This window comes from Poecilia reticulata, chromosome 20 (genome assembly GCF_904066995.2).
Source record: "Poecilia reticulata chromosome 20, P_reticulata-male-v2, whole genome shotgun sequence".
Taxonomy (NCBI): Eukaryota; Metazoa; Chordata; class Actinopteri; order Cyprinodontiformes; family Poeciliidae; genus Poecilia; species Poecilia reticulata.
The window spans coordinates 8967494-9111672 of record NC_088849.1 but is presented as its reverse complement, the minus strand read 5'-3'; the positions used below and the strand labels follow the sequence as shown (position 1 = coordinate 9111672).

The following is a 144179-nucleotide window of genomic DNA, read 5'->3' as shown; positions in this document are numbered from 1 at the left end:
TTTCAGGAAAAGCTTTTCTTCAAATACCTTTTCCGAGGATTTAAGATTCCTTCAAGTGTTCCTGGGAAAAAGAGCACAACACTTCTGGTTTTTAGTCGTAAGATTCCCTGAAGGTCTTTTGAAGTTTGCTTGATCCTGTGAGCAGCTCTCTTTAGACTCCAAATGTACCACCCGCTGCGTGAGAATACTGGCATCTTAGAAGTTGTTCCTGCTTTACAGTCATGACTTTCTTTCTTCGTTTTTTTTTTTTTTTTTTACCGTTTTCAAAACTAAGCTGCTTTTACTGGCCAAAAAAACCCTTCAAAACATTCTAACCCAACAATAAAAGACAGCTTCATATGAAACCACCATAGTTCCTTTACACTTTAGGATTTCGTATTCAGTAATTATTATATTAATTGTAATAATAAGTCAATAAGTGGCGTTCTGGAGAAGTGTAACAACTAAGGATTTTCTTCTGAGGATTCAATTTAAAATGTAGGAGGCAAACACATTCGGCTCCAAGTATGTGGACTTGACAGCACTTTGTAGCTGGTATACATACATATGTCTTCTGATAAGCTGATCCATGAAGACTTGACTGAATGAGGTGCTACTGAGGTAACAGACACAGTATTATAATGCAAAGCTACAAGTCTAAAACTTTGCACAAACATTTGGGCCTGCTGTGAAAAGCGCTGCAGGAAAAAGTTATTTGTTTCAAGTAAATGAAAAGTTCCGATGAATATGTATTACGTTTATAATCTTAGCTGCTTCATATAACGTTTGTTACTGTTCAAGGAGGCAAAACATCAATTAATGAAGCACAACAACTTAAGGCCAAACAATAAAAAAAACTAAATGTGATGCATAGTTTAGCTCCTCAAATAGTCAACTTTATTTGATCAATGTAAAAAAGGTTTTGGCTTACAGGTTTGCTCATATTCAGGAAATACAAATTAAGGATGAAAAGCTGAGGGTGGAAACACTGTTTAAAGCTGCAGTAAGTATTGTAAATTAAAAAAAAACCTTTAAACTGTACTTGTTTAAATTGTCACCATGTTGTGTCAGTACAGTAATGCAAAATTTCTCACACTAAGTGTGAGAATTCATGTTCTCCTGTCTTTCCCATTTCGAAAAACAGGCTACTGTATCGTGTCACGTTTTTGTCACGATACAGTAACCTGAGAGTTGCGAATAATTAAAAGTTCCTTTGAGCAACTTGTAAAAAATAAAAGATGCCAGTAGGTGTGAGGGCTTTGATTGTTATAAACATTTATTTATTCATAATGTGGGATTTTTCCCAACTGTTAATTTTTTTTTTTTTTTGCTGTTGCTATAAAAATAATTAAAATCAAGACCTTTTCACACTGGGGTGTTGACAGCCATGGATGGTCCTGCTTGTGAGGCAAACAAAAAGATAGTGAACTATTCTTCTTATGCAACTAAACTCTCTCTCTGTTAGCAGAAATCCAACATCTCATTTGTTTAGTGTTTAAATAATCTACTGAATTCATTAAAGGAGGATTACCAGCTATCGATGCAGCCGTGATTTAAGCGCTAATAAAATCCTTTCTTGGACCTTGTTAGTACTGAAGGAGAAGGATGGCTCACTTAAACCTGCTAAGAAGTTAAACTTTTCACCTCTTCTCAGAATTTATTTAGGTGCTTTCTGCAACACGGCTCACTCTGTTCTACCTTTATTAAGTCCTTTTGACTCAAAATGACGTTATTGATGTTGTCGATGAGGCAATTACGCGTTACCAAAAAGGTCACGGCAACAGCAGATATGAATCAGGAAAGTCGTACGCAGTGGGAGGTCCGTTCCTCACTTCCTCTGCACAAGTCTCTTGCCAGCAGCTTCTGCATTGCAGCTAACGTCACAGAAGAAAATGGTCACAAATAACTTTGTTCCTTTAATAGATGCCGATGTAATCCAGTGTAGAAAGTGTCTTTCAAATGTGGATGAGCAATCATGAAGAATAAAACTGGTATTGACATCAGTTTGATCAAAAATCTTGTTCTGTTTCTGAACCAGAAGGACGATTAAGACACTAAGAGAATGTTTTCATATATTAATTTAAATGAAGAAGTCCCAGATTGTATTTGTGGGCCTGACAGGCAACTACAGGGCCATGTACCATTATCTAAACTAATTTAGCTTTTTCAAATTTTGTCACATTACAGTCAGAAACCTTTTATGTGCAAAGTAGTGTAAAATGGAGAAGTGGACAAATATGTAGAATCAAAAAATAACTCCATTTCCTCTGCTGGGAAAGTCCAAGGGCTAATTATGCCCGTGATGTCCTGGACAAAAAGGATTTGTCCAGGACATCACGGAAAAATAACAACAAAAAGCATCTACAGCGCTACAGGCCTCATTAGGGACTGTTCATGAAGTAGACTTTTAAAGATGTTTCACATAGGAGAGTTTAAAGATTAAAAATAAACTAAAAGAACATGAAATAACACATTTTCCATTTGCCAAAAACAACTACTTGATCCCTGAGACTTGTGGGAAAATACTTTGTTGACTTACAGGACAAAAGTTGGACTTTTTGGAAGGTGTGTGTGCAATTACACCTGGTGTAAAGCTGACACAGCATTTCAAAAAGAAACCTCATACTGACAGTCCAACTTTGCAGAGTTACTGTGATTACGGTTCTGGTTGGCTGCAATCGATGCAACCATATAGATTATGGAATACTTATAATAATCCTGCAACCCAGAAAAGGAATTAGAGCAAACTTAGAATCCAGAAAAACAACTTTCCACAACAGGAACATTTAGTTTATATGCTTCACTCCAAAGGACCTATTCTTTCAGGAATAAACTTAGAATCCAGAGGAACTCACCTTACTACATTAGATCAGCATCATCAGACCCAGAATCCAGAGAAACCCTCCTACTAGTTTATAAATTACGGACCACTTATTCTTAAACGTGGGGAACTAATATGAAGGGCTTTTTTTTTTTTCTTTTGCTCTTTCCTTTGGTTTGTTATTTTATTTGTATTTCCTTCTAATTTATGTAAAGCACTTTGAATTTCCTTGTTGCTGAAAATGTGCTATATGTATAAAATGACCTTATATTACCTACCCTATTCAGAAAACCCCAAAGGAGATTTTCTGGACTATTCTGACTGAGATGCTGACAAAAGTTGGCAAAAAATGATTCACAGTGATCTCAGGACTCTCTACCAGCTGTCACCCATCAAGGGTGGCTGAACCAGTTATTCAATTGCAGGAGCATTATCTTTTCACATAGATCCATGTTGGGTCTTTTTTTTAAATTTTTGCCTTAATTTAATTTTCTCTTAATGAATTAAATCATTTTGCATTTACTCAGAACGTCCCGTTTTGACTTCGCCTACTTCACCATTTGCAAAGTCCCAATTGACATGGAGCAAAAATAAGACTATAAATTACAAGGCTGTACAAAATCCACAGTAATGTCTTACAACATCAAAGACACATTGAGCATTTCCTAATTCGGTTTGAATAAGTTCACTCTCACACTTTTTGCACTGTAAAGTACTGAAAAAGAAAGTTTGACCCAGACTTGAGTTTTGCAGAAAGTTATTTTTTTTTTCCTCAACAAAAGGAAAGGTCAGTGAAATTCTAAGGTTATTGACTTTTTGCAGAGGGAATCTTGAACAGACCAAGGCCGGAGAGACACACTTAGCAAAGCAAACAAACAAACAAAAAAAAAAAAACCTGACTTAGCTAAGCTCCTAACCATGTGGGCCGGCAGAAAACCGGCTTAGAAAGGGCCCAGAGGACTTGAAGAGAGTGTGTTTTTGGGCAGCTTCAGAGTCAGGATGCGAACAGAATAACAACTCGACACCCACAGCTTGCCAAGAGCGGGACAAACAAAAACCAAACCTGTGAGGTGGACAGAGAAAGAAACGAGAGAGAGAGAGAGAGCTCATCGCAGGCTTGAAACAAACAGAGCAGTCCGGAAAGGACGCTGGGTTAGAAAGCAGAAACGGCATTGATCCAAAAAGGACAGGCAAATCTTTAAAAGTCAAGCTAGGCGCTTGTGATCGGAGACAGACGATCAACAAATCCCAGGAAGTTCATCAGTTTCCTACAGAGCCCAAGGATCAGGGAGATGTGGTTGATGTCAACAATCACTTAGCTGTGAAGGTGGCCTGGGTTGAACTTTATTTTACTGCAATTAGAGTAAAACCGAAAGAAAGGAATGCGAGGTACAGTTTTAGGAACTACTCTGTTTTTTATGGCAATGCAGTAAAAAGTAAATTATCTTGACAAGCATGTCAGTGAGTTGAAAACATTAACAACCTGCTTTGTAAATGTTTTCATACCCCATTGGTCTTTTTTGTGTTCTGTCAAGAAGCAGCCACAAGCTTGGTTGTGACAGATAACAAAAAGTAGTAGAAGTGTGATAAAAACAGAAAGAAAGTCGAATTTATTTGGATAGCACATTTCAGCGGTACGGCAATCCAGTGCATTACATCATAAAAACATTGGTAACACTTTATTTGACCAAAACATCACAGTCATCATTTATGAAACAAGCAATAAACTTTACATTTTGTCAAATGCCATCATCAAAAATAATCAAGCAAATACACATGAAACATGTTGATCAATGTTCCTTTTTCTACCAATCAAAAGCGACTTTTGGTGTATAGAAGCTGAATAACTGAAAAGGAGAGAAAGAAATAAGGAAAGAAAGAAAGCAATGAGGAAGAACACAGCATGCCCTTTACAAAGTATAAAGGCCAGTTGGAAAGTTGCGCAATTGTGTTTCCTGCCTGAGATAAAAGTTCTTTCAGCAAACCCACTACACAGGGATCCTTGGATACCAGCTCTATTTGAAGGACAGAGAACAGCGGTGAGCCAAGGGTAGGAAGCATGTCCCCGTCTCCCACTGCGGTCCAAAACTGTTGCTTGCTTGTTAACTCACTCAGAGTAGTGCCATTTCACAAACACTTTTACACCGCTTTTCAAAATTTTATTCCACATATATCTTCTTCCACCATCGGTGTTGCGATTGCCTTCGCTCTGTACGCTCCGTTTGTTACTGAAGCGTGTGGTAAAGGGAATATGATTAAAAGAGCTTCTCTAAACAAGTTCTTGGCCTCAGAAGTACTCTCTGTGTCCTTGAGATGCATCCCGGAGTTTGACTTAAAGACTTCTTCCCTCTGTTCTCTCATCCCGTCTTTCTCTTTCCAGTCTTCTCTCCTCCTCCCACTGCTTCTAGGTGGCCGGAGGGTGTCTCTCCGTGCTCTGATTGGTTTTACTGGCTGTGGTTCAGATGCGGAGGATGCCGGCGTGGCTCTCAATGTCATGCTCCATAAAGATGGATCAGTGCATAGCATTAGGCAAAACGGTTATCTCTTTTCCATCTAATTTGAAAGGCAGAGTTCGGCTCGAATAAAAGCTCGTACAGAGACGTCTAACTGCGCTTTCAGGAAAATGCAGTGAAGTAACATAAGCCTCAATATGGAGGAATTTACATACTTGCATACTACTGGTAATATAATTTAGTCATAATGCTCTCTGTCCTGAAGCAAAACCATATAAAATTTGGTTGAGAGGTTTTCCTCTGTCTGTCCTTTTACTACTCAAAATGTCTCATCAAAATGTGAGAATTCAGGTGTAAAACATCAGAACTCTGGTCTCTTCAAAGCACACCAACAATGTCCGTCTCTTAAAATTGAATGCTTATGTCAGCAATTTAGTCATGACTGCCTGGCAAAGTGTATTGAAACCAGCCAGTGCTTTTACTGACAGAGAAAGTGCTGCAGTGACTGGGGTTTTATACTGTCGTGGACTTGAACAATGCTGCATCTACTTATTTCTGTGCATGGCCTCTCTTGAGGCTACAAATGGCGTCTGCGCTTTTACTAATTTGAGAGAGAGACTTTTTTTTTAAAGAGATAGAGGCCCAGTTCCAAGGCGTTAAATTATGAAGTGAAATTTCTTTTCACTTATATTTGATGTATATAGCATTTTTATAATGATTGAATGAAACATAGTTACTTGATTTTGCTATAAAATGATTCTATGCAGTGGTAGATACGTAATACTACCTCTTTTAAACAACAGCTGGCAAACTTAATGCAGAAAATGTAGAATTTTCTGTGAATAAAAAAAGAAATGTAAATAGACAGTTTTAACATACAGCATTGAAAAAAGGTAACATTTGCTTTTTACCAAAGCAACATCACTTTTTTGCCAAAAGTAACGTTAGCAAAAAAATAAATGGATGTAAAAAAAAAAATCCCTCTTGGCAAAAAAATGACTTTGGCCATTATTTTAGGAAGGTGACAATATTGAACATTCAAGATGGAAAATGGAACCAATTTTGTCTATAATCACCTTATTCCTGGTGCTGCAGCTGCAAGATTAATTATGTTGCCTACCTTTGCTAAGATAGTGGCAGCTGTATTTAGCTGTATTTGCAAAGAATTGGTTTGTACTGTACTTTATCTAAAGATTAATGCTATGATTAGTGCATTGTTTAAGATTCAAGGCTACAACATGTTGCGAACTTACGTATATTATGAGCAGTCAAGGTTACATCCAAGCCACGGGTTGCACAGTGTAAGAACAAGCAAGCGGTAAATTATTGAACCCTGCGATGTGGGAGTACAGTTTGAGCCTGAATTAAATACAGCTACTGATAATATTAGCGTAGCGTAGGCCCAGCCTTAGTCAGGGAAGTGATCAAAAAGCTAGTAGTTACTCTGGAAAAGGGTTGACGCATAAAGTGACTTGAAAAAAGCCTGTCTTTCATAGAAGGCACATGGCAGTTCACTTTAAATTTTCCTAAACTCTGACCACTAGAAATATATCTGGTCTTTTGAGACAAATCATTAACTTTTAAAATGAATACCAAACACTTGTCTGAAGGAAACCAGAGGCTTCTCTTTCCTGGACCAATACATCCATACTGTGAAGCATGGCGGTGGCAGCATGATGTGGTGACGATGTCTTTTGGCAACAAAAACTTGTAGACTAGTCATGATAGAAGGGAAGATGAATGAAGTAACCTACAGATACATCCTGGATCAAAATCTCGCTCTAGAGAGAGCTTGACCTTAGCCTGGGGAGACGGTTTATCTTTCAGCAAGACAATGACCCCAAGCGTACAATCACAGTACCAAAGGAGTTGCTTCAGGAAATGTCTTGAGTATCTGAGCCATAACCCAGACTTGAAGATTCCCTATCATTGGCCATATAACTTATTGAACCTTAGGTGGTTCTCCCCAAAGGTATGCCAAGCTTGTGGATTGCCAAAGGTGCATAAACAAATCAGTAGGCATGGACTGTAATTACTTAGTTTTCTTAAGTTTTAATGTAATAATAAAAAAAAAGGTCCATAACACTTTCTTAAAGTTAAGGGTTGGAATGAGCAAGTCCCTCCATTATTCAGGGGCTGCTCTGATGCAGATTGTCAATAAAAACAGAGTGAGCCAGTGTAGAGAATAACATTTACCGCCCACTTATGCTCGGAGGGAACACAGTTATTTGAGTGCAACAACTACAGTAAACACCTATTTAAAGACCACAGCCTACAGAATGCCGTCTCATCTACGACAACACTGTGAAGTGGGACTCGTGACCTACACACTAATAATTGTGAACCACACATTTGGATGAAAGTAAAATGCCTTCCATAATAACTGTGAGGAAGATGAATGTCAATAAAAAGTTTTTCCTTTTGCTTCAGGATGTTCCGATGCAACAGAATTAAGTTAGCGTGTTGAGTCACTTCTCCAAATTAGGAAAATTACATTTTCTGTGAGGACGGGAGGGAAAAAAAACAAAAAACAAAATGCATCTGTGACCATAGCAACTTACTTCTAAATGGTGAGCGGCGGCCAGAGCTGCTGTCTTTTCCACTTCTCTGGGAAGTCATTGTGATTTGTGGAGCAATTACCACACAGCTAGAGGAGAAGGAGCACTTCAGCTCGACAAGTTGGTGTCCTATCTCTACGCGCGACATTCTCCTGGTGTGTGAAAGCAAGCAAGCACTCTCACCGTGATGACGAGAAACCTCGGAAAATGCTCCACACATTATGCTACAGTCAGAGCTACAATGGCATTAAAAGAACTCATGCATGTCATCGTTAGCAATGTTACGAAATGATTCTTCAATTTGAGCGAGAGTGCTCTTGAATACACTATAGATTTACTTCCTTGCATCATCAGTTGGTTATGAGTGTTAAATTATTTCACACAGGTTAGCTATGTGGCTAGTGAGGTATAGCTTTTTTTAAAAAAAACAAAGGAAATGTACATTTGGAGCTTTAGCTGAAAAGAAAGCATTTAAACACAGATTGTAATGTGACAAAACACAAAAAGAGTAAATGCTAATATTAATTGTCAATTAGAAAACTGTGATTAATCACTGGGTTTAACTTTCTAAGCTAGAAATGTAAATATGCACAGGAAAGGTTTTATCGTCTCAAACTAAACATCTCAGTTTTCCATGTTTTCATATTCAGGAAGGTTTAAAAGAAGACATTTTGTTTCAAAAGTACATTTCAAAATGTTAACTATGAACTGGTTACGCTTCGTTGGAAAAACAACTCATCTTTTCAGTGTGTACATAATATGTTGGTTTTATCCAAACTTCCACCAGGTGTTTCTTAAAGCGAAATTTGACTGCTGAGCTCACCAGTTTGATTCTCTTCGCTCATCTTTTTACCTGCGTTTGCGACTCTTTGTTGATCGCAGCACCACTCCGTGTAACACTCTGCTTTAAACTGGGTAAACCTCCATAGGAGAGAGGCTTTTCTGTCTAAATAGGTGACGCTATTATTCTGCATTACGTAATATTACCACGTTAAGCTTTTTAGATTAATCGCATAAATTAACGTGACAGCAGCGTAGGTTGTTGACATCAAGCCCCATAGAAGCGTGAGGTTTGATCGACTCAAGCCGGTCGGACCACACTGCATTTCTGTCAGATCTTCCCACAGCCATAAATATTTAATGCAGAAACATATGGCTGTCATCAGAGGAGGTCAGCGCTAGAGGCAAAGCTGTGGCTGCATCCTGTTGGCTATGCATCTGCCCTTCCGTCATCAGGGAGGCGGGAAAAAAAAGAATGGAGCAAAACAGGAAAAGAGGCTCGTATACAACCGATTGCCGAGTGAAATGTCAGGCTCCTATTCCAGTGGTTAACAGGGCAATACACCTATTTTAGACAGAAAGGTCAGTCAAGTCATTGTTCTGTCCTTTACCATCCATTTTCTTAGGCTCAGCAAAAGAATTTATAGATTTGCTTTTTCAGTTTCACTGCAAAAACACAAAATCTTACCAAGTATTTTAGTCCAATTTCTAATGCAACTTGAAGTAAAACAAGTTTCTTTTCAGCCACACATAAGAGCCTGTTTTAAGTAAGTAATTCCTTAATATTGATGAAAAAGTATTTCCATTGGCAGATAAATTTAGTTACTACAAGACAATTTCTCCATGTTAAAAGTGAAATAATCTGCCAGTAGAACTAGTACTTTTTCATTAATATCAAGCAATTATTTACTTAAAACAAGCTTCTGTATCTGGTTTTTAAGTTATTTTAATGCTAATTTTGTCATAATTCCAGTGTACTAGGACAGTGTTTTTCAACCTTTTTTGAGCCAAGGTACATTGTTTTAATTGAAAAAATCACAAGGCACACCACCAACCAAAAATGTAAACAAAGATACTCTGTAGCCGCCTATATTACATATATAGTCATTCTTATCAAAGTGTCTTGAATAGGAATCAAATAAACACAAATTTATTTTTATCATATTTTACATTTATTTCAAATTGCACTTAACATGTCCACTTCAAAAATACACCTGAACAGTGCCACAACATTGTCGTGTGTGATGCATGAAAGTAGTAACATTCATGCATCACTAATTCTCTTGTTTTAATGTAAAATGCTCTGTACCTACTGCCATCTAGTGGTAAGAAAATTACATGATTACGTCACTAGTCACTACTACAGCAAAGACACTCAAAGATGGCATTATTTGCAGATAATTAATTCGTTTTCAAAAAATTTTTTAAGACCAATTACCGTATTTTCCAGACTATGAGCGCACCATACAATAAACTGTACCTTCACATTTTTTGAATCACCACCCCACCTGGAAACTTACATATATCAGCCGCACCGGGCTACAGGCCGCTGGTATCTCTGCTGCTCTCGGTTTCCCATAAGGACCCAGCAGAGGGCAGCAGAGGGTTGTGCCCTAATAACTGCTGGATATATTAAGGACGCAGTTCTTCGTCTCCAAATCCGGTTTTGTTCACACCGAGTTTACGTCCAGCAGCTCTATTTCTCTCCTGTACTGCCGATTGATACCCCTCAACTTAGAGGCTGCATCATATGAGTTTGAAAACATTTCTCCGTCGTGTTTGCTGCTAGCATGTGGTTGTTCTAAATGAAAATTAGCGCGTTCTTCTTTGATTTACAATTTTGACTTCCAACTATTTACTTCCTGCTAAAGAGCCCCCTGGTGGTTGGAGAAAAATCCACAGAAAAGCCGCACCGGGCATGGTTCAAAGTGTAGGAAAAAAAGTAGCGGCTTATAGTCCAGAAAATACGGTAGGTGAAATTGGATAATTTCCATGGCACACCTGACGATCACTCACGGCACACTAGTGTGCCGCGGCACAGTGGTTGAAAAACACTGTACTAGGATATTTACACTAGAAACTAGACAAAAAAGTACTTGGTAAGGTTGTATGTTTGCACTGCTTTTACTTGTTAGATGGACTTTAGAACCAATTAACTGCATTAACAAAAATCAGTAGAAACGTAATGGCTAAACCTTTGAAGAGTAACCAAAAGGTCTTCAGGTTTGATTAATTTCGGTTTCCACTGAATGCACAGGCACTCATATTTGCTTCCACGTGTCCTGTACCATTGTCGGGCCTCCTCGAGGCCAGTTGTTGCCGCATGGCAACCGTTGACGTGGCTTATCTTCCTAATGCACCCTGCTCTGCAGAGGCCATAAATTAGTCTGAAATATGGAGCAGGCTGCCACTGCCAACCTCATCTGCAAAGTGAGTGAAGTGAAGCAGAACGAGGCAGCCCGAGATGCAGCGTCAGGCCGTTCACCATAAAGAAAGTCTGGAGCGCCGGCTGCAGCCGGCTCCACTTTTTCCTTACTCAGAAATGAGATATTACGCTCTGTCATCTCGGAGTCCTCGCTATTTTTCCTCCGCGGCTTCAAATGCGTCGAACTCCAGCTGGAGATAAAACCCGAGTGATTGTCCTCTTTTTTTTTTTTTCTTCTTTTTTTTAGAAAGCAGACATTAATTACAATTCCTGTAAGTAATAAAATATATTGGGTTTTCATTGTTGCGGAACTGGAAAGATAAGGAGCTGTCATTTGAATTTTCTTGTCTTTGTGTTGCTGAAAGCATGACCAGCTTCTTACAAGTGGAGGCTGAATGGGAAATATGACTTAAAGCAGATTTGCCTTTTCTAATTCCGATTGTATTTTCATTTCTCTAACCTCCTGTGTCGTCGCAGAAATGGGAAGAAAAAAGTGATATCACAGGAAAAATTATTTTAGCTTCAACCAAAATATCACCTTTTATCTGCCTTCCTATTATATTTCCAAATTGGTTCTTTGTTTGCTTTGATTGGAAAGGAAATTGTATGGTGATTGATTCAAACTCAACAATGGTGGCGCTTACTGCTTTTGGGATCCAACATGTCTGCTCAAATGACTTGTTTGGCACCAGTGATAATTAATGTTCAAGAAAAGTAAATTAATTCTATGACCACCCACAGCCGGCAAGCTGGATATTTTAAAACCAATTAAACAAGATGCCTGAGGCCACGCTCTTATAGAAACGGTGGATGTTAGTAGAATGCTAAAAAAAAAAATTAATAAAGTCAGTGTTTCATAAAGGAGAAGAAGAAGAACATAATTTGTTGACTCATATCACATCTCCAATCACATTATTGTGCCAATAAAATAGATGAATGCTTGAAAATGTTGAACGTCTAGCCAAGGTAATCTCTCTACAGAATAAATTGGCTTTCATGTTTACAGTTGTGGTCAGTAAATTAAAGTATTTGTTCCAGTGAGGCTCGTTTGCCAGCTTAAAAATACGTCTTGAACAACAACCTTTAAATATATATTAAACATGCTGTTTATTAAGCCAACAGTTCTTTATTCTGGAAGTCAAATTTTGATCTTAAGTGTCACCTTTTCATTAGCTGGAAGTGAAAAATCATCACGCTTAATAAAAATAAAAGCTTGAAAGCATCAGCTTAATCTGCTTCACTTGAATTGAGTTATCGAAATAAAGGAAATGTTCAGTTACCTAATTCATTTGATATGACTGTATTTGCTTCAACAAAGAAAAAACAAGTAAATCAAAACTAGTTTAACGAAGGTGAAAAGCTGGTGCTAGTATTTTATATTGGCACGAGTAATTAGTATTTTTCTCGTTTCACTTTTTTAAAAAACCTTTTTCCACAAGCGCAAATTTTCCTTTTTCTGCCTGCAACTCAATACAATATTAACAAAAGGAAAGAAAAGAAAAAGAACGCCATTGTTTCAATTTAGAGTTTTTATCCAGTATGTCGTAACATTAGCATTTGAAAGTAGCGAAATCTTGGATGATCGTACAGGAAAAGGTTTATGAAACTGCGCAGGTTCATTCTTTACAAGAACCGACTCAAAGCTCAAAAGACAGATTGAAACAGTTAAATAACAATAATTTTTAAAAATGCATTAATTTTCAGTATTTCTTGAGCCTGTGTCTAGATTTCATACAGTCAGATGATGCTGTGAGATAAATAGTGTAACTTTAGTTGCATTTGGCTACTTGTCGCATTACCACATTTTGTTTGCTTCTCTTGTGTTCATATATTTCTTTTATGAGCACTGGTGTGGTCACATCTTGTTTACACTGATAGTCTTTTGACGTTTCTTCTAATACCACAAAGGTTTCTTCTTCCATTTTCCACTCAATTCCCTCTTTCCTAAATCACCCCACTTTTGACATTTATTAAAATGATGAAAACAAGTCATTTAATTAGAGATAGAGATTAGAGATATTGGTCCCTGGAATGTTTTGTGGAAGTACCTCACCGAGTGACATTCATGCCGTTTCAACATTTTGAGATTTGATTTCAGTTCTCCTAAAAGGAGATGAATGAGGAAGAAAACACTCAAATTAGGAAAAATTATCTTTCAGAATGAATAAACAATGAGGCTGTTTTTATATCTGATAATCTGATTTTCTTGGTTCCACTGGGGACCAAAATTGCAACATTTGTTTCATTTTCAGGTGTTGCAGTTTGCTTTCATGCTAAACTGTGTCAAGTGATCCAAACCATTTGAAAACCCCGTTCACCTCCTCGCCTGTGGTGGCGCTGCACCAAGACCTCCTGAAGGAAATGACACAAAAAATAAAGAAAACTAAAAAAGACATGACTGCAACGCCCTTCTTTGCAAAATGCTAGCAAAAGTGGAGTAGCGTCAGATTTGAGCTATTGTAGGATTTCTCCTCTGTCTTTGGTTTAAGACCACGACCCATTTCTCTTGCTAGTGAGAGCATTCCAGCATTCCCTACGCTATAGTTTGCTTCCTGCTTTTGGTGCGGTCTCTGGTCAGCTTGCATCCACACGTGCGTTCGTGTCGCACAGGCGGTCACTTAAACAGAACCAACACCTAGGTCTTTGGGTGGACCAGACTTCTCTTTTTTTCGGTTCGTTCAATTGCGCATTCACTCCTTCCCAAACAAACGGGACTTTCTAGGAAAACAAATCGAAGTTTGATTAAAAGCGGAATAAACGGGGCTGGTGTGAATTCACCTATTTCTGCATTTTAGATGTTCAAAAGTGCACAATTATTGTTGGCTTGGTAACTTGGCTCACTCTTGTACATTGAGTCTCACTTTACGCAGCAATATAGCCGTTTTACGTCTGCAAGTTTCAATCAATGGATAATGAAGAAAGGTATTTTGTCTCAGAATAGTTTAAGAAACCCTTTTTTATAATACGCTACGACTAAGTGTTGGTTAAATATGGTTGAATATTAAAGCCTAATGCACCAGCTGATCACCATCAGTGAAAATATTAATTCATTCCAGCCACAAGTTCAGGACGCTGACTTTTATTCAATGTATCCTGTAAAATCTTTTGTTTTAATTTCTTGTCTAATAATCCTTGCATTGTTGCACAACTTATGAGTGCTACTTTTTCAAACTGCACAGACATTTTCAGTAGACCATAACAGGAAGGCTGCAGGCTTTTTTTTTTTTTTTTTTAAAGAAAAGTAATGCATTACCCTTTTAGAGCGGCGAGTCAAACATTGTTGAACAACAAGCTGACAGGACGAACATGTCAGCCTTCTCAGTCAGAGCCATCACATCCTCTGCTTAATTAACAGCGTCCGCCGAGATTTTCTCTTTTCAAAAGCTTGTTTCAGCAGTCCTTTCCCTTGTGCATCTGAATGCTCCCTGCTCACAGTCTGCTGCAGACACACTTAAGATAATGAATAGCTGGAGGAGGCCAGCATTCTTTATTGCAGCGCTGTAAAAGGCCACTCTGTCTGGATCCTTCAGGCAGAATAAGAAAAATCTTCCCGGCACCATCTGGCTGGCTTGTACGAGTCTGTAGATTTCATTGAATTCACTCTAAATATGTGCTCATCCCGTCGTTTCATGTGGCTGTGAAAGACATGTCAAAGGCTACTTCTGCACAGACAGAATGTCTCCGTGCACACTTTTTTTTCTCTCCTTTTTAAATCTTTTCCTTGCTTCTCATTCCCGCAACTCAATTGTGAAGCAGCACAGCCTTAGAATACGAAATAGAAACTTTGACCCGTGGAGTCCAAAAAAAGCTAGAATAGATAAAGGTCAGCCTGAGGCACGTTGGGGGGCTCAGAGGGGTCTCTCTTTTTTCACTGATGAAATTTTGTTGGAAACAACTTTCAGTTTTTTTTTTTTTTGTTTTGTTTTTTTTCGTTTACACAAAACTGAATACTGGGAGTGAAAAAAAAAGTTTGTTTGGAGTCCCTAAGCTTTATTACTGTAGGTTAAAAAGATCTGATGTTACATCGTGAATTATAAACATTTTAAAACATAGGCTGAAATGACGTTTGGATAAATTATTTCTCCCACTTCAACCTTTTCACATTTTGTCACAATACAACCAGAAAGTTGTATTGTGACAACTTTCTGGTTGTCACAATACAACCAGAAATTACATGACACACCTAATATCATCCTTGTGTCCATACACAAGAGTGATGGACAGCTCTAAGACCCTCCTCCTGCTTCCTGATTGGTTGCTTCTGACCGAGCAATGTATTTCTAGACTCTGTTAATCAATAAAGTGACTACTAAGAACAGATAGTTCCACTAGATTTCATTTAGGAATATACGGATTTTTATTGTGATTCTTTTACAAATATATCTCTTTAGAATGTTCCTTCTGCTTTACAGTTTTGCCATACTCTGTTACGTCAAGCAACACAATAATTTAACACTGACTCCACAATTACTGTACAATAAATCTCTGACAAATGCAAACTAATGCCGTTTAAATGAATGCGCCTCCAAACTCCCTCTCATTTCCTTATTTAACCCGCATAATCTGCCCGTAAAATAAAGCAACATTTTTCTAACAGTGCCAAACTTATTCCCCCCCACCCAACCCATTTTGTCAGTGGATCAGGCACTGTTCCAGCAACTCCAGACAACAATTTATGCAAGACTATCTAAACTGGGCCTCAACAAAAGCCTGAAGTGGGTCAGGGGATATTTAGGGATAAAAGCGCCCGGGGAGTGAAGGAGGGAAGAATCACAGGGATTTATGGAGCTGTTTGTTTCATCACCATTTGTTAGCGAGGCGGGTAGGATTATACTGCTGGGGTTGCATTTTTTATCGCTCTTTTTTAGCACTATATGGAGTTTGCGTTTGCAGTCCAGGCCAAAAGGGCAATGATTCGTAAAATATAAAAAGATACTTTTGAGGTCACCAACTTACCGTAAGCTATTTACATAATAGGCTCCCTGGGTATTTATTTAGCGATTGTTTATGCTTTCTGGACCTTCACCACATTGATTATAAATTCCTTATTACCAGAGGTCTCTTAAAGAACCAAGATATTCTGACTTATTCCACCAACACTTACTGAAGAAACAGAGAGAATATACCGTCTACACAATAAGCTGACTCTTGCGTTTAGCAGAAGCTCTGTTGAGCTAACATGAGCGCAGATGATACACAAAAGTACCGCAAAACAATCGCTTGATGTTTTGTTGTCAGATCCTGGAGAGTACTCCAGGCGTGCCCGTTGCTCCCATCTAAGCGAGGTTCACAAAACGCCAGATTTGGATTCTGAAATGCTTTATAACATGCTCAGATGTTTGATTGATACACACAGGAAAGTATCCACAGCTGCATATGCACTCACTGACAACAACTTGGGAAAAAGAAAAGATGTGATTTGAATGTAATTTGGTACACATGCAGACAAGAGATTGGTGTGTAATTGGTTTAATGTGCAGGGAGCTGCCTTGTATTGTGTGTGTGTGTGTGTGTGTATGCTGTACATATGGGCTGTGCAAATGTCACAGGAAACCGGGACTGTTCAGGGAGCTATAAAGGGGGAAGCGGTCAAAGTTTGAAAAGCAGATCTGCAAAAGAACGTTTCCAAAACCAGTGTAAGTTACACAACAACCGGCGGAATTAAAAGAGCTGAAGCACAATGGATGTAATTATGGGGCAAACTACCTTCTGCTTTGCTGCTGTCACTCATTGAAAAAGAAGATCAATATGTTCTTTCATGTGCTCTGTGCATTATTCTTACCAGGAAGAGGTCTTAACTGTTATCTTTCTTCTTTCACAACGTCTTCTGTGTGTTTCCTTTGCACACTTTCTCTCTTGTCTTGTTTGACTCCATGTTCTTATCTGACCACTCTCCCTACGAAGAAGCCACATTCTCCTATTGCAATGAATCCAAGTCAAAAATTTCATCAGCAATATCACATCAAGAAGTCAACATACAGACTCTGATCATAAAACATGGTTTTCAAATGATGATTTCAAGATGAAAAGCTATCCATAGGAACTTGGCCTTACGTGGTAAAGTAATTGACTTTCAAATCATTGTTCCAACTGTTTTATGCAAAGTTCTTTTGATTTACTGACTTAAGAGGATTTTGAAACACAATTGTATTGCTTCAGGTCAGGCTGCAGTACATTTGGATTATTCCACTCCAGAACTCTATTCTATTGTTTTGAGCTATTCAAAAGTGGACTTGCAGGTTTGCTTTAAGTCACTGCAGAGACAAATTGGCGGCCCGACATTCTCCTTTAAGATGTTTGCGTAGCGAATTGATTCATGGTTGTGTCAGCCAATGTAGCAAAGCAGCCCCACATCATCACACTACCACCACCATGCCTGACAGTCAGTTTAGCAGTTTAGAAAAAAACCACAGCAGTTTTTTTTTCTCAACTGCTGTGGTTGTTTCACACCGGATTCAGAGGGATACATATATTCCCTAAAGTCTTGGATCATTAAGATGATTTTAGGCAAAAGTGAGACAAACTGAGCGAGTCCTACAGTAATTTTGATACGCCAGCTGCAGCTGAGAAAGTTCAACACAGTTTCTGTCTGTGGTTGATGTGATTCAACCTCATTTTATAACATCAGATTTATATATTTTAGTTTCAATTTTAAATTACCTTTTCTATTTACCATAGTTTTCTTCATTCATGTGCCTTTATCCCTGGCATAAAGCACATTTTCGCTACCCACTGGCTACAACGGATGCTCCGACACATTAATGTTTCTCCCGAGGCAAACCTGCAGGGATTTTGCTGATGGCTTCTTTATATTTAATCTAATAGGTGCCGCAAAGAGCTTCTAAGAACCGGTCATGAACAGAATCGCCTTACACTGACTGAGCTAATTTCAAATATGTGTTGTGTATGTTGCATTTATTTTAAAAGAAATGTACAATTTTAACAACTACCAATATTATTTACCTGTTTGTTTAGTTTTTAATATAAATTTTTTTCGTTAAAAAGAAAGCTAAATATTTGATCTCTGTTGTTGCATCTCATCTGCGTTTAATAAACATAGCAAAGTTAGAGAAAGAAACAAATTCTCATATTATGATCTTGAGAAAAAAATACCAAAAAAATAAACAAAAAGTTTTGAAAATGATATAACTGCCTTTCTAAAACAGAACAACAAAAATGGTGCGCTCTGTTGCTACAATACTTCACCAACAAAGTTATAATGTATGAGGCTATACATTTGTTTCAATGTTAATACAGTCAAAATCTACAAAAAACACCTTCTGTATGTCATGTTTTGTATGGTTGGAGCTAGACGAAAATGCAAGAAGGAGTGAAGAACAATGGAAGTCCAGAAGCTTAAACATGGAGGCAGCGGCGGGAAATGACAGTGGAGCCAGACAAACTACTCAGAGGAAAATAGGAAACAGCTGAGGGAGAGCGCTGGCAGAGGAAAATCAGGAGACGCAAAACAGCTGTGGGAGGGAGCAAACGTTCAAGCCGAGGGAAGAGATGGGACTCAAGGAAACTGCAAAACAAGGGCAAGAGAAAAAAAACACTAAGCAAAATGAGAAAAAAAATCCAAAGCACAAAGAGCAGAACACCAGGACAAAATAAATACAAATGAATCACCAAAGCAATAAGTAATGGAACTAAACATGGCAAGAACCTGTTGAGCAACAACAAGGAACGCAGACATAATCATCCATTTTACTCAAAGTAACTTACAGAACCACATTTCTCAGCTTTCATTGAGCTGGAGACGTCACCGACAAGAAACTGACCACCACTATAAAACCCAAAGTTGGACTGAGGAGTCGTCTTATGAGACCTGGCATCTTACGGAGGCACACAGTCGTGATCTGCTCCCTTTGCATTCGGTTGCATCGAGAAACGGCTTGAAACCCTTTGCAGTGTAACCTGGAGAACTTTTGAACTGAACTTGCATCTGGCTCTCTAATACCATCCCTACCGTGTCCAGCACACTGCAGAAGCCCGCTTCCTCTTCCTCTCCATCTTTTTCTTATTCGTTCATTGAATTCACTTTAAATATGTGCTCATCCCATCGTTTCATGTGGCTCTATTGTTGTGCCGAGCCCAAAGACATAATTCTTTGTCTGACTTGAGGTTAACCCTTAGCACATGGTTGAGTTTTATGACTCTTTGCTCCAAAGTGGCAGGAGGGTCTGAATCTGGACAGTGTCACAATTTTTCAGGTATCCACTTTGTTGTGCCGCAGCGAAGCCTAATTTGGTTAGTAATAATTTGAAGTAATTGCTTAGGGTAATGATAAATAAAACTGGTCACTTAAATTAAAATGACCAAGTCAGGGCACCACTTGGTAATTGAGAAAATGGTAGCAAAGTAGTTAAGTAAATAATATGGTACACGTGTGCATGGAGTAAACACAACTTCCCTCCAATGTACAAGAGTAAATTAACAAATGATTCACCTTACAATTCAATCAACAAACTCACTAAACTACTGAGAAGAAGAATGACGAAACTGATAAACTATAAAAGGTAGGAAAAATATTAAAATAGAACCAATAAAATTACTTAATGATCTCACAGCGCAGTATGAACTTTAAATGTTAAGAAACCAGATTTATTTCAGAGGAATTTGGAAATAAGGGTAAATTAGTTTTCACCAAATCAGATAAGTTTGTACCAAAATATACCAACCATTTGTGTCATAGACTGAGCTGGAGATGATTTCCTTTCGTCCCTTTTAGACGATTGTAATGTTATTTTTTTAATGCTTGAATAAATCTTCTCTTGCTCGCCTTCAGTCTGTACAGAATGCTGCAGAAAGGCTGATGACTAGAACTAACAGAATATCACACATAACTTCTATTCCTGCACTGACGTCCTGTGCACTTGAGGATTAATTTTACAATTTTGGATTTTAGCCTTCCAGGCAATCCACAGCCAATCTCCTAAGTACATTCTGGACCTTTTGGATCCTCCAGCTTCATCTAGGACTCCGAGGTCCTTGAGTCAAATGTTGTTGGCCGAATATCTGACCATTTTTAAAACCCTTTTCAAGTGGTGGCTCCGAGGCTTTGGTAAACCCTCCCACTGTCACTACGCTGCAAAGACTCTTTTAAGAAACAACTAAAGACATTTTATTCAGACAGGCTTTTTTTAACGCTTTTTTGTTGTTTGTTTTAATAGTTTTGCCTTTGTGAAGCACTTTATGGTGAATATGTCTGAAAGGTGAAACTGAATTTAATCATATACTTGCTCATATACTTAAAGACCAAGAATTGTATTGAAGAGTTTTGTTGGTGTGATAAATTAGCTCTAAATGAATTAAGATCAGTTTAAGCTAATTGACCAACTTGACACATATTCCAAATGACCCTTTCACTATGCAAAAACTAAAACATTATTTTTGTGGAAGCAATGTTTGATTAGTTTCGACTGAAGTAGAACTCGATAACCTTTTTGGAGAATTGGTTCTTCATCTTTTTACCAATTACCACAGTAATGGATTAGTTGGAACACCAAGAAGGCGGTTTAAATAATCACAAAGAATCGCTAATGTTTTGCTGTTTTAAACAATCTCTTGAGTCCAAATAACATTATTGTTTATCGATGTCAGCGGCTCGCTACAGCTGACAGCACGAGCAGAAAAAGCTGTATTTGGAATGCTGCAGGCCTTAGCCAACTGTAGCTTAGTTACTTGTTAGCTTTTTGACACTGAAAGTAGTGCATTATGGGAATTATAGTCCTTACACTACCCTCACGCCTGAAAGTCCATCACAATGAATGTCTTTAAGCCACAGGAATAGTGTAAAAAAGACTTTGAACAGTTTGAATTCAAATCAGTTTCTCTAAATAACACCAGTTGACAACACATCATTTCATGGCGCTTTACAAAAAAAAATGAAGAAATGTTTCAAAATTATGACTTTTCAAAACATTGACATTGATGTAGAAAAAGGTCTATGCTTAGTGAGTGTATCCATTTGTTACTGGCCTGAAAACAAAATGGTTAAAATAGGTCAAAATTAGTGTGTGAGGCACATATTAGTAGGAAATAAAGAAAAGTCAGTCACAAACAGTATTCTCTGTGTTTTATATAACTGCTGCATGTTAATAACCAAAATGAGTGTGACTCAAGACAACTCTGAGTAACAAGTGGCGCTCATTTGAGTCTTAAGCTGATTTTTCTTCCAACCATTTGAGCTTCAGCTAATACCAGCATCACCCACCGAACTGGTTTCTCACTCACTATTTAGTTCACTCAAATGGCTCCCAGGCAAAAGAAGCTTGATGTTTAGCAAGATCCACTTAATACTCATCTAACCACATGGTTGTTTGCTGGGAATTCAAATGGGTGATTTCCGTAATTGCCTCCAGTCGTCCCGGTAACGGCATGTCCTGTTTGTGTCACAGATGCCTCCCTGTTGGCTTAGTTAAGTTTCTGTAAGCAGGTCAGGTAATGACACACACTGCAACGGCAAGAAGAGGCGGAGCGCACTGACACACACGCTCGCGCACGCACACACGCACGCACGCACACACACACAAAATAAAAACACTTGCATGCTTAGATCCACAAGAATGTCATCACACAAAAACACACAAATGCAGCCCTGGTGCATACATTTACAAACGCACAGGGTCATTTCTCGCTCTGGCGCTCCTCCACTCGCCCAAACACACGCACACATGCTGAGATGGAGGCCAGATGGAATCACAGTGTGGGACGTTGGCCTTTCACACTCTGGAGACTTCATTTCTCTGTGTTTCTTGTCCTTCACCAACCATTTTTGTCTTTTTTGCCATCCAACTTACTCACTTTATTCTTTATAAATAAATTCCCTGCTCTGTTTCGCCTTTTTTTAATATATATTTTAATATCGTATCTGGTTTATTGTCACTTGCTTAAATATCAGTGGTGTTAGGTGAGGTTAATTCTGAATTAAACCGTTTTTCCCCTAAGAGCCATATTTACTCCAAAGGTACAGTGAAAGGTCAAGGGTGACGCCTTTTACCAGGAGAGAATAACCCCTGGTTTCCTTCAGCTTTTAATCAGCATTCATGCTTCAGCTCTGCCTGCAGTCTTCCTTAATCAAATGAAAGACCGGAAAAAAAGAAGAAATGCTTAGTCCTTCGGCTCTTTGGGGTCCATGTGCCGTAAATATTGATCTCAACTTGAATGCAATTACAATGATGGAGGAAAAAAAAAAACTTTTAGCCTCTGCCAAGGCGTTTTTGGCTTTAGTGTGCAGTGTATAGAATAAAGATGGCAGTGAAAGCTTGCAAGCAGTCGACTTCTGAGTTAAAGGGGTTGAGTATATTACTGATAGAAGCCCTGAAATGAGAAAAAAAAGCATCATAGCACAGTGATTATTATACTATAGTATGGATGTTACATTTTTAAGTGCAGAAGATTTTAATTTAACAGCAAAAGTCAAAATTTGTGGAAAAAAAAGAAGGTACAATTGAATAACTGAGCAAACAAAATAAATCAGCTGGCAAAGCCACCAAAAGTGTTCAGTATTTTTTTCATTATTTTTTTTATCTTTGTTTAGCTACTGTATTTTTAAGCTACATTCATTCACTTTAGGAAGAAAGTTAATTAACACACACTTATTACTTCAGCTTACTTTTTCATTAAGATTTCCCATTATCTTTCAGAGAAATCAGAAACAACATGGTTTTATTACGTCCTGACAAATTAACACGACGGAGGCTGAGGTAGACATACATAATAAACCAAGGGGAGAAGGCAAACACTAATTTAAGGAAACTAAATTGAAATGTACAAAGAAAGACTAGGAAACAAAAACACTGACAAATATGGTGAGACCTTCTATGCATAAGTGACCATATAGGAATGAAGAATACGGCAAACCTAAATGGCAATAATATAATGAACCTAGAAAACAATCAGAAAAGAAACACAAAAATTGATTATTTACTTTACTTAAAAGTGCACATTAGGAAGGATATTTTCAACTGTGGTATTAAAAAACATAGCTCTTGCTTTTATCTTCATAGATGAGGTTTGAAAAGGATCTTGGATGCTGCATCTTGGATCGTCACCACGTGATCATATGCAGTCATTCTAAATTATAATAGAGAACATTTTTCTCATTTCCTCCTTGACACATGGCAAACCTCAAGATTGCAAAATTGCACATTCCGTCTTTAATTTGATAACGTATGGAAAATTCCAGTTCATGTATGAGAAAGTAATGTGGGAGGTCACTTCTGCACCATGTGTTACAAATCAAAATACATTTTCACCAATTTTCTCTGAAGAGGTTAATAACTTCTGTTTATTCTGTTAAATTTAGCACATATTTTCTCTACTGTGCCATCTCACAAGACAGGCAGTACAATAAATGTCTTGATAGGATTTGCTGCCAAAACACATTAGGCTTCAGTAAACAAATCTCAAGGGGTAGAGTGACCACATCCCTGAAGACGTATCATGACACAATCTCTGCTGTGGACATCTTAACTGCAAGCTGCAGATGGTGCGCCCCCTAGAGGCTCAATTTATGACAATCGCAAAGAGCAGTCCGGCTACATTGTACAGCAGACAGACTTCGGGCAGAATCTCCAGCCCCCTCTTTACCACCAGACACTCACACAAAGCAAACATTGTCTTGACACCATGTCAGAGTGGTTTGTTACCACTTAGGGGACAGTCACACATTCAGACAGCAGGGTTCCTAGACAGTCGTGTTTCTAAACCTCAACGCAAACCAATCACAGCTTGGACTTTCCCACCCATTCCCACAGATTACAGCATGTGAGCAACTAAACATCACTCTGACAAATTGACTTCTGCCGGTCTGAGAGCTTAATTCCTTGTGTGATTTTCTTAAAGATTTCTTTTTCTTGTCATGTTTGTCCACTCGGCCCCACGAGAATGCGACAGCATGTGAGAAAGTTTTCCATTTTAAATTGGGACCAGTGAGACGCTTTTTGTTCTTGTTCAGTGCATGTCAAACTCAGTTAAAAGTTAAAAGTTTTGATTAAAATTAAAAATGCATAAATCAATTCTTGTGACCCTTGGAGATTTGTGGCAAAAATGGTCAAGATCAGAAGTACCTTGTGGAGATATCCTAGATGTCTCGTCAAAAATAATAACCTTCATGTTGATGATTTCACGGTTAAGTGAACCTCAGGAAAACTATTCAAAGCACTAATATTTCGATGTGGTATTACCCAACCTTAAAAACAAAAATGAAATCCATACACACGGGAGACAACTTTCATCGAAAGCATTATCTTATCGTGAAACTATTTTCAAAACCATTTTTTGTCCTCCATCTTTCTTCTGAGTATCAAAGGGCCCAGATGGGTCTATAAAACAGAATCCCATCAATCAAAAACGACTTCTATACAGAGACCACGAAGAAGGAGAGAGCAGGTACGGTGTGTGTGTACGCTGCCATATAACACAAGCCAGTGAGTGGTGAAAAGAGGGAGTTGGCAAACCCAGTTGGCTAAAATTGTTTCCAGATTTGAAAGGGGAAAAAAAAGGAAATACCATTCTAGCAGAGGGATCCTCTGCGTGTTTGTTCAACATTATTGCCATTGTTAATGTCTGCTGACTTTAAGCTGAAACACCTGCTCAGAGAGACCCTGCTGAGCCTAAAACTTGGTCCTACTGGCTGAGTATTGAGGTCTTTCCTTTACCAGCTCAGCAGTCAACTGGAGACAGTTGTCATCTAATGGCCTTGGCTAATTTACTGGGACCATTAGTGCATATTTTAGGTCAGGAAGGCCAAAGTGATCAATGCAATAGAGAAAATAACAGGATTTGGTTAAGGTCATGTTTTAGTCTTAAAACATCAGTTGTTTAAACAAATGTTCTTTTTCTTACTGAAAATACAAGTTGGAATACAAAGATTTTAGACCTTTTTAGACTGCATGATATACTCTATACCCATCAGTGCATCAACAAGTTTTATCATTCATAAGAATTAGAATTTCCGTCTTTTGGCATCAGCAGCAAGAGATGGCTATGACAAGGAATTCATAGAATTACAACACACACAAATTTGGATAGATTCTTAGATAATTTCCATACAACTATTTAAATCTTCAAGAAAAAAAACATATTTTGAATCTTCAAGAAAAAAATATATTTCGAATTTTCCTACAAAATCTTGTAGTTTTGATTAAAATATCACTGATTTTAAACTACTTTTAAAGCTAACACTGGTAATCTTCACCGGCTGTTACCTTTGATTGTCAATAGTAGTTCTCTCTAAACACTGCTTTTTAGTGCTATGTTAGAAACAAACAAACAAACAAAAAAAAAAATCTCTTACCGAAGTTGGAAACCTGCGTAGAGATCGGAGCATAATGATACTGTGTTCTTGAGCTAACGGGGAAATAAAAAAACCCATTAAAAATGGAAACTGGACGTTCCCTACTGACATGAAAATCAAAAAACTTTGAACATATTGTGTTGATTTATTCAGGTAAGCACAGACTGATTAAAAGACCCCATGCACGCTCGCTGTGGTCAGAACGTCTAGGCTGGCTTTGAGGCGAAGCAAGAGAGAACAGCTCAGAAGGCACACGGTGTAAAATATCTCCATGTTTGCCATGAAGAAAAATCCTGGAACATTCCTTGCAAAGAACAACGATGCTGATCAAACATGTGCGCCGTTTGTCCAAATCCAAAGAGTACAGATACAGATCTAAATCAATCCAGGCTGAAAGGTTTTGAAACACTGCAAGAGGCACTAGTGTTTAGGGTGGTCAGCAAAATTGCAGATTGCAGGAACTCCAAGGGTTCTGCACATATAGGTTTAAAGCTAAGGAAATAAGCTTTTTTTTAGCATTGCCAACACCAAATAGCTTATCTTGCTGAAAACGGCTAAAATGGAAATGGTGTCATTCCCAGATCCATGTTCTGACTTAAAAGACCCGCTTTTTTTTAGCTCTTTAAAGCGCTTCATTTTATTGTCTTGTATTTAGCTTTTTGTTTACACTGTAAAATTGTTGATTGCCACCAAATCTTTTCTGAGAACCGTAAAATGTTAGCAGAGTACCACAAGTGGCACAGTTTCAGAACCATGAATATCCGCGACTTCTCTTTCGAGTGCCTCCCCTGCCTGATGGAAACACAATCAGGACACCTTGAATTAAGCGGCTAACATACTGTTTTGTCATGTGCCAAGGTTGCCTCTGGAAACGGATAATGAACTGACGCCACATGTACCTCTCTTCAATGTACCTGTCCTTTTGTTCACCCCAATGTGCCTCTGAGTAGAGAGCTAGCTCTCCTCGCATCACTGAGGCAGTTGTATATAAGAAGAGTTTTGTAAGCTGTGTTATCCCTCATTGGCGCAATTAACTCAGCTGTTGTAAATGAATACATGAACAAAAACACCTAAGCAATGCCTAATGAGACTGGTGCTCCATGACCAGAGATTATCTTCAGGATGAGCCGTTGAGTATGATTTATCAAAGCTTCGGGTAAGATGTGACGTTGTGACTGAATGTTTGGCTTTTTTTTCCCCTTGGTTTGGCTGTTATGAACAAAGGTAAGCAGAGGAAAAGAGGGGGAGAAGAAGATTAAACAGAGAGGACAGGTCATATCCTCTCATCAGAATTATGTTGGATATAAGTCAAAGGCAGGGCACAGCTGTTGGCAGGACTAAGTGGCAGGCTCTGCGATCCAACTCTCCCAATTAGATTTACAGCTAGCTTGTCCTTGACAAACCAGCCTTGAGACACACAGAAAATTGCTACAAGTGCAGTCTTAATGTGCTGCAGCGACACTGAATGGCATGTTGCACTGAAAGAAATTTCCAGTGACACCGTTGACGCTGTCTCGGCCGACCTCCTGGCATTTCCTGGACAGAAACCGCCATGCTGGTTGGATCAACATTTATCCGTTGCTTCTTCTTGCCGATGCGCCGTGACCTGTGTGAAAACATACAGTACGACAAGGCTTGAAACAGAGGGAGGGCGATGAAACCTTGACAAGCTCCTGTGCAGTGTCTGGAGTAGATAACACCCATCACCATCCAACGTGTCCAATTTTTCAAAGTTTCATACAGTTTGGACATAAAAGCCCCTCTCAAGGCAATCTTACCAGCTTGAATTTTATGCCCCAGTCATCTCTAACTCCATAAAATCTTCATGTCCTCCCATAACTGGCATTGCTAGACAAGCATTAGGTTTTTATGGACGCTGATGATTAGGTGATTTTCCTGTCTTCTAGCCACTTTCATAGCACCTGCCTGCAGCACAGACAATAACGGGATAATGTCTTCATGAAATTTCTCTGCGCATTAAGATCAGGTTTATTGTTATGGCTCTTGTAGGTGCACTGTCATCGTCAAAGTTTGTCCAATAACGACAGACAAGCAGGAAGGATATTTGCAAGATGGTGCTGCTGAAAAAAAAAAGGATTTCAGACAGTTTGCCTGAGGGGGGTTATGAAAAATAGATAACTGCCACCTGTTGCGTTATTATCCTTCCAATACTTTCTGAAACGAAAGGGTCTGTCAAGACAAACTAATGAAATAGGATCCTGTGAATAATAACCACAAACATTGGTATTGGCAAGCACTTTGGACATTTTAATCATTTTACCTGAGACTTTGTAGGAAATGTATACAAGTTACCTAGCAACTGTTCACTAAACTCTCACAGAAGAAAAGGAAAAAGTCATAGAAACATAGAAAGAGGAGTTCTTCTTTTGGAGAATCTGACGGCATTCTTCAATGTCAAGAGTTTATCGTCTCAGAGTGGAAATTGTAGACTTTGGGTGGACTTTGACAAAAGCTGGCCGATTACTCTGACCCAAAAAGTAGCAGGAAATTGCAAGCCATTCTTAGTTTAATTATCTAAATTTAATCTGGTATGTATTAAATTGGACAAAAATGGAAGAAGTACAACTGAAACAAATACTAAGGTTTTGTGAGGGGAATGGATCTACACAGATCATTAAAGAAAAGCCAATAAGAAGTAAAATATCCGTCTTTGTGGCATGCTTAAGGTCATCAAGGGATTTTTCCAATTTAATCGCAAGTATCACCTACTGGTCCCAATGAAGGCATCTTTAGTAATATTCGCTGTCAGGATCGCTGACTTAACTCCGCTCAAGCGTGTTGTCGAGTGAAAAAATAAGTCTGTACAACACTAGTCTTCCAGGAGAAGGTTGAGTGTGCAGCTGATGTCTCTACAGACCTCGAGGGAGGATATATTTTCAGGATAACCTGTAATCCAAGCCGAGCCCCCCGCTTCCTGGCTGATGGAAGTCTTGTGCCAGACCTCTGGTGTTTTTCATTTTTTGACAACGCTGAAGTGCATTTCATCTCTTCAGAGACTCACCTCCCCGCCAGTATCAAGTAGCACGCGTGGCATCAGGGCTGATAGCGTCCTCGTTCAAAGGGAAACGTGCATCCTCTGTGTGGTAGCCAACTGCAGAGAGGAGACCGCAGATTTCCCAACAACAGGACTGACTGTAGGCCGGACTCTGCAGAGTCAAGGTGTTCGCTGTCTGATTTCCAAAAATGGGAATAAATCAAAATACAAAAACGGGGCACTACTAAATGTGTATTTTTTGAGGTCATGAAAGCACGGGTGATAAGATGTCTAATGATATAAAGACATTAAATTCCTTTGAAAGAAAAGTTCACATATGAATTGTTGATCTTTTTTAAAAATCTGAACTTGATTTAATTACAAGTAAACAACAAAAATGTGCTTAGTTTTAATCACTAAACAAAAAATAAAAGTAGGACATGCCAACATGTTAGTCATCCATTTTTTTTTACTGTGAGCCTCTGATATGATCCACCTATAGATAACTAATGCAATTTTAAGTGGGAACAAATATGAGGGTCTTAGTTTATTACCCAGCAGAACTTGTTTCTAAAATGTTTTACAAAACTGCATTTTATTTGAATTACTCCATATTATGGAATAATTATGGAATTACGGCATAATTCCATAATATGGAAAACTTGCAAAGCCCATGGTTCAGGGCACTAGGGCAATTATCAAGGCGGCAGCCATGTTTTTGAGTTAAAATGTTTAACGTTGACAGGAAATTTGAAAATATCACTTGATAGTTGTGCATTATTGTAAGAGTGGGAGATTAATACATAAACACCAATTATAAAGTCTTAAAAAAGCCAATAATGTAAAAAAACAAAAGCCTGGTGGCCCGCCAGGCTTATACTGTGGAAAACACTGTGAAACCCTGCATATTAAAGCTAATATGTAACTTTAATATGTATAAGGTCATATATTAGCTCTATACATATTATCAAGTTCATATGTACAACTTTATTGTACATATCAATGTGTCTAAATACGGTAAACAAGAAAAAGGCCACAGACTGACTTAGGTATTATTTGAATTATTAATATAAGTGCCCTTTACTAACTCCGTACAATTTTACCCAAAGGTTTGGCTCAAACATTAAACAGAAAGCATTGCGATACAAATCTTGCACTCCCCTGGGATCACCGTGTAACTGTTTGCATGCAGTTCAAAAACGGCTCTGAAATATTTCATGCTAATCCAGAGTCAGAGTCCAGGTCAGTTCTAATGCACAGCAGTGGCCTTCTCTGCAGTCAGCGGTGAAATGGGCTTTGAGCTCTGTGTTTAATGTGTTTGAGCTTTCGTGGAAACTGCATTCAGTGCACAACAGTGTGCTTCAGATTAATCACTGTCACTTATATAACCCTCTTATCCAACTTAAAAGAAATACAAGTCACGGCATTATATCTACTAAGCGTACTGGGTCGTCCAGACAGAGGTTTATGTTCTCCTCTTGCTGCACAGCTCTTCTGAATATTGTCATATCTTCTGATTACCTCGGGCATATTGATCCATTGATGCACTTTTTAAAGGGGCAGCACAGTAAAATAACTGTTGTTACCTCAGTTTAAAAGAAATTTGACTTTGCAATTTAGCGTCTTGAAATTGGACGTCTGTTTCTAAAAATCTCCTGTGCTGTCTTGTGTTGGCTGATTGCTGCTGGCTTGTCTGAAGGAGCTGAGAAGGGAGTCAATAGGTGTTTAGCACAACTTAAACGTTGCTATAGAAGATAGAAGGATTTCTCAATCATGCATGAAAGAATCAAAGCAACACTCCAGATGTGTTTTTTTGATGAGGGAATAACATTATAACATGCTATAAACCTCAAAAAGGTCAGTTTTAGCTGTATTTTTTATATTAAGTCATGAACGGCATAGAATGTTCTTTGGCTAAATCATGTCAAAACTGAAACTTCGATTATTGAAACAGACATTCAGAGAGAGAGAAACATGCAACCCAACTTGGAACACTGGAAATGAACCATTCAGATTATGCAACTTTAATTTCACACAGAACATGAAAAATGTCACAAAAAGCGTTCCATCTAGTGAAAAACGTTGCCAGAGTGTAGCTATTTCTCTCCACATCCAACTCAGAGATGGTAATGCTTTTGAAAAATTTGTAGAATAGATAATTGTAAAGCCTCGCTTTCTGATCTTCCTACCACATCTACAGCTCCTGAATTCATCTGCAAGAATACTAACGAGGCCCAGAAAGAGAGCTCACCTCACATCAATATTAAAGTCCCAACACTGGCTACCTGTCCATTTAAGAATTGATTTTAGGTGCTTATACTGTATTCAAAGCTTTTAGTAGTTTTAGCGCATCTTATTTATCAGACCGTCGAGTTTTAAAAAGGACCTCCTGGAGGGAGAACTAACAACATACAGCAAAGAAACTTTGGGCACACTTGGTGACCTACGCGAAGTCACGTGATACTAATGCAAGCATGTCATTATTGTACCTGCTTGTTTGTCCCCTACTAAATTAGTTTCTAACAATATATCACATCGTTTTTAAATTACAAAAACTTTTAACATAGTGTGTTTAAACGTTTGAGAGCAACTTTATCCACTTTATGATTAAACTTCTACAGGTATTTCTAATACATTCCTGAATATTTTAATGCAAACATCATTATTTTGTGGTCTTGCTACTTTTCAAGGAAACTCTAGTTTCACCACTTTGCTGCTGCTTACTCTACTGCATACAGAATAACACAGTTACTCATTGATGTTTTTCTTTTACCATCCATGCCCGGAGGCAGATCCTTCTGTAAAAACTAGGGTGCACAGCTAGCTTGCTTTGCCTGCCTGGGCTCCATCTGGGCACCAAATGACAAGTGGGTGTGTAAGGATAAGAGAGTGTGTGTGTGAGTGCGCGGGCGAAGTGACCGGAGTCCCTCCCCAATGTCGGCTATGTAACAGAGACAGATTGCAGTGGGTGGGACATGTCCCAATTCTGAGGGTGAGTAACGCAGAAAGCAGATGACAGCATAATTTTAATCAAAGAGACTGCCAGTTGTGGAGAAACGGACAGAAGGAAAAGACAGAGTCAAAAATCCCAAAGTAAGACGCTAAACACGCCAGCGCAAAAATAAATAAATAAATTAAAAAAACCAGCTTGTTGGCATGGGATCCAATTGGACACCTGTTTTGCAAACATTCAATCCATTAAGCAGATTCTGCAGCTGTTGTGAGCAAATTTTCATTTAGCAACAAAGAGAACGACCGTCTTAGGAATTTTTATTTTTTAATAAAAACTGTCTGAACTTTGATCCAGTTGGGTTTCACTCAGCAGCTGTTGACTGACAGCTGTCGGTGGTTTTTGTGCCGCCGTTCGGCCTCTTTCTTGCTCAACGCCGTTTTCATAATCCCTCTGCCGGCTGATTTCTGAGCGTCGCCTCTCGCTCCACACAGCGTGCGCTTGTCCCGCTCCCACTCCAGTTTCAGAACACAGCTAACCTCTCCCTCACATGTGGAAATATTCTCACTTGATTTCGAATTGCCCTGCTCCGATTTACAACCTGAAACAAAAACTAAAAAGTGGGACAAATTACTTTCTACTTCAAGCTTCTCTTTGGCCAGCAGAATACCCTGAAATATGCTGTAATACATCATCATATATAATCGGGTCTCTGGCCAGGGTCAGGAATTTATTTTTTTTAATTTTTTTTGTGAAGATTCAGGATACATATCTAACATTGTTGAAAAGCATCTTTCTGGGCCTGCATGAAGCTGAGAATGGAGGTTTTTGATGTGGCTAACATGGCTAACGCCCGAGAAAGGAATTCAATATGTGCATCTGTCAACTTTTCCATTCCTTTATCTGTCTAGCGAGTGGAGGAACTGTGTTGTCTGGTGTCACTACTGTAAGGAAATGTGGTTGAGTATTATGGATGGCTAATATGGCTAAAATATAAATCCAGTTCTCAGCTTCTGACAGCGAAGGTTATTTTTCTGTTGTAGAAGGAGGCTAACCTGCAGCGGATCATTTCTTGGTCAAAACAGAATGCACCTAAACTTGTTAAACCTGAACTGGATTATTTAAAGGGGCGGTACCATTTGTTTCCCAGGCACATAATTGTATTTTATAGCACTATCACGTAACGTTATTTTCAGTTGTAACGAAAATCCTTTTTATAGAGTATAAAACAATGATTCTACTTCTAAAAACACAAAAATAAAAATATATGTGTATTTTTTCTTTGATATTGGGGCCACCATAGTTAGAGAAAAGCATAAAAACAACAATATGGTGAACAGATTAAATGACAGACAATTTCAGATTTTTGAGCAACTCAAAGTGAAGAATTTCATCCAATAAAAAAAGATGCATAATTTTCATTTCAGACACAATGTTGGGTCCATGTGTAGCACTTAATCGTGTAAAGTTTATGTTTGTACCAAGAAAAGTCACAAGAAATTACAATTGCAATGCCCAACTCTTGCACAGGGCTAACACTCAAACGCCACATACAATACATATGTACGTCCGGTACCACTGAGCTGTTCCTGGACCAGTTTTTTTTTTCCAGTTGGGTGAAATACATTCTTTTTTTTCTTAACAGGCTATTTAGGGATGTGAAACTGGCCCACTAGAGCAAATTGTGTTACTGCAGCAGCTCGGTGTGTCAAATGGAGCCAAACGGACCTGATCACCTCTGATCAAGGGAAAGCACATGTTCTGATTGCAAAGTACTTATAGGTCAGCATCGACACGCACCGGCAACAAGCGGGCATTGGAGCCCTGCAGCATGCAGATTGTTTGGCTCGTCAACTTTGGATTGCTATTGCAAATTTACTTCTAGTACTTATAGTTTGGTCAGTTGTGTCTACTTTGAGCTACTTTCCAAATTAACTGCTTTGGGACCTCTTGACGCTTTGAGTCGAAATAATCTGCTGCTGGCCACACCCCCTAACTCAACATTCACACTTGAAAATGGCTGCAAACGAATCTGCAGTTATACAACCGTACATCTTTGAAAATCAAAAATGGAGCCTCCTGCACAGCCAACAAGAATTCTGCAAGTGGTTTCTGCATTGCAAGTCAACAACAAAACACTTGTCTTTTCCAGCAGCCATTGGTTAGCAGTAAAACCAGCTGACCAATCATGCTGGAGCCCCGTCTGTGTTGCTAGGTAACAGGCGGGGCTTGACTGGAGGTCGCTAGGTGAGGGGCAGTGCTTGCTGACTTGTGACATTACATTCTTTATGAAATGGCTCATTTTCCAGAACCAAAAAAAAATAAATTACCCAGCATTTGGAGAAGCAGTAGAAACTCAAATAGAAATACAAAAATGTTTGAAATGAAAATTTTGCATAATATGTCCCTTTTAAAGTTTTATCTGCAGAAAATATTCACATGACTCACCACATACAATATGCTGCTTTTTAGAGTATTAGCAACAATGCAACATAACTACTTTGTTTCCTACTTGCAACAGACTCATTGTTCCGATTAGCTTTCCTCATGACGACAACTAACAAGTTAATTAGACGGGCCAAACGAGGCATTATCTCCCTTTTAATAACAGAATGTGCAGTCACTCTCGCATCTAAAGAACCCACGATAACTCTGCCGCCATTTAGCTTAGGCATCCAAATATTAAAAACCACAAATCAAATCGCAGGAATTGCTCAGCCATTTTGGATACCAACTGCGGGTCGCACTTTGAGTTTATGACACTCTTACTATCATCAGCGTCCACGAGTCCCGGCATGGTTCCGACAGAGCAATTGCGCCGTTCCCACTTGGAGCATCTAACCTCGCAGGCAAATTGCGAACAACCCAATCAACTAATCCAATTCCACCTGGCTGTCTAAACAATTGGCTGAGCCGCCTGGATGGTTATTAGCCGTTGATTACAGCTTGCACAGATTGCCCATCGCAGCTTTAGATAAAGCTTTTAGCGCCGGGGCGCTGCGAGGCTTTACCGGGTCAAACGAATGATAATGCTGACGGCGGCGCGCGAAGGGTTTGACATGCAGACAGCAAGCGGATGCCGGCAGCTGTTTGTATCGGCAGCTGTTTGGCCCACTGGTGAGGTGGGTGACATTGGATGGATTCACTGCGAAACAGAACGGGAGCAGTTGAGCAAAGTTTGCACATCTAACTGTGGTTCTTAAAGGCGACGAAGAACCGCAGCAGGGTTTTTCTGAGTCCTTCAAGGGTGCAGACGGAGACGCACATAACGCACTGTGAGATCACATCTAACAACAAACTGGTGGGGAAATGGCTGCATATTGATGATGTGAGTCATCCCTGTGTTCATTAGAAAGGATGAGACCAAAGAAATCGGCATCAGACAGGGGAACCTGCTTAGAATGTTGCTTGAGGGGCCTTAATTCCCCGAGCAGGCAGCGCGAGTTATTATATGCATATTGTTCAGTATATATCCCCGGCTTTCCTCTGAGGAAATAAACAGCGTTACTACAAGCTCCGACTCTATCTGTGCAGACAAATCGTAGTCATTGAGCAGTGGAATTAGCAAATACGTGATCGTCTTGTGAATACCTTCGGGTCTCGAAAGGTAAATAGGTATGAAGTTTGCCAATATCCTCTCTCTCAACTGATGAAATGGCATTTGAAAATACTTTAAACCTTTAACTTTTTTTTTTGCATTATACCTACAAGCTGATTTATTTTTGATGGGTTTTATTTGACAAACCAAACAGAAATGAGCATGAAATTGTAAAGTTGAAGGAAACTGGAATGTGATTTTTAGCATTTTGTAAGTCTACACACGTTTGTCTTCATTCACTTCTGGCACCCCGAAATACGAACCAGTTCAACCAACTGTCTTCATAACTCGCTTGATTGGTCAAAAGAGCCAATGTGTGTAAAAGTGAACCTCACTTTATGCAAAGACATCAGAGATTAAGACCTACTATTGTGGTTTGGATCAAAAAGAAGACCCATGCTTTAAAAATGCTCAGTCATAACAAACTTTAATAAAAAAAATATACTTGTATAGCTATCTATTATATTGCTTCCATTTCGCAGTGATGTACTAGTGTTTATTAGATTAAATCCCAATATAATACACTAAAATATGTTTCTACTGTGAACAATTGTGAAAATGTAGAAGGGTATTGCAAACCTTTCCAGAGCAATGAGTAGCTTATCAAGAAAAAAAATCAACATTTTTGTTCCTCTTTTTATAGTCAGTGGAATTCAGCTGTGATGTGGTTCACTGTATTTATCAAGGTCAGCCCTTTACCCCAATGGGGCAGACTGCTGGTCTACATCATGAACTGTGGATAAATACCCAACAAAAACCTACTTTCCTAACCCTTCAGTCAACAGTGTTCATCTGTTGACTTAATGCACAGTATAAAATGTTTTGAAATTGAAAGCTAATCACTACTTCTGCACAAACTCACGGCCGGAGAGGTTGCTGGTATTTAATTTTTGTAGCGTCTTTGCTGTTGCGTGATGGAAAATGTCACGTTCCGGACCTTTCTCTGGGCACTATAGACTACGTGAGAACTTCATGACTACGTGCCATTGGAAGATCGCACTCAACAGGAAAAAGGTCAACATACAGTAAATATCACAGGATGTGACCTATTACATCCTCTGTGCGGTGAGGGAGAGGGAGAGAGAGAGAGAAAAAAACTGGTGCGGCACACATAAACACATTATACATCATCCTCACCCTAGTTGGCAGTGTGGTTCATGAGTCAGGGTCAAAAACAGCAGGTATGCTTCCTGTGATGCTGTCACATATGTGTGTAGGGGGGCCGGGGCCCTGCCAGGAAAGACATGTTGTCTCATCGGCAAAGCTGCCAGGATGGTGTTGGACAAGTACCTGGGTGCAGAGACACACACACACGCATACTCTGTCCGTTTGTCCCGTTTTGTTGAAATTTCCGCTGATTGCTGTGGAAGTCGGCGAAGTGTCTTAGCATTCGTTTTGATCTACAGCTCACTTGTCACAAATTTGACAAACTCGTGGAGAGCTGAGAATTGAATGGTGTACTGTATTATTTATTAGTGTTTTATAGAGCTGGCCACATTTATCGGCTACCCTGGCAAAGATGTCTAAAGAGTCTTAAAATGAATTCGTCTTTTATTACGGCTGCACGGATCTCACAAAGATCCTGTTGGTGAAATTTCACTGAGGGAAATCCAGAGATAAGAAATAGTAGTTTTTAGCAAAATTGCACTACTTGCTGGTAACAACTACATTTTGCTAATGGGACAGCACTCAAGTCTCCTATAGCCTTACAGAAGGTGGGAGAATATAGAGTTCTCTTCAGCTTGCAATGCCTTTTCTCTATTGGATTTAGGTCTAGGTGCTGAAATTTCCATCAATAAATATTGATTGTTGAACCTTTTCTGTGCTGATTTTGTTTTAGATTATCATCCTGTTGGAAGACGCAGCGACAGCACTTTTTCAGCTCTCTTTGTCCTTTCCTCTTATTTCAAAAATGATCACAATACCATGCATACGTAAGGAATTTACATTAAATACAACCGGGTGAGACACGAAATAAAGAATAGATGAAGTGCTAGTTGCCCTCTGATGCAATTTACGGATACATAATTTATTAGCCTCTCACAAAAATGTTTAAACGAGATCATGTGATCTGGAGTCAAGCAGTCCTGAAAGTCTCCATCCTTTCCCTGCACGGCCGGTTTGAAACTCGTTCTTGTATCCACGGCTCAGTGAAACGTAACGCGACCACATCAGTATGCTACCCCCAGCTTAATAACAGACAGATTTCCTATAACATTTAAAATGAAAATGTCCTCCTGACTTCAATTTATATCCACTTAACATCTGCAACATAGCCTTCTTCCAAAGTGCTTCGCGGCTGATGAAGCCAATTTGCCAACGACGGCCCTGGGCTTTTTGCTTACAATTAACATTTTAAAAGGCCTCTACTGTCATAACACCTTTATTTTATCTTGATCGCTCGACTGAGAAGCATCTGCGGGCTAACGGGTTTTTCCTGTGGCACATGATTGTTCCCGGCCCTGAACTCATTTGGTTTGTTGCAGTTTCGTACATTTGCATTTTTATACGCCTGGTGAAAAGCGATAGCTTGAAAGCCTCGCCATTTTAACGCTGAGGCAGGAAGATGTTGTATCTGGACGTTGATAAGAAGAAAATGAATAAATAAATGTGCTAGGCAACCAAAAGTGTTCCTTAACATTTCCAGACAGTAAAAACAGGACAAAGAAAAGACAAATTACTTTTTAGCTTTTTGTCTTTGTGGTCTACAATTGACATCAAATGAGATGAGATGTGATCACAGGAACTCGCTTATGAGTTAAGGGGTTAAAAAAAAGACTATATAGTCTATAAATTGGTATCAATGTTGCTTGAGAATAGCTGAGTGAATAGTATTCAAGAAATGTCATCCAAAGAGTTTTACATGGGCAACGTATGTAATGATTTGGGTTTCATACACAAAATGTATATGATTATATATTCACATTATGGAAAAATTCAAATGTTTTTTTGTGCAAGCAACTAGAAACCTTTAATTTGCAAACAACCAGAAAACTTAAAGCTTGCTTTTTGAATTAATCACAAAAAACGTGTGTATGGAAACTGTTTTTAAATATATTTCTAACTAAGACATTTTTTATGGATTTCATCTTTGCTCAATTATAACCGACTGATAAAACAAAAATAAAAAATACATTTCCTTTCAATAGGTTATGCACAGTGAGACACTTAGCTTTTGTTTCTGTACTTTTTAAAATATAAATTTGAATTGAAGCAGACCAGAGTCTGACCTGAGGTTAGTTCAAAATGACTTTAGTTTCTCTACAGCACATTTTCCCATCCAAAATTTGAACTGAAGTGACAAAGGAAGAAAGAGAGAGAGAGAGAGAGAGAGAGAGAGAGAGAGAGAGAGGGGGGGGGGTGACGGGAAGAAACTTTGAGTCTGTGAAGTCTTGTTCTGCTTCACACTTTATGAATCTGGGCTACAATTCAGACACATTTGAAAAATCATTTGGGTGGCTGACTGGCCCCGAGCATCAGTAATAATCGAGACACTCAAGGTGTTCGCTGTTCAGCCGATTCACACAGAGGTCTAATCTGAGGCGACAGCCGGGTTACCGAAGTCGCTCTTAGAATAAGAATAAAACTCATCTAGTGAATCACAGAATTAATTCATGCTCTTTTTTTTTTTCCTGTGGACCGGTTTTGGCTAACCCACTTTTCAGGGCTGCAGGCGGCTCTTCCAATTGGTTCAGAGGAAGACGATGCGTTGCCTAGAGCCAAGAACCAGTTCAGCAATCAGCAAGGACCGGCGTAATAACTGTTTCTGGAAACGATAATCAATTATAATGGCTCACAGTAGAGTGTTGAGGGTATTGCTCACCTTGCTGCAGCGGCCCCTCTCTCTCTCTCTCCCTGTCTCTCTCTGCTGAACGATCCTTTCTGCTTCCGTTTAACACTCCACCCGAACATAATTCATGTTAAAACAAATCCTGCAGCTTTAATGTAAATGGTGGTCCACAAAAAATGTTTGGATGTTTTCTGGGTTTTAGGTCTTCAACAGCATATTGATCCTTTAGCTCATAAAAGAAGTTGCGGCAATCAGGGACAATAAATTTGCGCTCTGTTTTAGACTATGTAGTTCAATTTTTCATAACTGTATTTGAAGTTATATATTTACGTCCACAGTTTTTATAAAATTTTTCTTTACCTTATCATTTGTACCATTTGGAGTTGCATTCTGTATTTTGGTGTGCCACTTCAGTACAATGACAAATCTCAGAAATTAACCCTCTCAGCTCATTGCTATAACTTGGGAAGCTAAATCAAAGATTTTATTGGAAACAAAACTGTCAGTATGGAAGCTATAACCTTAAAGCTGGGATATTTTATATATATATATATATATATATATATATATATATACACACACAAATAATCTGGGGGAAAAAATTAAGCTCCTGCTACTATTGCTGTCTGAAGAAATAGTCAATCAGAGCCAGGAGGAGGGTCTTAACATTGTCAGTCATGTTTTTGTGAACATGTAACTTAATACACTAATGGCAGAGAAACAACTTACTGTTACAGGAAAACAGTCTGAGCATTCTCGGCAGGCTCTGCCATAGCATAGCATACAAAAGGGTGAGGGTGTGTGCAGTGTACACAAGAATGATTGGCAGCGCTAAGACCCTCCCGCTGGCTACGATTGGTTGTTTCTGACTGAGCTGTGTATTTCTGTAGGTAACGCTGGACAAAGGCAGAGGAGTTGTTTTTTTTCCCCCACAGATTATCTATCACATAGTATACAGCAATGACATTGTCACACTTGAAACATTTTTCAAATATATTTTATTTGTAATGGTCACATACTGCAGCTTTAACCTTAAAACAGGAGAGCGGGTGGCTATTCCCTCTTTTGGTGTTGCACTTCCTCTCCCACTGAAATTATTGACAGTTCTGTTACGATCTGCTGTAGTCCCACGAGCCCAAGCCTAAAAAGGAATAAACTCTTGCCTGATCTCTTAGCCAGAGAAAGAGAGCGTTTGCCAGAAGCACAAACTGACCCACTTCCAGTTCCGTGTTGAGGATCAGTTACAGGTTTAAAAGCGAAGGGGTGGTTGCACCGCGCAGCGTAGAACTGTTAGCTCCCTACAGGAAACGTTCAGAACATTTTCGGTGCAGAGTGGGGAGTGGTGGTGGGGGGACTCTAGTTTTCTGTGATACTGTAACCACGTCCAATCAGAGGGAAAATCTCCCCGGAGGTTGTTTGTGTGCGAGTGTGGTGAATTACTTTCCCCCTGTTCCGTCTTTGAAGCTTACAGTTTCCAGGCTTATGAGAGGTCTCTCCGAGGAGCTATTGCACGAACTATCTAAGCTCGATATACCGGCTGATAGACGTTATTAAAAATCTGTCAGATTGACAACATTTTACAGGACACTCACGTTTTTTAAATTTCAACCTGGTGAGAGGGCAGGAAAAAAAAAAGAAGAAACATGAATCTGGCCTCATTTGCTTCTTCTTCTAAAGTGTCTGCTTACAAAAATACTAAAAGCGATAAAACGGATATTTAATGTTCAAGCCTTTTTCCTTCAAATTACTTTGCAGCAGTTGGAGAATTGTGATATTTAGTCTTTTCAGAACCAGAAATTTACAGTGTGATTTAATAGGAAAAATTAAAATAAATTAAACCACGTCTAAGCACAGGAAATGATCCCCTGAATTAACTCAGTGCTCTGTCTGTCTATTAAGAGTTGGCAGGAAGAGACAACTGCGAGTCTGACAGTGTGTTAAGCCCAGGAGGAAGAAACATGATTAACTTATGATCTCTGTAGATTTATGACTTCTCTCAAGACTTCAGAAGAAAGAATGATTGGAAGTAATTCCTGAGCTTTAGATCAGTCATAATTTTCTAAGGAGAGGTCTAATGTGAAAGTTTTATGAAAGAGACATTTAAGGAGGGATGATGGGATTTAAAATGGAAGGAAACTCGGAAAGACGTTCTCGAATTATGTTAACCTAAATTCTTACTCTGCTGTGACGATTATGAGACTAATGATGAAGTTCATAAATAGAGAAGCATGGATTTGTACCCATTTCGAATGGGTACATATGAAAAAAATGATAAATTTTCTGTCACACTTCTTATCTTACCATGTATGGCAGTATATTAAAACAAACAACGTGTTACATGTATCAAATCTTGAGACATTAAAGGAACTTTTGTGTCACTTCTGATAGGCTTCTGGTTTGAATACTATGTGTGTATGAGGATGAAAGGTGTGTTATTTTCACTGTGACCCGACCAAAAACTGTAGCTCTTCCAGGGCACTCTGCAGAAACACACAGCTCTGTCAGAAACGGCCAATCAGAGCCAGGAGGAGGGTTTTAGCAGAGTCTGTCATTCTTGTGTAAACACTGCTCGTACCTTGCCCTTTGCTGTATGCTATGTTGCAACTTCTTCCCCACTGCAGAGCCTGTAATGCTCAGGCTAGTTAGCATAGCTACCAAAAAAGGCAGACAAACAGTTTTCCTGTAACAGTAATTCGCTTCTTCGCCATTAGTACCTTGAGCGGCACGTACACAGGCATGATTGACAACCTGGAGGGCTTCTTAACTGAATGTTGTCAGTCAATCCCACAAACAACACGACACAACAAACTGTCAACACAACAAAACTCTACAGGAAGGAACTCTACTTCCTGTCTTGCTTCAAAATAAGAGTCTCAAATATAGACAGGATAGTAGGCTTCAAGCTCTTTCACATAGGAAATAGGTGGTAAATAAATGTCTTAATTTATTTACCACCTACACATTCTATCACTGTAGAATGTTACTTTTAAACATTTCTAAAGATTTTCCTAGATGATTCACCATTGGCTCTGCTACTGGGAAAAGAAAGAAAAGGAAATTAACTTTTTTTTATTATGTTAAAAATAAAAACATTCAAAGACGCCAGTTAGATGCTTTGATTATTACTGCCGCAGCTTTCTTTTAAGCTCTACGTGTAATATATTTTTTTAAAACTTCCAGCCTGTTTTCAAAGCCGAAGAAATCCATTGTCAACCACATGCATCCCTGGCTAATTTAGGAACAAAATCCACCACCCGTTCTACCAACCGAGCTGCTTCGTCTCATTAATTTCTTTCTGTTCTGAGTCGCGGTAAATAGAGTCGTGTTTTGCAAGTTGGTAAATTTTTTTTTTTTTCATCCTAAACCCACAACTGAGAGACCCCCCCTCTCATTCCAGGCGGGTGTAAAGTCGAGCACATTATGTAAATATTCCTTCTTTTTCCAATGATGGCAATGTGTGGGATGTAATCAGGCCGTTTTAATACAAAACAGGCCCCCATTTTGTGCGTGCGTGTGCATGTGTGTGTGTGGGCGTGTGTGCGTGTGCGTGTGTGTGTGTGTGTGTGTGTGTGTGTGTGTGTGTGTGTGTGTGTGTGTGTGTGTGCGTGTGTGTGCGTGTGTGTGTGTGTGTGTGTGTGTGTGTGTGTGTGTGTGTGTGTGTGTGTGTGCCTAAGGTTTAAAACAAGCCAACGCACAGCTTCACATGGCAGGGCATTACGGCTGGGTTAATGGAGAGCAGCCTCTCTGCCTTGTGTTAAAACGTCCAGGAAGCAAGCGCAATTACATCACTGATGGGCGGGTGGTCAGAGCCAGGGACCCCAGATGTGTGGATTTCCTGTGTCATTCGGTCTTCAGAGCTCAGCCAAGGCGTGATTGAAAATGACAGAATGAAAGGTTTCGGACAGCAAAGCCGGGTTTTTAAGGATGTGCTCCTCGAGTTGGGATGCATGCTGGTGAAAAACACAGCGGGGTTTCTTCTTCATCTTCTTCTTCTTCTTCTTTGCACAGTTTTTTGGCAAGGCTGTCTCTGATATGTAGGAAGCGGCTACTGTACAAGCTGGGAAACAAAACATAACGTTTCCATCTATTTTTGAACTGCATGACTAAATGTGCACTCAGAAATTTTCATTTAAAAGCCAAATTAGACTTCCTGATTCATTTCAAACAATAGAGAGAAAGAAAGAAAGAGAGAGAGAGAAAAAAAGTTACATGTAAACTTAAGCCAGTCTGCATCGACTAGGGATTTAGAGCCAAATAAGTGTCCAACTGTGGAAAATACTTGTTGGAATATGAAGCTCTTTTCTTGAGCTTTTTGACCTGTTTAGTTGGGGCTCAGCTGGCTGATTAAACATCAATCAGTCTTTGGCCTTGTCGAAAAAAAGGCTGCTTCTCACTGCGCCCCGTTCAGCCTGCGCTGTCGCTCCGAGCCGAATTCAAAGCAACATCTGGAGAGGAAATGCGATCCACTCCTGATCCCACCCAGACACAGGAGTAATATAGGAAACAAAGCCTCCTAAGAAAGGATTCTCTCACACACACAAGAAAATGAAAGAATCAGTATTTTTATGTGTTACTTCTTTTCCGTGGATTCAGCCCTGTTTGCTGTAATACTCACTTAGTGAAATTCAGTGCAACTGTTTTCCTTGAGAAGTAATTTAGTGAAGGCAGTCCACCTGTGCTTTTCTGTAAAAGCCAAAAAGACACCATGATAAAGACCAACAAACATGTCAGGGAAAAGATGGTGAGCACGTTTTGAAGGTTAAAAAAAGCTTCAGATTGCATGCCCATCTAATGTTCATCTTACAGGCAGAATGGTCCTAGTCAAAGTTCAGACGTAAGTCCAATTGGGAACCTGGTGGCAAATCTTGACCATTAATGTTCACATACGTGCTCCGTCCAATCTGTTGGATTTGAGCTTCTTTGTGTTGAAGTATAGGCAACAATTCTAGTCTCTAGATCTGCAGAGCTGACGCAGAAATGTTAGCACTGCAAATTCTTTCTTTCTTTTTTTTTTTACCACTTCACTACTCTGTGTTGGTTCCATCTTATAAAATCCCAACAAAACACCTGGACATTTATGATTTTTTTCTTCTTTTCTTTTATGTCACAAAACATGAAGAGGTTTTAGATTTCTTCCTAAATGTCCAGCCGAATCATAAATATGACCGACTTGTTCATCTCCAGGACACCACGTCTTATTTATTCCATCTCTGGAGCTCTTGATTTTAAAATGGGAGCAATTCATCCTGGGCAGATTGCAGGCCTCTCCTCATCATATCTTTTCCGCTAATCTCTTTGCTCCTGGAGAGAGGGAGACAGACGGAACGATTTGGGTTTATGCTGCCAGGTGATGAGCGACGTCTGACTGGGAGCAGATGCAGCCGTGAAGAGATGGAGCCGCACTTTGCAGAGAGAGGCTTTCGAGAGTCCTGGCAAAAGCTCCACACGAGTGGAAGGACAGCGCGGAACGGGCCAGAACCGTTACCAAAAAAATAAAGCGGTATACTCAGGATTACAGAGCGAAGAGAAACGAGGAGGGAAGTAGAAGTTGTTTTTAAAGAATTAGGTTTAAAATAGGCTTGTAAATAAATGACTGTTGGCAAGTGGAGCTATGTCCCACAAATACAGATGAAGAGCATACCTTCAGTTTCATTGTTTGTGCAAATTAAAGTAGGTATAAATTATCTCTTTGCATTCTTTCTTGTTTTTCAGAGATTTTGACTGTGCGTATGTCTTCAGTGTGAGTTCACATGAAGCAGATTTTATACAAAATATTGATAGCTGAATCAAAGCAAACCTGACAGACCATTTAAAATTAAGATTTACACGTGTTTGAAGACACAAAACCTAGAGGAAGAAAAAAACCTGAGTTTGACGCTATTGATTTTTACAGCGTTTTAATCCTTTATTGAAGTTTTTCCTGGAATATGTGAAAGGAAGCAGCTGAAAAGACTGTTTTCTCTTCTGAATGTCTGACTTTCGCTGTTTCTCTGCCTTGTTTCTGGGAAGAACAAAGGATTCTTTACTGACATAAACAACAACCAGCGAAGAAGAAAAAGACAAATAATAATATTACACATTTTCTTCAAGTCATCTATTGGAAAAGTTTCTGGTTCCCGTTTCTGTTCGGAGGCTCTAAGCAAATTGTTTCAAATTTGAGAAAAGTAGCAATTTAACATCCCAACACAAAACTGTTTTAGAAGTGCAGATTTTAAGATTTATTCTCTTTTTTATTGTCTTTTTTTGTCACATTTTCAGTAATTTAAATTATTGCTACTATATTGTTGGTGATTAAAACCCACTGTGGTAAAAATCCATCTATTATTGATTAACAATAATGGCTATCTTCTGCCATTGTGTTCTGCTGAAGACAAAAACATTGTATCTTCTGCTCATATTTTACAGCACAGCTGATACAGGAAGTTAGAAAAGCAGTTCAATACATCTGGAAATTATTTACGATGGTTTTTATTCCTGATTATTTTTTGGGGGGTGGTTGTTTGCAATTAATAGGCAGTATGATAAAACGATGACAATGATTCATACTTCTTGCTGTAAGGCGCTATAGGGACTAGCAAGGAATGTCATCAGCATTATTTTACAAAGTTGAATATTAGGCACATGTTTGTAGTTCTGATTTAAAGGGTGGATTTTTCTCATAACTGGTCAGTAACTCACCGTTTCTGCATGGCTGCATTTCTTTGAAAGTGAACAGGATTACTGGCTAGTGAAGGCTGCAAGCCTACAAGACATCCTCTGTTTCTGGAGTTACAAGGCAGACATTGCCTTAAGCATCTGCACAATAAATAATTAAATATTAGATTCATTAATTATTTTTTGGAAAATGTTACTATAATAACGTGGTTATTTTTCGTAAATTGAACATTAACCGCAAAAACGGATGAGGCTAATCGAGGCTATCTTTTAGAACGAGTTCATTCATAAGCTTGAAAATACCTGTTTAGACTGAAAGTTTTACACTTAAGCTGAGTCTTGCACCCCCTGCAACTCAGTTATTAGTACAGGAAGACCCTTCGCATGAGAGAAGCCGCTGATCTGAGTGACAGGGACACATAATCATCATCTCCTTGGTAATAAATTGTCTCATTAATTTATGCTCTGCTGCGTACACTGATGAGATATATCAGCGATCTCTGTTTTCCCTCATTGCCCTCTGTTATAAATAGGATATTCAGCACTTTAGGAGGCGTCAACAAATAATGGGTGTTGAGTACAACTTTTGCTGTTAAAGTCGGAACACAAACACGTCCTTTCTGCTTTAGTGGTCACAGTAGCTGTAATGTTTCCATTGCTTAATGGGCGCTAATCTTTGTCGATATTCCACTAATGTAAAAATAAAAACACAATTTCACAGTCGTGTTTCCACTAAATAAGAAACGCAATTACAGATCATGCAATTTTATTACTACTGTAAATTGAGGATAAAACTTGAAAGCAAAGTCAGTGGAATGAAACGGTGAATTAAAATAAAACATTGCCAACCTTGGGCAAATATCTCGTCATAATTACGCCTAGACCTTGCTGAAGGCTTCAGGCAACTTGTTGGTGAGCTGTAGTTTGGATCTGTAGAGGTGTGAACTTGTATTTACAATTTTTTAAAAATTTAAATTTACTCAAACAACACTTGTTATTTTTAATTATTTTATCAATGCTATTAGTTTTATGTTAATTTCACTCTTAAATTCCTGCATGTTACAAATGTTTGCATCTTTTTCACTGGGACTGTGTGTTGCAAGAGTTTTACGGAAGGAAAAAAAAAACATCTTTCGTTTGAGTATTATCTCTATAAAGATATTATCTTTGCCAGAATTATTTTTTACCAACAATATTCAGCATTTATTTATTTTATTTTTTTTATATATATAATTTGATACTTTATCATAAAAGGTGGTAATGTTATCAGAATAAAGTAATAAAATTATGACTTTATTCACATAACACTAGAACTTTATTCTTGGATAACAATACTAATTTTGACTTTATTGTCATAACGCAATGACTTTATCCTTGTAACATTATTAATTTATCCGCGTAGCCTGTTGTTTTCTAAAAATTTCATTTTTAACATTTTCTTAGCCTGGCTCTGATCTTATATAATAAATCCAGAAGTCCTGTGAAAACCCTTTGGGGTGTGTTGGAGAATTTTGGCAAACCAGCAGCACCTAAGCACAATGAACACAGCGGACAAGGATAAACTTGTTTGTGGAGAGGTGTAAAGCTTGGCGAGGTTATAAAGCTATATTTAACAACAAAAAACCTCAGACAGCGATGTTTCTTCAGTCATCTGAAGAAACGACTGATCAAACGTGGCCGTCCACGAAAACGGACAAGGAGAGCACAGCTTAGGTGGGAGAATCTAGTAACAGGACGACTGTAAGCGTTTTTGCCCACATGCAAAATGCAACATGTGAAAACCTAACACAGTACACCACCCTCAACACGTCTTGCTCATGCAGAAACATGGCACTGGCAGCCTCAAGATAACGGGTCATTCTGGAAGAAAAGCTGTTGGAGGCAGCAAAAGATTTGAGACTATGGCGGAGGTTCAGACCCAAAAGATAATTGATTTTAACAAAGCATGTGTATATTTGAGAGCATTCAGGTTTGTGGTTTTAATATGATAAAACACTGACAAGAAAAAAAGACATGAACTGCAGCCAAAATGTAGAAATTTCAGTTCAGCTGCGAGAGAGAAAAATCCTCGGAGGAAGATGGGAGGAGATGTGTGTATTTTGGAGTCCGTCTGAGTTTTTGTTCTGACACACAATGACACAGCCGTTTACCAGATCCTCCCTTGGAGTTAGGCTAAACAGAAAAACATTGATCTGGCTCGTCACATTCAGCTTTTTGTTATTCCCAGAGGAAACGAAACTAAATCTGACAAACTTCCAACTGAACTCTACGAGTGAGAGAAAGTCCTTAATTACATGACATTAAGGTTGTGTATCAGTTCATATCCAAAACTGTCAGAAGATTAAAGGTGCATCTTGGTACATTAGAATACTTTTCAAAAGTTAATTTATTTTATGGATCTAATTCTACACAACCCCGCCTCTCGCCCGGAACGTTAGCTGGAGATGGGCACCAGCAACCCTCCCGACCTCACTGAGGGACAAGGGTGAAAGAAAATGGATAATTCTACACACACCGGGATGTATTTTGCTTAACACCCATGCACACCATCTGTGCGTGTTTTTGCTCTTGATGTATTGACTCGAGCTAATATTTACACCTTGTGAATCTCAGCCAAACTAATCAATATGATTTCCGTCCTCTCTAAAAGCACCTTTAATCTCAGTTACCATTGTGCCTTTTGCTACACTTCTACACTTTTTTCTTCCTCTAAACTTTCCATCGATATGCTTTGATATACCACTTCCTCACAGTGTCAGACAGCTGTCAAAATGGACAGTCTTCCTCATGATTACTTAGCCTACTGCGCAATATCTCTACATTAAAAATCGGTCTTCTTTGTTATTCAAAATGTCCGAGAAACTATTTTTGAACTTTTCATTTGCTTAAAATTTCTGAAATTAATCTCTTGAAGAATTTTAGTCTGTGTAAAATGTACCTATATAAAATGACTAAACATTTTGAATGCACTCTCACTAAATACATTAACATATTCTAATTTATTGATAATATCCAGAATTGTTAAAACATCCTTTATATTCATTAAAAGATTAGTCACACCGGAGGAGGATTTTTATTACAGAGTGGGGCTGAACACATTATTCTTCCTGCTATAACAGCAGGTCAGCTTGCTTAATTTTCCTTGACTGTAAGTATCAGCATCTTCTAAACAGTTCTGCTGAATAATGTGATCTTTAACAGGATTGGTCCTGTCATCGCCCTCTACTGGCTGTGCGAAGAATTTATTTCAAATTTGCTCTAAACAGATGCAGTGACACATGTATTATAGTTTTTTTAACATAAGCTTAATCTAACTTTAGACAAATAAAAAAAAAATCCAAATCTGTTAAATATATTTTAAGTTTATGGGTTGTTTTTTTTTAAAGGGACAGCAACAATTATTTCTTAGGATATACCGTAGAGTTTTACATACCTCGTTGTATGTACATTAAAGAATAAGTACATTTGTTGTGGATTTTTAAAGTAACAGCAGTGTTTTAAATGGTTCTTGTCATCTGGAGAAAAAGTCACAAACCGGAGCTCCACTAAGCATTGTGAGGTTATATAAGTGTTTATTTACATTCAAATGGAGTACAGTAGAAAATAAAAAATAAATAAATAATAAAAAAAGGCTGCAACTGTTCAGCTTGTGTCAAACATGGCAAAGAGAGCTGCCGGGATGCGAGTTGTTTTTATTGGAGACTGGATGGAGAAGGGATGGAGAGGGAGGGGTTGCTTGGTGCCAGTGCGCACATGCGCAATCGATTGGACTCGCAGTTGAAAACGGGCAGCTATGCCGCGCGCTTACATAGAACGAGCTGGACGCGTCCGCCTGGAACAACGGCCGCTGCAACGGAGGACCGACCCGGGGACCGCTGCACCGGGAGGCTGCTGACAGGCGACCGCTTCCCCGGGGGAAAACCTCCTCCCTGAAAAAAAAAAAAAAAAAAAAAAAAGAAAGAAAGAAACGCGGCCGAGGAAGAGGAGGAGGAGAGCGCGCCGCACGCAACCGCTTCTTCTCTCTCTCTCTCTCTCTCTCTCTCTCTCTCTCTCTCTCTCTCTCTCTCTCTCTCATCTCAAACATCTCCTCCAGCTTTAATTTCAGCCCCGCTAAGAGAAGAAAAGCAAGGAGACACCCGCGATGTTGCTGCTAAACGTCTAGGATTTGCTGCCGCGCGCGCGTGTGTGTGTGCATAGACTGACTAAAGCTGAGCACGGACAGAGAGCTACAACAACAACGACGGGCTTCACTATGGTTTTATTGGCTCTCCGCAGCAGGAGATGTCTTAATAGTCGCTGTATGGGGACGTTATGCTTGCAGTTGTTGCTGTGGATTTTATGTGCCGTGAACGGAGAGGAGCAGCCGTTCAGCGTGGAGGTAAGAACTGGACCGGTATCTGTTTAAAAAAACAAAAAACAAAACAAGAACAAAAAAAAAAACCCCACAATTCTACCTATGAAGAAACGCGCCTGCTCCTTTGTGCGGCTGTATTATGCCTATAATAACGCCACACGAAAAAGTATTACAGGCAGTGTAGCTCCTGTTCACACAATAACAACAGCGTCTTTGTGAAAAGCCCAACTGGTTTGTAGCTCCACTTTATCAATTCGCCCTCTATGTGTATAGGCATAAAAAAAAAAAACAACAAGAAAATAAACGATAGAAGAAAGGCTAAGAGAAACCTTGGCTGGTGTTGCGTTTGTGTTGTTCAACATGTCCATTAATACATAATGTCCCTCATGTGCACAAGATGAAATGAAATAAAGCAGCCCAGTAAACACCACAGGTTAAACATGGCATCTTTTACTAGACAAGGTAGTGATAGGTTGCAGGTATGCCAAGAATTTAGAAACTTATCATGTGATGCTAGCTAATATTTTCTGTTGTATCCTTTCTTTGTGGTGATGTATTTTGTTGTGATGTATTTTTCATTTGTATATGATGTAATCTCTTTAGTGTACATCAGTGTGAAAGCAGGCATGTGTCAGTTACCCATATAAAGATACAAGAGGCTGCGGAAGTTACATTGTCTTTTTACAACCCTTACCTTCCAGTAGTTTCCCTTCTAACAATATACCAGACAAAGTGTTAGGAGTTTTTTTTTTCTAACTGCTTGCTCTCTTGCACATTGCCACTCAGCTGGATGAAAGAAGGCAACATTTTTTTTTCCTATTTTACAAGGAAGACAAGAAGACTTTGGGTGTTTGGAAGTATTTTGTTGTTGCCACAAACACAGACAGTAGTGTTGAGAAAACGCAACGAGCCCCACCCATCACTTTGGTAAAGTACGGCTGTTTTAAAACTACAAACGGCAAGTGACATGTCTGTAAAGCAGCAGGCTGCAGGCTGGCGATCTGAGCTTACCGCCAAATGAACAAATTACCAGCTTGCTGTGCTTGTGCTATTCTATTTAAAGCAGAATTGCAGAAATGTCCAAGAAGCTCCTGAGAACTCTGGAGCTTCTAGAGCTTTTCTACATGTTTGCTCCTGTTCAATCAAAAATGAAAAGACAAATAAATGAATCACTGCATTAACTTATTTGAGCAGCAAGAGGGGAGAATTGTTGCATCTCTGTTTTCACTGAAAGCGTCTCCTTCGTGTCATACGTTTCAATCTTAACTCATTGTAAAAAGCCAGCTGGGTGTTTTTTTCAGTTTGGCTTTTCTGTAATTGCTACAAGTGAGCTGTGTGAAAAGGAAGCACAATAGGCTGTAAAACGGAGCTACTGTGACATTGTCTGCGCATGTAAAATTTAAGTGGCAACATATGAGCTCGCCTGCAGAACCTGCAGCACTGCCTTTGCACGTTGTCATCATTGCATACATCACTGCTTATGATGAGACCGGTGTACTGTACTTTGCTCAACACTTTTAAAACTTTGTCAGCTAAATATAAAGAAGGATTTGTTCTAGTTTGTGCAATCAGCACTCTTTTTTGGGGGGGTTAAATAGATTGCCATACTTTAGAGTAGAACTAGTACAAGCCCCACATGCTGTAAGGGAAGAGAATGATGAAATCAGCAACATATGTACAAGATAAAACCCTACTATTCATACAGCCTAAGAGGTATTGATCTTTACAGAAGGATCCTTCAAGACAAAAACCTGTCCAGTTTGAGATATCTTTCTGGTTCATGTCATGTTCAAGAATGGAAACTCCCGTTCTGACCGGCCTCATGTGAAAGAGGCACAACTTAGCGATTTCAACATCAGCAAAGATCTCACAAAGGTCACTGGAGCAAATATTTGAACTGGATGGATGCCAGATGTTTGTGTTTTTTCAGCCTCCCACTATATGGGCTCAGCAGAAAGAGATCTCTGGAGGCTAAGGCAAAGGGCACTTCCATGAGATTTTAGGAGAAAGCCCGATCTGCCCGTTTCACATCCAACTTTTTTAAGAGTTAATCATCTCATCGATCATCTGAACACCAATTGAGATCATCCGGGCATGTTGTTTACCGAAGGTCATTCAAGCTTCGCGGTCACATATTCACATGATTTCACAAGCTTCATGAACCAGCTCTCTTTGGCAACAGACTCAGGCTTCATTTGGAACGAGAGTCGTTCATAATTCTTGGAAACCGATTTTGGACTGAGCTGCTGTTTGACAGAGATTTCTCCGTCTTATGTTCAAGAAGAAAAAGTCGTATTTTTCTGTGATATTTAACCCAAACCTCTCCACTGCACAACACAATTCACAATGTAATAAAAAGTGTAATTTTCACATTAACATCGCTGTGGTGGTTTAGAGCATTCCCTTCTCCTACGCTGCCATCCTCCTCGAGTTTTATTGTCCTCCAACAAGCCTGCGCATCCTTGAAATGCTTTTGCTGGAACACGGCCATGATTCTGTGCCTTGTTGCTTAGAAATCTCAAACATATAGTAAAGCAGTGTGCAGCCCCCGTATGACTTGAGCGTGCTTACGTTCTTGTGAATAATGCATCTAGTCGGAGACAAAGGAGCTATGTGTTTCCATATGAACAAAGGAAGATATTTGAGAACGCTGTGTTTCTGCGAGCGAACAAGCAAGACTGTCCCGACACTGAATGACACTGATTGCGTCTTGTAAAGAAACCGCTGAGCACGTGTTTGTCGGAGTATTTATGCTGCCGTGTTGAATAAATACAGTTTCAGTAGTTTGATATCCCTGAGCTTCCCGACTTTACAGCATGATGCAAAGCTTCCACACATGTGGACCTTCTCTTGTTGGTGTTGTTTTTTGTTTTGCTGTCCCTGATTTTTTACTCTTTCTGTCCCATCGACAAACGACAACACACTAGTGGACATGTAAAGTTCATCATCTGCCATCTTGGGGATTTCAGGTGTGAAGACTGTTTTTAACATTGGCTCAAAAAGAAAAAAATGACACAAAATAAACAATATAGCTACAATCTGGCAAAATCAGAGCATGAAAATTGGAGATGCACCATAATTTCCTACTTGAATGAGAGCCAATTAGGGAATTATGGATATGTTATGATTGTTTTGCTATACATGTAAAGCATCTGCATGCATATTTTCATTATAATTTAATAGAACAATAAGGTGCTTTAAGTAAGTAATACTCCAGCATGAAGATAATCTACCTGTGAGTCCCTCACTCCTGTATTTCATCCAGGAAGGCATCCAAAAAGTAACATATTCTTCACTGACCAATCTGAGCCTCTTGTTACATAATCCTGCTAATTTCTCTCTCATTTAGATACGAATGACACTTTTTTTTCCCCCAATGTGCTAATGTACAGTAAACTGGAATCAAGTGTTTGGCAAACAAAAGCTTGATTTGTGCATTCGCACAAAATGCATTGTCTCATTATTTTAATGCATTTTTGCAGAGCTTAGCTTCAGGTAGTTAGGAATGACTTGTCTTCCTGTCCGTCTGGAGGCTTGTAAACAAACAAAACAAAACAAAAAAAAAACCGGCGGAAACTCAGCTAGTTTCACCGGAGCCGCTTTCTGCACTTGTTATGACGGCGAGGATAGATGTGTTTGTCTCCCATACCTCTAGCACAGGTTGTAGAGGGTAATAATGCAGGCAGAGGTGAGTATTTCCTCCAAGTAATAGGTGTGGTTTAAGTCCATCCTGCCGCTGCCCTGTAATCGCTGGCCAGGCTGCTGTCTTTTAGAAAACATTACCTCTTTGAGTGGCAGCTTCAGTGACAGCTTTGTGGACTAATTAATGTAGAATGCCATACTCCTCTCATTGCTTTTCCCTTTTCTCTTCCCTTGGATTACATTTTACAGCACATGCAGCTTGCCAGGGAGCGATAAAATGGTAATTTGTACCAACTTCTAACACTTAAATTAACACTATATCTCTGTCCGTCTGTGCTTTGAATCGTTATGAGCTGCTGGTTATCCAATTGTTTCCCCCCTGAAGAACTTTGAAAATGTGATGTGATAGCCAATGCTAGTGGATGGCTCAGTTAAATTAGGGTTTCGCTTTTGCAATTTTAGTTGGCAGAGCAACCAACTAAAATTGCAAGGATAGTATGACATTCTTGTGTTATTGTTTCATGTTGAGTTGGACCCATTAGAGTTCTGTGACCAGTTTCTGACCTGCCCATGCAGATTTTAAGGGCTGAATGTTAGCCTGTTTTTTTAACATATTGATATTGGGCCAATAAATAAAACAGGACTTATTGTAACAACCAGTGTTTATTTCCGTCCTGTTGCCATTTATTTTATGCGTTTTTGGGGGAGGAAAGGTTTTGGTTGGCCATGTGGTATTTCTTCAGTCAGTGTTAGTGATGCAGCACAGGATTATAAGGTTTAACTGAATCAGGTGAGGTCACCTGTACATAGATATACATATACTGTATATAATATCATTTAATATTAGCTATTAGCCATAACAACAACGTTATTGTCAGATATCAACATTGGTGCCTTCCTACTGATATCTAATCTCAACTTCTCTTTGACAATTAAGATTAAGCGACATTACATTATGGCCCTCCTGTGAACATTGATATTAATTTGCAGAAAAGAAGAAAATTTCACAGTGTGAGCAAGCAGTTGTTTAAAAATGTTTTTACTCATTGTCAAAGAAAGGTAAAATACTGTTAGTTAATTTACATTGTTTGACATAAGAATCTTGTATTTGCAGTTAGCATAGTTAGTCATTGTAGACATCAGCCTTTATGTGATTTATTCATAAAGAGAGTAGACCCTTTCTTTCAGTCTGCTAGCATTTCTAAGTCCTGCATGTCATTGTTGACAGATGTTGAAATCTCAAAAGAATAAAACAGAGTTAATTTACAGTAAAACGTTCAGTCTGGTGTTGTTTGAAGACGGATGCAGGTCATTTTGGTGCTTTGCTAATTTGCCAACATGTTCCCAAGAGAGGACGGACTTGAAACTACGAGATAATTTCTCTGTGCATCTTGGGGCTAAAATGTAGCAAAGCAACAGGTGGGAGAGGGGCAAGTCTACACAGCTAGAGAAAACTGCTCACTCCACTCATTTCTCTGGGTTAAGATTAAATCTTTTAGACATCTTTCTTTTGCAGTTTTTGATACCATACCTTTTTTTAAGACCTTGGTTTACCTTATTAAATCAAGGTACATTAGTTCATGTGTAGCCTTCATTTGTTTACAGAAAAGAAACAATTCACTGCTTTACTAATTCAAGTATTTGTACAATTAAGATTTATTCACATTTGATCCACCAAGTTTTGTCTTTTGTTTGTCTTGCTGATGAAGCATTCCTCAAGGAACACAATGTAGACATGTCAAAGCCTCCCGAGCTTCGCACCGGCTTGATTCTGCTCAGAGAGGCATCAGGTGCAGTGCTGTGCTCTGACTAACATTAAGCGCTTGAGTCATGCCTCTGTGCTCACCAGAGACTGAGCGGAGTTGCTTAGTCAGAGATAATCTGCGGTACAACAAAGAGAGTGCGAAATTGTTCTCCCATCTGTTGACACATCTTGTCTCGGATGAATGCATGAGTGAATTTATGGTTCAGGTAAACCTTGCTCGCGAGTCGCTGGTAATCGCTTTCTCCATGTAAATCTTGAAGATCGTTTCCATGAAAATGTCCCAGATGGGCGAAACTCAACGCAAAATGAGAGGATGCTGAGGTGTCGGCTCTGTTGAGACATCTACACACTGATTTGTATCTTCAGGTGAATTATTTTGTACCTATTTTGACAAATTGAAAGTAATTTTCTTTACTAATAATCTACAGTATGGAATAATTTAATTCCAGTAGATATAGTTTACATGAACTAGAAATGTAAGAAATATCATTTTGATCATGAGTCATAATCTGTCCTATTTCATAAGTGTCAATTAACCCAAATGTGGATAAGTTGTATAAAAAAAGAAACAGAGTGTAATATAATCCTCATATAATAATAATATGTCACTAAGTTAAATTATACCTGAGAGTTGAGGCATTTTCAAGAGTATTTAGAGCCGTAATGGAAGTAGGAACAAACACAAAGGTAGTTGCATCAGGGTTTCCCCCCATGTATTAAAAGCCTGGCAGGCCACCAGGCTTCACTTGTTCCCCCACCAGCCTAACCACTGCTCACTTTTTAAAAGTATTTTTAAAATGTTTGCCTTTTTTAAAGCTTTCTAATTTGTATCCAGGTGTTAATCTTCCAATCTTTCAATAACACATAATTATCAAGTGATATTTTCAAATTTCCTGTCAACTTTAAAAAAAATTTAAATTGACCCCAACCACTGAGCTTAGCCACTTTTCTGGGGGAAACCTTGTTACATGGTCAGATGATATTTTTAATTTTATTGTGCGACTAACTCCAGAGTTTCTGCAAATGTGTTCATTCAATTTAAGACTCTTAAAAACAGTACATAAAATAAGACATGCTTGAGTTATGAAAAATGCATTATTTGATAACAAAGTGAATTAAATTTGTAGTCAGGTGTTGCTACCCAACATAACACCGTCCTATAGTAAGTAGTAAGCTTCATAAAAGGTGTCGACAATGGATTCTAGTGAACTAATAAAAAAAAGAATAACAAGTAAATGAGTGAAAGCGCAAATTTTAGACATCTATACATTATTCAAGGCTTTAGTATCAAAATTATTGGAGTATTTACTTGTAACAACTTTGGCTGGGATATCTGTCAAAGCTGTCTATTAAACGCACCGTACTTTTACAAGCTGGAAAAATCCTGAAAAACACTTTGCTTTTGGGAGTCTTTGTGGCGCACAACACAGAGCTGTTGGCATCACGTGAGAAATGGCAGCATTTTCATCGCCGTCTCAGCTTGTCCTCCCAGTCGGCATGTTCAGCCTCTGAAGTGGCACCTGAACGTTGAAAAGCGACTAATGTGAAGCGGCGCACTCGTGTGCGAGCGTCTTTGAAACGCGTGTGGGTCCTCCAGCTTCTGGGGATTTTCTCTTAATGTCTCGAGCATGTGTCGGTTGGAAGGGTGGGTGAGTTCACTTGCCTGAGTGCAGCCGCAACAGTCCTGCAGGTCAGTAGACCAAAGGAGAGGCTTTAATTCAGACTGGATTATAACTACCGAAAACAGATAACTGGGCTAATAGATTTTGCATGCTATTTTTAATGATAGGCGCTCGCCCGCTGTGTGTTTTTATTGTGCCATTTCCCAGAAATTGCTTGGCAGTCGGTCAGTGTACTTTTGTGCTCCAGTGTGATTTTCCTTGAACTTTCTGTTAATGAAGTTTGAATGTTTCGTTCCCTCCCTGCGGCATGGTGGTTGTCGGCATTGGTATTAACTACTTATCTACTCTACACAATTCAGCGAAATAGCCCAAAATTGAAAATGCATCACTTCCTGTGCAGCTGGGGCTTTCACCCACCCCCTTCCTCACTCCTAAGGCATTTAAAGTAAAAGCGATTAAGTTTGCCTTTGTGTCCCATCAATCACAAATGCAACCAGGCTTTTTATTTGCATGAAGCTGTAGTCTTGGATTTTCTCATCTTAAACAAAGTAAATACATTAGTTTGCTGCTGCCGTTTGCCTTTAGCCATATTTCCCCACCCAGACAGTGCAGCATATAGGAAGCAGCTTAACCGCCAGTGTCTGAGCGCTCTTAGGTGCACATATTTTTGTATTTTTATCGGCGAGTCTCGTCCTCGAGCTCTCATATCAATTGCATCATTTGGCTTTGGTAGGATAGCAGATTTCTGGACCACTGGGGTGTCTGTGTCAGTCTGTTCACCCAGATACAAACACAACAACACGTTCACTGAACTAAAACATTCCTCAGCACATGCGCACACCGACCTGACACTCTTCAGCACTTGTTACTGTTATGTATTGTTTCATGTCCTCCTTTCTGTGGGCGAACAGACGTTCTCTCCTCTTCCGAGACATGTCTTTGGTCACAGCTTGCCGGGGTGTTAAATCTTAAATGTGACTGATGATCGCAACATGACGCGTTGCCCGTGGGGCGTCCTATGCGGGGCAGTAAATTTAGCCTCTGGAAGAAATGGTAAAGCACAAGTGTGAGTGTGTGCGGATTCTTTTACACGCAGCGTTTTATGAGTCATGGTGAACTGTTGTAAGCTGTTCTTTCCATAACTTCAAATTTAATAACTACAACAGTCATCATAAAACCGTCAAGTTGATGCCTTGCCTTAGTCGAGAATTATTTGGCTGTTGTTTCACGTTGCTGTATGTTGGAGATGCACCAACGAATATGATGGTGACCAGTATAGGGTTTTTCTTTTTGCTTTATTGGTCTCGACAGGTGACTGTCCAATCAGAAACTCCGTCTTTTCTCCCAATCACAGTTAGCTACTTTCAGTCTCAGTGACGTCAAAGAAATACAGAAATGTAATGCAGTACTGTACTGTGGACTGATTACTCCATTATGTTGATGGCAACAGGCAGACCTCTGAAGTGCTTCAGAGTAACACAACAGAGTAACTATGATTGAACAAGTAACACAACCATCACCTTCTGGTCAAGACGGCACACCATATGTATGCTGTGAAAAACTAAGCTGGAATATTTTGAAACAAACATGAGAAACAGTATTACAAATATTACGATAGATGTAGAAAAAAACAGCTAAATCTACCTGTGACTTTATGGGCTTATCAAGCAAGTGATGTTAAAGTTTTCCTTAAAATAGACCAGTCATTGAGAACCAGGGCTTTCGTTTTCAGGATACAAAAGATCCGGAGATCTTTAAATTAAGGTGAAATAGTTCAAAAATGCCTGCAGATTTTTGTAAAAACAATTGCATGTTTTCTGATGCAGCACAACTAACTTCATGTGTGCACCAAACAACAGCAATCACTGTCGTTTGACAAATAGGTCTGCAAATAGATGTCTATAATTACAAATAAACTATAAAAGTATGAACAGGAGGAATAACAGATTACTAAAATGGATTTAAATTTAGCTACACATGCAATGCATGGCTAACTAAAATAAGTAGGTCTGCATAATAGATGTAGATTTAGTTGCCTGTCAGTCTTATGAATTTGAAACACTAAATGTCTAAAGATTCCCACCCTTAATGTTGATGCATCACTTCGATTTAGTCAGGCTGCGAGAAAGCGGGAGAGAGCAAGACCGCCGATAACAGCAAAGCCGACCAGAGCTCATATTCTTTGTCATGGAATAGGCTGGATCTTTAAATGTTTGCAGCCTTTTAAAAGCTTCACAGTTGTCGCAAGGATTAGAAAGAAAACTTTCTCTAGAAAAGAGAGAACAGAGATGGCTAATTTATTAATACTAACAGCTAATAAAGGGAAAGTGAAAGCTTAGAATGTCAACATAGCAATCATTTTATAGCTTTGTTTTTGCAACCCTTTTGTCAAAGAACAAGGTGAAATAACATTAACGGCAAAAAACAAAAAAAACTTTAAGACTGTTCTTATATCTTCCTTTATTAATATTCCTATAGCAAAATCAAAGCATTCTTGGCTCCAGAGATTGGCCACAAGGTTCTGATCTCTATTTTAGGCCCCTAAAACCTCCGAAGACCGTCTACTGTAGAGTCACTGTTCAGTATGTATGATCACACCGTGACATTTTTGGGTGACATTTTTGTGGCATTTTATCCTAATGGGGCCACCGAGATAGCAGACATGGCATGCATAAAACAAATGTGTGTGTTTGTGAATCTGTAAGCGCCCGGGGCTTAAGACACAGCAATGCCCCGCTCAGCCTCTGCAATAATCACACCCCGTCAGAGGCCACGAGGTGCACACCACGGTTTGTGTCTCATTAAAAGTCTTGTTTTTTTTTGTTTTTTTTTTACTGTTGAAATTCCATAGTATGAATTTAAACACAGCAGTTTGAATTAATGCGTGTGCGTGTGTGTGTGTGTGGGTTTGTAGTTTATCGGTGTGGGCAGAAAAAAATAAAATAACGGCAGCGGTTGCCTTGACGACCCTGGCACACTCTCCAGCGGACTGGCGTGTACCGGATAAATAATTCAGGCCGGTCAGAGGCGGCGGAGCAACCCCTGGAGGACGGGATCACGTTGCGACCGTTCACCTGTGCCTGGAGAAAAGAAAACAAAAAAAAAAAAAAACGCCGTTGTTTCACAGCTCTCCGTCTCAAATCTGTTACCGGCACTTTTTTGGTTTCCCCGTTACCACCCGCGGTTTGACAGGAAGGTTAATGCAGAACAGAATCGCTACACATTTAATGTCATATCGCTGCTAGATGAATGCTTAATGTATCAAATGACTGAATATGCTTAACCAGTAATGGTCGAATAGACCTTTGAGTAATTGGTTGACCTATTTTTGAGGAATGAAAAAGACTCAGCGCAAAGTCTTCCACCTGAATTTCTCTCCTAGCGGGGAGCTAACTACTTCCCGTCAGGATTCCTGCATAGACAGAAATCCATCATTGAATAGATGACCTGAATAAAAAAAAAGCGGAGGGACTTTCAGTAGGTGTATTCAACGTGACTGATTAGTACAGGCCTGTGGTGGAAACTGTTGGCAGTTTGAAACCTTCAGGCGTCTTATCTACCTCGCTCGGCAGCCGGTGCTGTACCGTGCTGCTAAGAGTAATGCATCAGCTGGTGTCAGGTGCACTAACAAACTCATGTAGGTTCTCCTTAGAGAATGAAGTTCCATTACCTTAACTATGAGTTTCCAAAAGTGCTGACACTGAATCCATGGTGTTCTAAGACGGACAAAGATTCCCGGCCAAAACGGATGAAACAGGAATAGTTTGCTGTAATGAATTCAGTCTTTCCTTCCGTTCTGCTGGAAACGTTATGTTTTCTCCCACTTTCCTGCATCCTCGAAGAAATGTGGACATGAAAACATAGTAACTTAAAATTATTCACTCCGTTACAATACGCATTCTGTTGGGTGTTGTTAATGTTTCTTTATAGTGCTTAGGTCAATTTACTGATCAGAAATAGGATGAATTTTCTTGTTTTTCACCAGTGAATTGTCCAGTTTCAGTCACTTAACGATTTCTTGTTGGACCTCTAAACTTTCATGATTGTAAGTGTAACAACAAACAGGGTGCAGTGTCCCTATGGACAGATATTATTTCCTTAAAGGGGCAGTATTATGTAAAATCAACATTTTTGAGCTTTACATCATGTTCTAATGATATTCCCTGATTGACAACATATTTGGAAAGTTCCTTAAAGAGACAGAGGCTCAATTTCAAGGTGTTAAATTATAAAGTCAGTCATTTTCAAAGTCATTGCATTTCAGCATTTTCATAAGAATTAAAGAGGACAAAGTCACTTGATTGAAAATGGCTCTACTTTGTTGGAAAACAGATAATACCGCCTCTTTAATTTAGGTTTTTGAACCTGCAAATTAGGCTTTTAAGACACACATGTGCAATACAGCAACACTGAGGATAATGGATAAAAACACATAATGATTTCCTGCCTGAAGACGTCACATGATCTCTCCCCTGATGTCACTTAGTCCTGACTTGAGACCGCACTCATGCTCCTGACTCACCATGAACTATTAACTCACACGTGACCCCTTGTAACTCGAGGTGACTCAAGCTCTTATCAGCTGATTGGTCACAAATGACAATGACGTCCAGCTACCACATGTTGTCTGCGCGTTGCCATGCTGACCAGGTTTCCTGCCTGACTCGCATCTCATTCATAATAAAGCGAATGTGATGCGCGGCCGCCTTACAAGTTGGTCCCCCCCCCCTTTTTTTGTGGCACCCTTCAGCTAATCAGGTTGCCTTTTATTTGTCAGGTGTGGCCAACCAGCTTCACTGATAGAGAGGGACCATGGGATGTGAAGGCTTAAAGTTCGCCTCGGTTCAGTGGCGGTGTGAGGCATCGGTGGAAGGACAAGACGTCTGAGTCACTTTCATGCCCTAGTTCTCATGTCACCTTCTTGGGTTAACCTGCAGCAGCTTAGTCTCATGCTGACTCTGGTTTTACTTTTTATTTCGCTGCACAAACGATGTTAAAGATTTGGAGAATAGGTTTGGGAAAATTATCAATTGTATTTTTCGACAGATATGCGTTCATAGTTTAAGTACCCATGTGTGTAGGAGCTGCACAGTTTTTGAAATAGAGTTTCAAGAACGCCCTAAGAAAAAAGTGTGGATGTATGTGATCTCAGACTAGATTCCTCTCATATCTTGGTTTGTAAGGTTAATCCATTTATAGGGGAAGTGAAACGAAGTGCGGAGACCCCTTGAAGTAGGTGAAGATACACTTCCAGGAGTTTAGTCTTTATCGGGGCATCATTGTTGGACTCTTTCTCTTCTCTTCAACAGTAGCTGAGTATTTGCAGAAGTTCAAACTCATTAAACACTTTCTTTCTGCTCTCACAGCGCACTCGGACCTCTTAAAATAATACTATTTAATTGCGTAGAGAGGATCTATAGTCGTTTTCTGGGCTTTGTTGGATTAATTAAGATTTAGCGTGCTTTTAATGTGTTTACATTTTAAAGTTCCTGCAGTGGTAACCCCCTCCCCCAGCGTTTATGTTTTCCCCATTTACAGTCACCGTTAATGCATTTCCAAGGAGTCCAACACAGAACGAGCCGCACTCGCTCTCATTTCCATCCATTTGCAAACTGAGGATGGGGAGGAATTTCTGTCGGATCAAATGAATGAGGCTGTCGAGCCGGAGCCTCCTGCTCTCAGGAATCCTCACATCTGCAGAATGCCGGCAGCCATAGATCACTGTGTGAAAGAGTGAATCGATGAGCAGGACAGGTGGGCAGCAGGGAAGGAAGGATTTAGGAGGAAAACAGAAACTGATAAGAAGTGACTGGTGACTGAAAAGACGGAAGAAACGCTCCCTGACTGCACAAAGCGGTCTCCTCTTATTCATTAAGACTATTGCAACATGGAAACTTAGTTTGTCGTTATCATGTTGGGATGGATTAAGTTGTTGACGATGTGAGGTGCACTTTGTGGACTCCTAAAGTGGTCACAGGATGCTAAAAATGTAAAACTAGTGGCGTGACCAATAATCTTTGCCATAATGAAGGACAAACAGATAAAAGGATAAGATTTAATCTTTGAAATTTTGCACTATGTCAGCACGTTTCAGCATTCAATCAGGATTCTCTTTGATTCTCTCGTTGGAGTCTGGCAACGCTGCGTGCATGTGTTGAGCTTTCCTGCAGGGAAAACAGCCTGACAGATCCCTGGTTAGGATTTGAATCCAGAACCTTCTTGCTACGAGTAAAAAGTGATACCAACTGGAGGCGCTTAATAAAAAAAAACTTTCTTTAGAGAATCGCTATTCCTACTCTGGGAATTCCAAATCGATTCAAAACGCTCAAAAATTGATTTTAGTCTGCTTAATTTTTGGTAAAATTATGTTTCGAATAAGAAATTCAGGCAGTTAAACTAATCTAGTACCGGCAATTTAAGTTACAGAATATTTATTCTATTTTTGCTTAAATAAAAGCTGATTGAACCTTACAGAATTAAGTAAATGTTCTGTTTGTCTACATCCTCTTTTACTCTCGTCTGTCACATAATTTAAAGAGAATTTATAGAGCCTTTGAATTGAAAAGTTGGTTTCTGAATCAAAAATCATTTCTGAATTTAATTGTGCCCCTAAAAATCAAATTGAATCAAATCGCTTGACACTGGAAGACTCGCATATCTACCACCGGCTGCCCCGTTTTCAATTTTGCATGACGTCTGTTCTTCTGATTTCAATTTCACATTGTGGTTTTCTTCATGTAAAAGTGTAAAACATAGTACGCTTTACACCTTCTCGTTCAGCTAAAAGTCAGAACAAGAAAATGACTCGTTCTGACTTTTATCTGTTTTATTTACCTCAGAAGTGCTAACAAAATAAATGCTCTTGATTGGTGTGCTTAGACCAAGAAAGGGAAGAACTGATTAGAAATTTCATTGGTGCATCTCTGATTTTGCTGTAAAACCATATTAAATCCTGAGATTTCAACTTCTGCAGTTAGTTTTTTTTTTCTGTAGTTCCAAGACTGGTGTAAAGAAGAAGAAAAAAGCACAGTGACCAGAGGGACTAGCTTTACTGCATTTGCTGCCAGTGCAGAACATTTCCTTGGAATCACTGCCTGCCCTCCTCTGTTATGTTCACTGCCTGCTCTGCCCGGTTGTTTCCCCGTGGCGTTGTGTATAAAGAACCAGCTTGACAGCTACACCCTGCGCATCCCACCTCCATGTATCTGTCTCGGTCTCACGTGGGACCCCGAACGAGCGCTTCGCCTCCCGTGCGCGCCCAGACACCGTCCGACATCCTGTCACCGTCGGAGCATCAGACACAACAACTGTCAGTCCAGATTGGCTCATCGTCTCCCGGACGGCTTTAATACATCTCTGCGTCTGTTGAAAGCTGCACTGGCTAGAAAGCGCTGCCTTTGCAGCTTAGTGCTTACTGCTCTGTTTCTGTGTGGATTAAAGAAGGTTTTAGTGCCATACAAATGATCTCGTTGCTAATTTTTGATGTTTTTTTACAGTAACTTTTCAGCAACATATAGCGGCTGGTTACAGGAGATATATTCATATTTCAGCCACGACACCAGCGCTCATCGTCAGCCGTCAAAGGAGATGTTGGCGTCTTACTCAGGCTTTGGAGCAACAAACTCCTTATACTTTGGAGCTGAATTGATTTTTGTAATTCCAATTGCGCATTTGGAGTTAATGGAAGCGCAACTAGCGTCGCTCCTTTCTTTTTTCGGTGGTCATTATGCTACGCCTAGCTGTTAAAAACGGCCGTTTTTCTTTTTGTGTTGCTGTGCTAATTATAAAACCAGAACCAAGAAGAAAATTCCAGCACTAAATGTGAATTTTGAGCAAATTTTATCTTTGCTTTGTTGTTTTTAATTTTAGTTCATATATAGTTTTAAGACACTTTTAGAAACAACTTCACACCTTTTACCTTCACGGTAAAAACAAATTGCTCGTCTGCAATTTGTTTGCATCATGTCTTTGCTGTAAATTCTCAAACAAACATCAAAATCTCTGTGGCCATGTAGGCGCTTGCGGCATCTCGTTGCAACATCTTCACGCTGAATCCGTGTCTGTGGCTTCATGGGGCTTGTGCATCTGCGTGCCAGCTTGCCCAGGGTGGGGATGAGGGGGGGGGGGGGGGGGGGTGGCGGAGGGAAACTTCAGCAGCTGAGCAGCTGAATAAAAATTGCACCAATGAACCTGACAGACTTTGTAATGTTCTCACTGCTAAGCTGACAGGAGCGCAGACAGAAACAGAGTCGCATGAGAAAAGACAAAGAATTATGTGGGAGCAGTACTTTAGATGGAAAAACAATATGAGTGGAAGTTGGACTAGACTATATGCTGACTGTTTGCAGCAATATGTGAATGTCTACCTTTTGGTCTCAGTCAAAGGATTGCAACTATTTTTTGTTCTTTCTGTTACAGTTAAAACAGATAAACCAAGAAATGGCTGGTTGTGGTGTTGTTCATCCTCAACTAGAGAAGGGATTAAAACAGACTGTTGCCTTTTTGTAATGCAGTGTGGTAAACGAAACATTTTTTAAGCAATCAACTAAAGTAAATTAGTTAATTTTACATATTTTTTCTTTGATCAGTTGGTGTAACACTGAAAACTGTCCTCACCATTCATTAATTGCATTAAATCTAGGAGCCTATGAAACTACAGCAAAATGACTTGATGTACTTTTCTTTCAGTATAAAAAAATTGAAAATTAATGTTAGAGACATATGCAAAAAATAGTTAGTCTCATTATTCCTTCATTTATGCATCATCACATTTTTATTTTTTACATTTACATCCTTAGGGGGAAAAAAATCATAATTTGCTTGAAGTTCAGAAACTTCTAAAGCTGGAATATCCAGGAAAACCCCTATTTTTGCTGCATTTATTGTCTCATTTTTCAATGGTTTTAATTGCATGTAAAGTAACATGCGTGAAAGAGAATTTAGCTTTTTTTTATAAATTTGTCCAAGTTTAACAAATGAATTTTTTTTAATACTTAAAGTTTGCAGAAAAAAAAGATACACTTTTGCATTAACTGACTTTATTTTAAATATTTGGGATGTTCATATTTTTGATTGAGGCGTCATTTAGTCAAAATTAAACATTTCCGACTGCAAAGCTCGACGGTGGATCTGTCATTCTTTGGGCTTTTTGCATAATTCTTCTTCTACTCTAAAGCAGCAAAAGATGGATGACATAGCCTTACCTTAAAATGATTTTAAAAAGTGTTAATCTCAATCACTAGTCCTCATTTCACCATATGCAAAGAAAAAGGTTCATATTTACAAGTATCAACTCACATATAATTCTGTAAAGACCTATTAACACATTTACAGAGTATGATACATCACTGTAAAAAACCCAACAAAAACAAACATGCATTGTATGCATTTACAAACATCAACACCGCATCATAAGACAAGCTTTTGAAGTGCTCCTTTCTGCGGCTCGTTTTCCCTCTCAGTGTAAGTGAATCTGTAGAGTCACATTTCTGCCCTAGAGGAGTAATGGTTTTTCCTTCCCTCCCCTCCCATCGCTCGCCGATCTCGCCGTGCTTCCCTCACTGCTTAGTGGATTTCATTGCCAGAGTGTATCCTGCGCCGTCCCGAACAGCAGGCCACCATGATGACAGAAACAGCTCAACATCGTTGTCCACGGTGTAGCAGAGCTTCGATTTGGAGTGCTGAGCTGCTGAACTGAGGAATGCTCTGGGTTCGTTGGCTCGCTGAGACTCGGAGACGTTGTTGGTTGTTAACTCCAGAACAAACTTGTTGGCTTTGTTGTGTTTGAACAGAATTTAGTAGATCTGTTTGGCGCTTTTATGATGAGGCCTGCGAGCAGAAGTTGGCCCATCTAAATCCCCCACCGCTTTTGCTTTATGAATATTTGCTCTAATATCTTATAAACATGTTTTTTTTTTATTTATTTAGGCTTTCAGTCTGTAATATATCACCAAGATCCAGTTCTGTGAGATCTTGTGATCTTAAAGCATCTTGACATTTCTTATCTTGTAAATATATCTCAAATACTTACTCTGGTCAAATGGTTGATTTCTGATATTTAATAATTTTTTATATAACTCTTTGAAAAATCAGACACACTAGTGACGTTGCTTCCATGCTTCTGTTAAACAGCCCACAATCCATCGCTGAAACAAATACCACATTGCAAAATACCTACATGCAAAGTATCATTTCATGCAAAATTTTATTTACAAAGCTTTCAACAGTCTGGTGTATTTTTTTTATGTATGTCTTTATAGAACGATGAGCTACTATATTGATTTTTAGTGATGAAGATTTACAGTTAGAAACTATTGTCATATCAAACAAGACATTACTGTAATTACTGTGACTAAGATATTTGTGGAGAGGGATTCCTTTTGCTTGTACAGCTAATACCACTTCATTTAACGTGTGTCACCTATAAAACCTATGAAGGATTAGTTAAGCTTATATGACAAAACAGGTTGTGATACCCTTTCCATCTGCCACGAACATGCAAAAAGTAAGACCGAGTGAGTCAATATTTTCGTGAAGTTGACGTTTTTAAGTTTGGGAGCACCATGCCCCCTGGTTCCACCACCGCTAAGCAGAGCTAATCATCTCTTAGTCTTAGCATCACTGTTAGCTTTTCTTTGCCAACGTCAAGATAACAAATGTTTTAAAAAGCACTTTTTAAATAATAATGTTTTGCTCTTGTGTTTCCTTGCCTCCAGGCGTGGCTCCAGAGGTATGGCTACCTACCTCCTGCAGACCCCAGAATGTCCGTGCTGCGTTCTGCCAGAGTCATGCATACTGCTATCGCTGCCATGCAGCGCCGCTATGGCCTAAATGTCACAGGGAATCTGGACAGCAACACTATAGAGTAAGTAATACACGCTTTTAAGCTTCCTGAGCAATGCCTGGGAAGTAATAGAAAGTTTAATTTTGAAATAATAGTCATATTAGTGAAACGACAGTGAAAACTGGATAAAACATTTCAAACGTTTCGATGAGATTTCACATTCAAGTCGGGACGCAAATGATTACCGCACTCCTCGTTCCAGCTGTACTTTGTATTCTGGAGGCGAGGAGGCATTCTGCTAGACACAAAGTTGTCCCGACATAGATTAAGCGAGGTGTTTTAATTTGATCAAACGGACCCTTTGCAAACAGTTCAACTCAGGTGTCAGATCAAAGGATAGAAAGTTCCTCAGTATTAATGCCCAGCAGAGGAAGAAGAAGAAGAGGGACAGTGATTGGTCACTCCTCGTTCAATCAGTCAGACCTCAGGAAATGAGTCACATGTCTTGTCTAAAATAGTGAGAGTAGTGTGAAGTAGAGAGTAAACCCAAATGAAAGTGGCGTTTTAAGCCAGTTATAACTAAAATGGTTTTCATATAAAAACACAAGTCAAAGCCACTGTAAACTAAATGCTGCCTTACCGTTAACTGGGGCATCCTGACTTGACTTTTATTTGTTTCTACCTGCAAACTGCATTCACTGATATTTGTCCTCACCGATGGTGAAATACCGTCTGTGCTACAAAGAGCAAATAAGCTCCGATTGGCCACTGAACTGTAAGATTGCAATCCGGTGGCCAGCGGACGAACATCTGTTCAACCACAAGGCTGAAACAGAGTAAAATATGATAAGCTAACAGTTTGTCTGCTCTTTTCCCCCCCTGCTGCTTCTCTGGCTTGATGTAGCGATAACACCATAAGGTGAGGCACCTCTTGTGTGTCAGTGTGTGTGTATGCAGAGAGGCATTAAATGTGTCTAACTTCAGTAGATTGTGTGCCATCGTTTTTGGGTTGATATGTCCTACCCTGGATTGGACTTTACTCTTGACAGCTTGCACAACTTGGCAAAAATCAGCAAAATGTGTGTTGAGTTTTGACTCGCGGTTCCTGCACCTCCACCCTGCAGGTGGATGAAGAGGCCCAGGTGTGGGGTTCCCGACGAGCTCGGCGGCGCATCCAGATTCAGCGTCAGGAAACGGCGATACGCCCTCACTGGCCAGAAGTGGCAACATAAACATATCACATACAGGTGGGTGGGTTTGGATTTCTCGAGGTGACGTAGAATAAATCTAGCTTTTGTTTGCTTGTTTGTCTTTTTGTTTCTTTCCTTCCCCAAAGTCAGAACTGGCATTTTCCATTTTGTCCTAAGCTGATCCAATGAGTGCATGTCGCTCACTTTTAGAACTATAACACAGAAAGATATTTATATTATGTGTTTTTATTTATGTTATCTGCTGATGTCTTGCTCTCTCTCAAAGCCCGAGTGAACCTCCCACATGATGTAAAAAATACAGTTTCCTTATACATCTGTATTTTATTCTGTATTTTGAATTTTGCTGTCCAAGTTAAAAATTAGTCTGTGATGTGTCTCCAGCTGATTTATAGCTAAATCTCAATCCCTAACCATAACCTGTCTGATTTTTAAACTGAATGTGTTTGGAGAAATAAAAGTGGACGTCTTCTGCTTGGTACTTTTAGTAAACAAATCAAATTTTCACTTTTTGACCCGTTGCTTATGAATGATCTTTGCATCATAATCCTTATACTGCCTTTAAGAACAGATGCACCAATCACATATTAATATCCATATCGGACCCAATATTTAAAAAAGTTCTACATCAGGTTTCTGTGACTATGTGCCCAATCCATTACAGCATATCTATGTACTCTAGCTCTATACGTTGTGCTCTTAGCGACGTCATGCTTTATTATTTATTGAACATGATATTTAGAAATTCTAATTGCACTTTCTGAACCATTTGAAAGGTTTGCTGCAGTTTATTTTTGCATGTTTGAGAAAAGTAGTAATATATTTGTAATTCAATACATTTATATCTGTGTTTAAAAAAAAGAAGTAACATTTTAAATCAATGCAGTGCAGATTTTCTGTGTCGGATCGGTGTCGGGCAATACTGAATCTCATATATCGGTAACTATGAAGAGAAAAAAAAAAGAGATGCATCCCTGCTTGTAAGGCAAACTTTGTAACTTGTGTCTCCATCAAATGTCACTGTGAAATCCTCCAACTTATGTATCGAGGGAGCGCCAGCCAAACAGAGCCGACAGCAATTTGAACTCAAAATATACAGAACGGAGGGTCAGCTAATGTTTGAGTTCGCGTAATGCCAAACAGCCACGTCGTTAGGACATCAGTCTGTGAAAGAGCCATCTTCGTCCCTGCCCGGCCCTAAAACCAAGACAGGAAAGCAGTCTACACGACAAATCTCCGACAATAGAGCTCATCTCCAGTCTCATAACTCTCAGACGCCCCCTCCTCTCTGACATCCAGCTCCATGAGCAGTAATGTATAGAACAACATGGGTGTAAAATATTGTTGTGTTGATTTAGTGAGGGTCGCTTACCCCCCAGCTCCATGTTTCATCTAATAATCCTCCACAATTGATCTTTGTTTTGTCTTTTTTCTTCCTTCTCCACCTCGAATATCACTGTATAGGCGGTATTGTGCACTCAATCTAATCTGTGCACCACAACCTACAGCCCGAGTGGAACTGTACATCACAGATGGCACAACTGCCCACGTTCTCTTCTCTTTATTTATTTATTTATTTTTTTTGTGAGACTCAGGTGGGACCGGGTTTAAAATTAGTCCAGCGAGCGAGCACCACATCTGCGTCGTTGCCCAAATGAAAGGAAGCAAATGAGCGAGGCTTGATGAAGAGCGGAGGAGTGTAAAAATGAGGAGGGAGGAAAGCGTGGAGGAGAAGCAGCTGCAGAAAGAAAGGCATTTAGGAGAGGAAGGATGAGGAAGAAATCCTGGTGGAAGGCCAAAGAGGGCTCTCTGAAGCCGAGGAGTTATGTAATAAGTTTGAAGGATCTTTAATCTGCGAGGCTGCACGTATGTCCGCTGGTGTGCTGCTGCTGTACGCGGACGAAAGTTGGTCGCCGGACGTGCCTGCAGCTGCTCTTTTTTTCTCTCTCTTTTTTTTTTTTGTATCTCCAATTGGTGTAAAGGGCAATGCGGCAGATTCATCTTCCAATTCCTTTAATCTCTTAAAACTTCCAGAATTTCATGTAACAACTTTGTAAAAATCTTCCCGATCGTAATAAATCTCCTGCTACAGTTCCTAACGAAAGCGTTCATGCCCTTAAAATTTTGCGATGTTGTCACATAACCACAGCTTTGGACGTATTTTGTTGGGGATTTAATTTGATCGATCAACACCAAGCAGCAACGTATCGAAGCTCAGACGGCAGGGCTGAAACGTGTCAATTGTGATGAATCGATTAATAAAATAGTTAACTAATTTAGTGATTGATTAATCATCATCAACTGGAGAATACAGACTCAAAAAAGGGTATTTACCAAAAGAAGGTCATGCTAAGCCAAAACTGTACAAAAAATATCGACAATTTGCATTTAAGATAAAAAAGAAAATAGAAAAGCTGGTAGCTTTACCTGGTTCAAATTCAGTAAAAGCAAAAATGTCAGATTAAGCATCCTTTGCTGTTCAAATATTTATAGGAAAATTAAAATAATACTCAACAGACCGTCCTGAAACATACTGATTTTGATTTCAGTTTTTTCCAAGCCTGGACAAGAAAGCAAAAGGAAAATTAGGTTATGAACAAATTTATTATTTTGTTCCCAGACTTCATTTTATATGCTTAAAGTTGAGTCCTTCCTTCCTATTTCTGTTTTGTTTTTGTTTTTTACAGGATACTTAAAGCCTCCTTCCCACCGTCATAAATTCATAGTGGACTTAAGTAAACAACCGAATACCAGGGAAAGTTAATTCTGGAAAAGCACAGATTTTTGTCATGATTTTTGTCATGAAAATTTGTGAGCGGTCCATAAACACTCGAAGAGGAATACCCCCAAAGGATTTCCAAAACAGTGGTGCCACGAAGTCTTGGCTCCATGCGACTAAATTTAAATGCATGCCACAGTTTTTGGATTATGAATTGTCGATCATTTTTGAAAGCCGTGTTTCATTTTGTGTCCGCCTTCAAAATGAAAGGCTGTGTGTGTTTCTTCATCACATAGAAGATGTGTACAACCTGGTGACGTTTGTGGTTGTAATGTTAAACATGGCTGTTTTTAATCGACTTGTCACCTGTTTTTATGTTATTTTTTTCTATAATCTTCTCAAAAAATGAACCAAAAGTCGGAACAAAGAGAAATATTAGACCCCGCTAAGATACTCCCCATGTTGACGGTTGCATGGAAGCAATTTTCCTTCATATAGTCTCCCCTCCCAAAACTTCCCTCTTTCTGTTTCCGACTCTTAGGCTTAAAATAATCTTAAATAACATTGCTGGCATTTGGAAAGCATAACAAATGCATGATCGCCCCAGGTGTGTGCCAGTTTCTACGTAGCCACATACAGGAGTCTCTGTGTGGAGGCACTAATTAGCTTTGGCCTCCCCGCCGCTCTCCCTGCGTGCAGGTGCTATTACAGCACATGTGTTGCATCCGGAAGCATCACCACTTTGCACCGTGAAGTTTTAATATCCTTTATGGGCCCGACAGAGTCTGGGAATCTTCTCATTTATTGTTGCGCAGCTTCTCTCCACGTGTTGTTCTCTCTTTATCCGCCGTGCCCTTATGAAAGGACGAGCATGCAGCGAGTTGGGTCACCGGCTCAAATGAAATCTGCTTTTTAGTTTTTTTAGTCCTCAAGGGTCTGCAGTTGCTGTTGCTGTTAAGAGCTCTTAAACATAACAAGTCATGTGTTTGTGGAGAGCACCAAGGTGCTAAAAAGAAAAAAGAGCTTTTCATTAATTTCATCTCAGAAAACGCACTTGTACGTTTTACCACGTCTGTCGCAGTCAGGTGGTGTCGGTTTGGAGAGCATTTCATGTACTCATCACACTTGTGTTTTTGTTTGCTTGAAGATCCTCCATTAAAAGACAAAGCGGACGTTTGTTCGGAGTCCCCATGTGGTCTGAATCAGGCGGGGATGATTTGCAGATGCTCTAACCAGCAAACACTTGTGCCTGTAAAGTTTAAGGTGTTTGTCTTGGCCCTTTTCATTTAGCACCTTTGCAGTTTTTTTGATCGTTTCATCGCTAATAATCAGTCATGTGCCTATTTATATCTAACAGTGATTATTATTATAATTTTTTTTTCTTTTTCATCCATGCCTGGACAAAATCATCTTAAAGGTCTTTCAGACTTAAATTAGTTTGATCCTGGGTGTTTAACAAAGGTTGACGTATGAGATTTTTACAATTATTTAATGATTGAGTTATAATTCATAATAAACATAAAGCTACCAAGAGAAATATGTTGTGTTGGGTCGCTTCTGTTGTCATGGCAACCCGGTAGCTCATAGCTATTGTGCGTTCGCTGATCAAGAAAAAGATACGCGGTTTTGTTTTCAATCACCTGACCAAGCTTAAAACTTGTCAGTTCTACTCTCTCTGCGTTGTTGCTGCTGCCGTATCACAGATTTCCTGACTGAATGCCAACATTACTTATACTGGTTTTGCTGTGAAAAAAATCCAGTGGCCTCGTTCTCTGTAATCACTCTAAAAACGATGCCACAGAAGCGGAAGTGTGTGTCCTGTCCTGGACGACAGTGGTGATAACCTCAGGCTGGTGAATGACACACGTGCACCCATGAATGACGTCTGTATCGACATTACTCAATATGCATACAGACACTGCTTCACCCCTATTGTCTAGTTATGCTAAACCTTAACTTCAATGTCTCTATGGCATAAAAAAAAAACTGAGTTATAAATGTGAAACATTTAAGTACGTAGTCAGGATGAAAACGATTCTTTCCTTCGTATGTTCTCTAATAAGTGACAGGTAATCATGCAAATAATTAAATGTCTGAGTTAATGTTTGCTACTTGAGATCAGTTGTAAGTTAAGAAAAGCAGGAGCGTCTGATTTGAAGGATCTTCTCACAGGTTTGAAAGAAGACAGAAGCAACAGAGTCTAGATTTTTGTAACTGTATATCTGGCTTTTTTTTTTTTTTTGCATTTGAATATTTACCTAATAATTTGTTTGATGATGTGAGGATGTTTCTATGCGAGTGTACCCGTTTTGAAAAATGAATATTTTAAATAAGCTCATCATTTGGATGTAGCAATTAGGGCATTTTCAGAGGACAGTGCCGCTGATTCATCCCTGTGCTTTTTCGAGTTAATAATCCGCCTTGGTTCCATCTCTAAAAATTCCTATTTAGAGATGCAGCCAAGAGGAGAGCGTCAGCTAACACGAATTGCAAATACTCAGCATGTAAATGTGCCTTCCAGCGGTAGACAAAGACTTTTCTGATAATATTTACTGCTATCATGGGAAATGACAGCTTGACAGGCAAACATAGACACTGCGAAGAGTTGGGGGAAAAAAAATGGGAACAAAAGCAAGGAGGTGGCAGAGTGTACACAAAGAAGACATGTGGGAAGGAAAGAGAAAAACGGCGAGATCTCGAATGAACTCGAGAGGCTGTAACGTGAAGACGATGGCGGGAGAAAGCATCTGGCTGTTTAGCTGAATGCTTTATTATCCCTGCTGTGCTTATCGGCTGAACATCAGCCATCCTGCTTTCCCCCAGACGTCCGCCATGTGACAGACACAAACCAGGCCTGTGATGTAAACCACGACTATCCATACGTTGGGAGAAAAAGAAACGACAAAAAAAACAATTTAATAGAGCATGACATTGGGATATTTTCGCAGCGAATAAACTGGTGAGAACTTTTTCCTGATTGCCTAAACCAGACTGGAGCTCTCAGCAGGCAGTGGGCTGTTGATAATCCTTAATTAGAAAATAAATTCCAGTGGCAGGAAATTGTCTCATCCTTAGCACACCTGCAGCAGCTCAAAGCCAGCAGGGGAGAGCTCAGCTGCGTTCTTTCACAAATCGCTCCATTTAGCTCTCTGCTGGCGAGCCGGATGAGCGTAAAATAGCACCAAGCAGGGATAACGACAGTACTTATTTATTTATTTATTTTTAGATTCTTCTGGATCATGAGACGAAGTTGAAGTACAGGGGCATTGAGAAGCACCGGTGTTCTTCCTTGGTCCTTGTCCGATGATAAAGTGTTAGAAATGCGCATCTTAGCTTTGAGTTTTGTTTTACATCATCTTTTGTCTTTCACTCGTGTTTGCGACTCTGCATTGCTGACCGCAGTACAAGACCGAACTGCTTCGAACTACGTAACCCTCCGTAAGAGAGAGGCTCTTAGGTCAAGACAGGTCTTGCGATTAAACTGCACTATGTAAGATTAATGAGTTAAACTTTTTAGATTAATTGCATTCATTAACACGTAAAAGTTGACAGCCCTTGTGGGAAAAAAAACATGGTTGCCGTATTTTTGTATCGATTTATTTATTTTTTTAATTCTCATGGGACATAATTGGCATTTTTCTTTCAGTTTCTTCAAAATGTCTGTCTTTAGTTTTGCTACATCGGAATTTTTTTAAAAACCAGGACATACCTTATTCCAGTAACCTAGCCCAGTGGAAGCATGATTCTAACATCGTAGTGTCTCTAATGTTAACTTCTTGGGTTTTTATTTCATGTCTCGGCAGCATAAAGAACGTGACACCCAAAGTGGGCGCCGACGAGACCCACGACGCCATTCGGCGAGCCTTTGACGTGTGGCAGAGCGTGACGCCGCTGCGCTTCGAGGCCGTGCCCTACAGCGAGCTGGAGAGGACCAAGAAAGACGTGGACATCACCATCATCTTTGCTTCGGGTTTCCATGGCGACAGCTCCCCCTTTGACGGAGAGGGCGGCTTTCTAGCCCACGCTTACTTTCCGGGGCCTGGAATAGGAGGAGACACGCACTTTGACTCTGATGAACCGTGGACGCTGGGAAACCCAAACCATGACGGTAGGCAGTGTTGGAATTTCATTTACATCAAATAATTCACCTGGATTTTATACCAAATGTTAGTTGTATATCACAATCTTTTCAAAAATATGTAAATTTAGAAATAGGATCCATTGACTGAAACATTAAGTTGGATTTGCCCTGATCTGAGTAGGGCCAGTTTTTACAAACATTAAGCACATTATGTGGCGATAACGATACTTTATCGTTCGGAATGTGTCACTGCTGGAAGAAAATTCAGTTACCATTTTTTGTTTAACATGTTCAATCAAGCTCCAAGAAAACAGGGGAGAACAAGACTTCCAGCACATAACAGGAAGGCTGAATTTACTGCAGAAAATGTTGTTTCAACCTTTGTCTGCCTGGAACATTTTGGAAGCTCAGAGTTAAGACAAAAAGAAGAAACACTTTTTCAAAAAACACATGAAAACTCATGGATAACTCATGGTAGCTGATATAACTCATGCTAACTGCTAATTTGAGATGCTCTTAATGTGAAAAATGATTGACCACTCAAGCTTAAAGTTAAAAAAAAGTATTTTTAATTTCTTATTGCAACTTATATTTGAATAAAAAGACGACTGTGAAAGACAGAAATGTGAAAGAAAAACCCTGAGAAATGTATCTCTGTTCTAAATCCAGTTTTGTGTGGTCTGATTGCTCCCGTGGGGTTTGAAGCTTTGCTGTATCGCCTGATGCTGTTGCAGGGGGTAGGTCTTCTGCTGAACTTTGGTTGCGGAGGTCTGCTTTGTTGAGGCACTTCCTCTGCTGAGCTAAACTTATTACCTCTGACTGTATGCTGACCTCAAACTTCTGCCCTGACCAACTGGTTGTCTTCAGAGCATTTCAGCTTGTCAGGGAGCCTTAGCAGAGGTCTGGATAGCAGGTTGAGCAGCTTGTTGTGGCTTGAACTCCAGCAGATCTCTGGATCAGTGTGTGAATCTATGCAAACTGTGCCACATCACTCAAAAGCACAAGAACATCCAATGTTTAATGTCTCACTTCCATTTTAAAGTTAAAACTCTTTCAGATTTTTAGAACAGTTTGTTTCTAATTATGTCTTTGTGAGATTATGGAAGCCATCCTTATCCACAGTCCACAGGCAAGGGAAGGAGACGCAAGATCACTACCGAGTCAAAACTGTGATGGAGCTGTCAGTCATAAGGCCAGAAGTTGAAAAGGAGAAAAAAAACAAAAACGGATGAATTGTCTAGCAGAAAGCAGCAGGGATAACAGGGAATGTAAGAGATGATGAGAGACAATGGCAGAGTATCTCTAGACAAATATTGGAGCTTGAAGAGCTCACAGGAGAGACAGCCGGAGAGGGGAAGACTGAGCGAGCTGCATAGTGGGGAGTAAAAATATTTGACGATCAGAGCAGAGATGAGAGGGGAGCTGTTGAATACAAGGCAGTGGAATTAGAAGTGAGGAACTTGACAGAATTTTAAACACAAGGGCAAGATGTTTATGCAAGGATTTTAAATGGACTGATCACACTGACTGTTATCAGTAGAGCACATTAATGTTGCAAATAAAACCAATGCGGTAGGGGTCAATCTTATTTCACCAATTACTCATACGGTATGGTCATTTCTGTAGGTAAATGAGACCTACCTCATTTACCAGAGGTGCAATTCAGACCATTAAGGTAAAGATGACTCACAATCAACACATCCCACTTACTGAGCATCGGACTAGAATCAAACAGGGAGAATTCAGTCTATTCTCTGACAATTGTTCTTCAAAACTATCTACTCTGCTCTCCGACTGCTCAACTTCTCGAAGTTGGGTGGTCAGAGCAAGACAACAAACGCGCCCGTGAAATATGACCAATCACACCATGGTTGTGAATGCAAAGTGAGGCGAAGGGTTCGGCAGACGACTTGAAGCATAGAACAAAATGACGTGATTTTCATCACCCAACTGCGACAATGACAACCTTAACTCTTTAGCATCTGAGATGATGTAAGCTAGCAAGCTAAATGCGATGTTGATGACTTCACAGCCGTAGCACCATTTATAAAATGTAATTTGATGGCTGTTAGTCCGTGTTTTCTTCTGCGACAAACAAGCTTTAACCTCAAAGTAAAAAAGGAGTTGCTTCTAATTTCAGCCAAAGCAAAGCTCACACACCATACAGAGTGTATTGTGTTGCTTTCAGCTCTGTGGATGTCTTTTAGGAGGGAGAAGCAGCAGCAATCGTCGAGAGCTAAGACTCACTCCCTGCATTCCTTTCAGTGCAATCCAACAAACACACAGTCAACCTCTCTTCCAGCCTTCCTATGCAATATTAATACAGAGCTGCTACAGCCTACTCTCTTGTGAAAACATCCCATAATGCATGCAGTTCTGTTATGCCTGGCCTCCATTGCCAAATGCGAACATGCTCTTGCTCTATCCTCACTGTTCACTGTAGCATATAGTCATTTTCCTAGTAACCAGTGTTGCATAGAGAAGCTGATTATAACAGGGTTTCATGTGCCAGGAATCTGATACAGATATTAGGTTTTACTGCTAGATTTTTATTTATTTATTTTTTTTTGGCACTGCAGTAGTAGTTTTCCAGCTACAAGGTTTTCATTCAACCACCTTTATCTTTTGCTCACTTAATCCTTTAAAACTTTTCATGTAAGATTTTGCTTTTGTGTTTAGATTTTATAAAACCTTAAAGTAAAAGTGATGAATAAATCAACAATATAGGATGTCGGGGTAGGGGAGGTTCACTCAAACACTTTATTTATAATACAACAAACATCAAATTTCCAAAAAAGTGTCTGAATGCGTGATATTAATTAGAATTAATGAATGAAACATCAACACTATTCCAGCTATTATCCTTATATAGAAATGCATTCTTGCTCCCTATTTAAAGCTGTGATTAAAGCTAATGATGGAGTGGTATTACCGCACCAAAAGAAGCTCTGCAATTTGCATACTGAAAACTGAACAGAGGAAGCAATAATTAGTGATTGGGCTTTGCAATCAAAGCACTTAACATTCCATCCGTATTTACTCGCTCACGAAAACTTGCGCACAAACAACCACGCGCGCGCATTCTGCATTTGTTCCTTTTATGCTGTAATTTATAGAAATGCTCCTCTGTCGTCCACTCCGAAGCTGCAGAACAGATGAAGGAGAGCGCTTGGCTCAACGCCCAAGGCCAAGGATGCTTTGATATGAAGTCAAAGATCAAAGTGCCTTCAGGTTGGACAGCCGCTGCATCAGCCTTCAGCTTATGCTTAAGGCTTATGCTTAAATATGCTGGGTAATTTAAAAAATATATCAAACTCAAAGTTGTGTAAGAATGAAGATTAGATGCTTGTTTCTAGTTGGCTTTTCGTAGACCTTGTAGTAGGTAAAGTAACCAGAGCAGTTTTAAAAAGAGAAGGTTTTAAAATAGCCAGAAATTCACACCATGATGTTTCTATGATGCAAAGTGGGGTTTTTTTTATTAAGATGTTAACAAAAGGGTCAATGAGACTGAAGGTTTCTGCAGCTGTAGAGAAAATATAAAGGTCAATAAGTCACTACTTTGTTCCCTTTTGCTTCTTTTTTTTACAGCTGCAATGATACCATTACTCACCCATGGACCTAAACTGATGTCTCTCACTTAAATGTTCTTTGTAGTTCAGTTATTTTTATAAATGACAAAGTTAATTGTCAGAAAATTCTTGAATAACAGCAATCATTTAATTTAATGCCATATTGCATTACACTGTGTACGACAGTCAGTTATTTTGGGTTCTGATCCCCAAGACGTTATTATGACCCCTGATCGGATTTATGTAAATAATTTAGTCATTCTGATAATAGATTTATTGGACTTTTAAAAACCCCATGTCCTTACAGTAATCTATTTTCAAAACATATAAAGATATTTTGAATTGTCAGTTGCCAAACATTCGCCAAGCAAGTTCAAGTTTAGACATTATCTCTACAAAGCATTCATTGCAGAAATAGCACCATTTTTACACTAAAAAGGATAGAAAAATTATCAATACCACAAAGTTCAAAGTTTCCCCCAAAAAACCTGCTAAGCCCAGTGGTTGGGTGCTAAGGCAGTCATTCATCCAGCAGCCTATCGTGTTGTTGAGTTAAAAAATGTTCAAAGTTGACAGGAAATTTGCAAATATCACTTGATGATTATGTATTATTGAAAGATTGGAAGATTAACACCTGAACACCAACTATAAAATCTTAAAAAATGCTAACATTTTAAAAAGTCTTAAATAAATAAAGCAATGTTTAGTCTGGTGGGGGCTAAAGTAAAGCCTGGGGGCCCGCCAGACTTATGAAACACTGGAGGAAACCTTGGAGTTATACATTGACAATATTTAAAATGACCAATGCATCACGTCTGCTAGGCCTTTCTGTTGGAGTCATATAACTTCATTCAGAATATTACAGAAACTACTTTGAGTTGGTGGTTGTCAAAACAGGTATGAAACTTTAAAGGCACAAAATCACAAAAATGACCAGTTAACAGTTTGGATAATACACTACGTCCCCTCCCCCACCCGCTGCTGGACTTCAGGCACTTCTGCCTCACTCAGGAGAAAGACAAACATACCTGTTTTTGAGTATTTCCAGTCACGAAACATATGAACTGTCAAAGAGTGGAAACTTAAAGAGTGACTCTTATCAAGGAAGCTTTAATGTGTCAGAACTTTACAGACAGCGATAAACAGCATTCGCACTAAGCAGGCAACACACAGCTACAGCCGACAGAGCTGTTGAGCTTAAAAATTTCTACCAGCCGCATAAGTAATTATTTTCCATTCTAAAAATAAATATATTTCCTGCTTTTAGATGTTTTTCATGATATCTCTGTTTCATCCCATGCTTCCCCTCTGTCAGTATGGGAGCTCTGTAGGTAACAGCTGGGTGTGATGTAATTTTAGCTCAGAGCAGCACACAGTCTCTGTCTCTCCCTCATGTTTCTTTCAGTCTCGTTTCCCTCGTTTTTTTTGTTTTTTTTTTAGATACACACAGGAGATGAGTTGCTGCCCAGCAAGCCTCCCCCCATGTCTGTCCTTCCTAATCCCACGTGCTCTGTTGTCAAGAAGGATCAGTCGACATGGTGTCCGTTGCCAACGTCGCGTCGTAGATGCTGTGCTTGATTGTGATGTCACTAGTGCACACTAGAGGATTATTTCCTGTCTGCACGGAGATAAACAAATGCACGCACGTCCCAAAGAAGCGCGCACACACACGCAGGTCCCAGAGCGCTGTTTTCTCTGCACCTTCCCCTCACACTGAGGCATTTTGAGGATAGGGGATTAAGCCAAAGTTACATGCAAAGGGATTTTTAGCACACAGCGCAGGATGATGCGTGTAGTTATTAGGATTAACTAATGGCATTCTCAGAGACTTGGATATGTTGAGCAACAGAAACCGCCTGCCGCACGTTCAGAGGATAAAGGCACCAAAAAAGGCAATGACAGAGAAATGCTCTGATCAAAGAAAATTGCATTTCTATGCATGTTTTTCTCGAGCTTTACGTAATTGCAAATTAAATATTTTGGGTAATTTTACAGGGAAATGATTAAATGAGAACATGCTCGGCGGATTAATTAATAATGAGTACCAGCTGTAGTCTTTTGATGCATGTAAACATAACATAGCTGCTGCTGAGCATCTGTCAAGACTCTACTTCCAGCAATTCATCAGCTGTGTCGGCTAATAACATCTTATTAGATTTAAAGGACCACTTACTTTTTTTTTTTCTTTCGTAACTGCAACGGTGGCATTATATGTGTTGTGTCAGAGCTGAGAAAAGATCTAAACACTCCAAGGAGCTGAACCCAACGTTCAGTCAGCCGTGTGTGTTTTCTTCCCCGCTTTACACTGATTGCTCTCATCTATGCTGTGCGTGCGTGCGTGCGTGCGTGCGTGCGTGCGTGCGTGCGTGCGTGCGTGCGTGCGTGCGTGCGTGTAGAGGTCTGGGAGTCAAGAGTCATGGGTGACAGCCAACTTCATGATCACATCACTCATGCCAAACAGCAACCTCAGACCCCTTTATGTGTATGAAAGCAGATTTTCAGACGTCTTTTCTTCATTGAGGCTCGCTGATGAATTTTCAGCTTTTGCTTTCTGCCTTTTTGCTTGCTTGCTAAAAAGATTGAATGAACTTTTGGTGTGAGTTTGGAGTCGGGATAAGAGGCTGTACATGATCAGTACATACAGCAAATGAAGAACGATTTCCAGTGTTTCATTTGCGATTCATTGTTAGCATCTCATTAAACCGTAAGCATGTTTTAATATAGTAGCTTAAATCATTTTCCATGTAACAATTACAGCAAAACAGGTTTGTGAAAGAAGGAAATGTGTTACTTGTGCTACTACAAAAAAGGAGGACCAACAGAGTCAGCATAGTCAGTGCAATGTAGTTGTAATGTAGCAATGTTGCAATGTAGTTTTTTTATTATTATTTTGCATTTTTCAGCAGCTTTCTTCGAGGATTTTTTTCACTAAGCAATTCAACTCAATTCATTTCAGTTTATGCAACGTCGATCCACAACAAAATCAAGACATGACGAACATGTCCAGATTATACCAAATTATATACATTCAATCGATTGAAAGTCCAATTCAGATGAAACCATTTCGATTCAGTCTAACAATATCAGATTTTAGAGCCATAAAATCCGACATATCGGTCCCAGAAACCAATCCTGGACTCTGTTTGAGTTTGCTGCAACTATTTGGTGATTAAGAAATCAGGAATACGTTGTATGAAAGCAAACAAAAAGTACCCTGAGTTAATCCCAGCAACATCTCCAAGAAAGGGGTATTAAACGTCCTAGCAAGCAAGATTTAATGACTTAAATCTTTATATTTAACCCTTACTTATGAGTTGGAGGTTAGGAAAAAAGGCTTACTTTTTTTTTTCCTCAATTTTCAACCTTATCATTAAGATCATCAGTATCATTACTGCTTTATTGTTGTCTCCTTAGGGAAACTTTCCTTGCAGCAAAGTGGGAAAAAAACAACAAAAATCACACAACATTGGCAAATCAGTAAAAAGTCTATGAAATACTCATCAATAAAACAAACTAAATAATAACATTATGCCTCCTGATTGCATTTAAAATGTATCTAATATTATACATGTACAGTTTGATAACCATCTTAGAGATGCTGCCACTGATTTATTTTTTTTATTTTGTGCAACATGGAAACGCCTTATTTATACTGTAAATATACTTCACAAAACACTGTTGCCCGGCGCACAAGCTTTGTCTGCACTGATGAAAATTTAGTGCCACAGACTGGCAGCAATCTGAACTTTTTTTTTATTAGTTTCGCTAATATTTATTTTACATGTTTATTGGGTGTTTACTCTTTTGGCCCAAAGCAGTCAGGAAATCCTGGATATATCGAGTTAGTGCAAGACTCCACTCCAAAATCACTCCAAAAACTGTGTTGAAAATGTATCTTCTTTTAATTTTATTTAATAAAAGCCAATTAGTCATAAAACATAGAGAGTAGTTTTATCAAATGTTTTTGTCACTTTAAGTGTACTAAAACGTTTGCTCCGTCATGCTGGAATAAAGCGCACAACGTTGCAAACAAAATGCAACGCCATGTCCTTTGTTAGCGTCCACACATTCAGCAAAAGCGACATCAAAAAAAAAAGATGCTCGATGCTCCCTGCAGCTTCTGAAGCTTTTCAGAACGCTTCAACTATTGCTTTTAGAGGCTCAGTGGAATCGCTCTGAGGGATCAATAGATGGATGGATGGATGGATGGAAGATTAAATGTATAGGCTACAATAAGGGGGAGAGATTTAATAGAGTAAGAGGATGGAGAATAATTGCTTGAAACATCACAGCATGAAAGAAATTGGGATGCTGAGGCAGAAGTGCTGGAGGGCAGGAAGGAGAGGATTGTGGAGGGATTTAGTGGGAACTGGGGATGAGGCAGAAACAAAGGACTGGAACTGGACATGGAGATGATTGGATTGACCGTTTTTTATTATTTTTTTATGTTTTTTTTTTTGTTTTTTTTATTCCTGCTAGTCACAAAAGGTAAACAAACCAGCACTGATCTGTGCGATATCACAAGGTTATTGTTGTGCATGAGGCGTGTTGTTTTTACGCGAAACCAAAGCAAATCATGTAGGAACAGATAAACTGGTTTTTATTCCAACTTCCAGACTTTTTTTTTTTTCTTTTTTTTTTTTTAATGTACAGAAATAACTCTGCACCGCAAAAATAAATCATCATCACTTACATACTGTGACTACACACAAGCATCAGGGTTCACCCGAGGAGGTGGTTTTAAGACCCGGTTCTGTCTGGAAGGTTCTCCGTCAGAGGAAACGATGTAGCATCCCGTACACAGAAAATGAGAGATTTTTTTTTTTTACAGGCTTTTTTATGTTCCTCACCCGTGCTTGCAAAATGAACCAAAGAGGTTAGAAAAACAAGTAGTCGCCATCTGGAGAAAAGGGAGAAAGGAATAATTTATGTTTCCAGGTAGCAGGATTGGACGGCAGAAGCTGGGTTGCCGGGGCACCAGACAAGAGTCGGGATTGGCCGCGGCGAGGAGGCCGGAACAACATCGAATTTCATCAGCTGATTGATTGATGGTCGCAGGAGGAAGCTCGTCTCCCCAGACGTCGATTGGCAGAACGGTTTATCATTGATGTCCAATCCCCTTACTAGACATTCAAAGCAGCTGTCATTTTAGGATGTTGTTTTTTTTGTTTTTTTTTAGCCTCCCAACAATGAAAGGGGATCAATTTTCGGTTTCTCAGCAGGGCACATATTCCGCGGAGCCGGCTCTGTGGAGTTGAGAAATAAAAAGAAATCAAGGAGAGGGACAGAGAGGAGTGCAGAGGAAATGAGAGATACTAGAGTACGGGAGAGTACAAGAGAGGAAAGATAAAGAGTTGTTGAGAAATAGAGGAGCATATGGTGTCCTTGCAGGTTTATTTTTAGTTTGCTTCTCCTACTGAGCGATGAGGAGGCAGCAGTGCACTCTGTCTTTTCCTTCCTGTTTCTGTTTTTCTGTTATTCCTCACTCCGCCTTGCTTCACATCTTCTCTCCCCGAGCTTAGATGAAATTACATTTGATACCCCTCAGTCATTTTTTAAAACTGTCACAATTAAAACTTAAATGATCCTGATATGCAAATGCTGCCTGACCAGATTTGATCACCAAACAGCTACAAAATGTATTTCTGTAAACTTGATTTTGAGTGAGTGAGTGAGTTTATTGTTGAATTTGTTCATTTATGTTTATTTTTATTGATTTTATGACTTATAATCAATTAAAAACTTCATTTTGTTACTCAGAAAAACTGAAATTTACTTTTTTAATTAAAAGAAATGTCAGCAACTGAAAAATATGATTGATTGATTGATTGATTGATTGATTGATTGATTGAACCACTCAATCAATCCCAAAACTTTAAATGAGCTTTACTTCACTACTGTTTCAAAGCTGCCTTTTTCATTCCCATTGTTTTTTCCTTCCACTTAACTTTTAATCATTTAGTACAAAATGTCAGATTTTCATTACCCATAATCTATAATCATCAGAAATAACAGCAACCTATGTATGAGCAGCACACATAGGTGCTGTATGTGCACCTATGTGCTGTATATAGAGTTCATATATGCAAGGCATATATAGAGTTCATATGCAATGCATATGAACTCTATATGCCTTGCACTAGTTGAATTGAAACTGAAATATATATATATATATATATATATATATATATATATATATATATATATATATATATATATATATATATTTATTTTATTTTTTTTACAACATATTGCAACATTTAGGAGCCAGTAACTTTGCGTTGTCCAGATGTTTTTCCAAGTGCTTGAAAGAATGCATCTGTATGTTGTTTGGACGAAGCTTTAGGAAGTTGTCCGTGTCTGGGCAGTGAGGTCCCTCTGTCTGTGCATCGTCACGCATTCAGATTTGTTATCGATTTCTATTTTTAGCCAACATGTCTGCAAAAATGTCCAACTGGTGTTTGGGTTTTTCATTCCATTCCAGCAAGTAATGGGTTTTTTTTTTCAGGTGTAATTTAGGTCAAATAGTTTCATTCTTTCTGTGTTTTGTGACTGTCTATGGTTTTATGACGTCAGGCCCTGTATTTTTGCGCAGACATGGAGGAGGAAATAGCCTGATAATGTGAAATAGTCAACATTTTTGACTGACTAGATCCTTTTAAATATTGAGGAAATTTTTGCTGAGCCTCAGAAATACATGCAAAACTGCATTAATAGAGCATCATATTTTAGTAAATGGAAGCTTTCTTCAGTCTTGAGTCTTATTTTATTTTTATTTTTTGCATTGGTAATTGAATTACATTGATATTTTAATAAGGGACCAGAGAAAAGCTGATAATTTATGCTTTTTCTTTTAATAATTTGCTATTAATGAGTTTTTGAGTCTTAGAAATTTGATTCTTGTTTTAATGTAATTCCCAGTGAAGGAAGAAAATTTATTGTAAGCGTTTCATTATATGAAGTTGCAAACCTCTAAAAGCTTTAAATTTGTCGAAGAAGAAAAACAAACTTGATTTTTACAGTGTTTTGTTGTTGTTTTTTTATATATGAAAACATCCACCACTAAAAATGTGGAAATTAAGTGTGTAGCCTTTTCCCTATTTAATAATAAACTCTGAGCCATGTGGAGAAGACACATCCATTGTGTCTTTTTTAGCTTAAAACTGTTTTTCATGGTCAGTTCAGACTATTCATGAGTAAAAATCAGCTTGTCATCTGTATAAGAGTATTTTTTCATATTACTTGACTTATTCTAGACTTTTTTTTAAATGTAAAATCACCAAAATGGGTAAATAAAGTCAAGGAATGAATTCCCACAAATTCATCTTTTAGTTCACCAGTCTCCTTTATTCGCCTCTTTTGCAGAGGCAATAAATCCTCGATCTTTCCAGGTTATGGTGCTCAGAAAGATTCCTCACTCGGCACAGATACAGTGAAGTTTTTTAATCTTCCTTATTACTGTCTCCCTTTATCTTTGTCTCAATCTCCTCCGCTTTGTCTTCGGTTCTCTGCCTCTCAGAGAATATGAACTCAGAGAATCAAATACTTTTCGGACTACGAGGGCGGATCCACATCTTTCAGTAAAAACACATGTATGGGCATCACAACATCCAGCATGGCATCTGAAACAGAACTGATGGCTTAGTTACTGCAAGCAGAAGAACTTGTGGGAGGACAAAGGAGGCGAAATGACTCGGAAAGCAGAGCGTACGCGTTTCAAGGGTACTAGAAGAACAGACTGCAGAGAGGGGAGTTTATCTCTTAGGACGCTTTGAGACAGTTGACATTGTATGATGTAGCATTGTGATTTGATACAATAGGAAATAAATTTCAAATAACAGTCAGGTGTATATGGGGTATATTTTCAACCAGTGATTGGTTCTGATCAATGAGATGAAAATATCAAACTAACATTAAAGTGTAATTTGATGCACATTTTTCAGTTTAATCACAATTAGATAAAAGCTAGGGACTGTATAACATTCCTAGAGTGAAAATAAAAAAAAAAATGTGCTGATCTTTTTTTTTCTCTTCAGATATCAAAGTATAAAGACTTTAAGGGAACCCCTTTTATGTGCAGGGGTCAAGTTAAGTAAATATTTCCTGTCTTTTACTGTTTTTGTTTTGTTTTTTACGGTGACAAAAAAAGGCCATCTGTCATTTTGACAGATCAAAATTCATATAGCTGACGGTGCAGCAGAATCACTGGAACAAAAGCAGCGTACGCTGTGGGATTTCCCCCCACTGAAACCAGTGCAGAGGATCACGATAACGCCTCATCCAGAGAGTCTTCACTTGGAGAAATGTTCCCTGATTTCAAAACTTTGGTTGAAGTGTTGCTTGTAATTCCAGTCTTCAGTGTGGCAGCAGATAATGGGATAAAATAGATTATGACGAATTTTTTTTCGCCCCGTCAGTCAAAATGATAGACAACAAAAAAGTCTGGTGAAACACCTATATTTGTGGAAAACATGTTTGTGCTAAACTAAGGTTTTAAAGCACAATATAACCGTTGTTAAACTGATATTGCTGAGGAAATATTTATATCTTTGGTGCAACTTAACAATGGAAACCTAAAGATGTTCTTTCTGGTCTGATTTCAGGTGAATCAATATGTTTAGAAATAGGGTTTTATAACAGCCCCTCATCCATTCCCATTGTCCTTTTAGTCGAATTTGCTGGAAACTGACGTTTTTAACACCTTGTTTATCGTGGCTGCGTATATCTCCAGGAGTTACATAACTGCGTTTTCCGACTGCCGGTTTCGGAGAGACAAAATGGATTTAGATGATTGCTTTCACACTTTACCCCGCTGAAAACGAGATGAAGTGAGCAGAAACAAAAGCGAAGATATCACCATGAGCGCCCGCCCACCAGGCCGCCACTAGAAATAGATGGCCGCCCACTGACAAGAGCATCAACTTTCCACGTGGGTGGCGGTCCTCTCTTCTGCCCCCGCACATAAATATACACACATGAACACACAGTGTCAGAGGTGCACGTTTCAGGGACTCGATCAGGCCTCCTGCCAGTCACTCAGCTGCTGTCAGATCCTCCTGAGCGTTACGCTTGGTGAACAAAAAGTGTAAACAACCCCGCCGAGGGTAGGTGTTTTTATGTGAATATGCAGTTTTCTTACTCTTGAAGGAGTATCACTTTTGGTTTAACTTATGTTACACATTTTAAGGACTTAAGCAGCGAAGCTAGAGATTTTGGAGACGTTTTGGAAGGTACCATTAATGTGTCTTTGGATCCAATATTGGAAACGTGAATTCCTGTCCACCTAACTGGACAGGGAGGTTGAACAGTAGAGGAGTTTATTTTTTGTAATCGAAACATTTGGAAAAGCTGCAGAAATATAAAACATAAGTTGTTCCGGGAGTGCTAAGAGCATCAGATGTGTCAACATTGAAGAAACTGAAAGTGACAGCTGAGGTGGAAGCCTTTCAAGAGACTCGTGCTATTTTAAGTGTTCATGAATGGAGAGAAGAGAGTCCGATAAATTTTGCAGTGGCTGGATGTATCTATGTTTATTTTAAGCAACAGCAGCGAAGCGCATGAATTTTTGAATAAAACCAACCAAATTCCAACTTGTTTATAAAGAAACGTTATATCTGCTGTTAAAATGTAAACATACGTTTCCGGGAACGTCCCTCGTTCCAAGAAACATGATGTTGATCTGAGTATTAAATAAATCTCAGCTTATGGGACACATGAAAATAATTAATAGAAAAAAAAAATTGATTTATAGCAATAATCCTCCATCTATTATCGATGACCAGCTTTCACATGTTCTCACTTACTTTACACCGATCAGTCGGCCTGGATTTTCTTAATTTTATGCGATACTTAAATGTGAAACTGATCTTATCTTCTGATCATGAAAATCGGATACTTTTCTTTTTTGCTCTGCCATGAAAGATCGTTAACCAATAAACAAACAAGGTTGTATTGTTTGACAGGTATTGGTCAATGTTTTTGAGTAAAATAAGATTCTTCAGTCAAACCGGAGTCTCTCACAGGAAAGAGGACACTGGTTGGTTTTGAGACCTTTTTTAATGTAGATAACATCGGGGGATAAGATCTGCTTCACATGTAAGTATCAGCAGATCACCAATCTCCCAAAATTAAGGAAATCACCACCAATAAATCAGCTGGCAAATTAATTGGTTCATTCTTACTGGACAGTGTCAATTATTTAAAAAATGAGTATTGACCAAAATCAACTCAATGATTGACCAATCTATGTTTGAATTTCTACATTAAGTCTTACACATAGCAGAACAGAAAAACATTTATCCCATCATCTTTTGTTGCGGTAACTGGATACCATCCATTGCTGATGTGCATAAATGCACACCAAACGTCCGTCGGCCACAACAAATGAATTAATAAAGACTAATGGTCCGACGTAGACCTACACTCGTGCTTGTCTTGGGTGCTCCCTTTAGAAAAATCTGAGAAACTGAAAGCCATGTGTTCCCTTGTAGCATCGTGTCGCTCTCTTCTTTTAATTTGTTTACCGTGATTGCACAGAAACGGGCAAATTTTCAAACGCCTGGCAGCTTTCCATTCACCGGGTTCCATTCTGCAGCAGTCTTTGTAAATAAATAATTACTCCGGTGTGCATATGGGGCTCTCATCAGCTGCTGTTTTGTTCTCTGACAAGCTCGTGAGAATTAAGAGTAATAGATTCGGCAGCACAAGTGTCGCTCGATCAGTGTCAACAGCCCAGAGCGAGACGACAGGCGCAGAAAAGAAACGGGAGCCACAGATTGCTTTCTGTCCCACGTCCTCAGTATGCATTCGTATGTAAACAGTGCAACATTTTCTTATAAATAAAAACAAGCCTATTTTTGAAAACTAATTCCGATTCCGTTATACTTGCATACAGAGGGGAAAACAAGTTTTTTGATATTTTTAGGAGGAAGATGACATCTGAAAGCCTCCCGTGTGAACAGTGGTGGTGTTCCAAGTTAATTTGGGAAAATGCACCAAATGGCTCTCTGCGTGTTTCTTTTCTGTCCTGAGAGGGGCTGCTGGAAGCGGGAGAGGGTGTGAAAATAAAAGGAGCAGAATGCGAGGGTTGTACTTTGGCTGAATCCTTCACAATGGCCACTCTGTCAAATCAGGCACACAGCTCTGGTTGGACAGCGAGCAGAGTGCGTGTCTCGGACCCCTCTAAGCCAAATGCCGGACCACTGGGCTGAGATCCCCTGGCTGCTGTTCAGTACAGCGCAGCACTCCTGGACAGCCCAGGGCTCCCTCACAGACTTCCCTATGTGGTTCGCTGTTTTGGGCTGCCACCTTTGGAATCTGATTTTCCCCCTCGCTTGGCAAACGGGATCTCCAGCTTGCTTCAGGGTCAAGGTTGCTCTGATTTCTCGTGACGTCCCGGCCTGAACAAACACCTAGTGTCAGTGTTGCAGGTTTTCTCCGGATTCTTCCTTTTCCTTTTCCTGCCACCTTGTTGAACTTTCTGTCAGCATATGATACAGTCACACGTGATTGTAGGAGCTCTGTGAACATGATTAATTCTCTGTTTTGATACATAATAAAGGTAAAATCAGACACATAGCTGTAGCATTGGTATGGTTAAACCATAACACTGAAAAAAAAATGTTATTAGTCTTATAAACTATATTGTAATCTGTCAGTTCTGATGTTTACTTCTTTGTTGTCTATACATTTGAACTTCAAGGAAGTAATTAATTTGAACTTTCAGTATTGTTATATATTAAAAATTACACAAGGAAAATCAGCACTTTTAACTATAGATTTTAGTGGAAATATCAAATGTCACACATATCATTAACCCCCAAGCCAAACCGTTACTCAGTCGCTAAAGATGCTAAAGGACCATATGGACTCCAGAACTGGACAAAATGACTGAAAAATGTAGCAAGCTATAAGTTTTTTATGTCAGTCAATATAGATAATTATTGATTAGCTTTGGTTTTAAGTATCTGAATTACTGCCAAATTGGTGATGTGAACTTTCTTGTTTTATCGACAGTTTCCTCTTGAGCTCTTGTGCTAATTTTCTCCTGTTACTCCATGCCTCTGTATTTTATTTAGATGTTTTGAGGCACAGTGGCAAAACATGAAATTGCTGCTGCATTAGTTACTCAAGGATGCTGCTAGCTTCAACTAAGGTTGTTGCTAGCTTCAAGTATTCAAGGTTGTTGCTAGCTTACCAAAGAGTGAGTTAGCTGATGCTGCCCACCTGTCTTAGCTAGCTGTGAGAGCAGCTACCTAACACCCCATCTTGTTGCCCAGACCTAATTGAGTGTTATAGGCATTGTGATGACAGATTTGCCATAGACACTTTACTTAACAATAATATTGCCTATTTTTATTGTAAAAAATGTTTCCTTTATCTGTTGATTGACATCAGAGAAACACCGTCTCATTTTTTGTATTACACTTGCAGGGGAAAAAAAAATCATTTAACTACTGGAAGCCTTTTCCGAGTCCTTTCCTGAAAGCGCAGTGTCAGCTGCAGAGGGACTTGAGGGAGCTGAACAATGGGGAAAACATCTGAGCTCCTCTGGGACAAAGGGAGTGCTTATGTTTGCTAACTCTTGGGCGACGTGAAGCAGGCAAGCAGCTGAAGCTGTGTTTCTCCACAAAAAGCGTGGTGGATTTTGACATTGTTCGTCTCTTCTGGACGCCATCTTTACAACATACAGAAGACGAGGAGCTGTAGCTACTTTGCTTTAGGGTCTTTAAGATGATGCTAATGCCACGCTAGGAAGTGACGCCGGGAACTAGCTCCTCAGATTTGCTCAAACGAGGCAAAAGACAAAGGTGTGACATTGAGCATTTAAAAGCAAAGGATAACAAGTTCAGAGGAAGCAAGAGGCGGAGGTACCCTGCTGGGCTGCCTCTGCTTTTTTTCTTTTGTTAGATGTCATGTATCAGGTGAACCGAGGGGGCCGCTTAGTTAAGCAGCCAAGTGTCAGGCAGTGTTACGGGCTCCTGAAGGCACCTGCTGACAGCCCGCGCTGTTACAGCCACTGAACAGCATCGACAAGAGCCCCTGCTTGTGATTTGTGAGATTCCTTTGTTGTTATTTGTGCGGTTATGTCTCATATCCAGTCTTGTCATGTCAGGCGCGCCCCTCCAACCGCCTGACGGTTCGCAGCGGCATGCTGGTAAATAATGGAGAACAGCCAGCCAGAGGGTTCAGGTTTCTAATCAAAAGTCCTGTTTGCTTTGCCGCGAACCCAGTGGGGAAAGGCAAAGCAAAGTACATGTGATCATAAATCTCCAGCCTCTCTCCTCTTCTACTCCATCTTCGCCCTTTTTATCTCTCCTCTTTTTGTTTTTTTTTTCTTTCTACTCAGCCACACTATCTCATTAACAGCAACCTTGACCTATCCCTAGCTGAGTCTCTGCAAGACTGCGCCTGCCTCGGGCTGTCACTGTGATCATTGCCCACTTTATGTAACAAAAAAATAAACTGCATAATAATAATTTACCCAGAGGTGATTTTTAAAATTTTTTATTTTCCTTTCCCACCATTTTTCCTCTTCAAAAATAGCTTTCATGCTTTAAATAGAAGCTCATTTTATGCTAAGCCAGCAGATACGGGGATGATGAATCACCGTGTGATAAGCGCTCTTGCTTCTGAACGACAACTAGAAGAAAAACGTTTCTCTGAGTGGGTTGCCACACAAGGCCCCCCGAGTAGCTTTTTGCGATGTATTTCATGTCATGCATTGTTTATGTAGCCTCTGTTTTCTGCTTTACGTGTGTGTTTGGGTTCCCTGACAGCGAGGTGATGTTATAAATGCATCGGTCAAAGGTTAGCGTTGTATAATTCATCATCTCCATCTTCCGCGATCGCGGCAACACGGGAACCTCACACAAGATAAATCGAGCCGAGCCTTATCATTTTCCTCTTCTCGGCTTGTTCAGGTTTTTACCCACTTCTCCTCACACGGCCGTCACTCCCAGCGCCCTTTTGACTTGGTGTACGCCACGCGCTTTTTTTGTATCTCTTAGTTCATCTGCTCCAGAATCTTTTTCTCCCACTTATCTGCTTCTGCATCCCAAACTTTTCCTCCTGTTTTATCCCTTTTGTTTACAGTCCCCTCACTCTGCGTCTTTCGTCTTTCATCTTCCTTCTTCCGCCTCGTCTTCCAACCGCCCTTCTGTGCTCTACAGGCCCATGTAGTAAACCAACCAGTCGATAATTAGTTGTACTTATGGCCCCCGGGGGGCCGACGTGACATCCCGTCTATGCTTTGAGCTACGTAAGTGAGTGAAACAAAGCGACAAAGCCAACCTCAAAGCCGAACCGCGAGACATGAAGGCTGACGGGAGGCTGAGATGGAGAACGACAGAGGCAGGTCATCAATTCGTTGTACCACTGATGTGACCTGAGCTAGTGTAGAATCAGACTTTAAGTGTTGTGACTTTATTCTTGTAATTTTCCAACCTTTCTCTGAAATGTCTTTATTTTATTATTTTTCTTGCACGACCTTAATACTCTGTAATACTTATTGCTTGTATTAAAAGCATCAATTATTCTTCTACTGTTATTCTACAATAAATGTGCCTTAATTAATGTGTTTTGTGTCATTCTGCTTCTTTTAAAGTAACTTTTGGTTCCTGGATGGCTGATGCTAACTTGTCAGTTAGTGAGGTTAGCATGCCTGTGGTGGGTTGTTAACATTAGAGACAAGATGGCTCACGGTTTGGTGCAACCATTTCTTTTCAAACACGGGTGGTGAATCCTTAAAGATATTTTCAGCTGGTTGAAATACTTCAGCAACAGGTGTGGGAGGGGGTATTTTATAATGGGAGAAAACCCAGTACGTAAATTTGTAAAATTTTAAAAACTGTGGCTGTATTATTTTTTTATTTTATTTTATTTTTTGGTGCATGAAACTGGGCCAGGCTAACGTCTTGTTTTAAATTGAAAAATATTTAATCTATCTGAGTTTGAAAAACAAAGCATGTTTTTGCTGTGAAAGAATCCAGGACATCATTTTTTTTGTCACTTTAAAAAAATTTCCCCCTAAATGTTTTACTTCCTTTTCAACAGGATTTCATTACATCTGCCAGTGTTTTGAGGCTAATGTATCTGTTTTGCTTCACATTCACTGGTGATTAAGTGAGCCAGTCGTCTGCCTCAGTGTACTCGCTACGAATGACAGTTTCTCTGTGAGATGCGCGTCTGCTTTCCTGCTCCCCCAGATTAAAAGTCTCTTCCGCTCTTTGTTTGATACAAGCCACATCTCCAGATGCTTGTTCGATATTACAAGCTTGTGCAAATGTTCTGTCGTCATCTGAGGACTCTTTTTTTCGACTGTCAAAAACTTCCCATCAAGCCTGTAAAAACTCACTGACATTTATGGAGTCCCGTATCACTCAGAGCCTCCTAATTAGAGCCATTTGTGTGAGCCGGCCCGGTTCGTAAATTCTGTACCTGCTTGGAAGTGATGTGAACCAGTGGGTCCGTCCGCTGATGTGTTATTTATGTGACAGATTTGCAGCTGATATGTGCCCCGCTTTACTAGGAATTGTCATAAATAAGTGATTCTCCTTTCCATTCCTGTCCAATGTGATAAGAAAGATGGAGGAGGGTGAGACACAGGCGAGGTGGGAGTCAGGAGGGCGCTGACGGGGGGCAACGTGTTTGAACGTTCAATCAAATTTCCACACTCAACCGTTACGGTTCTGAATTTTACAATAAGATGGAAAAAAGTGACGGCGAGAAAAGGCCACCGGACTACAGAGCATCTGAATGTTGGTTTTAAAGTTTGAAAAGAAAAATAGAACCTAATAGGTCACACTGGTCTTTAAGCTGCAGGGATCTATGTTGTAGCATAGGATATTTACACAGAACATTTTTAACACACTTCCTAAGTCTTTCTTTTGTTGTCGTTTTCAGTGTAAACATTCGTTTATTAGCCCCTTCAATGTTTGACTCACCGTGCTCCAAGCGTGTTAAAAAAACAGCGACTTATAGTCTGGAAATTACGGTACTCTTATAGCCCTAAAAGAAAATCTAGCTGAAAGATTGTATTTACCAGCCAAATTATTAAATATGCTATGCTATACTTCTGTGGGTAACTGGTTGAACTGGATTTTATTTAGTGGTTTAAGAATAAGTTTTGTCAAATATAAATAACACTTTTGTAAAAAAAACAAAACATTGTCTTGTGTCGATCTATTATTTTAATGGACACTGCCTCAAAAGGTTGTCTGCTTACCTGTGTTTAAGGGTAATGAATGACTAAGTAAAACGCTTCCTTTTGTCAGTAAAGACGAGTTAATGTATATATTCTCTTTTACGGCTAATAAAGGCTTAGGATATCAGTGCAATAGAAGTACACCATCTGTCCTTGGTCACTTTAGAGCCATACAGGGACTGCCTTAATTTCTAAATGTGAAACACCCCAAACTATTCTTGTTATAGCATTTTTTTTTCACTAGTCAGTACAGCACTTGGAAAAGTTGGCTGTATTTCCAGCAGCTACTCCAGCACTGCCAACCAGAACAGGTGCAACCTGACAAGCTGCAAGGTGACCAAAAAAGAACCCCTAAGCTTGGCCAAGATTTTTTATTCATCTCTGTTTGCTTGTGAGGGACATAAGATGCTACAAAACAGTTCACCGTCAGCGGCAGCCAAAAGCAGCGCTGAACACGGTAGCTGCTCTATCCACTCCGCTCACACTCCCTCCTCGTCTCCCCGTTCCCAGGTAACGATTTGTTTCTGGTGGCTGTCCACGAGCTCGGTCACGCACTGGGCCTGGAGCACTCCAACGATCCCACGGCCATCATGGCGCCGTTCTACCAGTACATGGACACAGACAACTTCAAGCTGCCCATGGACGACCTGATGGGAATCCAGAAGATTTACGGTAAGGGTTGGAACTGTGTCTATATTTTTGATGTGATTTATGTGGGTGTGTGATGACGCATTGAATTGAAAAGCTTGGCAAACATAAGGGAGCCAACAGCATATACTGATGTCATGATTTCTCTCCAAGCTCCTTAGCTTGAGAGATGTGTCTTAAATCTTGTTGATTCAACCTGTTTCATTCATGTCTGCAAACTGGTAATCTCTGAAGACTTGTGTGATAAGTAAAAGTTCTGCTTGACATGACTTGGTTTGCTTGGATGAAATGCCTGAGTGAACCCATCTCTTATCAACACTTGTTTTTGCCACTATCTGGATGCTGGTATCCAGATGGTTCAGGGCTCCACATTCGCTGAGGCCCGAGCTAACAGAGACGCTGTTGTTGGAATATTAGATTTGTCCACTGTAATTCAATTCAGCTCTAAATTTACATCGGTTACAGTCTATTTTAGAGACTAGATGAATTCAATTCGAAAATGGTGGCAGCCTTTCTCTCTTTCACTCTGACTAGGAGTGTGACGATACTTGCAGCTCATGAAGCAAATATCGTCACCATGCTGGCTTCCAAGAATGAGATGAGGCTGCAAATTGGTGGGAAAAGTAAGAGTCCCCTTTTTGTTTGGTTCCATAAATGTGTTTTAGAGAATAATTAATCAATTTTCAGCAATTCAGTTCAGGTCTTAAGAGTCCATATATTAAGGTTTTTAAACATGTCTAATCCTGAAGCGGTCCTGATGCCAAAAAAAATAATAATAATTGAGAATGCTCAGTTTTGTTTTCACAGGGAGAATAAATGTTTTGTAAATCCCACATTGCCTTTTAAATATCCTTTAGTTATTGTAGCATTATGCAGTTCAGTTTAGTTGCTCATTTTCTCTACCTGCTTTAGCATTGGGTGACTGGGCGAATGATTGGGTTTGTCAGTTCGGGGTGGCCAGTCAACCTAACATGTGGACTGTGAGAGAAAGCCAGAAAACCTCCAGAGAACCCACACCTGGACTGGTGCAACATGCCAACTATCATCCAGAAAGTCCCTGGCTGGGAATCACACAGTCATTTTTAGAAGACTGCAATCTTTTAACTTGCTTCTTATGGTGTATTCACATCAACCTTTTTTAGTCCACTTTAATCAAGCTCTAGTCAATTTGCCTAGGAAGTCTCTTGAACAGGTTTTTCAATTATTTTGGATCGTTTGGCAGAGTGCAGTGTGGAAATGAACCACACCAGTTGAAACTGTAGCAAATGTTGCAGTTTTGGTTCTCAATCGAACTGAGTCTGCCGGACTATCAGGTGTGAAAACACCCTTGTTGCTTAAGAAAGGTTGCTAGGTTTCAACCATTAGATCTGAAAATCTCTTCACATGCAAGTTGCATCAAACACGAAGATCTGTCTTTAAGTCCACCGTCTGCTTCATCACTGCAGCCCCTACTGTACACTTTCTTGGACGTCACCCGTTTTGAATTGACAGAGTGATTGCAGAGACTTTTGTCTCGTCATAAAACTCACAGAGCTGCAGGGCAGAAGTGTGAAATTCAATTAAACAGTGAAGGATTTATATAAGCACCAGCAAAGTTCCTTATTTTTTGGCTTGTAACTTCTGACTAGATGTTTCCCTTTAATCTAATGTGAAGTATTTATTAGATGTTTTCTTTTTTATTACTATTAATTATCCCGAATGCTGAAGCCGTCTGACTTCTGTCTGACTTGTGGAGTTGATGGAAAGTGAAGGTGTTGCCACTTACAGCTGTCGTTGTTGTAAACTGGTACCCACTCCACCGAGACGACTGAGTGGACACACACGCGCGCACACACACACACACTCACAGAAAACAACCTGCCATCTGCCTACATGGTCAGGGCACGTCCCTGTGGGAACGACGGACCCGGGCAAGCGATCAAATCTCTCCTCATCCCTCTCATGTTTTACTTGTCTCTTCTCCTCCCTCCTCCTCCTCCATTCTTCCAAGAGTTGAAGGGCAGGATGAGTGATGGCAGCTCCTCTCAGCCTTGTTTCTGCCCTGCTGCAGATGGCCCGCTTTTCCTCCTCATGGAAACACCCATGTAACTAACGGAAACAAAGCAGGAACAAGGTGCAGAGGTGCAACGATGGATTACAAATGGAAGACTTGTCTAAGTGAAGGCAGTCCAGATGAAGACGGAGCAACGGAGTGAGGCAGTGAACGGTCTTTACGAGGGGTTTAGGACTTTTATTTGTAGTCTGTGGGAGTGTGGAGTGTCGAGAGGGAAACAAGAAACTCTGGGAATACAACTTTTGACACCGGTTAGATTTGCCTACCGGTGAGGAGAGACGTTAATATTCCAGAGCTTACGTCTACTCTCTCGGGACGAAATGCCTCTCGGTTGTTTTTGTTCTCCAGATCATTTATATTCCTCTTACAATCTCCGGTGAAGATAAGACCTCGTAGAATGAATGTCGAACTTGAATCACTATCGTAGATCATATTAAGATCTAAAGCAAAATTATTTCCTACTTTTAATTCATGGACAATTGATGTTTTTTCTCAATTGGCTTTGTAGAAAATGACTTCCTGCCCCTTTAGAGACAGTTCTTGCTCATATCCTGTGTGCGAAGACATGCTTGATTTCACCAAGGATACACCAAGATGTTGCCAAATTAGGAACTGGATCAATGTTCATATCAATTCCTCATAGAGAGACGTGTGACTCACAAGTTCTGAGTTTGGGATAGTCGTATTTCATGTGCATTTCCTTTTATTCATTTTGTAAGATGAGATTTTGTGATATTAAAATGGCTTCTCAAACATTTGTGATTTAAGCTTCATAACCTACATCTTTGTCTGAAACTCATCTTTTGATTTAGGGCAAGAAGCAGTAAATTATGTATAATTAATTCATTGTATATTGTGAATAAAAGGCAAGTCTTCATTTGACTATATTGATAACTTCTAACTAGTTTTGCAAACCTTAAACATTTTTTGAGATTGTTACTTTGCTGATTTTTCTGTTTTTCTGCCATAAGTTTCATGATGGCAGTAAATTATAAAAACGCTACATCTATGCTTCAATATATGAATCAATGCGATATTCTGTAATGTTTTGGAGTCCAGTTTTATCAGAGAATGTACCTGTAAAATGTAAGGGGTACATTGTATTTTACCCCTTATGGGGTGAAAACCAAGGATCCAACTGGGCCATTTGAGCCACTTTTCACTAGTCAATCTTCTAACCTTTGTTAATGCTAATGACACAAGGTTTTCCAAAGGTTAATGGTTTTGATCAAGATTAAAAATGCCACCTTCCCAGTTTAAACGTTACTAGTACAGTGCACACTTTAGACCCTTTGGCACAAAATGTCCAGATACCTGTGATGAATCTGAGCTTCTGGGTTTAAATTTATGAAGTGTCCAATCACTTAACAGAGAGGCGTAGAGGTGTTTTAAATTGTACAGAAATAAAAGTGGATAAATCAGAAATACAAGCAAATATTACACTTTGCACTTCATACAATATATCATCTGTTTTTCTACTTAAAATAGGTAATATAGGTAATAAATAAATAAATAGGTAATAAAGTATCTTTCTGATGAAAATTGAAATTGATTAAAATATGTACGCTTTTAAAGTGAAAAAAACACATTGTGTTAATTTTCTGCAGTGATGCATTTGAATTCTGAATATATGTAGTGTGAGTTTTTCTACACTACACTCATTGTTCGTTATGCTTCCAGTTCAATGTTCTTTATCGCACATTAAGGTCTTTCCGTTCGTTTATTTAGCCTCGCAAATATGCCGTATCCAAACATATTTCACAGATTGTCTGTGTAATCTGTGTGTAAGCTACCCGAGTTCACAGATCTCGGCGCGGTCGCCGCTGCTCTGCGCCAACATGTCGTCGTGTGTGCATATTTGCGAGTTTTATCGGCGTGTCTATCGACATGTCACGCTTCCATGAATGTACAGCACTTTGGCTCCACTAATCTAGGGATGCGTTTCAGGGGATTTGACTCAGTCGGTGAACAGAGTCGGTATCATGCGAGTCAGCTGATGAGTTTTGCCGACTAGGCAGGATATTAATCCAGCCAGATTAACGTTTCACTCATTTTTTTGTTTGGTTTTTCGGTTGATTTCTCTGTGTTGAAGGACCCGCAAATTATGTAGTCCAAATTTTGTTGGCGTCAGGAGTGTGTTAAGTCGGTTCTTTACTTTTCCAAAACTGCGATTTAAACCGTTTTGGGGGCGTATTCAGGACGGGGTCGTTAGTCACATTTGCATCTTTCATATCGTGGTTGTCTATTCCTGCATCAACACATGGCACCCCACGTGACCCCAATCAACACATGGCAACTCATATCCTCACAGTTACAGTGTGTTATTCACGCATCATCATTTGCTCAATTATTCATCCCCACGACCCACTTGTTTGCGCTCCTTCGGCCTCCTTCTCCTCTCTCTGTTTTTCCCATGAACGCGTCACACTCCTTCTCTCATGTACCTCATCAATGTTGAATGGCACTCAGCCGTGTTCAGGCATCCAGCGAGGAAAAAGTAATCTTTTTTTCATCTCTACCCATCACAGAGAATGCTTCCCAGAAGAGGAAAGTTCAAGAAAGCCTAGTTTGAAACTGATTTTAATTGGCACATCCAGTTTTGGCTACGTTTAATGGCGAGCCCTGGTAATGGTGTCTGACATGCATTTTTTCTTTTTTTGGCAGTGATATAACCTCACTCAGAAAAACAATGTGACCTTTATTTTTCTACATGTTTTCAGTGAGAAAATAAGTTTAGAATACTAGAAATGATGGCTGTAGGTTTTGGATCTTATTGGGACTGGAATTGACACCATCTTGTGTCTCATCTGACTAAAACAAACTTCATAATTACCTTATATTTATAGAATGTTATGCAACTTCCAGACATCTGTCATAAAAATGGTTAAAGCTGCAAGGATTACTTTGTTAAAATACTGAGCTTGTCGTTGTGTTGCCCCTTTATAGTTCTATGTAAAAACTAAGGAAAAAAATTTAAGTATGGACTATTTAAAAAAAGGTATCAATATGTTCATATAATTTAATGGTAGCATCATGATCATTGTGTGGCGTGGTACGACAGAGTTTAGATCGGGCCTAAAAAATCCAATCCCACTTGTCGGCCCGAGCTCGATCCGACCCAACAGATTAACTTTAATTATAGCCCAGAGTCAAGAGATTTTAATTACAATTTTAATAATTTTGTTTTTAGATCATCATTTAAGTATTTTTAGCTTTTGCTTAACATCTTCCAGCTCCATCTTGTCGTTTGTTTGAAGTGCAGGGTGAGTCCAGTGCAAATCATCTGGGGTGAGCGACTGATAGGAGCGGAGCAGGGTTCATTGAGCTGTGCTTTTTACAGTCCAACTCATTTCTACACCCTACTTACTTCTTTTATTTTATTTAAACTATCTGCTCCTGTATTTGGACTAGAAAAATGTCAACACATCTTCATGTCATTCGTATCATTTCTCTGCTGTATGTATTTGCAAGCTTATCGAACGCCTCAGAGGCCCGAGGTTCGGGACATGAATCTATACTCTACGGTACAATAAATGCTGATTCTCGTCCAACTCAGCAGCCGCTGGCTAAAATATACTTACCTCAATGTCACGTCATGTTTGTGTTCTACAGGGAAACAGGAAGTCATGGATTATGAATGAGAAAGTATTATGTAAAGAGATTAACCCAAAAAAGTTTTGGAATTCCTTTAAAGAAAATTGAATTGATATTTATTACAAATTTTGTCTAAGGTATTGTTATTTGTGCCACCAGAAATCCTGTTAGAAACAATTAGAACATTTTTTTTCCACCTTTTAAAATTGTGCAATAAATCATTACTCAACTTTTAATTACCCCAATGTCTTTATCTTTGCACCATTGAAAGATGAAATATTTATAATGTCTCTGCGCCATGGGAACATGTTGACTTCACATTCATGATCTGTTAAGGTGTGATTTATTACGTAAATTTCCCCTCACTCCCCTCCACCGCGGCTTGTTGAAAAAGTTGTAAAAACAACATTCTGCAGATTAAAAGTGTGACGACAAGTGAGATTTATTTTCTCCGTCTTCCCCCAGGGCCTCCTGACAGGAACCCCCAGCCCACCAAGCCTCTGCCCACGGCGCCCCCGCCACGCTCCCATCCTCCCTCGGACCCCCGCAAACCAGACAGGCAGACGCGACCTCCGAGGCTGCCCCCGGGAGACAGGCCGTCCCACCCCAACGCCATACCGAACATCTGCGACGGAGGCTTCAACACGGTGGCCATACTGAGAAGGGAGATGTTCGTCTTCAAGGTAAATGGAGAGTCTGTCGTGTCAAAACAAACCCGGGGCCTTCTTCGCTCGCTTCCAACCTCGCAGCTGTTTTTCTTTTACCCGTCGTCTGAATCTCTCAGCGACGAGAGCAATCACACGGCCCTGCACGCCTCGAGATAGACTTCTCCTGCCTGACTTTTCTGGCGAAAAATGTATCAGTTGTTGCCTGAAACAACCACAGCAGATTTAACGCAGGACTATTTCAATGGTCTGTCAGTTTGAGGTTTGCCTGGAAAAGAACAGATTCTGCCGACTGGAGGCGAATAAAGAATGGATCATTAAGAGCTTGGAGGGCTGCATAAATACACATTGGGTGGGATTTTTTTTTCTGCTAATCTGCTTCAGATTTAGCCTGGGCAGGTAATATCAAACATTTGGTGGAAAGTTGGCTGGCAGTTCTTGTAGAAAAATGGTGAAAGCTTCTAACATAGGGCGCTTTTCTCTCCTGTTGGGGCTCTTTGGAGGTTATCCGGGGCTCCAGTGTTTAGAAATTTGGATAAAGTGGAAATTTGACCAAAACCAAATGCAAACACATGAACAGTGCTGGGCTTTCGCCCCCAGTGAGTGAGAAAAAAAAAAGAAAAAAAACATTTATCCTTGGTGGAAGCCGGTGAAGACAAGTCTTTGAAACACATTCTAACCTTAAGAGCAGCACAAAGTTGTCCTGTTTGATTCTCTCCGAGTGGAGATGTTGTGACTTTACTTTATGTGAGAGTGAATTTGTCTAGCAGATATAAATAGATCCCATTCACTGGTTAAAAAGGAGGCTTGTGGAACGGAGGCCTGGAAAACCCTCTTTGTGTGTTTGCTCTCCTGACACCGAGGTTTTCATTTAAACTCTCCGAATGAGATAAATCTGGCTGTGAGACGGAGCCGGTAGACTCAAAGCCCAGATTGTGTTTATTATTTTTTTCATTATAGCCTAAAGTCTCTCCCTGTCTCTTTCACATGATGTTCCTCCGATAGTACTATAGCACCTCCGAGGGCAGGAGCCCGATCTGACAAAGTGATGAGGATCATGGGATTTATTCAGTTCGAGACAGAGACAATGTTCAGCCATCGTCAGGCAATTTCGAGTTTAGGAAGTCAAGAAGACAGTCTTAAAAAAAATCTGTAAAATTAAAGATGAACCGATCACAGTTTTGTGGGCCAATTCTGATCGGATCACTCTGAAACTTAATACCTATCTGGCCAATTTCAAGCGTGAATTTGTGCCAGTGTGATATTCTCAGGGAATGGAGACATCGCCTAAACAAGGAAATAATTTCAAAGTAGCACAGTAGAATAAAAACAAAATGTTAAGAAGTATTTTTGGTCTAGTTTCTAGTGCAAATACCTTGGAGGCAAAACTAACTTACAAATAACCTTTCAGCAAGACATAGAAGCTTGTTTTAAGTCAATAACTCCTTAATATTGATGAAAAAGTGCTAGTTCCTCTAGTATATTATTTCACTTATAAGAAAACATTTTCCCCATGTTACAAGTGAAATAATCTGTCAGTGGAACTATAACTTTCTCATTAATAATAAGCAATTATTGACTTAGAAATAAGCTGCTATCTTGCTGAGAAGTTATTTGTAAGTCAGTCGCGTCTTATTTCAAGTGAACTAAGATATTTGCACTAGAATTTAGACAAAAAAATACAACAACAAAAAATCTCCAAACAATAATAAAGTTTGGACTGCTGAAAGAATCCCATTTTTACAGTCCATTTTATAAGTTAGATGAAACGTAACTCGAATATAAAAAGGCAGATTTTACCTTGGAGTCTTGGCTTTTTTCTGGTTCTCAACCTTTTTACCAACCCACATTATCACAATTTTCAAGACCTTCATTATTATACAGTAAACTGGAAATTCACCATTCAATCAGCCAGGGACTGGAGTTGGCCAATATTTTCTTGATTGGCTTGGATCAGTGATTGGCAGCGGAAATAGATTTTTATATTTGAATACGAAAGTTATACTCCGATAGTTCAGGCCAGAAAAACCTTGATTTCTATTTCAAATAGTAACCCGAGTATTTAAAAATAAGATCTCAGTAAATCTTATACGGAAGCTCAGCCTTTACCATGTGGATGTGGAAAGTGCCAAAAAACACAGCCGCCCTTCAGGCATTTATAGCTGCAAATGTCAGCAAACCAGTTCCGTACGGAGTTGTCGAAACTGCTTGGCTCACGTTTCTCACAGCTCCAAATGCTTCCGCAGCACCAGCTCACGTTTTCCCAAAGGTCCAAACAAAATCCTCGTGACAAACGCTGGAAGACGGCGATGATTTGTTGCAGGACTCGCGTAAACGAAGCCGTAAAGGCCCCGCCACCTTTACCTCATTAGGACCACCAACAACCTTAAGACTCGGTGATTTGCTCACCTGTTTAGCGTAATCCCCGTCTCAGAATGTCAAGAGATATTTCCAAGCACGAAAACCGGCAAAGGAGTTTGAGTTGGATTCAAAATGTTAGTTCGTTCTCCCTCCCCCCCTGGAGGAGCAGGTGGTTCTTATATTTCTCCTTCCTCGGTGGAAGCGTGGCCAGGTTTCTCAGAAATGACTGATGTATCGTGTTAACACCTTTTTTTTTTCCTCCTCGCGCAGGAAGCTGTCCAACTATAAAGAAGTTTATCTGGATTCATAATTAGAGATGTTTGTATTACTCCAGACCCTGATAAATTTCCCATCAGAACTTGCCAAAGCCTCCAAATGAGACATAAAGATCAGCTTAAACTGATGGCTTACATTTCAGGAATGATGTGCAGTCTCGTGTTTGCTTATGCTGCGTTGCTTTGCTGTCATCTATAACAGCAGCCTCCTCAGTGCTTGGTCGGTTCCATGAATTATACGCTTGGTTTCGTTGGTTTTGAGAGCCATTTGGCCTGCGCCGCTCGGCTTTACTCACCATCCTTGATTGTTTTATAAGACTGGAGTGCGGTCTCCGCCAAGCCATTACAGCAGAGATCTTAGCAGTAGGTGCAGACTGCACATGCTTGGGAACTTTCAGAGTTCATCTGGTGCAAATACTCCGAAAGCTGCAAAGCTTTTTTTTTATATACTGTATACCATATATAGGCAAAAAAACTGCTTTATGTAGGGGAAAAAAATGCAACTTTTTCCACTCAAGTTGACATAGACTGTGCTTTCCGTTCCACTCTGACCTTCTGCATGCATAAGTCGTGTCGGACATGTTTTATTAGGAGGATGTATGAGTTGTAGCTTCATTTAATGCGCACAACTGCATTTTGAGAAGAACAAACAAGGCAAAAAAAAGTGAAAATTTCCCCCACGCTTAAAGAAGAGCCTCATTCGCAGTGTAGCTCTAATGAATACAGCCGTATTGACTCGTAACTGTGGGTGTTATTTTCACTTGATTGTTTTCTCTCTTTGAACGCACATCAGAGCCCATTAACATTACAGTAATTTACACATAAATAGAACATTTCCTCTTAATGTGCCAGGATAATAGCTGTATGTACTTTAGAATGATGAGCCAGTTTTCCCTCTGCTCCAACATTTGAACCTTGCAGAGTTGGAAATATCAGCGATTTGAACCTGAGGCGGCCCCTCGGCACGTCAAAATAGGGAAACCGGAGATTGGACGTTGCCGTTTTTTTGGAAACAAAGAGGTTACATTTTTGCCTAAATACTCAAGTGATTCACATGTGGAAGCGAAGCAGAAGCAGCTCCGCATGCAGACGCAACTCGAAGGTTAAACTCTTCACTGCGATGGGCCTCAGTAGGCGATTAAGCAGCGATAGCACGAGAAGCTAAGGATTAGCTAAATACGTACACATGCAAAATCCCTACCAAAAGTTGATCCTCTTGGTGTTAATTATGTTAGTACGTCTTGTCTTGATCTTGATCTTATCATTCATTTTCCAGTATTGGATCAACATGTCCCAAAATTTTGTAACTACAGCCATGTGGAAATCGTCCTTTTTTCACAAATCACACCCACAATCAAATTTGTGACACAGCAATATAAAAGTAGAGGAATTTATATGATATGTTAATTTTTTGGATTTGTATTTAGCCCCCATGAGTTCACACAGCCACCCGACGTTATTGCCGATATGTTGTGTATCTCTGTTTACAGTGGCATATAGCCACACTCCTCAACACGTGGTTGTAACCTGACAAATAGTGGAAATATCGAGAGTGTGCCAAGGTGTGTAGTAAGTGTGTAGTTGGATGAAATGTGGGTCCAGCTCTTCCACCTAGCCGTGCTCAGGCCTAATTTACACGAGGCGTTTAATCTGAACCTGCAGGCCGGCCGTCACGCCTGTGTGGGCGGTAGTTTTATGGCCAGCTATTTCTCTTTGGCGTGAGGCGACACGGGGTCAGCGAAGGTTCACCGATGACGGTCTGGATTCAGCGTCTCCAGTTAATGTCCCATTAAAACTGCAGAGGTGCCAGCTTTACCTCTTCACCTATTCCTGTTCCCACTCCCAATGAACTCCCAAACCATATGGTTTCCCACCGGAATTAGGGGGGTGTAGGACACACTTTCATCCATATGCATGGATTCATACATGACCAGTTCTTTTCTTCTGCATTAATTGCAACCGAGCTCCCTGCAGCTGTTCCACAGATGTGCTGCAACGCCGTCTGACTGCAACCAGACGCAAAAGTTTCCAGGACTCCATCAGGGTTTTCTTTTTTTTTTCTTTCCGTTTTTTTTTTCTGCTGTAAAACTTGGATGTAGAGTCTCAGACATTATTATTGAAGTTTGGATTTTGGGTTTATGGCTCACTGATATCTTGTCAGTTCATAGAGCCAGAAAATCCATACGGGGGATTTGGAGATTTAGGTCAAACATTTGCTACAACATACTTTCCTCTAAGCTTTAATATTTTCTTGATGGAACAAAAAGCCGACAAAATGAACGAAACCTTGCAGAAAGCGACGTTGCTCCATTACGTTACAGTGCTTATTGATTTTGTTATATTCTCAAATGTAATTATTGATAAAAAATGATGGTTGACAGCTTCACACATTTTGCCGTGTTAATCTTCGCTCTCAATAATCAGCACATTATCGTTTTCCTGATTAAAAAGTTGGGAGCTGGAGGGCAATAAACAAGTTTATGTTGTCAAATATGGTTAACCATAAAAATGCAAAAGTGCCAGTACTTTGTGTCCCTAGGTTACCACATATATTTTGACTATTTTAATGATTTTATAATTAAATACAATTTTGTAAATTCTAAAAGTTATTTTAACACTTATTTTAAAATCAACCATTATCTCGTGCTATTTGATTACATTAATCCATTTTTGCTAAAAACCAAATAAAGCAGCTGTTTAGTTTTTATAGAATTATGGAAATATTTCCCAAATAACATCTGGAGACACAGAACTTTGAAATAACTAGTGATGCAACATTCAGGCTTTCATAGACTGATATTGATTTCCATTTCCAATTTTGCTCAGTTATTGTTTTCTAAGAACTGTAATAGAAACATGCCACCCAATATTATAAACTTAGTTTTTTTTAACAATTAAATGTGTCAGAAGTTCCTCAGTAGAAGTAATAGTTCTGAATAGAACATGAAATGACAGAATTATAACATTATCACCAAAGTATATGTCCTAAAAATGTTAAGTATGTTTCATCTATTAATTATTCAAACAATTATTCGAGTAATTTAATAAAAAATAGTTCCATTCTGTAGTAGGTACTAATGCTAGTGAAAGAAATATTTGGAAGAGAAAATACTAATACAAGCACGTCAGTTCCTTCTCAAGATTTAATTGCTAAAAATGCATAAACGATTCAAACATCACTTTCAGTCTCAAATTTAAAGTAAGGGGGGAAAAAAATGTTTTTATAAAATAGATCAATTATTTTTTACATGTAAAGTTAGCCAAAATATAATTTTTTGTACATGTATAATATGCCAAATTTCATATAAACAATCATAGTTAAAGGTTTGTTTTCCATAAAGGGAACAAAAACATCACCCACTCGCTCATTTCCTCCCGATAAGGGGATGTTGGTGAGCTGCTGTGGTTGTATTGAAAAGAAAGCGAAGGAAATAAAATCTACAGATTCAGTGGCTTTTGTAATATTCATCCATCGATGCGTGTTGTAATAACCTTAGGCTGCTGTTGCTTCCAACACAAACCAGTAGAGATTGAGCTGAGGTTGCACTCAATGACCCAGATCTCAATCAAGCATAAAATCTCTTAAATGAGACCCTTAGACTAGATCAGGACATACATTATATATTCTCAGCAGTCATTTATAAGGACAATTATAGAGGAGGGGATTGTGGGAGGCCAGGGGGTCCCTTGCAGCTTAGGATTGCTGATGTCTGAGACATGCTCTGACTCCCACGTCCAATAATGAGAACACAGTAGATACGTCTTTGTGGTGTTTTTCTCTTTTCCCATCTCTGCAAAGACGTAAGCCACAATGTAGCAAGTCGTCCCATTAGGGTTTTATTTGAAACCGTATCTATAACATGCATGCCCCAGCTTCATCATCAACTATCTAAAAGTATAGCTGTTACTGATGTTTGACAACGTTCACCGCTGAAAGCTTCATAGGAATTCATGGCCAGTAGGTGAGTTACTGATTTGCGTTATTGTTTGTACTGTATTGGAAATATAATTTTATCTTTTATATAACGTTATCCTGTCATGGTTTATCATCTAATATTAACAATCCAGGCCTTAAGCAGAGTTATTACCACAGAAAGAGCAGTCTCTGTGGGTTTACGTCAGAAAATTTAGATCCTTATCTCTGAAATGTTCAAAAGTCTGCCGATGGTATGTTCCATAAGACGAAAGCTCAAAAAGATAAAACAGAGCAAAACTGGTCATTGCCTTCCCGTCTGGGATTTCTCCCATTGAGCTAAGTAGATCCATTTAACCCAGCTAATCAGCAAACAGAAGTAGTTGTAAACGATGACGTTGATTTTCTGCGCTGTTCTTGAATTGTAGTCTACCTGTAGTTTTAGTAGTGAACGACGCCATTCAGTTCACGTCTGCCATGCTTACAAGTATTGATTTAACATCAACAGCCCTCTCAATTGGCTTGGTAATTCTCTCTTCGTAGTTGAGGACAGATGGTTACGGTGTTCATAGCATCGGGCAGGACCATTACCTACGTCACAGACAAACATTAGCGATTGGTTAAAATTTAAAACCTCAACACGTTTTCAATAGCCTTGTAACAAAACAAAGTGTAGTTTTACCAGGCTATGGATTGGCTGTAGTTGTTACAACCTTCCCGTTATCAGCTAAAACATTTGCTCTCTCTCTCATCCTGCAGCAGCCTGACTGATAAGCTGGTAGCATCAGTCACAGCCAGTCTAGTTACCATCTGAAATTTCAGTACATCTTCAGTTGATTTGGATAAAAAAAAAGGTGGTAGATATTTTATCCTAGGTTTAAAATTTAATCTCCATGTGTTTGAATTGTTTTTTAAGCATTTATTTCTTTCCGAAGGACAAAGCAGCATTAAACCGTTATAGTTCTGACACAATGGTGAATGACGTTTTCACCTCCTTCCTCAGACACATTCGTGCCAGGCGAGGACGCACGTTGGGATCGATGTCAATGGTGGTCGTAACGGGGCTTTATGTCACTGTTACGGCCTCTAAGCACAGCTCTGGTAATCAGAAATGCGCCGCACCTCATTTTGTGCAATAATGCGCTGCGCCGTATTGATTTTGGCTTTACAAAGCGCTGAAGTCATCTGCAGTCTGATAACGCGTTCTGCAGTTTGTGTAGATTTTTTTTCCCCTTGTTGGCAGATATAGTTAATTTATCTCACTGATCAGTGCAGAATTCAAAGCCTGATGGAGAACATGTGGTAACCTAGCCCAGGTGCAAGCACTTTCACAAAACATACATGAACCAAAAGCTGAAATTTCCTGATTATTTTTCAAGTAATCGCAAAGCGCCTGCAGAAACGTCTCTGCAAGGGATGTCTGCTTGCTTGAGCTTTATTTTCAGAGAGGGAGTGTGCCCTTTCTACAGTCAGAAGCAGTCAAAGGGGTTAGATTTCTCAGTTTGAACTGTTTTCAATTACCGGGCAGACCTCGCACAGAGGAAAAGTGCTACACTGTTAAAAATCTATGGAGGCAGCAAGCATAGAGATAGGCGGAATCGAGAGACAAAGGGGAAACAAAAAAGAAAAAGAGAGTCCAGGGAGAGTGCAGTCCCAGTGAAACAATTGGATTAGACGAAGAGAGAAAGAGAGCAGGGCAAGGCGCGTTTCATGAATAGTCGGTTCAGCTTTGACTGCGAAAGAGGCAGGCTGTGAGGATGAGTCGTCTCCTCTCCCTCGCTGCGTCTCTCGGCGTGTACGAGGTCAGGCTGCTGGGGCCGAGCGAATAACGTTCAATTGGCCGTTATTCGCCAAAGGGGTGGGACATCTCGCCGGGCTCTAATGGCTTTTGCAGCTGGCTCTCCCCCGGCACCCTCTGTCATCAAGTTTCGCCCAACATCAAAAGGACACACCTTCCACTTGGCTACTCATGTCTCTCTGCCGCCCCCAGAGGAAATCAGACCCTCATAAAGGCCCCGGCTATTGTTTCGTCCCCAGATACGTGATGATTTTCCCAGTGTGTTCTTCGACGTCTGCATGTGTAAAGGAGGCATTCCCAGGAAACCTGAGAAAGTGTGTCTTTTGAGGCATAACAGCTGTCAAAGCAGGCAAGCCAGAGTTGATCAGTGACAGCCGGTTCTGTTGTTTAAGCAGAGCAAAGCAAACACTCGCCTAGAATTCAGCGCCAAGGTTGCAGTACACAAAGCTCCTCTGTTTTTTAGGTTGTTCTTGCATTGGAGCAGTGAAATCAAGAATCTGCAATAGAAACTGGATTAATAATTGATTTTTCTATATTTCTCAGATGAATTTCAGCATGCCAACTGCACATGTATGAATTCTTAGTGACAGATCCAGTGTAAGGAGAGTAAAACCTGGTCGCAACTGAGAGATATGGTGAATATTTTCATAGTTTATTGTGGTGCAAGCATTAAAATTGCAAAAAAAAATTCAAAGTAAAGTAGGTATAGTGGCTCTCTTAGCTGTAAATATTGGCCACAGATGTGGAGGCAGGTGCTTTAAAATGAACATATTGTATCTATGTTTGAAACTCCTACTTTGAAATAAAAGAGGAAAGGGTTTTTGAGTTGTTTGATGAAGCAGGCTTGTAAAGACAGCAGTTAGACTGACCAACAAGTGGTAGTAAAAGGCTTAAGAAGTGGCCATTATTTTCAGCATAGCCACCAGAGAAAAGAAACAGTAACAGGGTGATGGACGATAAATAAACCATTTAATAGCATGGCTGTAAAACTGGCTAACCGTTACCACTATGCTAAAGTTAGCAGCCTGCTATCTTGCCTCTTAATGGTGAAATAATTTTTTCTTAAAGAGTCTGAACTGCAGCTGTAAATCTCTAGTTCAAATATTGAATAATAAAAATGTATGCGATAGGAATGCTTAAAACTGGATCTGGCAATTCTACGCTGCACAGGGATTCTCCGTCTGTGTTACGTCCCCCAGAGACTCAACATATTTAGGGACACGAGACAAACGAAAATGAGGGTTAAACAGGATTTTATTTATAATTTCTTTCTTCCTCCTGGGTCTTTTGTCTCCTGTGGAGAAGACAAGGGTTAAGAAAAAAACAACCCTCAAATCCCGTGTCCTATAAAAATAAAAGAAACTCAAAAGTAGCAACGAAAAGGTGGACCTGGTGAGCCAGTCAAAAGAAACAAAACGGTACCGCAGAGGGCCAACCCTATACAGGGCCGTCGAAGCCTCTGCGGATACCGGACTAAGAAAAAGAAGAGAATCTACTTCAAAAAAAAGAATCGAAAACAGGACAACCGGTCACACCAGGCCAAAACCAAAAAAGAACAAAACTAACAAAAATACCCTAAACGGCTGTGGCCAGCGGCCGCCAGACCGGTCGGCATCGTTCCGGGGTCTGAGACAAACAAACAAGCGAGAGGGAAGGCAGCTCTCCCACGATGCCATCAGCCCACCTATATATAGGCGGGCCAACAGCGCCCCTAATTAACATAACTAATTAATACAAAACAAAACATTACGCAAGCCCTATCGTATTAACAAAAGATCCTAACGTCTCCATAAACATAAATAAATAAACATAAATCATATTGTGCCCAAGCACATAACACCCCCACCCAAAGAGTCTGAATGGGATTGCTAGAAAAGAAAAAACATTCAGACAAACGGGATTAGAGTCGCGACAGTGCATCCGCCACTAGGTTGTCCCTTCCTCGAACATGTAGAATAGAGATGTTAAAAGCTTGGAGTCGCAGGGACCATCTCATCAAGCGGCGGTTCTTGTTACACATGCGATCCAAAAAAACCAAAGGATTATGGTCTGTAAAAACGACCACAGGTCCATTAGAACCTCCCACATATACCTCAAAATGTTCTAACGCCAGGACCAACGCCAACGCTTCCTTTTCAATGGTGGAATACCATTTCTGATATTTATCAAGCTTCTTCGAAAAATAAGAGACCGGATGTTCCACCCCATCAGCATCATCCTGAAGAAGAACAGCTCCGACGCCATAATCACATGCGTCCACCGCTAATTTAAAAGGTACATCAAAACGAGGTGCGGACAACACTGGGGCATTAACCAACAAATGTTTAGTTTGCTGAAAAGCCGACTGACACTGATCAGACCAAATGAAATCCACTTTAGGGCTGAGTAGATCAGTCAGAGGCGCAACTACAGAGGAAAAGTTTCTACAGAATCCCCTATAGTAACCCACCATGGCTAAATAGCGGCGCAGTTCCGTACGAGTAGTAGGTACCGGAACAGCCAAAATAGCCTCTATCTTTGCTCCAACGGGGCGCACTTGACCTCCCCCCACCCTTTTTCCAAGATAGGTCACCGTTGCCTGTCCGAATTGGCATTTAGCAAGATTAACAGTCAAATTGGCCTCACTCAGACGCGCGAAGACAATCTTTAAATGTTCAACGTGCTCAGCCCATGTAGTAGAGCAAATGACCAGATCATCTAAATAAGCCTCACAGAATGTTAGACCGGACAAAACCACATTCATTAGCCGCTGAAACGTAGCTGGGGCGTTACGCATCCCAAAAGCCATTACCGTATATTGAAGGAAATTGTCGGGTGTGACAAAGGCGGAAATTTCCTGGGCACGCGCTGTTAAGGGAACCTGCCAGTATCCCTTCAGCAAATCCAATTTCGTCACAAACTGGGCGGCCCCCACATGGTCCACACAGTCCTCCATACGAGGCAGTGGATAACAATCCGGCCTAGTCACCCCATTCACCTTCCTGAAGTCCGTACAAAAACGGTCCTCTCCATTGGCTTTAACTGCTAGGAGACACGGCGAACTCCACGCACTACTGCTGGCAACAGCAAGTCCATGTTCCACCATGTACTCCACCTGCTCTTTCAGACGGCGTCGTTTGTCCGGGTTGACTCTGTAAGGATGCTGTTTGATAGGTTTGGAATCACCAACATCAATATCATGGCTAAGCACACGAGTCTGAGTGGGAATATCCGCAAACAGTGACCTATAAGACTGGATCAAACTGATAATATCAGTCTGCTTGGAAAAATCAAGATGCGACAGAAAAGAGGCAAGTCACCCAACACTTTCGAATTAGGAAATCTCCCCTCAGTGACAGCTGGAGACAAAAACTCACCCACAGGTTCGGCACTGGACAGCACCTCCCGCGTGACTGCATCAGCATCAGCACTCACAGCAGCCCGCTCACTGGTAACACAACTGATCGACTTGCACAAAGTGGGCGCACGCTCAATATATGGTTTCAACATATTAATGTGACAAAGACGGGTTGTCCGCCTCCGATCAGGAGTAGAGATCAGATAATCCCTATCTCCGACCTTCTTGGTGATCGCATACGGTCCATTGTATCGTGCTTGCAAGCTGGAGCCAGGAATGGGAAGTAACGCCAACACCTTATCCCCAGGCTGAAAAACTCTTAAAGTTGCCTTCTTATCAAACCAAGACTTCATTCTAGCCTGTGCGGAGTGAAAATTTCCTTTAGCAATTTCACATGCACGGCGAAGCTTAAGTCGGAACTTACTGACGTAATCCAACAAATTTTGATCCGTCTTCTCACACAACCATTTCTCTTTCAAGAACTTCAACGGACCACGAACCGTGTGAGCAAAAACCAAGTCTGACGGGCTAAACCCGAGAGACTCTTGAACCACCTCCCGTATCGCGAACATTTGTAAATGCACACCCTCATCCCAGTCTTTTTCAAACTCCAAACAGTAGGTGCGAAGCATCGTCTTCAACGTCTGATGGAAACGCTCGAGTGCGCCCTGACTTTCTGGATGATAGGCGCTAGAATGACAGTGCTTTATGTCAAGTTGTTTTAAAACCTGCGCAAAAACCTTAGACATAAAGTTAGATCCTTGGTCAGTTTGCACAACTCGAGGTAACCCAAACAACGAAAAAAACTTAGTTAATGCTTTCACCACTACAGGTGTAGTTATCTTACGCACCGGAAAAACTTCTGGAAAGCGAGTGGAGGTGCACATCACTGTCACCAAGAACTTATTGCCTGCCTTGGTGCGAGGCAATGGGCCGACACAGTCGACCAAAACTCGTTCAAACGGTTCAGAGACTGCAGGAATGGGATACAAGGGAGCAGGGGGAATCGTCTGATTCGGTTTTCCGGAAACTTGACAAAAATGGCAAGAATTACAATAGCGCACCACATCGGTTTTCAACCCAGGCCAAAAGAAATGACGCAAAATGCGATCATAGGTTTTTCTGATACCAAGGTGACCTGCTAATGGGTTGTCATGCGCTAATTGCAAAACTTCCGAACGATATGGAGTCGGAAGAACAATCTGTTTCACCACACTCCACTCCTCGACAGGAGAAACATCTAAAGGCGTCCATTTACGCATTAGAAGACCTGCATCCAAAAAATAGCCAGTAGAAACAGAGTCCGAGTGATCAGGCAGTGCATCGCTAAATAACGGTGCCAAACTTTTATCAACTCTCTGGAGCTCTATCAACTGCTGCCTAGACAATGACAGTGTAGTTTTATCCAATTTTTCCTCTGTTATATTTCCATTAAGTGGGACATGTTCGGCTTCAGTGCTGAACAAAAAACTATCGCTCAAATCAAAGTCATCATCCTTGTCCGCATGATGACGCTTAAACGCTGCACGCGTAACCGCGCAAGATGTAAACACCTCCGGAAAAGCACGAGCAAGCTCATCGGGACTAGTACGCAACACCGGAACAGGAGTCACATCAGGAGTAACCAACACTCGACCCCCAGCCAAGTCGTTGCCCATGATCATAGAGACGCCCGCTATGGGAAAACTAGGACGCACCCCAACCACAGCGTCACCAGACCACAGCTCAGACTGGACCCTGACCTTGTGTAGAGGAACACCAATGTCCCGCATGCCAAACCCACGCACCGGCACTTCAAAACCAACCGCAGTGTCACTACTTAAAGGCAAAATCCCTTCTAAAATAAACGACTGAGAAGCAGCCGTGTCTCGTAAAATTTTAATCGGGACTTCCTGACCAGTCAGTGACAAAGAAACAACCCCGTCCATAACGAAAGGTTTAAAGTCAGCATATTCACAAGGCGGTGTCGAAAATGACCGAGTAACTTGATTCCTAGTTTGAACAAGAGCAACTGGTTTAGCGTTTTTTTTCTCCAAAATCGGACAATTTGCCACTATATGCCCTTTTTTCTTACAATAAAAGCACGCCACACCAGATTTCACATCCAGTCCAGAACCTGACTTACTGTCAACACCGCCAAGCGCAGCAGATACGCCTGACTCAAGTGAAACTGATTTTTCACCCTCCTTTCCATTACTTCCGAATTTGTCCGGTTTAGAAAAGACAGGTGAGCGCTCAAAATTCCCTTTATGCGTCAACACGTACTCATCAACGAGCACCGCAGCTGCTGACACATTCGAAACTTGTTTTTCGTTCAAATAGGTGGTAACCTTCTCAGGCAAGTTATTTTTAAAATCTTCTAACAAGATAAGCTGCTTAAGTTGTGCAAAGTCGGCTACCTTCTTAGCAGCGCACCAGCGATCAAAGAGAATTTCTTTATCTCTCACAAAATCCGCATAAGTCTGATTGTAATGTTTCTTCAGTCTACGAAATTTCTGACGATAAGCTTCAGGTACTAATTCGTACGCCCTTAGAATAGCACTCTTAACTTTCTCGAAATCAAGACTATCAGTCACAGAAAGAGACGCATACGCCTCCTGCGCTTTGCCACACAGTACACATTGCAACAACAAAGACCAAACTTCTTTAGGCCATTTAAGTGCAAGAGCCACTCTCTCAAATAACGTGAAATATTTATCCACATCTCGCTCATTAAATGGAGGAACTAAGCGAACAATTTTACTCACATCAAAGTCAGTAGATTGATTTTTTGAAGACTCAGCACCAAGCTCGAGTTCCTTCAAACGAAGTTCCGCTTGTAATTCCAGTCTGCGTTGTTCCAAAAACAGCTCCTTCTCCCTCAAGGCAAGTCGCCCTAATTCGACCTCAAGCTCCTTTAAACGAACCGGGTCATCTGGAAGTGAAGTTTTCGTCGGTGATTCATCAGGACTCTTTGGCAAAACTGCAGCAGGAAAAATCCCCAAATGGACCAGTGCTTCCAACAATTCAGCCTCAACCGTTCCCCGTTTTGCACGTTTATTTACGTTAACTTGGAAACGTTCGGCTATCAATAGCAACTGATCCTTTGTGCACTTACTAAAGACATCTAATGTGGGCTTCTCAACAAACTCATCTAGGTCGAACTCCATGTTCAAACCCTGGAATCACGCCACACAAACTGTCAAGCACACACCAAGCCACCAGAACGCCAGAGCCAAATCTTCCAATCAAATCACCGCAACGCGCGCCGGCTGCGCAAAAACTGCACACACAACAAAAAAAAACCCCAGGATACCTCGCAAAATAGAGAACAACTCTAGAAAACACAAGAACTTCAATTTAACACAAATAAATCTCACAAAAAGTAAGACATAAATATGTTAAATGAACTAAAAAAAACATGTTTTGACGAGCCCCCATAAATATGTTACGTCCCCCAGAGACTCAACATATTTAGGGACACGAGACAAACGAAAATGAGGGTTAAACAGGATTTTATTTATAATTTCTTTCTTCCTCCTGGGTCTTTTGTCTCCTGTGGAGAAGACAAGGGTTAAGAAAAAAACAACCCTCAAATCCCGTGTCCTATAAAAATAAAAGAAACTCAAAAGTAGCAACGAAAAGGTGGACCTGGTGAGCCAGTCAAAAGAAACAAAACGGTACCGCAGAGGGCCAACCCTATACAGGGCCGTCGAAGCCTCTGCGGATACCGGACTAAGAAAAAGAAGAGAATCTACTTCAAAAAAAAGAATCGAAAACAGGACAACCGGTCACACCAGGCCAAAACCAAAAAGAACAAAACTAACAAAAATACCCTAAACGGCTGTGGCCAGCGGCCGCCAGACCGGTCGGCATCGTTCCGGGGTCTGAGACAAACAAACAAGCGAGAGGGAAGGCAGCTCTCCCACGATGCCATCAGCCCACCTATATATAGGCGGGCCAACAGCGCCCCTAATTAACATAACTAATTAATACAAAACAAAACATTACGCAAGCCCTATCGTATTAACAAAAGATCCTAACGTCTCCATAAACATAAATAAATAAACATAAATCATATTGTGCCCAAGCACATAACAGTCTGACTAATTCTTCAGCTGGTGCGGTTCATGTTCACACCACAATGTGTGAAACGAACCAAACCCTTTAAGAAAACCTGTTCACCTCCTCACCAGTGGTGGAGCTACACCAAGAACCACTGAAGGAAACAACATGTAAACCCCAGAAGAAGACATGAGTGCAACGTTGTTTTTCACAGAATGTAAACAAAAATGGATTTGTGTCTGACATTAGCGGTTGTAGGATTTCTCTTTTGTCTTTGGCAAAACACCATGAGTGATTTCTCTCATTAGCACTAGACTCTCGTGTTTGTTTTGTTTGTATTTACCCAGAATGCCCTATGCTCTACTTTGTTCCTGCTTTTGGCTGGAACCACACCAGAACTCGCTTTAATTGAACCGACACCTAGGTTTTTAGTAGGACCAGAGTTTGCATCAGATTTTGACTGCGCATTTCAACCTCCACGAATGAACGTGACTTTCTGAACAAACTGACCAGATTTTGATTAAAGCGGACTAAAAAGTTAATGCACCCTTAGATAAGCGTCTGATGTTCAAAAATGAGCCAAAAATATCCACAAAACTACCTGTCTTAAAGATATTTGATGTATTGCCTTTTGCTAACCGGGCAGAAAAACGAAGAACCTCTTAGCCTGACAAATGTTACCTTTTCTACTTTTGAATATAAAGACTGTATTCCTAAAAATATCACTCTAATACTCTAACGACATCTTCTTCTTCCATCTCAGGACCACTGGGTTTGGCGGATGAGAGACAACTCTGTGTTGCCGGGATTCCCCATGCTCATCAGCGTGTTCTGGAAGGGGCTGCCGTCAAAGATAGACGCCGTCTACGAGAACAGCGAGGGCAAGTTCGTCTTTTTCAAAGGTGAGCCATCGATCACTCACCAGCACCACTCATCTCTGCCTTCATCATGTAGCTCCTCACAGTTCCTCTCCGGTGGGGAGCTTTTCTCAGCAAGCCTCGATCCTAAACGTTGATGCAAATATTGTGTCTGTGTAATCCTGGTTTATGAGATCTCTCTTGTGTGTCATTTAGCTACAGTGAGATTTACCTCAAGATCTGTTTACATGGGAGAGTTGTGTTCGTTTTTTTTTTTCTATGCTTGTATACCCCTATGCTTCCAATATTCTGCAAGAATTTTCTATGAGCACTTACATTTGCAAGAAGAAAGACGCTTTTATCTGTTCTCAAATCGCTACAAGATTTTATTGCAAATCTGGAAAAGATTAAGAGATTGTTTAGTTTAGTTGGAATATTCAAACATAATCCTACACATCTGATTGTAAATAATGCATATGCTCTAGTGTTGCTTGTGGAAATAAACTGCATATTCAGTAAAAATCATCAACTGTAGCTAAAAAGGAAATCACTGTTGATTCCAAGAAGCTTTACTGCAAGCTACGTTTTAATAATGCATGATTTGAGAGGTTTTTTTGTGCTTGTGTGATTTTTTATTTTTTTACATATTTAAATGTAGACCAAGCAGTAAAAGAGCTTTGAAGCCAATTATGTCAAGAGCCACGACGACACTTGAAAGAAACGTCAAACAAACTTGGCAGTTTGTGTATTTGCACACACTTCACAGAAGAGAGGAAGAATAAAAAGAAATAAAGAGAGAAAGAAGGGTGGTGGTGTGATGCAAGGAGATGCAGGCAAGCCATTAAAGTTTGCTGGGATGAAAACTACAAATCTTCTCTCGGCGGAATTTCTATTTTCAACCCCAAACAATTCCTGGAAACGCAAGACTAAGCCTCACGCGTGTGCTGCAACCCCGGCAACTTGGATTTCACCGCCTTTTCCTTCACTCTGCGTACTATCCTGGACTGGATGGATTTAGTAAATATAAATTAACAGTATGCCATTTCTCATTTAAACTCATGCAACACACAATCTTATTCTGTCCACATTTTGGAGAATTCAGAAAAAAGAAAAGGGTAAAATGCAGTTCTCAAGTCTCATAAATTCTCCTCAAAAACCTTGAAAGACTGCAGAATAAGCATAAAAAAATCCTGAGCTATGTAGAACATTTATGTGACACTGCTGCTGAAGAATCATGACAAGTGCTATAACAATAAACCAAATATATTACCTTATAACTATGTTGGCAGATTTAGATATCCCTAAATTGATTGTAAAATAAGAAACAGTGTGACTGAGGGCTGAGGAAACGTCATCTAGTCCTCCGTGTTACCAAACTTTCACACCCACTGTGAGGACTTTTCACTCCAACTTCTACAATTGATGAGTCAAAGTAGTTTTATATCATTTATTCATAACCTGCTGAAAAGAAATGTGTCATCTGTGACTCTAATAAACTGCCATATAGGACACACATTACATTATAAATCCCCCAAAGTGGAGAGAGAGAACACCATCAGACTTATTTACACCCCTACATGTCTACCAGGCCATAAACCACTGTGAAGTACTTTGTATGAAATAAACACTGTGGCACGTATTAGTCACAGAGAACTTAGCATTTGTTCACGTTACTAAGGGCAGAGGCACATGTTGTGGTCATGACCAAGCTTTAGTTGGCTAATAATCATCCTGAAAGCACCAAATCACAACTGGTGCTTCCTCAGTTGCTTTTTTCCTACTTTATTTCTTGTAAAAACTAAGATTGGAAACTGTTAAACATTAGACAGCAGACACATTCAGAGTACTCTTCCCACTTCCTTGCATACCTGTACAAATGACAGTTCTTTCCCATTGGGATAAGAAGTGTTTTCTGATACATTTTAGCTGCTGTTTTTCAGCACTGCATAGAGCATAGAGGTTGTGTTTGCAATGAAAACATGAGATAAGAAGGAGCCTGTTTTCTTACAGTAGAACAAAACTGTATGTCAGCTTCGGTAATTAAACTTTAGCCAAAAACATTCCTAAGTCTAGGAAATAAAAGTCTATCCCTTCTCTGATTAATTTTTTCCTTCCCCACATTTGACTTGACATCAATATTTCGGTAGGTTTGCCATGCGCTTTCTTTTTTCGCCTCGATTAAATAGTACATTGAGATTTTCCCCAGAAAACATCCTTAAACTTTTCCGACTTCCTGTCTGCCTGTAGGCGATTGGTGAATAAATGTTTAATTATGCTTCCTTATAATAAACCCAATAAAAAACGAAAGAACTTTGTGGTTGTAATTCGGCAAAACATGGAACGACTCAAGGAGTGTTAATGACTTTGTAAGACATCTTCATTACGCATTACACTCTCCATTCAAAGCTAAGGTCAAGCAGAGGAAATTAGTCAGTGGCCTGACCGAGTCAACATAACATCAAAGCAGCCCTCACAACTTGGAAGACGAGTCTTGACTTCACTGTGGCTGATTCAAGTCAGCTCCCATTTTAAAAAAATGACCAAAACTAAGAAGGAAACTCATATTTCACCTTGAATTTATTGAGAGAGCGAAAAGGAATCTGGTATGTTTTGAGGAGGAGTGTTTGAATCAGCTTGAACTCATTTCTTTTGGGAGGTGAGGTGGGGGGAGACTCCATTAATCTCAGGGTGCGGTGTGTTCGTGTCAGAGGAAGCGTGACCCACAATAAGCGTAGAACCGTATGAGAAAAACACGAAATGACAGGAATTTCCTTTCCAATAAGAGTCTATTCTTCCCCGTTAATATTCAAGCAACACCCTGTCCTACATCTCCTTCCATTTAAACCCTCAAGTTTAGTTTTTCCAGGATGAATCCACATTTTTGTAGACTTTATAACAACAGTGAAAACGTTCTGAATATAAGCAGGATTTTTGCCTGACTTTCTGCATAATTAAGTAAAAATGCTCAGGCCATTTTAATGCTGAGCTTGCAGGAGTTTAGGATGTCCACTAATCTCACTCAGTCACTGGTGTTTATTCAGAAACTAGCCAGGGATAAAGATGCAATAACCTCAGCTTGCACACTCATATTTTTCTTTTGAACACACATTTCTGCTTTCTTTGGCTAAGGCGTGTTATGCCTTGAAATATTAATCAAATATTAATCAATATTAATCAAACAAACAACTGCTCAGCTGTCAGGACATGTGCGCATCGACCTAATTACTTCTCAAGAAGCAGGGCGAAGTGATAAAACGTGGAGGGGGGGAAAAAAATACAAAAGCATTCCATTTGGACTTCTCTTGACCTGAGATGAAACAAAACTGTGAGGAGAAAGACCAATAAATGTGCAAAGGGTTTCGATATTATCACATTTTTACTCCCAGTGTTGACAGGAATGTGCTTTTCTTTTTCTCTGGGAACATCCACCTCCCCCCACACGAGCCTCTTCCTGGCCCAGCCTTCAACTCCTCCAGTGGTACAGAAATGCATTTCCTGGGGTCACACTGGGTCAAAAATGTGCTGCTTAACCCAATTACTAAACAGGAAGGAGGGCAAAGTGTGGTGGAAAGAGGTGTTCGACCAACAGGGATGACAGCATAGTTGGTAGGATTGTGAAAGCAAAGCTATTTTACTCAAGATTCACATCCTTGTGTGGATAATCCAGAGTAGCACCTGTTATATATAGATCGGGTAAAAATCCAGACCCGAAAGAAAGAAAGAAATCACAAAGCAGCAGATCATTGCCTAAAGTTTGCTATGAAGCTTTCCCTGCTCTTGTCTGATCTCCGCCGCTGCCTGTCTGCCTCGTTTTAATTATTAATTCCTTCTGTTTGTTCCTGATACACAGGGAAGCAGTTCTGGGTATACAAGGACACAAAGTTGGAGCCTGACTACCCAAGGGACATCACCCAGTTTAGCCACGGCATGCCGTCCCAGAGCATCGAGGCGGCCGTGTGGTGGGAGGACGTGGCCAAGACCTATTTCTTCAAAGGAGACAGGTGGGGAACGTTGGAGAAAGCAGGAAAAAAAAAGGATCAAGAATAGATGTGTTTGTAAAGACGGAGAACATTCAAAACCGGCTTTGAAATGCATTCGAATGGAATAACTCTTTAACCCAACATGTGTTAGGACAATATTCCACCATCTGTTGTCAGTTTAAACTGTATATTTGCCAGCTTCTGCTTTGTCCTCCTGTGGCTCATCATTTGTTTCTGTTTAGGTACTGGCGCTACAACGAGGAGAAGAGAACCATGGACCCCGGCTATCCAAAGCCTATCTCGGTGTGGAAGGGGGTCCCCGCTTCACCACAGGGGGCCTTCGTCGACAAAGCCCATGGTATGATTTCCGTCATGCCCAATGCGGTTCGGTGGCAATAACAACACCAGTCATGTGCCAGGCGGCATCGATTCTGGCTGATCGCCGGCACATGGTGCATAGGAGCTAAACCAGGCTAGGATTGATTGAAATTTGCCCCAGTTACCCGCTGATTTTTTTTAGCTGGTGGCACTCTTCCATGAAACATCAGTAGAGCTAGACAGTGTTTGCACATGGCAAACAGTTTAACATAACTTTATCCCACAAAAAGCCTGCCTTTGTTTGTTGATGGCGTCGAAGGGAAATCGTTTCATAATCGGCCCACACTGCAGCGAGACCCGGTTGGAGCAGAGCTATGGAAAGTAGAAAGGACAAGATCCCCGCTGGGCAGTGGTTTGAGCCAACTGGCCCTCCTCAGCGGCATGGAGGTGGAATGTCTTCACTCTCACTGAGCTCACCTATAGGCCCGTAAAATAACCTTAGGAAAAAGGGGAACGCTTTTGCCGTGGACGTTATGCCAGGTGGGTTTGGTGTGTGGCATTGGCAGCGGCACAGTTGGAAAAAGCAGAGCAGGTGGTGTTGAAACCTCGGCCCATCTGCGGCGAGGATCTGTCGCCAGATCTTTGGCCGTGTGTGTGCGTGTGTGTGTGTCCTAGCGAGGTCATATAGGAGGTATCTATCGGAGCGTGAAGAATGGATTTGTATCCAGCAGACATATCCGTGTGCGTGTTTTTGCTCGTCTTTGTGCCGGCGTGCGTTTATTAGCCCGTCTGGCTGATTGCGGATACCGTGTGTCAAGGATCACGTTGACGCAGTTGACCCAGATAGGCATAATGTCTGTCCTGGAGCCATTGATAACATGAGTGAGGCAGCAGGCTTTCAGGGCTTGAGGGCATTGTTGACCTAACTGTAGTTTTGACCAGATTACATCTTGTATGAATACCAAACAGTGTTCATGTGAGATGCACTTGTGCAGCAGTGTCTAAGTCCAGTCCTATTTGGTAGCTACTGTCCTAGAACAAAGTGATTTTTTTTTTTGTTGAAAAAATTAGAATCATAATTTTTCGCAAACAGAGATAACAATTTCACAAATGAAAAACTGGCAGGGAATCTGTCAATACCTTGCAGTTTTTATGTTTGTCTAACTCTAAGATGGACCTAATAATAAAACACTGAAATTCTCGGTTAATGGGATTTCATGAATAAAATAATGGCTTCATAAATATTTTAAAGACCTTCTGTTCAGTGTAGCGCTATGGGGTTTAAGTATTTTTAGACACAGTTTTAAAAAATGAATTGAAAGCTTAGCACTACTAGGAAGCTACGTTGTTAATTGTAATAATTTTAGTGACAAATGGTTAGCCAGGAATGGTGTGCTCAGAAGTGTTTTCAAACTTTTTTGCATCTAAGCTGTACTTAAGATGTTCAAACAATAAATGTTCCTTGGATCTCAAACTGTGTCAAAAAACATCTTTGTCTCTATTTTTTTAGGTTTTTAGGTAGAAGCCACCAAATTCAGATCAGAAAGAATGAAATCCTTTAGTTATAGGAAGCTGTGACGCAAAACGTTAGCATTGTTGGTGGCTATTAGCTAGCTAGTCAAGATTTACTCAAAGTGCTTGTCTGTCATTTTGGCAATACTTCAATTTTATACTGAGAACCCACTCTTGTAAAAATCAGTCCCTTGCATATTGAGAAACGACTTGCTCGCTGGAAGCGTGGATTCAGCATTGCAAACTTTTGGCCGTGAAGTCAAACTGCAATCCACCAGTTTGACGGTATGAAGCTTGGTGTGTTATAAACAACCATCCTCCACTGTGAAGAGAGAAGCGCCGAGCCAAATGAGACATTTGGATTTTGAAGTGTGGCCAACATGGACTGACTGGCTTTGTTTACTTTGCCAAACTACAACTCTAGTTTCTCAAATTACAAAATCAAAGTTATTGTTTACAACTCCTCCTTCTGTTCGCTAGTTGGCCCAAAATTAGGTTGAATTTCGGGCCACTTAGCTGAGCAGGTGTTTTGAAATTCAACCGGAAAAATCAAGCCCTATGGGAGAAATCCCAGACGGAGCATTTTAGGACAATGAGAGTCGCTGAACCAAACGAGACGGCTGAGAACGCAAACTGAAACCGTTCTTCTTTTTGCTAGGCTAATTATTCACTAAACTAGCTGCTTACTGTAGTTCTGTACTCTATGTTTGGTTTGGTAAAAATGTACTTTATGTCTACCTTGTGGGTCAGACAATGACTGTCGGAGGCTGATTTGTGAAAAGTTTGGAGCTTCAGTTCCACTCAGGAAGTTTCAGCAGTTCAGCGGCCATTTTAACAGTGTTGCCGTGGTTAGCCTTGAATGTTGGGCAGACATTGTGCTGGTTAAATGAGACATGTTTGATGTTATATCTCCAGCTCTTCCTCTTTCTTTGCGCGTTTGATCATTTTGTCTCGCTCCGAAATGAATCTTTAAAAAGCTCACCCCATGCTTCTTCACTGCTTCACCAGGAACATCTCCATCTAACAAGCGATTAAATAAGCCCAGGCCCTTCCTTGCCTGAAATTTAGGCCATTTCTCCCCTCATCTTCCCCAAGAAATTGTGTGCATGAATAATAAATGGCCAAGCAAAAAGTGTAAAGGAGGCCAGGGAGAACGAGGAGAACTTCAAGTTTCAGCCACGCTTTTGGGCTTGGCTTTAATAAACAACAAACAAGCATTTTAGAGACTTGATTCAGTGTCAACCCAAAACCCAGAACCTTTCATCAAATGTTGATGCGTAACAGTAGCGATGTGGAAGTCTTGACATTTTCGACTCTAGATTATGCATTTTTTGATCACCAAAGGTAAAAAAGTAACATTTTATGCTGTGTTATGTGATTCTTCCTGAGGGTTCTGGCTTCAGCTTGACTGTATATTAGCATTTATGACCAACATAATTAAACCTGAGGGACAGTAAGGACCGCTCTACAAAGCAGGAGGCCTGACAGAAAACAAAGGTAGAACAGTGCACAATGTGTTGGAAACTGTTTTAGCCGTATGCTTTGTCAAGTCAAGAGTTTACCTTAGTTATAATTTATATATTTACAGAGAGTGAGGTAAGACTAAAGAACCACCGATCAGCTTTTTGTTGCCGTTTCTTGCAAAGCTTGCATTTCTATAGCAATTTTAGCCGATTCTGTTTCCTTTTGAAGAATTGTTTTTTTCAAGCCTCCCAGCTGTGAGCGGTCATCAATTGTTAATAAAGCTACCAGAGGCGACATCACTCCGCTGTGAGAGAGAGAGAGAGAGAGAGAGAGAGAGAGAGAGAGAGAGAGAGCAGTCAAATTCAACACAAAGCCAAGGACACTGTAGCGTTGACATTTTAAATTGTGTGTAGCATCCTACATTACAGGATGTAGGATGCTACATTTGCGAAAACATAGCATGTTCACACATAAAGACAGTTTCACTTTAAATTGCTAGCTACATCTTATTTTTTTCTTAAAAGTTCATGGATGTCCATGATATCTAAATCTGAGTGCACTTCCTGCAGTAATAACCTCCACACTGAAGAGTGTTTTTTTTTCTTCTTCCTCCACATGGAAGTATGTAAACATATGTTCACAGATCAGGAAAATAATCCGACTTTTGATTTCAGAAAAGCAACATGTTTTCAAATATGCAATCTGTGACCTCTTAGTAAATCCACTTGAGTTTTTCCTAAATCGAGCATGTAGTGTCAGCCATATTGTCTGCTTGTTTAGATGTTTTTAAAGAAGCAAGAAATGATGTATATCAGATTGATCTATTGGTGACTTGGCACTCATGTTTTTGATGCATTTTCTTTCCCCGTCAGGTTTCACCTACTTCTATAAAGGGAAGGAGTACTGGAAGTTCAACAACCAGTTACTGCGGGTGGAGCCGGGATACCCGCGCTCATTCGTCAAGGACTTCATGGGCTGCGACCGGATGCCCAGGGACCCCGGGCGCCAGCCGGCCGACGACGGCAACTCGGACGTGGTGATCGAGCTGGACAACGAGGCCAGCACGGTGAAGGCCATAGCCATCGTCATCCCGTGCGTGCTCGCGCTGTGCCTGCTGGTGCTGGTCTACACTGTGGTGCAGTTCAAAAGGAAGGGCACGCCGCGCCACATACTGTACTGCAAACGCTCCATGCAGGAATGGGTCTGAGCCGCTGAGAGAAGAGACTAATGGGAGCGAAGGGGGGGAGGGGCGAGGTGATGAGACACTTGGCGGGAGAAAATAAAAAAAAAAACAACAACAAACAAACAAACAAAAAAAATACGAAAACAGGACAACAGCTGTCACTTTTCCAAAAAAGGAAGGACAGCTGACTCTGGAGCGCTTTATTACAAACCACAGCCATGCCTCCCTCCGTCTCTCTGGCGGTCTGATTCTTTTGTTCAGACCTGTGGGAACGGCCAAGACACTCTGACTGCGATTCAGGAGATCCCAGAGCCTAACGCTGACTTTGTTAGCTAGCCCCCGGCCTTTTTAACAACACGGGGAGCAGGAGAGGGATCTGTGCCAGAACAGACCTTTGGTCCTCAGACGTTTAAAAAAAAAAAAAAAAGAAAAAGAAAAAAAAAGAGAAGATATAGAAGAACAAGAAAACGCTAGAGGGTCAGCATCACTTTGTATTTCTGAAACTTGACTTCCTACCCCGTCCCCCTTTCTTTTCTTTTTTTTTTTCCTGACCTATCTGCTTTCAGTCAGAGGGAGGACTTTTACGGCGGGACACTGCATTGTCATCTCTCATATCAGGTTGTTGGGGGGGGGAAAAACAGCTATTTTTTATTCTCTTGATGGCCCACTCAAATCCTCCCCCCCTTCAAGAACTTTACCACCTTACTACCGATCATCAAACGCCTTCCTTTGTTTTCCGTTTCTTAATTTGTAATTGAAGGAAAATAGGTTTAATCCGAGAATGGAAGTCCTCAGCCGTCCCTTTAACAAACTCCTGAGACCAAACTAAACCAAAACAAGTTAATTTCTTTCCAAAGAGGATCACATTTTTATTATTTTATTTTGCTTTCTTTTTGTTCTCATTTCCCTTCTCTGGATCTTTACAGCGATTGAGAGTCGGGGAGCTCTGACTGTTGTGGCAGTCTGTTTGAGACACAGGGGCCAAATTATTCTGCAATATTTTAACTCGCCTTAAATATAAAGCATACGACTCGTGCTTGGTTTTACTGTCCCTCGGTTCTTATCTGTTTTATTTTCTCTCTTCTTTTATGTGTATATTGCTTTTATTTTAAATTTCTTTCCCGTTTGTTTGTAAAGAAGCTGAAATAAGTGCTTCTCGTGATTGGTATTTTCTGGATTTTATTACACTACGCAGAATAATCGGCACTGGTTTGCTGAGCTATTCTGGACTACAATATACAGTAGGTTCAGCCTGTATTGCAAGTAACATATTGTATTGTTGGGAGGTTTTGGAGTAAAGCCACTATTTCTGTGTGTTAAGATATATGTTACTGGTTTTTTTTTTTCGGGATTTTTTTTTTCATTTGTTCCAAACAAAAACAGGCTGACCGGCAGCCTTGGTCTCACTGAATTTGTCTTTTGCTCATCCCTTTCAGTTTGATGAAGTGTTTCTTTCTAAGTGGTTGTTCTGTGAGGTCATGTGTGAACAGAAAACAACACGCACACACACACACACACACAAACAGAACAATTTAGAAAAAAGTTGACTGCCTTGTTTTATGAGAGCTCCCAGAATGCTTTTTTCTTTGCGTCTCGTAGCGTAGGACCCCGGTGAAGCGAGACAAGTCGAGATCAGTGCCTGTGTCAACGTGCATGCAAGCATTTACTGTACAAACGGCCGGTTCTGCTCCGTGTGGCTTCAGAACCCGTCGTCTTTGAAGGAACTTTTTCTCTTGCAAATGCTGTTATTTTTGTACCTTTTCAGTGTGTCCCAATTCCCATGCCTACCCCCCTTTTTCTAGGTACAATCATATAAAAAAAAAAAAAACGGGAAAAAAAATATTCAAGTGGTACCTTTTGGGATTTATTCAGGAAATCGGATGATCGGCAAGTCGAATTGGCCTCGGTAGTCGGCAAGCAGTCTTTGAATGTGTGTCCATTTTCATGCTCACATTCTGGTTTTTGTTTTTTTTTGTCTTCCTTTGTTTTTTCTGGTCCAGCTGGATGTATCACAACGGTTTCTTTGTGTAAGACTGTGGGACGTCTCGGGGGGGAAAAAAAAAAAAAAAGAAATCATGTTCTGACTGAATGAATAAACTGATCAATATATGATGAAAACTTGCCTCCAATCTTTCTGTTTGTGCAGCTGAGTAATCTGCTTTGAAGACAGGAAATCTGTTCATGTGGAGGAATGCACCGATCGCTCGGAATCGGACGATTTCCAGCTGATTAGCTTGACCTGCTACAAGGGGCATCCGGAAATCAACACTCTGGTTAGATTGCCTTCGGAAGTTACCCAATTGTAAAATGCAATCCGTCTGTCTCTTTAATACTTAAGAGGTTGGAGAATCAGCATCATGACGACCAAGAAAAAGGACAGCAGAAAAATTATCAGATGTTTTACAAATTAAATAGATTCTCAAGTATCATTTAAAAAAAATGGAAAAGGAAAGAGCATAGCACAACTGCAAGTCTAATCCAAACAGTTGGTTCAGATTGAGCCGTACGAATTTGTTAAAATAGCCCAGTCAAAGTTCAGACTTTAATCCAACTGGGTATAACTAGAGTAGATGGTGCTTCAAAAGTTCAATGGATTGAACGTTTGTTGTGCTTTTCCAGTCATACTGACCAGTAGGCTGGGAAGAGCCTTTGTGCATCGATATGTGGAAACTGTAACTGAACCAGAAAATTGCAAGACGACAACCGGAAACAAACTGTCCACCACAACGAAAACTGGGGCTCCTCCTCCCAACAGAGTGGTTAAGGATTGCAGCTTTGTCAGCGACAAACATTGTCTAAAGACAAATATCCGGAATGTGCAGCTCTGTTCACTCAAACCTGCAATAAAATCCTTGTTTCTGCTAAAGCATCAGTGGGATCACATTTAACTCTGCCCTCCATGAGCCCAGGCCTGCTGTAAATAAAGGCTGCTGGCTCGAACCGCCGCGAACGCGCCCAGCTCCAGAGATTAACTTCAGTCGGCACGAAAAAAAAAAGAAGTTTGATTCAGAGAATTGCGTTGCCGTCGGGCTCCGATAGTTCAGCGGCCCCTCTTTTGTTGCTGTGTGGCACCGTGTTTGAATTTGGAAGAGTGTGATGGAAAAATATAATAATAAATATAAAAAAAAACTTCACTCCAGATGTACGATCCCGGCGGTGCGGCAATGGCATTTATTTATTGTGGGCTGAATGTGAAACGGGAGCTGCAGAGTGTTAATTCTGGCTTTGCAGGGACACAGTTGACATACAGTTACTGACAACACAGTGCGTGAGGTCAAGCTACAGTTTAATGACTGTGGTCTGTGTGTGTGTGTGATGTGGAACCGCACTCTTAGGGATAACAGTTGATTGGGTCTCATCACAGCATTGTTCGGCAGTAAAATTGCCTATTTCTAACGTATTATGTGCTCAGCTATGTTTGGATTGCTGCTTTTTGTTGAGGATTTTCTCCATTGTGTGTCCTCTCTCCATCCCCGTGGCGGGTGTTCGTGTACTCATCACAGTCACCGTTTCCGGGCTCTCGTCGTGTAGCGTATGCAGCGAAGGCGCTCGCTCGGTGGGTGGCTTGCAGTCGAAGGAATATGAAGCTCTAAAATCTCCACTGGGATTCAAAATGAGTTTACGAATCTTTTCTCGCGTTTTGATCAAGCGAGAGTTTTTGCAATCATGTAGGCCTCCCAAAAAACACAGGCTGGCGAAAACTCTGCGCTCCCAGCTGCCATTGTGCTTCTCTCTGTGGTACCAAATTGACCGGCATTGGAGAGAGCTTTCTCTCTCTCTCTCTCTCTCCCTTTTTTTTTTTTTTTTTACAGTGCTGCTATTTTTGTCAGCATTCTTCCTCCTCTTCCTGCTGTCGTTGGCTCAGAGCTTGAATGATTAACACGGGACCATAAGTCATGCATTTTCATTTAACCTGACTCTTTACGGTGCTCTGCTCATTAAATGGACGCCCACCTATGTGTGTGTGTGCGTGCGTGCATATATATATATATATATATATATATATATATATATATATATATATATATATATATATATATATATATATATATATATATATATATATATATATATATATATATATATATATATATAGGGGGCTGCACAGTGGTGCAGTTGGTAGAGCTGTTGCCTTGCAGCAAGAAGGTTCTGGGTTCAATTCCCGGCCTGGGGTCTTTCTGCATGGAGTTTGCATGTTCTCCCTGTGCGTGCGTGGGTTTTCTCCGGGTACTCCGGTTTCCTCCCACAGTCCAAAAACATGACTGTCAGGTTAATTGGCCTCACCAAATTGCCCCTAGGTGCAAGTGTGTGTGTGTGTGTGTGCATGGTTGTGTGTCCTGTGTGTCTCTGTGTTGCCCTGCGACAGACTGGCGACCTGTCCAGGGTGTACCTCGCCTCTCGCCCGAAACGATAGCTGGAGATAGGCACCAGCAACCCTCCCGACCCCACTGAGGGACAAGGGTGCAAGAAAATGGATGGATGGATGGATATATATATAGGCTGAGAAGAGAGGTCCATAAAAGCTGCATTATTAGTTTCAAACACACTCGGTGTGTTTCTTTGATCTTCGTGCCATTCAGGAGACGTCTATAGAGTCCGGCCGGGCGCCATGTCCGTCCCTCAGAGGTCTTTCACCGTAAATACACAGCTCACATGTCCCAACGCAAAACTGTCTCATCAGAAATTGTGAAATAAAGATGCGTGGTAAAAAAAAATTAAAATAAAAAGTAAGAAATCTTAAAAGGACGAACCATAATCTTGCTTTGTTAGATGCACTCTTGATTCAATCAGTGCTCAGTGGATCCCAGAGGTTTGGGGCCCCACAAAATGTGCCACAGTTTGCATTTGTGCGCAGTGGAAAACCTTCTTTGCTCCACAACATAAGCTAATAATTCCTTATTGCCACTCTGTGGGGTACAGCCAATCAACGCCTTTGGCTGGCTGCTAGATTTTCAAACGTCAGCATGTGAAGTCGCATTGTGCCAACGTATTTCCTCTTCCCCAGCTGCATTTTATTTCAAGAAATCTTAAAATGCTTTATAAAAATAGGCGAGTTTTCCACAAATCACTTCGAGTCGCTTTCAGAAAAACCTGTGAAAATATTTTGAAAAAACGAAAAAGAATTTCAGATATGAAACAAATGTAGACCTGATTTTTATAAATTTACATTAGTTGGACCCTGGGACTGATGTTAGCAGCTAATTTAAGATGTGCCAAGACCAAAGTGTCCCACACAATACGGAAAAGTTGGGAATTTTATTTCCAGACTTTCTATCCAGTTTTCAAATAACGTCTCTCCTTTCTTGCTTCTCAAATACTTTCTGCTCTTTCTTCCGTTTGTTCTTCCTTCCTTCCAAGTGCACTTCTTCACTCCTTCCTTGATTCAATGTGTTCTTCCCTCTTTCTTTCCCATCATCCCCTTCTTCCATTTATCCAACCTGTACAGTTGCTGCACATTCGGTGATGGTAGCATCATATTAGGAACATTTCTTCAAGGTTAGGGAAGCTGCTCAGAGTTGAATGCTCCTGAAAAGACCTTTTAGCAGGACAATGACGCCTAAACATATAGATTAGATCAAAGCACGCTTGGCCCAGTCAAAGTTCAGATTTAGATCTACTGAAAAACTGTGGCAAGAGATGGAAATGTATGTGACTGTAACAAAAAAAAGAGACACGAGACAACCTGAAAAGATTCAAGGCGAATAGAGATTAACCGGCGCTGCTGGTTACCGACATTAACGACACGTGGCTTTTTGTACCGGAGTCCCTGTAGACGGCGGCCGAGCAGGTGAGACTTTGAGCCTCAAATCAAACGGTTTGATCATGTAAATTTGGAGGAAACACGCCGTTCTTCTGAAACCACCGTAGCCGTATCTTCGCTCTTCTCCGCCGATCGATTGAAGGCGTTTGAAACCTTCACGCGTCGCCGCCTCGCTCCTGCCAGTAGACCGTTGCTTTCATGATCCTGACACGCCGTCGTTCCCCGCAATCCCTACAGTCAAGCTTTTACGTTTAGTCTGACGGGGTGAGGGGGCAAAGGTTACGGGTAATCAAGGGGGAGCGCTTCAGCCTCCTCCACGCATCTGAACCAACCATACCTGGGATATAACATGCACTTTTCTGTCTGTCCAGCGTATTATATTCACCGTTTGATCGCATGCCAGGCTTTCATGTGGGTGCCTCCATTCAGAGCTTCACTCCTTCAAAGAGCAGGGGGGGGGATCCCTGCTGTGATTTTTCACTTTTTGAAAAATGAAACAGAAAAGTTAATGTCACCATATGAAGCGTGACAGATGAAAGTCATCTACCAATCTCCCTCATGTCCATTCAGAGGCAGAGAGAGTCTTCCCCCCATCTCTCTCTCCCCGTCTCTCCATAGACCATCTTCGTATCTGTGAGCGGAAAAATAACCTCTAAAGGTGCCGGAGACGTTCCAGCACAGCGCCGTCGAGTGAAAGAGTCAATGACTCCTCTCCGCCTGCAATGCGCCGGGCTGTTACATGTACAGCGAAATCACGCCGCTTCAGACCGCGGCTTGTTTTTTTTTTTGTTTTGTTTTTTTTCACCAGACGAGCCAATAATCTGCTTTCCGATCTCGATAATTTTCGTTGTCGGTTCCAAATGTTGTTTCGTGTGTCGGAGAACTCCGCTAAGAAAAACACCTGCAGGCATTACGAAAACATACCCAGGCCAGACTGTACATTCCCCAGACAGTGAAATGAGACGCATTACGCTTTTGTTGAAAGAATCCCAACATTGTTTTGACAGAATTATTATTTTTTTGTTGTAGTTGGTGACATTTTTGTTCAGCCTCCCCACCAGGCTCCTTCTAGTCGTTTTTATTTTTTCCACCGTTCTCCAGCTGTCTCCTGCTCTGCTGTGTTAGATACCGCGTTCGCGTCATTAACTTCAATGGTATGGGGCTAATGGACTGACTCACAAAAGGAAATTGGTTTAGCTAAGAAAAGAGCTAAACGAAGTAAGGGAATAATTCTTTACTGTACTTTCTCCTGCGCCCTTGTGCTGTTTGTTTTCCTAAACTACAGCCCTGTTGGCATTTAGGGCATCTCAGTAAAGGAAGAGTGAAAATTAAAACTCATCAAACTTACGACAACCCTGTGGTTTAACTTACTTTCCCAACTGAAGATCATTTCAGGCATTCAGGCAGCAGTTTAGAGATTTTAGCTGTTTGTTTAGACAACCTTCAAAGCTAACCTTCAAACACTGATTGTACGAGTAGAAAACACTTCATCGCTATAACGTTAATGCAAACACTTCTCGCACTCGCGCATTTTAACGCATGTGTTCAATACGCTGCAAAAGATCAGCTGCGTTTTTCTCTGCCTTGCTGAAGTACGACGTTGCTAAACGAAGAACCGTACAGCAGCATCCTCTTCGTGAGGCGACTAGAAGTGGTTGTTCAATACCTAATAGACTCATAGAGCTCAGATGAATTATACCCTCGCCCTCTCTTCACCTTCTGAACAAATTGAGGTTCTATTTTCCTTCGCCGCACGAAGGGTCAGCAGTTCAAACTTTGTAGTGGGCGTCTGGAGAAAACCTCCAGGAGGTTCCTTGTCTTTAGACATTATCCAAGCCGAAGTCTCAAGTGGCCTCTGCAGCCATGCAGCTAAAATTCACACGAAACAACATCACAAAAAAAAAAAAGAAGCCCCTGCTGCTGAAACTGAACTCACGGCTAAGGTCAGCTAAAGGGGCTTTACTTGCAGCTGCTGTCGGATAAAATTTTCCGAAATGTCAAGTTAGCGATGGCTTCGGAAAAGTGGATCTGACCTTCTACTAACCTCCTTAACCAAAGTGCTTTTGCACTTTTTTGGGGGGGCCATTTTAAAGGACTTCATATTTCCCAAAGGTAACAAAAGAAACATGTAATATTTAAAAGCAGAATACCAGAAAAGTACCTTATGAGGCCATATGAGCTCATACCTTGTAATGTTTGTTTTAGCTGATGCTACAAACATTAGCTAAGTGGCAAACCCACTGACCCACGGTGCACCATTCTGAAAGAATAAACTTCAAAATGTATAGGAGACCCGATTAGCTTCACAAGTAGCTGAAGGGATCCAGATATGACACTATGATCAATCCCAGCCTAAGAATCATCATTCAAAAGGCGAAGTTGCTGAAACCAAATTCACAACCAGGTGCTTTACTTTCAGCAGCTCTCAGATAAAAATTTTCCCAAATGTCACATTTGCAAGGCTTCAGGAGAAATAGATTTGACCTTCTGCTGATTTCAAATGCGAGTCTCCTCACACTTTTAAATGTTTTAAAGGGGCTTCATATTTGTCAGAGGCTCTAAAAGTCAAAAATAATGAAGAGCAAAAACACAGTACTTTTAAAAAACATATCTTCTTGTAAGGTCTGCTTTAGCCAACGCAACAAACCTAGCTAGAATAAACCTAGCTAGCATAACTTACATCGTTTAAAGCTAACAGCGGGAGTCTCGATTCATTTTGAAAGCAGAGCTTAGTGCATTTTAAATGTAAAATTTTCATTATTTCCTTGAACAAAAGTTAGCATCTACATACAAACTTATGTAGATGACTTTGTAATCTTATTCTTGTTTCTCTGTTTAAATTGTGTTGTTTGTCTTGACCTGTTCTATTGTGGCAGGTTTGTTGCCAATTTGGTACAAGAGCAGTAAGAGTTCAGACGCCAGACATGGATATCAGAGCCTAAAAACAAAACAAAGTTAAACAATTAAAGTCACCAAAAGAAGAACCTGGAACTGATGCTGTTTTTTTTGTTGTTGTTTTTTTTTTGTTCGCCCGTTTTGACGATTTGCTTACGAAACACAGAATAGTGAGCCTGCTGCTGAAAGGAATGAAACTACAGCTAACATTCATCCGTTGTGTGCCAGCACTCCAGTCTATCCAGTCAATCAAACTCCAGCCGGAATAATGAAACCGTGTTAGCAGACAGGTATGCAGGGGCCACGTCGGCGCTGCAGCAGATAGCATCTCTGCGTGCGGAGCTGCAGTCCCAGATGACTTGTCGTGCGTGGCTTCAACCCTCGGCTGTCCTCTCTGCCTATGCATGACTCTCATTAGCGAGGCAAACACATTATCCACGCCGGCCTCTATATAGACACAAGGAAGGACGAGATGGAAAACAGGAAGTAATGACCCGCAGTGTCCAGGTAAAATTAGCTCCATTAATCACACCATTGATTAGGTCAGCCTGCAAAATGCGTTTGGCCCTCCCAGCCGCCCCCTCGTCTCCTTCACAGCAGGCCCTTGTGAAGTTCGGGATAACCAACATGGCTCTCCAGCTAACTATAAATGATATGTTTGGATTGTGACAGAATAGTCTTAGTTCACCCAGAGGCTCTTTTTCTCATGCTGTTTGTGGGGTTTTTTTGTTGTTTTTTTCCCCCCCAGTCTTCAGAGAAATAATCAATATCTGTCTCCTTGTAGATTAAGAAGAATTGGGCTTGAAAATTTCCTCCATCCCCTGCTCCTTCAGGGAAGGGAGACTCAGAAGCAATTTGCCTGGAAACTTTTAAGACCTCGCTCTCTGCATCAACCATCTTTGTTCTCCCCTCCCTCCCTTCCCGCCTGTAGATTTTCTCTTGGCTTCTTGACCCAGACATTATGCGCTTTTCTTATTTTTCTTTTGTTTTTTTTTTTGGGAGGCCACATACCAGGGAGCGTTCCCTTTGACTGTTATCCACCTCCCTGAAAAATGTATGAGATGTTCGATGTGGATAAGCTAATAAGTCATCGCTATGCATCGGCTGTCAACCACGAAGAAAAGTCAACTATTTTCCGAGTCTGTAAAAGATGGCGGCCTCGTAACCGCACACGTACAACATTTTTTTAGAAATGTAGGTCAGTTTAATGTTAGCCATTGTGAAAATTAAAGTAGCAGTGCAAAAAAAACAACAAAAAAAAAGTTTGGTTTTTCTTTCACATATGAAAACCTTCAGCTAATTCCTGATTTTCCTAAAGACATTCTGATGATCTTCTTTTAACGGACCAAGCAACAGAGCCTCTGTGTCTTCCGCGGTAAATTTCTCGAAAGGTTGTTAAGCGAGACAATAACGCCAGACTTTACTGTCTGCGAGAAATGACTTAGGCCGTGGAGGAAATGTAGAAGGAGACATTTCACTTTAAAGGTTCTCTCTGCCATTATGTCAGGTTTTATAGCTGACTCGCGACAAAACAAAGCTCTTGATTCCCTTTCAGAGCTGGATAATGTGAGAAGCCGACAAGAGAAAGGATCTGCTAAAGAGACGTCGACAATGAATGACTCAATTTTACCTTCACTGACCTATAGATTTCTGACATGTTATCAGTTTTTTTAATGCAGGCAGTCTCTGAAAATCTCCAAATCCATCAACAGCAACACAAAGAAAAAAGGTCTCCAGCAATAACTGGTTCTGCAGTGAGTGGGTAAATGGGCAGAATGCATTCTTAGATGGTGGAAGGTTATGGATTCCGTGGTTGATACGCTACTTTGATGTCGCATGTAGGACTGGTGTACCGCTGGTTTGACACGACGGTCCCTGTGTTTAAGAAAGGCTGGTGCAAATTATATATTCCAACTATAAAGGAACGCCACATCTCAGCCTCTGAACGCTCGTACTTGAGAAAAAAAAAAAAGTCTTTGACGTTCTGTAGAACCTCAGCTCCAGCTGGAGCAGTGGGGCTTTCAGTCTGTCTGCGGAACAGGAGGCCAAATCTTTACCCTCGTAGACGAAGTTTAATCAACCAGCCCAAGTTTTTTTTTTTTTTTTTTTTCTTGGGGAGGTAGTACACCTTTGCATTAAACGTGTCATTATTTACCAAGTGACACTTCATGACAACAGTCATAATCATTCATGAACTGATGTTCTATCATCTTTTACAACAGTATTATTTCAGTCTTACTTATCCATACCCCTTCAAATAAAGTCTTACCAAATTTTTTTAAGTCGTTGTTGAAAGTAAAACTGTGAATGTTGAAAGGACGTTGGTCCAATTGCTTAAACTAATGAGACTTATCTTTCAAAAGGTGAAATCAAAAGAAATTCCAAGACTTAATGTTCCTCAGAAAGTTCTTCATTTCTTTACATTTAGACTCACGTCAGAGAAGTTTATATGTACGTCAACGTACATGGCAAAATAAAATAAAACAGAGGGATAGCGGCGTAGAGAATAAATATACTTCTATTTGCTTGTCATGTCCTTGTTTCAATGCTGTTCCAAGTTATTTTCTTTCTACAAGTGTCTGTAGTGGTTCCTAATGAGAGAAAATGTCCAATTTTAGACCAACCTGATAAACTGACATATTATTAACTAATATACAGGTATGTTAAGCAATTTATATATCGAAAGGAAAATCACTTATTCACACATTCCTGTGGCCAATATATCACATTTTCCCTTGTGAATTCCCTGTTTTCCACCCAGATAGAGGGAACACGCAGCTACAGATTCAAAGCAGACTGTTTATAACTGATTTTACTGAAATGCATATTGCGCTGGGTAGAGTGGCTCTTTTGCTTTGATTGCCGAGATGTTCATTTTGACCTTTACTCTTGCAGACACATGAGCAGCATGAGAATGAGCCAAATGAACAGCAAATAAACAAATAAATGAAACAAGTTCATTATTTCCTGCACTGATTCCACAGCTCAATGAGACACAGACGGAGCAGGAGACGTAGGCGCAAGGTTGACTATTTCAGGGAATCACCCAAAATGTTAAAAGCCGCATCCCAGGTGTTTGGCTGTCGTTTCTTTGTCTCTTTTGCTTTTTTCGTAATTATTTCCGGTGAGTGCAAGCCTGGGTTTTCCACTGGTGCGGGGAAAGTCAGTTGCATGTCCACCTGCTGGCATCGCTGTCCTGTTTGCTTGTGCGAGATTTTCTCTCGAGTCCTGCTGCGATGAAAACAAGAGGTGGCTCCTTCTGCACAACCGCGCTGGATCCCTGTTTGTTTCAAATGACAAGCTTCCCCCCTTGCTGAGCTCAGCAGATTTCGCCCCTCAAATCTCAGGCAATTAGGATAAGATCTGTGGGATTTTATGAGCCTCGGTCCAACGGAGCCGCAATCTTCCCTATCTAACGCAAACAGCTTAACTTCCCAAGTAGACATGAGACTGGAGGGAATACGTAAGGAAAGGAGGTGTTCGAACGGGACGACGGCGGAAAGAGAGACACGAAAGGACTGTGGGAAAGTGAGGGAGCGCCAGAAAGCAGTCAGCCGCGTGTGAATCCAGGCTTTGGCCGTCAAACGCAAAGTGCATGTTACGCATGTTCCACTGTATGGTCACAAAGCAGCTGACCAGGAGCAACGATGAGCAGAGCTACGTGGTGTTCTGATTAGGGGATGTATGGTCAGTGGCCTGAAAAATGCTTCCAAGTGTGCGCTTGTGTGTGAGTGTGACTCAGTCACATCCCAAGGCAATGTCGATTGTTTGCCAGTGTATGTTTTTTGTCCGTCCTGGAGCACAGAGTATAACTGGGTTATTTACTCTGGGCCTTTCCAATTTATATCTCTCTGCTCGGTGGTGATTGCGGACTCTGGAGGGAAAAATTCTCTCCCCGTTATCGTTTTATGCACCTGGACGCGTGTGGATTGCGTTGACATTTTGAGACATTGCCGTGGACTAAAGTTTGACATCCATCGGGGAGACCTTTTAAAGGGCCAGGAAACCGCCTGAGCTTTCTCGCTCCTCATCTGTACGTGCCAAGGCAGCATAAAGGCCAACTCTAAACCGGCTCAACCTGCAGACCATGTATCACATGCGTTAGCTCCAACGATGGGCTAAAACACACTAAAACACTGCATAAGTGTATAAGTCTGACCCTTGAAATGTTACCCAGGTTTTGCCAGCGAAGGACGTCGTCTGGTAAATGAAGTAATAGCTATTTTGGAAAGAGGGGATTATGGGTAGAGTGATTTGTAAGCGCTGTAAAAAGATACCGCAACTGGATAAACGTTAGCTGCTAATGATACTAAAGTTTGTATCTACTTCATAGCGTCATCTTGACTAAATGAAGCCCTCAAAGTTCAGCGACTCGGTTGAAAATCTACAACACATATTATGATCGAAGTCCAAGTTTTGTCTTATTCCTGTAACCTAAAAAAAAAAAAGACCAAATACGTTGTAAACCGTTTTCTGGAGCAGCAATAACAAATGCTGTGTCTTCAATTCCACAAAGTTTGACAGAAAAAGCCATCGACGTTAAGAAGAAAATCTCCCTCAGTGACGTGAGTGTGATGAAAGGGTCAGCACTCATCCATGTTCAGTCGTTTTAGCGCCGTAATTGATGCTGAATTCAACTCCGAGGCTAATTGTGAAGCATTAAGGGTCATCAGCAACCGGGTTACATGAGGAAACTTTAATACTTTCACACTGACTGAACATTAACGGCCATGTTTTATCACACTTTCATTGGGTCATTTTCGCATGATGTTTTTTGTTGTTGTTAGCAAGTGTACATATATAAAATAAAATGTTTTCTATTGTTGCTCGGTAGCCTAAAAGTAATTTCTTTTGTCGTAGAAACCATTCCTCATAATGAAAAATCTGCATTAAAATGTCCTCAACAATCTGATCAAAAATAAAAGTATGAAAAAACTTTTTTCCTCTTTTTTTTCTCAACTTTTTGTGTTAAAGTTATAATTTTATTTTAAAGGTTTTTCACACATCTTTATAAAGATACCAATAATCTTTAAGGATCTGTAATTAGACGATGCTTCAACAGAGCTGCTCCACAAAAACTGGGCTCCTCTGTAAATTATATATATCTAACAATCAGCTTTGAATTGTGATGAATCAGTTTTACATTTTGTGAATAATTGTAGCTACAGAACACCCTCTGACTTCCGCTTTTCTCTCTTTGCTTTTCCTTTATTCCGTTTGAAAAAGCAAAATGCTTTATTCTGAAGATTATATCGGACAGAAGGAGGTCCAGATGTAAAACACTCATTCATTCATTGTGACATAATCAGAGTTGAAATATTAGATTTTCATCCCCGACAACCCCAAACTGCGGCCCGACGTTATAAATTAATTTTAAGAGTCTATCATGAAAATTTTTATTACGTGCCAGGTTTGATAAAACGGTGACTGTGTGGAACTGATGGCTCTTTATGGGAAACCATTAATGTGTTTAATCACACACAAAAAAGTCACTTTTTGACTTGTTCCTGTATCTCTGCTGAGTGTAAAAAAAAAAAAAAAAAGTGTTCACCTGTGAGAAGAAAAATGACTTTTTACAGCTTGGAGAGGAGCTGTGAAATACCCTCCTTAGCAGATGGGTTGTATTTATGGTGTTGGGCTACGTTAGCGTTGAGTAGCCATTGCTCTCTGACGGAGTTACTTAGCAAATCCCCTGCGGGCTCAGACTATCTATTCCTTTTTTACTGGGAAGTCATTATAGAGGTGGATTATACAAGACAGCAGAATCTCATTTCCCAACCTCTCAAGAGCACAGACTGAAACGTTTGGTTTAAAAAACTCCGGCATAGCTCTTATTTTTTCTTTTCTTCTTTTTTTTTCTTTCCCCCAAACATGAAACACGCATTTTCACTCAATTCAAAATGCACCGTTTGGTGTAATCTTTTCACTCCCAAACTTGTAGCCATCAATAGGCGAGAAGTGTTTTCACAGTCGACGTAGCCGAGGACGCGAACTCCCCGTCGATCATTCCTCGCGTCTGCTGACTGAAGGCGGCTCGGATCCTGCTCATTTAATCTCTCTGCTAATCCCACAGCATGGTGGATCCCTTCCAAATTTGGGAGATGATTATCCAGCTGACTGGTTCACTTCCCCCCTCCGTGCTTGGGATTTCAGGCCCCAGTGATGTAAAAGTAGATTGCGAAAAACTGTTCCGAATGAAAAAGTTCATCTTAGAAATATATGAGCAAGCATTGAAAAAAAAAGAGGATACAAATTTGATGTCTTTAATCATATATATATATATATATATATATATATATATATATATATATATATATATATATATATATATAATTTTTTTTAAATTTAGATTAACTAAGATTATGTAAGAATGTGATTTTTTTGTTGTTGTTGCTTCGTTTCATGTTTTAGCTAATACCCATGAGCATTTTCATGTCTTGTTTCATCCCAACCAAAAATAGATGATATTTTTTTGTGATACTTAATGTTAAAACAATAAAAACAGCTTTCATATTAAAATAATATTCACGTTTAGTTACATTATTACAACTGGATTTAAGTTTAGATTTTGACTACATTCACACTCCAACCCGAAGCGACCCAAATCAGAGTTTTTTGTCAAATCGGATCTTTTTGGCCTGGTTATTATTCATACTTCCAAATTTATGTGACCTGTACTGTAGGTGATCTCCACTGTGAACTACAAATGACCTGAAAGTGTCTCGCATGCGCAGTACAGGGTGCAATAACGTCACACGCATAGAGGGTGTTGGTCAGTGTTTCGCCAAAGGCCATAAAAAAGCAATGCTCAGTGTTTGCAAAAGTAAACATGGATGCTAATGGTGGGGCATAGCTAGTGATTTTAAGTTGTTGTCTGACCGGAACTAGCACTGTAATGACTTAATCCTCATTATTGTCCGCCATGTTTGTTGCTTTTCTTCCCACTTGCGGGTATCAAGATGCAGAACAGTGACGTTTGTCGACGTTCAGGACCTGGTTGTTGGGATACACGTCACATTTGAAAAGATCGGATATGCATCGGATAATCAAGTGGCCTGGGTCGCATTCGAAAAAAAAGAAAAATCAGACTGGAAATCAGACTGTCATAAAAAGATCAGATAAGTGTTTTATTTAGATCAGATATTCTAAATAAAACACAACCACAGTTTTCTGTCATTGTGTTTCATTTACAGTATCTTCCAGTTCCAGTGTTGTGTTCTTTACAAAAGCTTACTTGGCTTTGAGGTTGCATTATTAATATATTACTTGAAATGGTCTCAAAACAACAATATTACTGTCTGTTGTAGTAATAACCGGGCCAATTTATAGTCCATAAAAAAATTACACTTTGATTCCTGGCCCTTGAACCAATTGATGCATGGCTACCCCTTCTCTCTCTGCTCATTTACTGTTGAATAAACAGGGCTTAAAGAGCTCCGGCCGGGGGCCGGATTTCCGGCTCTGGACCAAACGGTCCACCTCAACCAAACAGTAGTCTCCGGGTTTAAAGAGCTCCATCTACAAAGATGTCTGCCAATCAGAGGTCTAGCTCCTGTGTTCTTGACCAATGACTGTAAAACGGTTTGTAGAAAAGAAGTGCATGCTTCGGTTCGGCGGTTAAATCAAATGCGATATGAAAGAAGATGGAGTTTGTCTGACCCGGTAAAGAAACACGTTTACTTGAGAAAGGAATTAAAAACAAGTGGCGCTGGGCATGGCTAGAGGAAAGAGGACAAGACGGGAAGTTGGTGGAAATTTTTACAAAAGGGGGGCGCTGGGATTCCTTTGGGGGGCGTTTGGTCAAAGGTAAACTTTACACCTTACAATCACAACAATACCAGTTTAAGACTTTGAGCAACTTGCTAAAACTGTATTTCGTAGCGTTCATTTTATAGCATTAACACCGGTGCTGTAAGTGGTCCGGTATGAAACGGGTGTGATAGAACAACGGTACCGCAGCACTTTTAAATTTCAACAATCAGAATACCGAAATTGTTTCCGTTGTTTTAAAAGGTTTATGTCAGTCTGCCTTTTCCTCATCAATACGGTTCCCGACCGCCTTGCACCATACGGGGTAAAAGAAACCAAAAAACAACGAGGCGCACATTGCGCAAAACTCTGAAACAAGAAAAGTGGGACATAAAACAGAGCGACAAACTAGATGTGAATTATGGCATAAAACAGAGAATCCGACGCTAAACAGTGAACAATCAACACATGATGTGAAACACATGACGATTAGGCGGCGCAGCAACTGATGGTCAATAAA

The 144179-nt window shown here is 40.2% G+C and overlaps 1 protein-coding gene across 2 annotated transcripts; it reads left to right on the top strand.

Annotated features, from left to right (window-relative positions):
- The first annotated feature begins 48995 nt into the window (after positions 1-48995).
- On the top strand, positions 48996-129372 carry mmp16a (matrix metallopeptidase 16a (membrane-inserted)). 2 transcript variants are annotated; one of them, XM_008438393.3, is made up of 11 exons: positions 48997-49683; positions 67404-67552; positions 68376-68390; positions 68596-68718; positions 75202-75506; positions 95763-95924; positions 102013-102230; positions 118704-118842; positions 122648-122798; positions 123020-123135; positions 126944-129372. In XM_008438393.3, exons 1-11 carry the CDS (start codon positions 49558-49560, stop codon positions 127276-127278), a joined length of 1839 nt encoding a protein of 612 aa, XP_008436615.1. In that variant the 5' UTR covers positions 48997-49557; the 3' UTR covers positions 127279-129372. The 2 variants fall into 2 exon arrangements, with proteins under 2 accessions (XP_008436616.1, XP_008436615.1); XM_008438394.3 differs by lacking the exon at positions 68376-68390 and having other exon boundaries at positions 48996-49683.
- The last annotated feature ends 14807 nt before the right edge of the window (positions 129373-144179 follow it).

Excerpts from the sequence above, each read along its gene's own strand:
- mmp16a (XM_008438393.3), top strand. The coding sequence starts at position 49,558 with ATGGTTTTATTGGCTCTCCGCAGCAGGAGATGTCTTAATAGTCGCTGT. Across the intron at positions 68,719-75,201 it reads CATAAACATATCACATACAG|CATAAAGAACGTGACACCCA; the intron begins GTGGGTGGGTTT and ends ATGTCTCGGCAG. Across the intron at positions 118,843-122,647 it reads CAAGTTCGTCTTTTTCAAAG|GGAAGCAGTTCTGGGTATAC; the intron begins GTGAGCCATCGA and ends CCTGATACACAG.